This window comes from Parus major, chromosome 2 (assembly GCF_001522545.3).
Source record: "Parus major isolate Abel chromosome 2, Parus_major1.1, whole genome shotgun sequence".
In the NCBI taxonomy this organism is placed as follows: Eukaryota; Metazoa; Chordata; class Aves; order Passeriformes; family Paridae; genus Parus; species Parus major.
In genome coordinates this window covers 40,404,510-40,526,405 of record NC_031769.1, presented here as the reverse complement: position 1 = coordinate 40,526,405, position 121,896 = coordinate 40,404,510, and the positions used below count along the sequence as shown (strand labels likewise).

Genomic DNA, 121,896 nt, shown 5'->3' with positions numbered 1-121,896 from the left:
TTGTTTATGTGGTACCAGTGTTCCATGGGAGGGAAGCTTAAAAAGGTGGAAAGCTCTTTGTGGAGAGCAGTAGCTGTAAGGCACAAGCACATTAATCACGCTCTTCTCAGTGACACAGATTTAGTGGGCTGTCTTCTGGCTCACTTGAAAATCAGCACCAAAATGACTGAGGTCTAACTATGGCCTTATCATATAGCCATAGAATCCATGAGGTTGGAAACACCGTCGAGATCACGGAGTCCAACTGCTAACCCAAAACTGCCAAGTCCGTGACTAAACCATGTCTGTAAGAGTCACATCTGCACTGAGACCTGAGCAATCCAGAAGCAGGAGTTAAGGGAACAGCAACTTTGGCCATCTGCTAGTGCTGTTCTGCTGAAGGGCAGGGTGCAGACTAGGGGAAGGAGTCATTAGCAAAGCAGCACCCACGCACACTGGATGCATTGAGAGTGACATCCAGGCCCCTGCTGGGAAGGAATTGAATCATTTTAGGATAGAGTTCATTTTAGGAAGAGCCCTCTCCCTATCCTGGATGCTCCAGAGATGAACTTGAGTTGGTGTTATTTTATTTGCTCCAATAAACATTTGATTTATACAAAACAAAACAAGACTAAAACCCCCTCAATACAGTTTACAAAGCAAATTAAGTGTTTGAAACTTTTGATATACAAGAGTATATATCGCTCACATTCCTATTTCATACATGATGCACAGGTGAAATATTCCTTAAAAGAATAAAAATTTTGTTTTACATGTAGTGTTAGAAAACCCCATAAAAATCGTCAGTACTGTCAGGAACTACTGGTTGCCATTCCTTGACCTGTGAATTTACAACATTCCATCCCTGCAAAAAATGCCATAGTATTCTCTAAGTTCCATTGTAGGTGTGGAGGTTTTGCCCTGCTCTGTTTTAGCATTTCTGAGCAGTTTGGTTAAAATGCAAATGAAAAAAAAAATAAAAAAATATGCAGTTACAGAACCATTTCAAATAAAGTATTTGCCATCATAAATCTTAACTCCTATTTGAATAAGCATGATTCCTATTGACTTGCATGGCAACATTTTTGGAGGGAATATTGATGTTTATCTGTCAAAGGTGTTTAATAAATCACACCAAAGACATCTGTCCAGGATTGGTTTGTGCTGGTTGAATTTCTAATTTGCAAGGCCGGCTGACATACCATGAGGAAGAGAAAAGTGGATATATCACTGTAAAACACCTAAAGGCAAAATTTTTAGCACTTATTAAACACAGTGCTGTCATGTATATAGGTCCAACGTGCTGTCAACTGTCTTTTGGGGAACAGGAAGAATGCAAGCAATGTCTGAAGGATCCTGTTGAAAAAGGCCTTTCTTTGTTTTTGTTTTGGTTTTTTTTTGTTCTGTGAATTGCTGACTTGCTGAGGCAGCCTTAAATGCAAGCAATGCTGAGGGCAGGATATGCCATTAACCTATTGCTATGGAGCTTTCCCTCACCTCCAAGGTCTTTTTGCAAAATGAAAGGCACCAGCTGTTGCCTCTTACTTTAGAAAGCACGGAACAGAGTCAGGCTGTGGTTTGTCTAGCAATTAGACACACTGCGCAGGAAAAAAAAAAAGTTTGTTCTTACAGCAACACAAGCGAGGTAAAAGGGGAAAAAAAAAAAAAAGTACTGCCCACACTCAGAATGCACAGCAAACATAAAACATCTGCTTGGCTTGCTGCTGGCCCTGTCCTGCTCTGTATGGTTTAGGGGTGGGGATGGGAGGAGGGGAAAACTCATCCAGCTGATATTTTGCAACCTGTTTGCAAGCAGCAAACAAATTCAAAGCAATAATCATACAGCATTAATGAACTTGATAACAAAACACATGTGGGAAGGACAAAACCTCCTCACATGCCTGTTCTGGAACACTTTGAGGACTCTGGGGTTAAGGTGAGAGGGAAAAGGCATTCCTGAACCTTCCACAATGTGCTGCAGACAGGACCATACAACTTGGCCTGTCTGCTGTGAGACTGCTCCTGCAACTGTGAACAGCAGGACCACAGCCAGGTGGTCACAGCAGATGCTTTGAAAGTCATCTTCTTATTGCATATTATTCCTATTTTTTGGCAGAACGCTTAGTGCACAATTGCTGGTCTGGTGCTATACCAGTCACCCCAGGCTCCTTCCTAAGGGGTGGGATTTCTAATGCACTGGTAATTTCCTGGAAGCACTTTTTTTTAATAACTTTTCTTTTCCCAGGACATGGCTGTTTACAGACATATAGATACATATATATATATATACATACACACACATTTTATAGATATATATGTATATATATATATATAAAAAAATAGCAATTTCATAGTTATATACAGGCATTAATAAAGTGCATAATGTTATTGGCTATTTTCAAATCCTTTTCCTGAGGAAGTGCTACCATATATAGCTCCTCCTACGACATGATGCTGGCCACCAGTGCTAGGGTATGACTGCTACTCCCCCAGCTTTTAATTCCCAGAACACATCTCCCTGTCCAGAGCTGGAGCCTAAAGGGGTGGTGACAGCCTCAGTCCTCCAGGAAGCAAGTCAAGGCACTGATCAAGACTCCTTCCTTTGCCAAGGTGAACACGTCTAGGAGCGAGTTCCCTCTGTTCCGGAGCTCTCGGGCACGCGCTACTTCGCAGTGGTCACGGAGTCGTCCTCGGGAATCTTCTCCTCCGAGCAGCTCCTTCCCGAGAGCCTGTCGAGGTGCTTGAGCTCGCTGAAGCGCTCGGCCACGCACTGCGCCGTCAGCCGGGCCTCGGGGTCGTGGTCCCAGCACTCGATGAGGGTCTCACACACCATCTGAATGCCCTGCAGGGAGCACAGAGAGAGCAGCTGTGAGGGGGCCAGACACCAACAAAGCCTCTCTCTGAGAGCTGCTTCGGTGCCCTCAGAAGTTTGGGGGTTATTTCATGTCTGTCCTGGGGATTCTTTATGGGATCTGCTGCTTCTGTCATGAGGGCATTGTTTTCTTTTCCTTTTTTTTAACAAACCCTACTGCAGTATTTTCAGCTCTTTAGTTGGTACTGTCATTTCTGGGCATGTGGTCTGATATAACAACAGCAACTATGCTTCCGACTAGTGCTCTAGAATCAAGCAGGGTTTTTTGTTTTTTGTAATAAATATGATCCAAATTCTTGGATAACATCACCTCCTGCTCAACCCATGCCTTTGCATGCCTGAATTCTGCCTGGGTTTTTCAAACAAAATTCTGATTGCCAGCAATATTGGGCTGTACATCAGCTCTTTCTGAATTCCTTGTAGACTACCTAAATCTATGTGCAAATATGGGCCACAGTCCCACAAACACTTAAAAACATCACTCACAGTTGTAACTGTTTAACCTTCATTTCAACTCTGATGCAAATGTTTACAGGAGCAAAAAACCAGTTGCATCTCTGTAATGAATTTTATAAACATGAGGTATTTGCCAGGAAACTGTGTTTTGCTTTATGACACTAAAAGCCCATTAAGTAGGATTTATCTTAAACTTATTTAAAAAAATAACATTTCACAACACCGCATTAATTGTATAATTTACCTAATTGGTGATGTTGACTGATGTCAATGCTAATAGCAGAATGTTACTGTCTGTATACAAATAACATTAGTTTTCTGCTGGCATTGAAATTACAAGCAGTAAATTAAATTAAATATTAAACATTAACTTGAAATCAATAGTGCAACAAATCCCATTAAGGGGGGGTGTGGGGGTAATTGTAATATTTAAATCCATTCCAGAATTTTATCATGATGAATAATGAGTTCATTACAAAAACACGACTGCAGTGAAGGAAATGAATATGGAAGAGCCATTATAGTAAGAACAACTTCTATGGAGTTCAAAGCAGATCCTCAGCTGCTGCAAACTGTCACAGCCCTGTGGAAACTGATGCATCACTGCATTTTAGATAGCACAATGAGAAACCCTGAAGGGATTCAGGCAAGGAGAATTAAATCCACCCTTCATTAAATGTCCTCTGAGTGTGTTATCAGGCATCCATTTCCTTCCTTAGACTCTTAGCTGAACCCTGTTGGAGCCAGCTGTGCCCATTCTGGCGACATACAGGCATGCCCCTCCCAGTTTCTGGGGTTCTCTGTGCTGGGGGTAGATTGAGGGGTGGGTTTTATATAGGGAAAAAATCTCTGAAGTCAAATGCAGGACACCTAGGTCCAAATCCATGATCATTTTACTTGCTTTTATAAACCCAGAGGTGATGAAATCTACAGTGTATCCTACAGCTCAGTAGTACCTCAAGCTACAACTCTGCACACTCAGCCTTGCTGTCAAGGGTTTTTAGTGCTGGTAGTATCTGGTATCCAGGTGTCCCTCAAAATTCAAATTTCTTCCCTCGTTAAAAGCCCCTCCTCAATAACCCTACTGTTCACAGCTGAGTACATAAAGAGCAAGTCCCTGCAGTCCAGGAAGGGGCTGCACTCTGCTTCCATAGTCATCAGGTGGCAGGTGTTCTTGGCTGGAAAAATAATTGATTTTAGACACTTTTTTAAGTAGCTGTCAGGCTGATTTTAACTTCCCAAATGGAATTAAAAAGGGAGTGTTACATTGCTCCTGATGGAAATAGTAGATGATATTCTTGGTTGCCTGGGCTTTTATAAACATTTGTGATACTTTCCTTTTGTCGCTAAAGACCATTCAGCATGTTTCATTGAAAAGTGGAATGACCAAGCCACACTTCTCTGATATGATTCACATTTTGTCTCTACTGATAAAACTACTGAGAGCAAAGGTGAAGAAGTGCATGTGTTTGGCTTGTTTCCATTCAGTTTCATCTACTGAAAAATCTACTATTGCCTAGGAAGTGGAACAGTGGTGCTCGTGAATGGAGGAAGCTGACAAAGTGCTTTGTGATATGCAAGGGAAATGGACTGCTAATGCACAACCTGAAGAAAAGCAGACTGGCTTGCTGAAGACAAATTTTGTATTTCCTTAAACCTGTCAACAGCTGGGATACAACTATGACTGGTTTCCATGGTAAAGTACTGAGATTTGCTTCCTCTGCTGAAGATCCTGTGTAGCAGGATGGTCTCCCTGGAAATGGGGTAAAGAAAATTGAACAGTGCCTTGTTTGCAAAGGTGCCAGAGGTGAATGGAGAAGGGGGTCATGCTGTTTTCAGTGTTGAATGATGCTGAAATCAGTCTAACTCAAACATCTTGATAGTGAGGTGAAGATGTGGTAGACCTGGTAAACTGCCCAACAAGGGAACAAACAAGTGATACTACTAATAACTTATTTAAAGCTGCTGAGCTGACCAAGCTGGCCTGGAGACATCTGACTGACAGTCAATAACTTTATACTATGAAAGCCCAGTTCTGCTTTTTAACAGCAGCATCTTCTAACATAACCCTTCTTGGTGTGAGCGTAGAGATTCCTCTCCTTGAGGAGTCCAGTGCCTCAAGGTTACTCCCACGCCCTCAAGGTTACTCCTCGAGGCTGAGGGGAAGAGATTTGCCTACGGGTGTTGGTATGGGTGGCTGACATCAATCTTTAGTTAATGATTGGTTTTGCAACCTTTAGTACTGTTGCTTTAATATGATTGCTTCAATATTGTTTCATAGTGCATGCTATACGACCAGTTATAGCTCCTATAGTGTGTAGTACATACTCTGATTCAGACCTTTTTGGCTAGTCATTATCATAATAAATAATTTATATTTTTATATCCAGTTTGCCATCCTTAATCATGTGGGACAAAGTTGTATAATGGTTCAGTTGCACCTTAAATAATTATAATTTATATTAATTATATTAATTATTATATATTGATTGTAATGATATAATCCTTAAAACGTAAACTGTTGACAAAATCTGGGGCAAAGACCGGATCCAGCCACAACTAGACACCTCCCTGAGAAGGAGTTTAGAAAGCAAAGGGATCCTTTCTGTACCTCATGACTCAACAGGAGGGCTTCTCTATTAAATTTTGTCTGAAGCTCCCATTCTGCCTGCAACAGAGGTCCATGTGTGAAGTTGTTTTCTTTGCCCTTTCAGAGCCTACACACAGTGTGCTTTAAGGGCCTAATTATTCTGTGGCTCTCTGGATGATTGTTGGATCTCAGGCTTCCAATGTTTCTGTTTTGATTGCTTTTAGGTTACACTGGTGTGCAGCAGGAATACCAGGGCACTGGGGCAGGCACGATGCAGAGAACTGTGGCGTCTGAACCACATCAGCACCAGTGCCACTCTGTGATAAAGATGTCTCCACGTGTGACAGACCTCTCCATGCAAAGAGAGGTCCAGCCTGTTGGGCAGGGCACTGAGGTAAGGCTCAGGCTTCAGGCAGCAGCTCAATTCACAGCACAGCTCCCACCGCTCACGTGTGGTGCTCTTACCTGATGGTTAAGCCAGGAGCTGGGGATCTCGGGTCGCCCTCTGTCCCTCAGGACATTGTCCTTCATGCTTTCCACACAAGGGTGTTCTCGCACTTTGGAGCCGAATGGGGGCTCATACTCTTTCACTTCTGACAAGAGAGGAAGCAAACACAGGGTATTTAGTGTGGCTGTGCTGGTGCTGAGAATGAAGGGAGGTGGCTGCTCCCTGAGGAGCAGGAGCTACTGATTAGCTGCTCACTGCCACCGTTCTGCTTGACCAGCTCTAAACAAAGCAAAGCCAGTTGGCATTTTCAAAAATGTTTCAAATGTGTTTCTCCCACACTCCCTCCCTCCCTTTTTGTTTCCTAGCCAACAAAACAATTCTCATTTAAACCCTTTAGTACATAATAATATTAGCAACAGTCCAAGAAGCAGAGTAATCTATGATGGTTTGTGAGCCTTTCAATCTCTGCTGAGGTAAAACGCGCAGGAGCTTTAATGTGAGTTTTGCATGAGCCAAGCTTTTGAAGAGTTGGTCACCCTTAGCCCTCCTGGAGTCCACACAACACTTACCAGGAGAAATATAAACTGAAATCTATCTAGGTACATGGGAGATGTGAATGTGCAGATTGCTAGGATGAAACAGTTGCTTGGAAAGGACAAAGATAGAGTTAAGGAGGAATGCTGGAAGCTGCCATACTGCCCTTGTTTACTCCTAAGCTGCATTCTTTTGTAGAAAGTAGAAGTCTGTTCTTATTTTAGACACCCTTCCCAAAATGGATCAGTTTTGGCCTGTGATACAGGGGCACAGCTTTCTGAAGGGGCTGCTGCCACTCTAGTTTTTTGTTTGCATGTTGCATATTTTCTTTGCTTTTCTTTGGAGAGAGAAAGGAAGAAGCAGACATATGGGACCTTTTGGAGAAAACTCAAGAAATCTCTGAGAGCGGAAATATTATAGTAGATGCTGACACAGTGTAGAAAATGCTGTGGTTTCTTTGGGAACAGATGGAGACTTTACTCACAAGCCTAATGACTTGCTGCTATCAGAAAAAGATTTATGAAGTTGGCCTGCTCTGCTGCCTCTTATTTCTTTCTAGGAATTAATTGAGGGCAAGAAAAACTGAAGTGTAATCTACAAAGCAGTCTGGAGAATGCATGCGAATGCCCAGATGATGTGTGAAGAGAGAAGAATGAGCGGAGAGACAAACCACTCTTGCATGACGTTAAAACCAAGTTCAACTGCAGTGCCCAATGTTGCTCACTCTTCTAAAGGGGTAAAAAGTGCCAAGGAATGGGAATAAGGATTAAAGGCCCAGAAGAAATGGGAAGAATCTCCAGCACTTGGGTGCACTTTACTTTGGGAGAGAAAAGTAAGGATGGGATCATGCAGTACACTACCGAAAATAATTAATGATAAAGATAACACAGGTCAGATCCTTCTGTCATGTCTCATGATAAAAACAAGGTAGCATTGAAGACAACTAACTGGACTTTTCTCCAAAGCCTTGAAGTCAGGCTGTAGATCTTACTTGTATGTGATGGCCATGAGATGAAGACTTTATCAGGCTAATGCTTAAAAAGAATAACCAAGTTACAATAGCAAACATTTTGGAAGGGATATTAAACCTTGCGCTTCAAATGCTCAGCATCTAGAGATTCAGCTGCAATCAACTGTGTGCAGAGCAGCAGATCACCCCATAGATGCCTCCTGCAGAGCTCTCCTTCCTTCTCCCTAGCCATCTGCAGCTCACCACTTTCCATAAAATGCTCTGGAGAATGGCTGTAGTCCAGAAATAAAACTCCCATCTCCTCAGACCCAAGGGCCAAAGTCTGCTTGGCTTTCTTTCCTGTACAAGAAGGCAAACCAGTTTCACCCACATTAATCTGAGTCTGAGATGACTCAGCCAAAATAAATTGACAAGACTTTAGCCCTAGAAATGAATTGGGAAGTTGCAGTCTTGCTAGTCACACCTGGGTTAGCATGCAGTGGATGCACAATGACTATATTGCACATACCTATATGTTCAAAGCTAATAAAAATATTAAAGTTCACTGGGAAAATTTAAATCACGTGACCTAGATGGCCATTTCCTGCGCCATCTCCATCAGTCATGGTTTAGTTCTGGTATTGTCATGGACACCAGCCAAGGTGCTGAGATCTTGCAGGGTGAGGAGTCAAGAGTCTAAATGTCCAACAGAGGGAAGCTGATGCTGTGGTGCTGACTTCGTGTTTCCTCTCACTGATTTAATCTCAAGGTTGCTCAGGTTAATGAGATGGCTCAAGCAGGAGAAGGGAAAGCCTTTGCTGGGAATTGATAGGTTCATAATACATTTTTTCTGTTTGAGAAATTGTTTGTAAGTTATGAGCATTCCTCTTCCAAATACAAAGATTGAATAGGTTTTTCAGGTTTGGATTTTTTGTTGCTTTGTTTTTGTTTATGGTAAAGAAAGAGAAATTGAGGCCAGACGTCAATCCACTATAATAACTTTCTACCAATACAGTTATGCCTTCCCTCACTTTGAAAAGCATGCAGAATCTTCTTGCTATTTATTATCATGCTTCTCTTTTCCTTGGAAAGTAAAAAAAAAACAAACCCACTAAATCCTCATGCAGTAAGTCATCCTAATGCTGTGGAATCTCAAGTGGAATCTCAGACACATTTTGCAGTAATAGCTGGTGTTATTCATGGATCATGTTTACATGCTACAGTAGATGTAACAGATGTCAATTAGAGGTAGGTTAAGAAGTTTGTGCCCAGATGCCTGTGTGTGGCTGTATACAGATGCTGATTCTAGTTCTCATGCCTTGTATGATTATTTTCATTGGTTTTAGACCGGTTGGGCACTAAAAACGACACCTGCATGAAGTACCATAAGTATGTCAGGAACCATGAACTACAGAACCTTTAGCATTCAAAAATGGCAGACTTCCTTCAGCTTTAACCTCCATCATTTATTCTTTATGGTTGAGAGCTGAATTGCACTACTAACTGCTGTGCCTCTAGTTTCTTTGGACATTGGCCTAGCTGTAATTTTCAGAAAGGCTGGGATTGGATTTTTAGCCCCAGAGACATTACTGAAAATCTATTTGTTGTGTGTAAGGAAAGCCTGGAAAATTTGGCTCACTTGTGGACTCTTTCTACTCTAAGCTTTTTTCAGTGAAATTTTCTTTGGGTCAGAAGAGCATACCCACAATCCCTGCTGACACTCCCTTATGTGACCTGTCTCACTGAATTCTGTGGGACAACTTCTTATGCTGGATGATGGTGTTTTATTTGCAGAACCAAAGCAGGAGTGAGGTGAAAGGCCAGCAGAAGTAAACTGTGAGGCACAGCCCACAGCAGTGAGCTTGTATTTGGGAACTTCTAGGTCCCTTTGAAATGCCCTTTTATAGAGTTTATGAGGGGGAAGAAGGGATAAATCAGTTGATGATGGAGCTACTGTGACAGCTCATGCAAACACAGGTAGAGTCCTTCAGATAGTGTCTTTCTTCATGCTAGAGGAATCTGGTAGTGAGTCTGCTGACTTGCACTAGTTGCACAAAGGGAAAATAATGCCCAAAACAGGGGCCCAAAAGCTGATTCATGGCCAATTTTAAGATGCTGTCAAATGCTTGCTTTATAAATTTCCCTAGGTTTCCCTATTGAGGTAAGGATGCATTGGGATGAGTGAACTCACTGTGCACACATACCTCTTAAGTGACTTCAATCTGATGATCAAAGACACAGTCACCCCTCTAAAGCTTTGGGAGTGCATGAGCCCTGCCATCAGGGTAGGCTTAGGGGTTGCTCAGTCAGTGCAGAGTGAATCCTGAGGTGGGAAAGTGGCAAACACAGAGCACATCAGTGCTCAACATGGGGTCTGGTGCAGAGACCTTATCCACTGCCACATGGGCTTGCTGAAGGACAGCACACTCTACCTTACATACAGCACTGTAGTGCTGTTCGGAGAATTTCCAGCGCATGGGTGCCTGTCATGGGGTGATGCTGCACTGTGTGGATCTACCAGCCAGGGTTGTATGCCATTATAAGTCAGTGCAGTGCAGACATGCCCTAACTGGGCTCTGCTTCACAGAAGGAGAAATTTAAATCATTCCCCAGCTGCAGCCACCTCAGGGCTCTTTGCAGAGGCACAGCCCTGCTGTAGAGGCCACCTAATTGCTCTCTGCTGCCAGAAATGTCACCGCTCCACGTCATTGTGATGAAAGCTGAGCATTTAATGAGGTACAGGATGTGCAAATGTTTAGTTGTGAAACTGTGGCTCTTGGATTACTCTTACCATGCATAAGATAAAATCTTGATTTTATTCTCATGAAACACAGCTCTGGTAAATTAAGGCTGCCATTTTAAACACAGCTCTGATACTACACTGAAGCCAGACACCACTCCAGGCAATACTCCTCCAGCTACACTGCAATTTTCTGAGGGGGTTTTTCTTCTCCCTCTTCACCAAGCCCATGTATTCAGAAGTTCCCTTTACTCTCCTTCTCCCCTGCCACCCCCAATAGTCCCTCACCCATAGCAGTTGCAATACAAACCAGATGGTTTTCTTTTCTTTCTAGGAGGCTGTCAGAGAAATTACACTTGTCTCAGTCACCAAAGCTGTGTCACTCTGAAAGCAAGTGGTTGAGATGAAAATTATATTTCTTGCAACGTGCAGCATCTGGTGCACAGCTGTTATGCTGGATGAAATACCACGTTAACAGCAGCATGGAACAGTCGAAGTTCTCCCCAAAGTAGTGTTGCTGAGTTTCTAAATATGCCTCTTAAATTATACTCTGGTGAAAAATCAGTCAAGCTCGATCTTCGCCTCTGTCTCCCTTTCCCTCGCGCCCCATTTCTGCTTCTCTGTATTTAGCACAACAAAGAAACAACGAACAGCGTGGCCTTTCTCAAAAGCCGATCCCCACCTGCTTATTTACTACAGCAGCCTCACAGTATGGGTTGTGCTGCTGGGTATTTTTGTTTAAACGTCTGCTGACTGAAGAGGCCTGGCATAGCGTGGAGGCTGTGTTTGACAAAGCATATGTAGTGAAAGGACCTGCCTGCATCACCTCCCACACTCACCGAACACCTGCATGCTGACAAATGAATCCCAAGAGCTCCCTTTGAAAAAGAAATAAGTCCCTGTACCTCTACATGGCTGAAAGGCAATTAGCCCCCCTTCCTTGCATGCTTCCCTCCCTAAATAAAGTTGCTAATGCTGTTGCCTTGGCTAAGACTCCCACTCTTGTCCTCAAAACTGCCCTGAGCTGACAGCACAGCCAATCATGCCCTGCAAAGACAGAGCCTAGATCTTTTAGGCTCCTTTGAAAAGGCTGTCTGCAATCAGGCCAGCTACTCTGCCTTACATGCAAAGACATTTCTCTCACTGCTAAACAGTCTAGGAGTAAAAGAGGAGTTGTGTGAGCAGAGGCAGCTCCTCAGGAAGGCTGCGAGGAGAGGACGGAGTCTCTCAAGTGACAGATGGAGAAAGAAAGCAGAGGGGGAGCTGTAGTCATGAATCACTGTAAGGGTATTTCACCAGCTGGCTGCAAAGATAACCAGACTGCACAAACCAGGGGAAAATCTGAGAAGGAAATGAGAGTAATGGTGCAGTGCTGTTGCAGCTCAGTACCAGTGATAAGTTAAGGGATCTACATCTTCGGAGTTGTGTTTCACTGCTTTAGCCAGAGATGCTAAGCGCAAGTTCCAACCCCCACAGATCTGCCCTAGTGCTCCTGGGGTTTTGCTGCGGACCTCACCTCAGGAAAGATGACTGAAATAGGGAAATAAAACTCAAGAAAAGTGTTTCTGGAGATGAGAATGACTGAGGGATGAAATGAATAGGGAAAATCAGGATGTGGGTGGGGGTTAAGCATCACTTGAAAGGGGATGGTGGGCCAGAGAAGTATTTCCCTTTACTGAAATGACTTCAGCTCCTCTTCTCAAGGTTATAATGGGTCAGCCTCTTCTAGCTAAACATGCTGGTGGTTTTCCTTCCTTATGAAACACCCTTTATATCCTCTTTTAGCAGTTGCCTTCTGAGAACAGCAGCAATAAGGTTTGCATTTCCTACAATCTTAATTTTGCCCTACTCAGCAAATCTGAACAGGAAGGGACTCAGGCATCATCAAAGATAAAGGATTCCACAGTGAACAGCTCATACTTATACTAATCAGGTGAGTTCCTAAATGCAAGAAACAGAGACAGAGCATGAAACATGGCACAATTCCTTTTTTTCAGGTTTTAAATCTCCTCTGCCACATTTATAAAAGTGCTAATGAAAGGCTGAGGTTGTGCCAATGCACTTAGAAACAGGCATGACCATGATCCATTAAATATGGATAGGTTTGCCTTGGAATATGTCAGATTGAGGTTCAGCTCCTGAGCACCAAATGTTTTATCCTTAAATGTTTGACTAAAAAAGAATTTGGTGTTCTTTTCATGCTTTTATGCTAGCAGGTTCAGAACACATACTCGCTTTGTAGCTTTCCTGGCAGGGTGCAAACAGGGGAAAAACTCTTGCCCACAATACAGCCCACCCAGCAAGACCAAATGCTGGTCAGATAGAGCAGGAGACCGAGATGGAGTCAATTCCTCCCTCCTGCACATGGACATGGTGGTGCAGCCACACAGTGACTGTGCTGAGTGGCTTCAGAGACCTCCCTTGTGGTATCCCACAGATGCTGGTAGAGAAACAAGGAACAGCTATGCACATCTTCCCCTGGGACATTGGTTTCCCTCCTGAACACCATGTTCCTCATAGCACAGTGCTCTAGTCTGCAAGACTGTCCTGCCTCTGTGTCTATAGCAGCCCTTCAAGGTGGAACTGTGCCAAGCCCAATGAAAAGGGAGCCTCTGTGGTTTTGGAAGAAGGATAACAAATCAAATCACAGTTGTATATCTACTATCATACCCACATTACTGTTACCTTGTACAGGCCCACTCCTTAGACTGCCTGTGTGAGCACTGAACTGCACAGCAATATTTTTAAGAATGACTCTTAGATGATGCCAGCAGGCTCAAGAATTTTACATGCAACTTTGTTTTATTTTAATTCCTGAAGTAAGGTCAAAAACTTCAAACATGGTAATATGTATTGTAGATATCCCAACAGCAACTTTGCTGATTTCTAGCATATACCAGCATTGCATGCTGGGAATTCTGGGTCAACTTTAGTCAAAGCAGAAATGGAGATTTTTGTTTCAGAAGAAACTCTGAATATGAACAAGCATAGCAGCTTTTCCTGGAGCTGTTCTGGATAGTCAGTTCCGATACTTTCATTTTGTTACTACACTTTATACAGCAAACATCCCTTGATTTCTCATATGGACGATCTCTTGCAAAATCACAAAACATGATGTGCAGCAGCTGGTGATTTTGGGAAAACAGGAAACTTTCCATATCACTATGACGCCTCTTACTGAAATTTTCAATTAGTAAATGTGACACTTAACTGCCCTTACTAGGTTTGAGAATTAACATTTCATGAAAGTAAATGGGAAGCAGTTATCACTTCTTTAGTTTAATATTTCAAATTGACTTATCTTTCCAATTATTTTGCGTGAGATCAACCAGACTGAGTCAATCCATGGCATCCAAGATGTCATAGGGAAAGCAGACTTTAATAATCTTTAGAAGTGACCTACCTAAAGTTATCCTTACACCAACTGAGGATCAATTTACTCTTGTGCTCAGCTGCTTGGTGTTCAAGCCTGCTCATGCACATATGCACCTCACACTATGGAAGGACTGTTAATTTGCGCATCCAGATACACTAGAAAACCTGGTGATAGTTAAAAAGAATCACCCCCTCCCCAGACAACCATGAGAGCATGTCTGTCTCAACATACCTTTAGAGAGAAGAAAACAGATGGCACTTACCTCCGACAGCGTTACAGCGAGATGTCATTTCCCAGAGGACCAAAGCCATGGAGTACACATCTGTTTGTTTGAAGGACTCCATGTTCTCCAGGTTCATCCTGGACTCCAAAACCTCAGGGGCCATATATCTTGCTGTGCCAACCTACAGGAGAAGAGATTGGGGAGAGCTCATGAGCTGAAACTGCAATTCATGTTTTGGATTCCACTGTGATTTAACTTCAGTTTTCACAGAAACAGTGCCATTTGACATGTATCCAAAAATTCAGGCTATACTTGGCACAGGCCGTATTTTCTGCTGCCAGGGGAACCTGGCATTGTCCTGACTACCAACTTACTTGCACCTCTCTTGGTGGGGAGAAAAAAAAAATAGCCCTTTCTAGTTCCTTAAGCAAATAATTTTGACACTGACAAGTTTTCTCACTCTTTGGCTATTCACAGATAAACTCTGACCCTTGGGCCTGAAGCAATTGCTGCTCACCAAGTGTCCTTCAGATGAGCAAGAAACACATTGTATTATATTGCACAGCATATTACAGTGTTAGCTGTTTCTTTTCATGGTAGGCTTAAAAGGAGAGTAAATGCGGGCCTGGGAGAAGAAAGCAAACACACAAATACTGAATGCAGAACCACACATTTGAACCAAAACCAAAAACCTTTGAAAAAACATTCTCATAAACTTTATTCATACTGAGCAATTTTCAGCTACGACTTTAGCAGCTTTGCTGAGATCTAGATTATGATTTCGCGTTACAGAAGGGGAAGTTTAAAAGTCTGTTTTTATCACAAGAAAGGATTTAAGAAGAATTCTTGGATCACTCAATGGTTCTCTCAAATAACAAACTCTTTACAAGGTATAAATAACATATTCCCCCTTGAAAAATTGCAAATAGAAGTCTTTCATCAGGCAAAGACAGCATCAAGTTGGAGACTGGTTAATGGCAGAGATGAACAAACACAAGTGGGTGATGCAGTAGGACATATGATTTGAAAGATCTGTTTACACTACAGCAATCACTCCAGAGCCCAGAGGCAAGCAGGGCTGCAAAAGATCATTTCAGTTACTGCATCTGCAACTGCAGGCAGCCACATAGTAAATGTACAGTCTTGAGAGAGCCCTATGACACCCCTTTTATAAGCTTCTGTAAACATGTCTTATCACCTCAGGCTCAGGGCAAATGAGAAGATGTTCCACAAAAAGTGGAAAGTATCATAAGAAGAAGGAAAGATCAAGAACATAGCTTTGCCGTAGGACCTTGCAACAGCAGAAAATCTCTGTGCCAAAAATATCTGAATGGTTGTAGGATCAAAGCCTTTATAAACAGGGGACAGGAAAAAAATTCAGTGTGAGCAGTCTCAAAGTTCCCTGCTACATTGACACTGATGAATGTAAGGCCAAGCACATGAATAGCAGCTATACACTGAAGAGGTACTCGGGACAGTCACCGAGCACCAACTCCCTTCCCTACATAAAACGTACATATGGAAACACTGAAGCAGAGGTTGCTACCCACCATTAACTCCCTAGCACTTGATTTCTTCCCCAAGCAGATACCACCCAAAGCTTAAGAAGGTTACCTGTGCACGTGGCCCAACCCCTGCAAACCTTGCTGATTTTAACAAGAGTTAATGATGCCTAAACACAGACTCCTCACATTGCCACAAAGTTCTGTTCTGGTCTGGCATTTCACACACTCTTCACAGCAATGAAAATAATTCTGCCCTTTTGCAGGACAATGGAGGATGAAGCCCTATAATAAAATGCACAGAAGAAAGTGCAGAGAAAAACTGGCTTGAAGAATGCTGTCAAACCAATCTATATCAATTCTACTCAGAATTTATCATGTATTATAGTCTGCTTATGTCCTTTTATCTGCATTTAGGTCATCAGGTCTTTTGGTCAAAGACACTTTTTCTGTATCTTGAAAACAAGTGACTCCTGATTCTCAAAGGCATTTTTAAGCACCTAAACTCTGGCAATTCCAAGCTGGTTGCTCCTCTAGGGTCTGGATATGCTGCTTCTTTGCAAATACCAGTCTGCTTTCAGTTCTTGATTTTCCAAAACTTCTAGTGAGGGACCATCTTTCTTCCTGCACTGCCCTATCATTTTTTTGTGACATTTGAATCTTTGTTTATTGGAAGCCTTACATTTCTTTGAAGCTGTTGAGAGATGTTTCATGCCCTAAGCTGTACCAGTCAGAGAGGCAGTAGATATTTCTCTTTTTATGATATGGGAAGCCCTCTATTACAAGGGTGCTGATGCTGCTGAGGTACAGAACTGCTGGCCTTGCAGGCACCTACCAGTCCTTCAAACACAGTGGGAAGAAGGTCCAGGTTTATATGGTCACATTAAGTAATATCTGCAAATATTAACCATCAAGGATGACCAAACTTAAAAGACTGCAAAGGTTCTAATAGGGAAAAAGGTGTTTTCCAGCCTGGTATTGTAGTCAATAATGGCTATATCTGCATGATATGGAAGGTAGCTGAGTAGATTGGAAAGAAGATGGCTTTGTAATCCAAACAACTTGCCTTCAGTATTAGTGTCTAAGGATGACCAGAAAAACACTTAAATACTAACATTTATTTCATCGAAAACTCAAGATTTTCTTGAATTATAAATTGGGTCAGCTGCATTATGCATGTTATGAAGCTGAATCTCCTGGTGGCAAGGGTTTGAGTCACAGGGTAAATTTTAGAAATTATGCATAAGGCAAGTCTTGGTGCAGGACTTCTTTAATAAAATGTACAACAATGAAGCCGGCATGTTGGGGAATAAAAGTGGGCTGCACTTGTGTCCTCAGAAAGAACAAGGCAGAAGTTGGAGTCAAATCAATTGAGTTATACTCCTTGTCACAGAGAAGAATGAATCCTGCTGGGTCACCACCCCTGAAAAGATTCACTGAAGCTAAACAAACTATAAAACAGTTGGTCTCAACACCATTGCTCAAGGACACCAACTCCAAAGCCATAACCTGATCTGGGCAGCCCTGTACTTTGACATTAGTATTGCTGTGAACTGTGGAAGTGGCATTATCAACACTATTCTCCTACTTCCAAGTGACTCTGAGCAATGCCAGAGAAATCAGCTTGCAGTAATGGTCTGCTTTAAGTAAAGTGTCTGTGGGTGATGAATTTCATAGTCCTTGTCTTGCTTCAAATGGGACCAGTCTTATGACTGACAATCTGGTATGACTTCACTGAACTCTGAAAAGATCTGGCATGATGGAGAGAAATTATATGTAATGGAGTGGTGTTTGTAGTATTTTAAATATGGATCTACTGATGAACATTCACTCCTGGTTCTGGTTGATAGATCTTCTAAAATGAGATCAGGACAGCTGCTTTTCAATAAGGAGACTTTCAAAGGCATATCTTCATTTGATAAAGAACAGTAAAGCTCCTGTGAACTCAACAAAGCACTACAGACTGAAGATCTGTCCCTGAAAATGTTCTAAGCTAAAGTATTTGTTCCATGTGAGGTTAAAGTCAGTTTAAATGGGCAGGCTTTGAGTGACCTATATATAAAAATATGAATATAAAAATGTATAAAATATATAATTAAAGTATAAATTAAAGAAGTAAATTTAAAAACTATTAAGAATTAGGTTAACAAATGGTCTGATTTTATACTATGTGAGTTTTCATTAAAAGAGACAATATTTAGAGATGTATATAGTCTCCAATGCATTCATAAACATCCCCCAGGCATCCCTGTCAAATAGATGAGTATTATCTACTCTCCTCAGTTGAAAAATCACACCAGGGCAATAGTTTTTATTTGACATCCTTGTATTTTCTTGCATGTGGAGAATGTACCATTCATTACAGAGATCTCTTTTTTTTGAATTTTAAAATTATTATCTATCAGCAGTTATGTGCTTACACCTTTTGAGGACACGAGACTGACTTTGCATAAGCTGGGTTAGACCAGGATTGGGTCGAGTCACACAGAAGTGTAATGCCACCAGTGAAAACTTGATGTGTCAAAACCTCACAACACGAAGCAGATACGTACTGTATTTATGTGTGTGTGTGCATTGCAGCAGCACCACAAACAGTTGCTAACAAGCTCATACATGTTTAGCATGAGTGAGAGGATGGCTGTGTCACACACACATGCAGATCTCAAATCATAACAAAACTTACCTTGCACTTCTCTTGTTGTTGCTTTAATGTTTAGAGCCTCTTCATTTGTAAACACATTGACGTTAATTTTTTGTGGTTTTAAGTCAAAGCTGCCATAGAAGCTTAAGGTTTTTTCATCTTTTCAGCCCAGGAACTGTCAGACCAACATTACTCATTCCACCCCCTCCTTCAACCTTCTAACTTACCTGCCCACTGTTAGCCAAGTCATCCACAGACAGGGAAGGGTCCAGCCTCAGGGATAACCCAAAGTCACAGAGACAGCAGGTTAAATCATTTTTCACCAGGATGTTGGAACTCTTCAGGTCTCTGTGTACGATAGGTGTTTTGGGACGACCACAGGGTGTGTGATCACTGTGCAGATGGGCAATCCCTCGGGCCAAGGACCCGCCAAGTTTCCAGAGGTCCTCCCAGCTGATAATGTGCCTTGTGAGATATTCCTGCAAGTTTCCTTTAGCATGGAAGGCAGTGATCAACCAATACTGTTTGCCAAGATCTGTCTTACGCTCCTCTGCTGTCAAGAACTGGAGGATGTTCTCATGCTTGAGGTTTACATCCGAAAAAATGTCTTTCTCAGTTTTCCAGGAAGCATATTCTTCATAGGAGAAAATCTTGACAGCCACAGTTTCATACTGTTCTGATGTGTTTTGCTTCAGTTTGGCTTTATACACTTCAGCAAACCTTCCTTTGCCAACAACCACGTCCAACTCAATGGGCAGCAGCTCGGTGTTGTGGTTGATGTTGTTAGCACACGTGGAGCTGATGTCTGAGCGGTCATCATCTAACATAATGGCACAGACATCACTGCAGTCCTTATGCTTCTTGGGCTTAACATTCTTCTCCCATGCCTTGTTGAGTTTCCTCTTCTTATGAGTGCGGTAGGCATAAAAGATAACAATCACAGCAACAGAAATCACCAGTAAAGGAACAAGACTTATGATTGTGACTTTGGAAATTTCATCTTTCTCCTCTGGCTTATGAGGGTCATCTGTGAAGAACAGAAGGAAGGCATACATGAAATTGTATCATAATTTGATATGTACAGAAGGCTGTCAATAATTATAATTTTTATCCAGAATTCAATACATTATCCTCTGCACTAAGAGCAAATAATAAAAATTGTCACTGCTTTCTTGCTTCAAAATGTTGTTTTGTAGGTAGGCCTCTACTTACCAGGACTTTTGTGTCTGCTTACTTTATAAAAAGCCAGAACTGAACAAGTTTAAGAACCTAATGTAATTTAGTAGTTTTGTTCTTCTCTCACGCTTTTAATACATAATGGATGAAACCTTCACTTTCCTGAATACAATAGCCAAAGCCTCCTGTACTTACTCTGTCAATGTATTCTTGACAGAACTGCTCCTTTATCCACTAATTACTAGAACACATTAATTTTTCTATAAATAAACAGACAATTAAGTCTGTGAACTCCCACTTGCCCAGATATTACTCCAGATCCAGTATGTTTTAGTAGGATCCCTGCAAAGCCACCTTCAGGAAGTCTGTTCACACTCTGTATGACAATATTCAGGCACAATATGTGTGCTTGCATACAGACCCAAAACCCAGAACTCATTCTCATGCTTTGATGTATGTGAGTGATGCTAGAACTAATTCAAACACCTGCATGTAAACAGGCTCAGAATGGTCACCATCACCACCCTCCAGGTACTTCTGCATGGAGTTATGTATCAGAAAACTTCTCAGGAAGTTTTCAAGGAACTCTGTCTGTAAAGAAGATGTTCACTCCAAACTCCACACCTGGTGCAGTGCACACACCAACGTATTCCTAGATATAGATATAGGGAACAGAAGAACAACAGGGACCTATTCTAGAATAGGGATGCATTCTGGGAAGAGTACAGATTATTATCCCAGAGGTGAGAGCTGCCCTGTCACCTCTAAAAACTGCCTTCTGGTTCGGTATTTCTTAGGGAAGATAACCAGTCTGAAAGGGAAGAGTTTTGTTCCAAGAAGAGATTAAAGGAAGGCCAGAGTTTATATCTGAACCTGATTTGATCGAACACATGGAAATTTACTCTCTCAATCTTTTCTTCCTTTGAGTCAGATAAAATGTACTGTATTATCTTTGTATGAGGGAGGGGACTGTTTGGAAGAAGTCCTGGGAGCCTAACTTGAATGGACTAAAACAAAAGAAGCTGCAACCACAGTTAAGCAAGTGGCTTGTGGTGGCAGCAGGATGCTCTGGTGGATGCTTACAGCCATGTCATTGACTCAGGCTCTGTGCATCAGGCCAAATAAGTCAATATGAATGGCAAAAGTTTAATAGGCTCTGAAGGGAAGCTGTCACTAACTACATTAGCCACAAGCCTCTGTTTCCCCTACTCTGTGCCTTTCAGAACAAAGGTGAACAATGCTAAAAGGGATAAGGGTAAAAGTTTACAATTAGAACAAGCACTACCTCTGACCCTCCAATTTCACTCGTAATCATGTTTCCATTGTAAACCCAGCTGGCAAGCAGCAGAAGCCATCAGCTATTCAAAGGCAGGTGATAGGGAATCTGAAAAATATAGTCTTTCTATTAAGAAAAAGCCTTGAATCCTGAACCAGGATGTGCTTCCTCTGTTTGAAAGGTTCATCAACCAGATGTAAGCCTCTCTAGGGTTTCAAGGAAGAGGAATTGCCTTTCTAGCACTGACATTCCCAGCCTGGCACAGGTCAATGACATGCACCAGCAATACCTACAAAGAATGCTTTTCCTTCATTTATGCAAAAGAAGTTTTAAGGCAATCCCTCCTTCCAGACCTATGGCAACCACAAATCCTTATTCTCCAGTGATTTCTCTTGAAAACAAAATGTTAGTAAATTTAAAAAATATTGGATTTTAAATAAAAACAATACCTAAAAGTTCATCACAGATTAAAGACAACTCTTTTGCTTTTCAACATATTGAAGAGGAGAAAAAACATCTGTGTCTGTACAGCCCTTATGGGAAGAAGAGGAATATATTTAGAAAGTCAAATGTCACTGTCAGTAAATAGATTTGCATTGCTTATTCCCTTGTGCATTCTTTGTTTCTCGAAAATCTACTTTATTAAGAACTCGGAAAACACCCTGATGGAGGAGAATTGACTGCATCGTGGGATGGCTGTTTTGGAGTTTTGGCAGCAAGCAGGTCACAACTACGTGACACAACTATGACCTATAAAAATCAGAGAAAGTAACTTTATTGAACATTTAGGGTTCTGTTTTGCTGGTATTGGTTGTTTTTGGTTTTTCCTTGACCACAGAAAAGCATGCTTAAGTCTGGACTCTGCTCTTGGAAATGAGTTATATGTCATCTATATCATAGGGCACACTCTTTCACAATGATGAAAATGTTTCTTTAGGGCCTTTTAAGCCATTTTTTTTTTTTTGCCACAGAGTTGCAGTATGTAGACCAGATATTTGAAATACAAATATCTTTCAAAATGAGTGACAAAAGTCCTAAGATGTATTAGTTGTCTTTCAAATAGCTCTCCCTGAGTCCAAGCAGTTGTAGGTAGCTGCTCTAATTGAGGAGCTCTAATTGAGGAGAAACTCATCCAAAATCCTTGCTCCTTTACTGTTATGGCAGCCTGTGTGAGGATCTCCAATCATTCCTACAATGTCCTAGAGTAGTCTGTATTATTTTGCTCTACAGCTGAGAACTCTCCAGCAGAGTTCACAGTTCCTTCAGCTCTTCCTTTTTTTGCACAAGAGAAAGCTCTGCTTGTGGTGCAGGGGGATTTTTGGGTAGAAGGGAAAAACTGTCGATGTTGCAAATGTTACTTGAAAAAGAATGTAAAAAAAAATTTAATCAAAGCAGAAGCTGAGCAGCTTGGCCACTTCCCCCTGAGCAGTGTATCATCCTGCAGCCCTGCTGCAAAGTGACACATCCGCTTTGGCACGGTCGCTTGGAGGAAGCAGAGAAGCAGGGGGTGAAAAGCATGCAGCTGCACAACCCCACCTAAAGCAGCAGGGACAAAGGCTGTGCTGATTTTCAGTACTTAAGACACTAGGCAAATCCCACGGCTTCCACAAATTCCACTCAAATTCCACAGTTTGGGAAGTGCAAGAATGAGCACACATCAGGGAGAACTGAGTGTCAGGACTGACAAGGCTGAACTCTAAGCTTAGGAGGGGACCAAGCTGCCTGACAGGAGAATAAAAGGAGATAGCAAGAGCAAAGAGCTGGTGGCACTGAGGTGTGTCCCGAGCAAGACACTTCTGGAACTGCCTTTGATTTTGCCTGATGTTATGAGCAGAATCAAATCAGCCATTCCAGCACAAACTAAGGATGGGGTACCTCTCTGCAAAATCTGTGTACAAAATCAGGACAGGATCAAAATTCAGAGCATAGCTGTATGTTTTCGTAGTGGCTAGCCAACATTTTATGGCTTGACTACAGGGATCTAAGAATAAATACGTTCACTTATAAATAAATACCCATGACTGAAACCTCATAATTTAAAAAATAGGAGTGCAGCTTCCTCTTTCTGAGCACTGGAATGAGCAAAACCTATCTGCACAGGCAGGCAAGGAAATGGTTAAACGAAATAGCCTTCCATGTTTTCAAACGTGCTCCTAAATAACTTTCCCCACCCAGAACTATTATTTGGGTGGATCAGTCCTTTCTTAAGCTTCAAAAGATCCTATTAATATAGCATAACAATAGAGAAGTTGAGCTAAAAGAAAGCTTCCTGTGTGTGGTTTAAACTAAGCACAAACCATCTGCATAACCCTTAACACTACCTAAGCCTTGGGGGAATAGGGCTCAGGTGCCAAGGAAAATGGAAACACTGTACAGCCCCTGTTCGGTCAGGGAGCTTCAAAGCACAAGAGCTTGCAAATTCTTTAGGTTGGTTTTCATGCCTTTGATACAACTTCAGTGTCACTGAACTTTGGAAGGAGTAAGTAAAACAATGGCAATGAAATGAGGACACACACTTGAATGGCAGGGCAGCAGAATGCCCAGCCAGCACTGACAGAGCTACTTCCTCGCTGTCTGCTGCTCTAAAGTGAGCTCTAAAGCTGCTGCCTATTCAACTGCTAGTCAAAGCCACACAGCACAGAAAGAATATGTTTGATATTAGCAGAACTGACATGAAATATATTGACACTGATGTATTGCAAGCTTGTGCAGTGTCTTAAAAATTCCCAGAAACACAAGGTCACAAAACATGGTCCCAGACACAGAACTGTGATCTAGTTATTTTGCAAGATCCCAAGACACAAAGCAGCCCTTTGAGCTGACTGGAGGAAAACTCCATTTTGTAGAAATCCTGAGGTTTCAAAGTTTGATTTGAATTTCACACTGGAATGAAAACCAACACTTTTTGAATGCTTTTGCTTGAACAGAATTTCTGTTCAAATGTTGCAATTTGGCAAGAGATGTATGTGAGTGCTGAATCCCTAGCGGTGAGTGGACTGCTATGGGTGGGGTACAGGAGTTTCAAGTTCAAGACCTGCTCTGTTTGAATCAAGGGAGAGCTTTTCGCAAAATGGGAGGTTTGAACTTTGCATGTGTAGTGATTTCTGAGCAAGGCAATAGGCAACAAAATACAGAAAAGCCTACCCATCTTTTTAGTACTTTCTGGATGAAAACTAGCTCCATAAAATGCTATGCCATAAAATTTCCTTTCAGTGAAATTAAATTTACTCTAAGCAGCTGCTTGCAGTAATTTACTTTATCTCTATTGAAGAATCCTAAGGTGGAAATGAAATTCTGTAGCTCAGTGTCACATGTACCCTCCTGACTACGGCCTTTTTAGAATTAAAATGACTTGGAAATCTTCAGCAAAACATTTTTCGGTGGGAAATACTGATTTTCAAAACAGAAACTCTGCTTCTGACACTCTTATACTTTTCCCTGAAACCCCTATCTTGAGGACAAAAATCGATCCAACTTTTAAAAACTTCTGCTAGTTTTACAGGCATTGATTTGGGGGGGTTGCAGATGGCAGTGGGGAGTTTTCTTACTCAGGGTAGAGGGTTTTTCCTTAGGAAAATGCTTGATCTTGACACAAAATACTTGATAATAATCAAATTCAAATGCTGCACCTCAAATTGACCTGCCTTTTTTTATCATGACAGCTTCTTGGAAACTTTTTAATTAGTCATACTTGCTGGAGGCAATTTTTTTTTTTTTCAATTTAATAGTTTTGTTGCACAGGAAATCAGTTGCACCACTCCCTCAGCTCTATGCTGAACCAGCTTGTGGCAAAAGAGAGATATTACCAGATTTTAAAACCAGAATGGGCTCTATCTTACTATTCAGTGGAAAATAAACCCTGGCATTTCTTGCAAACTTTCCTGAATGTTGAATTCCTTCAACAAGTTCCTGTATTTGACAGTAGCTTTTTTTGGACTAGGTAAACTAAGTCTGTCAAGGTCAGTATGTTTTGCTTGAGCTGTCTGTATGTCTTCATCTTTTAGTCTGAAAATGATATTACCAGGGTATTCAAGAGAGTATCTCTCTCCTGGAGAGGCACTACCTCCGGTAGTTGGCAGGTCTGCCTGGCCTGCTATAGAACCACGGAATTGTTTAGGTTGGAAAAGATCTCTAAGATCATCAAGTCCAACTGCAAACCCAGCACTGCCAAGTCCACCACTAAACCATGTCTCTAAGTGCCACATCTACAGGTCTTTTAAATACCTCCAGGGATGGTCATTCAACCACTTCCTTGGGGAACCTGTTCCAGTGCTTAACAACCCTTTTGGTGAAGAAATTTTTCCAGTTATCCAATCTAAACATCCCTTGCACAACTTGAGGCCATTTCCTCTTGTTCCATACTTCTTACTTGGGGGAAGAGGTTGACCCCCCCTTGCTACAACCTCCTTTCAGACAGCAGTAGAAAGCTGGTTAACCTCCTTTTCTCTTGGCCAGACAACCCCAACTCCCTCAGACACTCTTCACAGGACTTGTGCTCCAGATCCTTTCCCAGCTTTGCTGCGCTTCTCTGGTCTCACTCCAGCACCTCAATGTCCTCCTTGACCTCCCAGGTCCTTTTCCTCCAGGCAACTTTCCTACCACTCTTCCTTCAGTCTGCAGCATTGCATGGGGTTGCTGTGACTTGAGTGCAGGTCCTAGCACTTTGTGCCCTAAAGGTTTACTTAAAGATATGAGAACTCATCCACCTGCTCTTTTGGGTACTTCGCTGCCTAGATGTTGCACTGAGGTCAACAAATGGCTGGCAAACCAGACCCAGCTCTCAGAGCACTTAATGCATGTCACTGCCCAGTGCCATCTCTTTTCCTGAAAGGTAGGAAGTATGAGCTGTTTTGAAGACCAGTGGCACACCCAGTACTGCTCTCCCCTGTGGACCTGCACCTTTGGCCTTTGCACACAACTGTCTAGGGGATCAGGACTCAAGACTTCTCTGTAACACCCAGGGATAATCCCCAGTTAGATGACCCAGTTACATGTGTTACATGTTGGAAGAGTCATGCATATGCATCTGTCACCTGATGGGAATGGCTGCATCTAGCTGCTGCTGACATATCTTAGTCACAGGGGTGGGAGGCAGGCAACTTCATTGCCTCTGGGTGGCTTACTTCAGCAGAAAGGCTGGGCAGCAATGACCTCATGGATATTTCATCTATTGTAAGCAGAATTTCATTTTTCAACTGATTGCCAAGTATGCTATTCAGCACCCAGGAGGTTTAAGAAACTCTTAAGCTCTAAGACAGAACAAATAGTTTGTTGCTGTTTTTATTCTCTCACTGCTGGCTAGAAAGTGTAATTCCTTGGTTTGCTGGCACAGCACCTATTTGCTTAAAATCTTCCACCCCCTTAATGCATTCCCTTCTTATCTCTCTCTATTCTAATAGGTCCCTTCACTGTGTGTACATGGCATCTCTCACACACTCTGACTTTACTTGTAGCTGAGCTTTCCTACTCAGCAATATGAAAGCCAATGTATTTTAACTTTACATGATGTGACTGAGTTCCTGTGATACATGGCTCAGTTATAGAGTTTGGGTGTCTGCTGCTGTTTGCTGGTGGGTTTCTGGAACAAATCAATCTCTCCAGTTTCAATATGTTTCAACAGATGCCACACATTAACCAGTATTTTTATTCTCAGCCTGAGTTTCACCCCTCCAACCTTTCCCAAAATATTATGTTGCCAGTGTTAGTTACAGTTTGTTTCTGTCTGTAATTATTAAAGTCTCTTTCATGACAACCTGATAAAAGGTTGGCCACATTCCCATACTTATTAAGCTCTCAAGTGATGCAAATTGTAACAAATATGCCAACGAGACTAAAAGAGCACTGCCTAGTTTGTTTTTACACAAATCTGTAACTGAGCATGGTTATTTTCCTAAGAAGCAAACAATATAAATAATACAGAGCAAAACAAAATTTTGGCTTCTTTAGCCTCTTTTCATTCTATTTCCTCTCTATCCCATTAAATGAATCAGATGTTCAGCATTAGACAGCCTCTCCTTTGGTTACACACAGCTGCAGGCACTGGGTGGGACTCTAGTGCCTGCAAATACCTAAGAGGAAACATAGAGAACAAAGCCAACATACAAGCAGTGAGAGGCTCTGTGCAATGTTATATAATGTTACTGACCTCTTTTATGGGGCAGCTGGAAGAGTTACCTTCTGAACATGTTAGTTGGATAACAGAAAAAGAGATTAATGAAAGCCTTTGTTAAAATTCACTTGAAAGCAGTCCAGCTGTAATCATCTCCCTTCTGATGTTCCTTGAGCACCGGACAACTCATCACACAAGTATTTATGGACTGGTGACTGTTTGTGCACTTGTCTTAAGTCTGTTCTTAAGTTTGAGATCCTCCTATGTAGTCAAGTAAAATCACTAATGCTTTGACTCTAGTAAGGAGAGGAAGAGGAGAGAAAGAAAGGAAAAGACAGGGACAACATGTTAGAGACAAATGAGAGATATGAAGTTAAGGACATTGAAACATTATCCATATCTCCTGCAATATGGGTGCAGGGCAAGGCATCACACAGGCATGCTTGTGGTGGTTCAGGCAGCAGAACAACACCAGCTCTCCCAGGTAACAACTGTACACAGTGAGCAATCACAGCACTTGACACACTGCAAATCCACAGGCTGTAATGCTCAGGCAAATGACTCAGCCGCAATTGATTAATTAAATAGGCATGTTTCTTACACTCTCAATTAGCTAACTCTGTAAACCCATGATCAATGTGAAGTTTTTTAGTAGCACAACACCCTCCCTCCCTCAACACACTTCCCCAATGTTCATTTTCATTATCCTCATAAACTCTTGTTGACCTGTCACTCATCTCTACCACTGAGGTTTTGGTATTTCAAGACAAATGTCTGGATGGTTCAGAGTTGCTGCTAAAGGTTTCTCCCATATTTGGATGTGGTGGGAATGCCCAAAATAATGACTTCATCTTGCAAAAGGTGAACACTAAACACAGACTACCTAAACAATCCCACAGATTATGTCGCTTGCAAGCTGCATGGAGATCTGCACAGCATGGCAAGAGACAGGTGAGGATAAAAAATTATCACCATGTAAGTTATAATAAAACAACTAACTATAAACCAAACACACCTGTGTTGAAATCCTGGCTCCAGCTTTTGAGTTCCCTGCACTGTTGCTTGGATTTGAATTTGATGCTCAGGACAACAACTGCATATATATTAACAACAGTATTTAAAGGATTTCTTTCCTTGTTTGCAGTCTCCACTGCTGATTTGCATATTGCTGAATGACTGCATCTAAATGAGCTGCACAAGAGGAAGGAGTTGCATGGCACAGCAGGCAGGTAGGTCATGCACTAAGTAACATGCAGGAATCCTATTTTCTTTTCTACAAGTACCGGGTCCTCTCCATCCATGGAGAATGGGTCAGATGTGGGGCTGGAAAAGGCACAGTCCTGCTTGGTCCCTTAGGATAAACAAGGCTTGACTTCAGTCAAATAACTTGGAATTGTTAATAAAACCCAGCTTTGTTAGGCAGCTGTCATGCTCACATTGGCTGATGGCTGGGAGATGTAGTGAAGGGAAAGGTAAGGAGCAAAGCTGCCCAAACATCACAGGAGTATTGGGACTGTACAAACAACTACAGACAGACCTGATTCATCACAGCAGATCGAAGCAGAAGAAGGTAAAGCAAGATGCAGAAGATCCACCAGACACAACCAGACATCAGGGAGCAAAAAACCCTCATAGTCTAGTCCTGCACTCATTTTTTCCACTACAGAGGGACCAGGCCTCAGTCTGCCACCTAGTCAACTTCTAGCCACCCAAGGCCTTTTACCCCTGATTCTGGCTAATCTTTTCCAGAGGCTTTGCTCCCTGGCTTTGCCTTCTGGTAACACTAATATTAGACTTTTGAATAAATAATATTTGCTGTGAGAAGCATTTTTCCACCACAGGGATGTAACCTGCCTGCCAGTCACCCACAATTTTTTTTTTTTTTGGCAAAAATAGAGAAGGATTAAAAAGTAAACACAGAGTAGTCAGATTTACAAAGGTTACCTGTCTCCTGCTTGTTATTTCTACAGGACATTATTTGGAGTGATTCTGCACTCTGTATTTTCCACCAGCTGCCTGTGGCCTTGAATGCCAGGGATCTGAATCAGGGTCAGCCCCCTGACACAGCAGAGCTATGGGCATGTTTAGGCACATGTTTGACTGTCTTGCTTATCTTGCAGACTGGCAATTTAAATGAAAATCCATAATAATAATCCACAATAAACGGGCATTTGATTTTGATGTAACTACTTCAGACATTTCGAAAGTCACTTTTGAGTGAGTCACAACACCTCCAATACCCAAAACCTTTAGATGCTTGTGTCTAAAAATGAAGTCAGGGGGTTTACCCTTCACAGTCAAGACTCATGCAAACCAGTAGCGCTATAAATCAATTCTTCCATAAGCAATAACAGCTCAGCTGTGAATCACTGGAATTTAGTGACTAACCTTTGGTGGAAGTTAGAACTTGTTGCTTTACCCAGGATTTTCTTTCTTACCTCAGAAACACCATAAACAAACTAAATCTGGTCTGTCTTAAGTGTGCATACAGGAAGAAGAGGTAAAACGCTAGTCATTTATAGCAATAGCTTGAAAGGAAATACTGTGATTAACAGGTGAAAAATTGCAATATTTTTTATCTCAGTTTCTGCTAATATTATTAAAATCACTGTTTGATCAGGCCTTTTTAGACTAGCTATTGTCTTCCTCTCTAAAACTACAGAATGTGCAAAACCACTGCAAAAAAATTCTTGTTCTTGGTGTACAAAAAATGTAGAGAAAAAACCCTGCAAGAACAATGTATAGAATAGATTTGGATGACAGTCATTCCAAAGGCAAAATTATTACAGGCTATTATCTAGTTGTCTGGAGGAGCCATGGACCAGCTGGCTGTGATGTTCTGCTCAAAGTTAAACACAGACAGGAAACCGCATGTCTGATACTGTAAAAATCGTTTGTCTTCCTGCCATGGCTAACCAGGCAAGCAACCCAAAGGGGCTGTTTTCATTTCAAAGAAACACTAATCCACAACAATAAAAAAGGAATGACAAAGCCTCAATTCTCCCCCTCCTCCTGGAGTTAATGCCTGTGTTTGTGAATGAACTGGAAATTTTACAAAGCGAAGTTTTACATGACTTTAATTTTTATCTGTAGTTATTCACTTAATACATAAGAATGCAGCACATGGTTTTCATGAGTCACTTGAAGTGCTTTCAGCACATGACCTAGAAGGAAAGGCTCCACTCAGAACAGTGAAAGGAATTCGGGTAGAAAGACTGGGTTTAAATTTCTACTACTCCTTTTGGGTTGATCTTGAAGTGTGAGTGAGCTGCAGAGTTGATACGAATGAAGGCACTTGGTGCTGAATGGCTAGAACACTTTTCATAACCATGCAAACTAAAGACACACATTTATCAGTGACTGCATTCAGCTACATAGCTCCAGGAAAAACAGCTATAACGTGCCTAACTCATAAAAATTTAGCCAAAATCCACAAGGGTGTGGTTCATGTTGTACAAAAACACTAGACAGCTGACAGAGAGTAAGATCTCTTCTCTGGGAACACATTCTCTTCAACAAAACCAAGGCAATGTGTTAGAATTAACACAGAGTGGTTAGAATTACCGTAATTCTAACCACAGGGTCTACTACTTGTGCTCATACCAATACCAGTTTATGCTCCAAATCCTTTAAAGATCATCCAAGTAAGCATTGGTCACACAACCATGGATCAGCAGTCAGGACATCTGGTTTCAAATCAAGCTTAATTAACACAGCTAATATTAACATAGTTAATACTACTTGCAAGGAATGCAGGAATGCAAGGTGAATTATTAAACCTACCTGATGTAAAGATGAGCATATCATTGCATTCTTCACCTGTGCAGGAACACATGAACATCAATCCCCCATCGTCCTTCTTTTCCCTCATCAAACACTGCTCTGATTTATAGTCATCCAAAAAGTGACCATACAGTGTTTCCTGGGGATCGTGGCATATTGTTTCTAATGTCACATTTTCATCATTCTGTCTCCTAAAAAAGAAAAGGAGAAAATTGAAATCAAAAAAAGAATATTTTATAAAGGGAGCAGACAGGACCGCGCCTACCCAAAATTTGCCTCTTTTGCGAATATAAATGACATTTAAAGAGCATCATATGTTTTTCTCTGTCTTTCCTGAATGGGGTAAATTTGGCACTGCCTGGACTCCTCACATTTGTACAATGTCACAGCTATTCCTGTATCATATTACTGCTAAGCTCAAAAGAGTGCCTCTGAAAATCTCACTTAGAATTATTCAAGCTAATGCTCAATGAACTGCTATGAACTTCAGAGCATACTTTTGGTTTTTGTGGTCACTGAACAGACAGTAAAAATCTGTGGGAAATTACGATAAAAACGGAATTATTTCCTCAAAATCGGAGGAATTTCTAGTGAGTCGGTCTTTTCATTTTGCTTTTGAAGCCTACAATCAGCCACAAACTGTGCACTGAGGGAGTTATATACAAAATAACCCCTCAACCAACCAACAAAAAAAAAAAAAACCCAGAAAAATACCAGTCATAAAAACTGATGCAAATTAGAGTTGCCTCACACTCAGGGAAATATTTGCAGCTGATAATCTGGACCATATTCCTGTATTTTATCCTGGTCCACAGATTTAATTTCATTGACGAAAGACTCAAAGGCAAAAAGCACTTTACAGTTCTCAACTTACTTGCTTTTTGGATAAATGGTCATGAAAAATCAAAAATGTGTCTTAAATTGTACAGCAGCTCCTTTTCATGGCAATAATAGACATCAATGACTTACAAAAGAAGCACAGGACAAATATGGAAAAGCACACTGGACTGATCCTGAGCTGAAATGTCTACTTTCAATAATGCCAAACATCTCAAGTCAATGGACACAACTAATCCCTCAGCACATGAATTAGTTATGTCCCTCTGTAAGTGGTTCTAATTATTTTACTAAATCAGCAGCAATGCTGCAAAATCTCAGTTGTGTTCCTTTAGTCCAATTATTAACTCATTAAGAGTGTTACTGGCTTTCTTTGGTAGGACTGGATTCCTATTATGGAAGGGCAAGGAAATCCTCAGTTTTTAGACTAGAACACAAGCTTAAAGCCAATAAATCCTAAAAAAGGATTACAACTCATTTTCTTAAACTCTTGATTTCTGTGAACCTAGACATAGGCTACATAAAAAGCATCATGCCTACATCAAAGTCTCTACCTATGTAGAATTTTTTTTCCCATTAAGAGGAAGTATTTCTACCTATACAAGGTATTAAGCTTCTTCTGATAAATCTACTTAATCTAGTTCCCTTGAAACCTGAGAGAGAATTGTCTTTGTTCAGCAACTGTCACTACAGTCCTCTCTTGAGCTTCAAATCTGTTTCTACTCTTGAGTGCTGTGGGTGGATACAGCTTAATGGCTTGCACAAAACCATGCCTCTTTTCCAATAACAGCTTAAGCTGGAACAGGACTGTTTTAGAAGTAAAAAAAGTCCCCAGAACATTTAATATCAGAATTGTTAACCTCAAACAACTCTCGATGTGCTGTGCAGAGATATGAGTTGGAAGCAGGAGAGCAAAGCCTGGGACATTCTGAATGTCAGAGCAATTGAGGAAAGTACTAAGCAATGATGAATGAGGGTGTGCTCCTGTCCCCCTGTATGAAGAAATAACTTACCATATAGCAACACAGACTTCACTGCTCTTCTCACAGATAGAAGTGATATTGCAGTTGCTCTTGCACTGATGTTGGTTTGAGCAGGTTGTTATTTTAATATCACAAAATTTGCATAGGTTTGACATTTTCAGTCCACTTTCCTTATTTCTGTCTACAGGTGATGTAAATTCAGCTAAAAAAAAAAAAAAAAAGAAACTCAAAACTCAATAATGGTAGATGATCAGATTGCTTTATTGCTTATTATGAAGATAAGGTTTTCATCAGCAGCAAACATTTCCTCCTACCTTAAATTAGAAAATCTTTGATCTTTCACAGCTACCAATTTTCTTTACAACAAGGAAAGTGCCACGATGTCAAGACCAGGTTAATCAAAGTGAATTTGAAAAAGCAAAATGAACTGCTATTGACTTCAGAGGGAGCAAAAGTTGCTTCGTAATTTGCAGAATTGTGCATTTTCCAAGAGCAGTTTGTACTGAAACAGCTCCTCTGCACTCACCCATTTGCCTTACTCCAGGCAGTGTATCTGTCCCCCGTGCATAACACTGCATCATGGTCTGTGTGCCACAGTAACTGCGGGTTCCACGGTGAGAACACACATTAGCTATGTGACATCGTTATAACATGGACCAGGATGAAGCTTGCAATTCTGTCTTTACTAACCTAAGGCATAATTTAGGTGTCATCCCTAATCTGATCACTGTTCACACATAAAGACCACAGAGCTAGAACAGACTTTGAGCTTAAGACAGATGGTCTGCCAGAGGTTGTGGGTGAAACTCAAGCTAGAAATGCAGTAGGGCAGCTGTGCAGCTCATGTGATCTACTGCAGGAGTTGAACTGGCCCAACTGCAGGGGACTTGAACTCTAACTAACTTGCAATGACAGCCTGTCCTGTAGATGCCTGCTTGACCCAACAGCTACTTTTCTGCACCCAGAAATTGAATAATTACATGCTTACTGGTTCTGAGTCTTAGAACTCACCATCTGCCTCAGTGTGGCAGCGGTAAGGAAAGAGATATTTTTTGTATCAGTGTTTGAACTTGAGGAAACATACTTTAAGCTCAAAAACCATTTTGAAAAGACAGTGTAACTACAAGGAACAGAAAACGCTGACACAAACGTCTTTCTAAAGCTAAAACGAACATGCAACTATCTGAAGTGGAGTAGATAATCAACAATGGTTTCAGTCTGACTCATTTTGCAATGTATTTGGAAAAGTAGGGTGAACCACATTGAGGAGATACTGGGCTTACGTGCAGCACAGCCCTTCTCTTGTAGCCATCTGCATGTTAAAACTGTGTTCATGTTGCTTTCTGTGGTCAAATTTTGCTAGTCAACCTGTAAGAGGCAACCAGGGATTTATAATTTCCCCCTCTCTACTCAATTAGCTGGGAAATCAATTTTTTCCTTCTAGAAACTTCACTCTTTACTACCATTAGACTATTTTATTACAGGAAATAAATACACATGATTTTTCCAGGAGGAAATAAAAGGGCCTCTTGCTAACATTTTCAATGGATTTCTGAACGATTGTGAGGGACTGAGAGAAAAGTCCTCTCTTCATCCAAATCACATATCTTTCTCATCAGTAGCATGTTCTGGTACTGATCTAAGGTTTCTGATCTAACAGCCACTATAATCAGTGGCAAAACTTCCAGTGGTTTTATGGTATAGAAGAAGATGCTACACAGAGGGGATGGTTAGGATGAGCTCACTGGGTGTGGCAGCATGCTCCCCCCGGCTTTTGGCTTAAGCAAGAGCTAACAGTGGAGATTGTGAGGGCTGCACCTGGCTTAAAGCTGGACTCTGGGAAGACAGATAGCAACACAATAGCTGAGGGCCATAAAATTTACTCAGCAGCTGAGGACTAGTTGAACATGTGCCAACCAAAATACAGCTGGCATGCAAATACTACTATAAGTCAATCATCTTACTCCATAAATAGGGAACAGCCCAGGGTCTGCTGAGCTCTCCTGCACAGCAGTGGGCTGCATGCCAGGATCTCCTCTTGAACAGGGATGCCTCTTCAGGTTGTTCCTTGAGGTTGAGGGAATCCTTATGGAATTAAATACTCAGTAAGTATAAGGGGAATAAGCATGCTGAAACTTTGAAATCTTAGCTAAATGAGATAAAGGACTGCTTGTGCACATATAATCCTTTAGACTTAAGTTCCTAGCCTGGAACTCGGTCTGGATCCAGCTACACCTGGAAACCCCCTGAGAAAGGGGTTTAGAATGTGAGGGCGTCCTTTCTGAACCTCATGACTCAAAACGAGGGTGTCTCTGACAGTTTTGTCCCACCTTGTCCTCTATGCAGTAAATAACCAAGTGTACCTTGCCATCAAAGCTTGCTACAGCACTGTCACATTTACTATCAAACTTTGTTGAAATAAACATTGCTACTTTTCTCTTCCAAGGGAAGTGTGTCAACCCCTCTGCAACACTGGGAACATTTACATGGGTGGAGAATACCGGCAGTATATTGTGGGCTGACAGAATTTTAAGCCCCAGATAAACATTTATTGTTCTTAATTGTGTGTTGCAACAGCCATGTAGAGGAACAAAACCTCACTGAAATAGGTATAGTAGGAACTCAGAAGGTCTTGAATGTAGTGTTCTATGAAATACATGTTAACATAATCCTCACTATAGCAAATTGGACATCTCTTCTGGATGGTGCCTCTTACCACATCCTGAGGAGAAACTAATAGCTGTCACAACTTATCTAGGCTGCAGTAATGATCGAAACAACATGATAGCTAGGGATTGCCCCTCTACCCAGAAAAAAAAAAACAAAAAAATCAATGGTCCTAAAAGCCTGTAACAAAAATAGAGACAAATACAGAGGGAGAGGCGAAGTGACTCACCCAAATGTACACAGGAAACCTGTGGCAGGGTGCCAAGCATCTCACAACTGAACATAGGGGAAAGGCATCCACTCCTCAGACTGCAAAGACTTCAGCTGCATCAATGCTGCTTTCAGCTCTGAGCTCACATGGCAGCTGTGGCACGATGGATCGCTCTGCCATAAACATGACTCAGTTCCCTCCAGTGCCCACAGCACTGGAGCCAAGAGCCACATGAAGGTGGGTCCTTAGGTAAAGTATTTTGAGCACATTATATTTGTTGAGAGAAAGGTTTTGATTCCTATGTCGTTCCTGGCTGTGCCAGGTTCTGCCAAGGCTCACCCACCAGAACAAATGGATGAAAATAAATATGTTTGGCCCTCTTCCAAGGAGAGATATCCAAATCAAACTACCTAACTAAAACAGAAAAAAACAAAGAAAAAAACCCCACCAAAAACAAAAAAAAAAAGGGAAAAAAATCCATCTGGAAGCAGAAATCCACTGTAAGGTCACAAACCTTAAGTTTCTAAGGTAGGCATTAATTTAATCACTAGCAACAGTAGCAAAAGGTTGGGCAGTTAGGACCAGGTAATTTCTGATCAGGTTTCATTACTGTCAAAAGCTAATGGGGTTTTGGGAGTTCCAGAACTGACTACACTTACATTTTCTCCCTGAAATTCTTCTAACAGAGGCTGACAGATCAGTGACTCTTTATTCATGCCTGTGGCAGTTCAAAGAACTGTCTAAACTGCCCAGGTAGACAAATTTTATTTCCTGCTTCAACATTTGGTTTAAAGTGAGACTGCAATTTACTCCCCCTATATGTCATAATGCTCTAACAGGTGTTGGTGTGTTGTTTGTTATTACTCCTTGGCCTTGTGCACTGTGATAACCCATCTAGTTCCAAACTAAAGGCAAGTTTCACTTTTTCTATCTGATGCTGAAACCACACCCTGCAGATGGCCTGAGAGGAAATCTGGAGTTAGATAGGAACTTTGCCATCACTCCTTGATCAAAGCCTGCTACTAGCCTCTGAGGACTTAGAAATCCTGAAAAGATGGGTCTTCTTCTAAGTCACATGAACTCACACCTATATTTAATCAACAAAGTCCTGCCTGGAGAATGACAAATTGGTAGGATTCTTCCCCAGGAAAGTGTTTTCACTCATTCCCTGAGGGACTCATAAGCAAGGAGTGGTTCAGGACCAGCAGACTGCTCCTCTTCTTGTAGTCACTTGAATATTCATCTCTAAAAATATTTGATTATCCTGCTGCACACTTCATACACATGAGCCAACTGAAGATTTTCTTAAGACAAGTAAAGCCATGTGAAAACTGTGGACAGAAAAGCCTTTGATTTGGCATGACAAAAAAAAAGTGAACATAATGAAAAAGTCAAAAGAGAAATCAGAGATTTTCACAGGTGAATGAAGCCATCTTAAAATGTGTGCTTGTCTCCTAAAATTTGAATTTGCCATCCACTGTCTAATGTTAGTTTTCTTATTTTGACTTCTACAGGAAGCCTAATTCTAGCTTTTCTTGCTTCCTTGTCCATGTAGAGGGCTCCAAATAAAAGATTGTGGTTTCTAGGCTATGAAACTTTGAGCCAACCAGTTCAGCAGAGATCAGCTGCCATGGTTAAAATGCATGGAACATGCAAGCCAACACGTGGGCCGGACATTGTGGAAGAGACACTAGTGCAGTCACGTTAGAAATGTCCACTCCAGGGATTCTGGTAGAGCCAGACTTACAGAACATCTATGGTTCACATCTTTATTTATCATTTCTTGGGACATCATAAACAGGACACCTCACCCAAAGTCTATTGACTTGGCATGAAATTGTTTGCATCTGTTGTTTGTAGATATGTAGCTTCTATTGAGGCCTAACATTGTAGTTTACTTTTCGCTTATTTTTAATATCATTACAGAATTCTCACAAGCTAACAACATTAAATAAACCCCAAACCAACATGCTGTCTTTTCAGAACTTTCTACACTGGAAAACTTTTTATGCCATAGGATGCATTTCAGAAACAGCAGCCAACTTCTCTTAATCCTATCTTGTAAAATCCTGTCACAGCACTTCTATTCTCTCATCCAGTGTCTCTGGCACACATATACTTATAAAACAGCAGGCAGATCTCATCCCACCCCTTCAAAAAAAAATGCTGAGAGAGATGTTGGGATGGGAGCTCAAGTATTCAGCTGCTGTGAGGTAATTCCACCTGATGGGAGAGATTTTAAGATTTCACTCCATGGAAATCTTACATCATGGAAATCTGCCAGGAGGACAATGCCTTTATCAGAGAGCCTTGAAGCAGATTGTCCTTGTTCTCCCAAAGAGCACAGCTCCATGACATCATATATCCGTGTTTGGAAAGAACAGTAGCAGCTATGAAGAGCATCCAAACTGTATTATCTTCTCATCCAACAGAAAGACATCAAGTTTTTCCAGGAACTGCACTAAACACAGCATGACTTCTGTTTTGACTACTATCCCCAGTACACGATCTACAACCCTAGTGGAACAGTTATGGAGACACTGCCAGATTCATTAAATCTGCCTTACACATATTGCTGAATTAATTGCAGGAGTGATAGTCAAGGAAAATGTATGATCTGAGCTTTGCTTTCAAGACCTGGATGAATAACCCATGGTTATTCTTAATTATACTAATAATGTCCAGTGTGGTAATACAAGGAAGTGAAGACAGAAACATAATCAATCCTAAAGATAAAAAAAAATCATGAGTTACGAAATCACAAGACTAGCCAGACAGATCATGGAAATAAAGGAAGGGAAAAAACACAGCCAAAAAAACCCCCAAAAACCAAAAAACCAAACCCCAAGCAACCAAAAAAACAACTGCTGGGTTATCCCCTACTTGCCATTGCAGGCTGTACTCTTAAGAGTACTTTTTGAGACATGTTTTGAAACTTTGGCCATGAGCAGGAGGGTTGGAGTTACCATCTAACTAAAAAATAAAAGAGAAGATAAAATGAAAATAAATCATTTAGATCCAGGAGGTGGATCTTCAAGAAAAATAGCTGCATTATATTACTCATCATGAGATCACAGGAGCTTGCAGCACTGCAGATCACCTGGTAATTCTCATCACAACACCTTTGGGGTAACCCTATAAAATATGTATTTTCAGTATTTCAGTTGCAGCTGCCATTTCTAAGCTGAATGTTGTCTGAGCTGAAATGGAGTGTCACTCTGGTGCATACTCCTATTTTTGCCATGTGAGAATGAGCTCACAGTGTTCATACCATCTTGTTCACTGCTTTGGGTGTAGTCCTTTATCTCAACTAAGAGTTACCCCAGCAGGATTACCATGGGTACTGGACTTTCATGATTTTGTGACTTTCTATTAAGATTAGCAACAATGATTATCAAGAGTGCTGAGACAGCCTCTGTAAAGCCAAACATGTGCTATCTTTTACGTATAACTAAAATATGTCAGAGGAAAACAGGTTCCATGAATGTTTAACTATCCCTGTGGCAGGACTCCAGGAAACCACATTCCTATGGATTGTTTTGCAGAATCTTTCAGCCTTGATCTTTATCATACATAGTCACAGATCACTGACTACCACAGAGCACAACAGCTGCCTTAGTCAGTACCTAAAGTTGTGCCTTTACATGTGTACTGATTGCACTTTTTGCAAATTTCAGGGGCAAAGCAGTGGATAAAAGCCAAAATAACTTCCTGTTTCAACACAGTACTTTGTAAACTACTTGGAGGAGATGCATGTCACGGCTTCCCCCTGTCATGTAAAGGCTTTTGCCCATCATATGAATAAAATGCAAGTCACACCTATCACACCAAAGAATATTTTGGTGGGGCCCCCACAGCTTTTTTCAGATTTGTGTGACCTGCTCTTCAGCCATGACTGAGAAGTCTGCTAGGAAAGAAGACAGCAGACTAGGGAAGCTATGTTGACCTAGACCTAGCCAGGAGTAGTTTGGCCACCCTCTGCTGAAGGAAGGCCAGAGCAGAAGAAAGGAAGCCAGAAAGCCACTGATGAACTGCACTGAATTTGAGAAACAAACCCAGCAGGCAAAGTATAGAGGAAGGTCCATGCAGAGGGAGGAGGCAAAAGAAAAGGAGCAGGAGTTGGAAAACTTCATTTAACTTGCCTCTCCAGTAGAAGTGCCTGGCTTTTAACAGCAAGTGGAACTGGCAAAACTTTGCTTTAGGGATTGCTGCAGGCATTGACACAGACACAGAATCAAACCTGGCAGGAGCTGGGGGAAGGGACACCCAAATAAGAGAGGGAACAGCACACTAAGCTGGAGATCCTGAAGATCAAAATAATTTTTGCATTTAAAGCATTAAAATACTACTATTTTTATCCACTATTTTCAAAATGAGCATTCATTAGCAGTTTTAATTATGGGCTAGGCTAGTACAGGGCACGGCAGTGCCTCAAACATGCCTAAGAACAGATCTCACTGTCGTGACTCCTGACTGACAGCAGTGCAGGTGAGAGGAGACTCCAGCTCAGCACGTACAATAGAAGTGTGAAAGCATTCTGAAAACATTATTGTGATGCCTCAGATAATGAGATGGATTTTCACCTGCGATTCTTTAACTTGCAGCACATTTTCTGGCCACTATTTAGCACTGCATGGTTGGCAGAACAAAAGAATACTGTCTCCAAGCAAAGATGCTGAAAAAAATCTAAATGATGGCTTCCCATAGGGCACTTACATGGACATTTCATCCTCTGACTTTAACCCACAGTCTCCCTAATGAAGCTGGTAAACAGCACACAGCACTGGAGAACCATATGTGACATAACACCAAGTTAAATTTATTCAGTAATGACTACAGTGTCGAGGGGTATTTTTCTGCATAGTACACTGAGTTTGGAATTTACTGGAAGTTGTCTTTGGTGGTTAACCCCTCCCAGGACTTCAGATATACAACGGACATCGGACACAGCAATGCTCATCTGGTTCTCAAAATCAGCAAAAACAGCTTTTTTGCTTTGTTGGAATAAGCATGATTCATGGTTCAGAACAGACATTTGCATAACTAACTCTGACCTGTGCACTAAGAAGCATATCCTGCATTTAAACCTCACTTTGTATTCTCCTCTGCTCAGTGAAAGCTGCCATTACTTCACTTGAAACAGAGCTGAAAGAGTATAAACACTTCAGCTTTGTACAAATATTATTTTTCCAACTTACACGGTCTGAAAATAGACAGCAGTCATTCAAGCATAATACCGCTATTTCTGTGATATTTTTTCATGACAGATGAGTCTCTGTGGAAGACCCCCTAACATTTAGAACATACATAATTAGAAACAATTCTGACTCAGAAAAACATAAACGTGCCTCTACTCTCTGCTACAGAACCTTGCCAGTACTAACCCATACAATTGTACCTTCTACAGGCAGAAGCTTGAATGGAGTTTCTGGACCCATTTCATCTCTTCCTGCAGCCAGGTAAGAAAGCCTGGTTATAGTAACCTGCTTCTCCCCACTCCTGTTCCCTCAGTAGTCACACCACTGCCTGCCTGCTTCAAAATATGATAGAGTTCTTAATTCTTCATAATAGCAATGGGGAAGGTGAATCATTTGTCCTGATAGAGGCACATATTCCCTCCAAAAGCTGAATTTATATTTCTTCCCCTTATGTATCTTACGACAAAAGTAATGAGGAACATTGATCTTAAAGAGCCATTTACCCTGTTTTCAAGGGTCTATTTATTAAACTCCCAGATTCCAACAGGGAAATTCAGAAGTCCACCCAGTGTTGGTGGAACAGAACTTATTAGCTAGAAATGATATGGCTAAGCTATTTCTATTAGCCATGAATTGTTCCACAGAGACACATCCTGGCACCTCAGTTTATCTGCAAGGCTACTGAATGTGCTCAATGTCACATGCAAACTGAAAAGCCCATGAGATCACATAAGAAATTTATCATATTCTTAAGGTAGCAGTGCTGCTTATTGGGAGGCATCACTTTCTTACTTAAAAGCAGTCCTAAATGCCTATCTTGTGATGGACAGAGTCGGTGGGCACATGGGTACAGTTCCTATTTTTCCCTTACAATGACAACTGTTGTGCTGGCTCTTCACTGCCACACCAGAGCACCCTGGGCAGATGGAGCCCTGCCCTCAACTCCCCCTGCACCACCAAAGACAACACACAAAACAAAAACAGTAACATACTTGCTTGGCCAAACACTCACAAATGACACTCTCACAGGACTTTACTCTTATTTAGCACAAGGCCTCATCCGGCCTAACTTTCTGAATGGCTACAAGTAACACAGTGCTGGCCACGAACACTATTGCACGAGTTTATTGCATTTTAATTAAAGGGCTGGAGGTTTTAAAGTTCTCATGTAGATCATCAAAACTTGTTAAAGCTGGATCCTGTTAAGTTACCTCAATACAGGTTGTATTCAATTACTTTATAATCAGCTATAAGCTCAAGAGGTCTGAATTCCGTATGTGAAAAAAGTTTTTGTATTACTTGATTATCTACCTGCAGCATTTTTAGCAGTAATAAGGAAGGTTGGATGGACAGCAGAAAATAATCTCTTCCAAATGCAAAATGGAAATTATTTAAAGACTGTTCTCTACACTGGCAGCATACAAACACTCAGGTGGCAAAAAGCCAAATCTTTCTGCTGAAACTACAGTTAACTCTCACTAGTTAACCCTTGCTACAGCTAAACTCTTGCCAAATGTATATCATCTACTGTATTCAAAAGAGCACACTAAGATAACTAAAATATAGAAGAAACTGTGTAAATAATAACTAAAAATTGCCATGGCTTGCCTAGAGTTAATGCAGGTGGGGAGATATTTATTAATCCTGTTTATTCACTCAGGAGACTGGTAGGCACTTCCAAACCCTCTCTGGTCTGAAAGACCTACCTCCAGGAAAGGTTATGAGAATATGTTACTTTGGGGGAAGACTTTAGCTTGCTTTTTGAAGTAGTGAAAATGAAGCACAGACAAAGACTGTGACAGATCACACAAAACAGGAAATTCAAAGTTACATCTGACTCCCACAGGTTTCCTTTGATACAGCCAGGTTGCTTGGTGAATCAGAAAAAGTATCACTCCTGTATTTGTCATTTTATGCCTTTAATTCTCATTTTTATTTGCTTTACTAGTATGCCCTGAAAATTACTGACACACACTTTCCTGACAGGTTTAGAAGTCAGAAAGCCATACCCATAATCCCCTTTGAAAGGCTCCTGCCATATGCACCTTTACAGAGCCCTCATCTGATCCCTCCTCTGGGGGTGCCACTGCAAAGGCCCGTTCACAAGCACATCTCTTCTGACATCTTATTTTTAATATTCCTTTCTGATGCAAAGAAACAACATATTTTGGGAACAACAATTATCTGCCTTGTGGAGAAATCCTCAGACCATTTTCAGAAAAATCACAAATTTGTTTCTAAAGCACTGTGAACATAACCAATCTTCCCTTTCCCTCCTTTTTTTCCCCTTTCTCTCTAGTGACGCCATAGAGGAATATCTGTACAAAGAATTTTGCAAAAACATCAAAATGAGCTCCCCTGCTCATTATTAGTTCACATCCCTCATCTCACTTTCTCCTCACTCCCAGAGGAATCAGACCGCACCTTACCACACCTCCCTCCCCCTCCAAAGGCCAGCCTGACCCAGAAGAGCTCTCCAGTCTAGACATCAATCTGACAACACAAACACAATGAAGAATGTGGTATGAGGAGTGGCAACCCACAGCTGGGGTATGGCAAAACTGCATATTTCAGCTGCAGTAGCACAGCTGAGGGCAGAGAAAAGTCTCAGTGGAGCTGTGGCTGGAGCTACTCCTGGGGAAAGGTCAGGCTGCCCAGCGTGCCAGGGACACAGGGGACCTGCCATCTGCTGCTGCCTCCAAACCACAGGCTGCTTTCAAATGTTACTTGCCCTGAGACAGGAGATGTCACAGCCCTTCCAGGAGAGGAAACAGGGGCTCTGCAGTTAGTCTTTTCTGCCAGGCGTCATCACTGCAAGGGGAGATGGGATTTGCTCAGGACTCATCAGCATGGATTACAATGCTTTGGGGAGCACTCCAAGGATTGATGTTTCATCCCAGACATATCTGCAGAAGCACATCAGGCCTCACAGTTGTTTATATCCACTGGAAGAGTAGATTGGAGATTATTTTGATATTGAAGTATAGAAAAAAGGACTTTTGGTGTCTGGAGTTAACATTTATGGGACACATCTGAGAAGACAGGTACTACTCTCCGTGACTGTTGCTTCTGCAGTACAGAGACCTATCAGATGCCTCCTCTTCACAGGATGCTGGAAGAGTCAGAACAGTTTTGGTTTTAGACTACAATTTTTTCAAGAGGAAGGATATTAAAGGGACAGAGAGCATGTGAAGGACATATATTCTCTGCCTGATGTGAAACATCTGATTTTGCTGCAGTTCTGTAATGTGAACACAAAAAATAAAATTCCATCGGTCGACACAACTGCTTTGTTTCGGGGCAAAAGTGTGATTAAAATTTACCTGAAACTGCCACTAGTCTGGGAAAACATTCTGTAAACCCAGACAAAAGTTTTACCTTTTGTTCTGAAACTTCTGCTGAACTGCAACTTGTATCTCTGATTTCAAAGATCCTGATTCTGACTACAATTCCTTTCTCTAAACTGGAATTGAGATCCTATGGAACAGCAGACAAAAATTTAGTCAAACAAGGCCAAACTCAAATAGTGGATTTGGGATTAAAAAAAAACCCACAAAAAACACAAAACCAAAAGCAATTGTAAAATATAACATGGTAATTGGAATGGGCTACATCTGTTCAAATATCAGTTTAAGCATCACATTTACAAGTAGGAAATACTTCAGAATTATGAAGCACAAGGGGCAGAAATAGCATGAGTAAGACATAAAAAGATTTTATATACAATGGCATGGTTTGTAGCACGTAAATCGCAGGCCTGCCATTCAGTGTTCTAACTTCACCTAGGCAGAGATATTTGAACAGAAGTTTCTTGCACTTTTTCCATGCACAGCTCTGTAGTGAGCCTCTGCACTGGCCCTTCACAAGTGCACCTTTTGTATCACTGCCAGAGCGTGTTCCAGCTGTGAGTTAGGGGGTGCTTTGTGCCTCCATCCAGAACCCACATTCTTTAGGCATGATCTCAGCAAGGATCATACAGCCAGGATGGGAGCTGACAGAGCAAACTGGCTTCGGCCACAGCTCCTAAGGCCAGCTTAAACCAGGATGAGGTCTGCATGGTAAGAGTCTCTACCTGTACAACAGAAAACTGTGTGTGTGTACACTGGTTGGGCTGAACCAAACCAGAATTTCCGTGGTATTTTGTAACACTCCAGTAAGTGTGGGGAGAAGCTGCGTGCACACAAAGACTCGCAGCTGCCCAATCAAAATAAGCATTTAAACGGATTAACCAGACAACTGTTCTTTCAAACTTGCAATCGTTACACAGCTACATAAATCAGAGGGATTTATAAATATTTGTTTTTCCAGATAAAAGGAGAATATTAGTGGGATTTTTAAAAGTGTATTCACTGCCTCTATCTGTCCCTCCCAGCCATTAATGAACAAACAAGGAAACAAAACAAAACCAAGGATGTTATGCATGCAGAAATTGTAGAAACAATTTTAGACTTGGGGATCTTGGTTTAAGCTTAACATAAAAAGACAACTTACTAATGTACGGAGCATGAAATACCTGATTTTATTTAGAAACTGAGCTCGAGGAACATTTGAGAGATCTGGAATTTAAGTTAAGGCACATTCCATGACTAGAGGATGCTATTATGGCACTAGTTGACAATATAATCTACCAATTATGATAAGACAGAATTCTGTGCAATTTCTTTCTGTAGACCTGAATATAATCCATCCTTCCTAGTCTATTTGAAAAACTGTTTCCAAATAAGAAGACTCATTTAACAAGTCCACATCCTTAACACACACACAGAGGCTCCTCTGTCAGCTACTGATGGGCAAACATGTTTATGCGGAAGCTCTGTTCAGAGCTCCTTTTTACTGTGAGAAGCCATTTTCCTTCAGGAAAATGGTGTTTATGAACCATTCTATCCCCACATAGCAAGTTTTGAATGATAGATTCAGGAAAACAGTATTAAAAAGAAATTACTCTCTTTCATAATCCATCAGCTCAGCTAAAATAGTAAATCAGAGGAAAGTTAGACACAAATGTAATCCCCTAGGAGTAGAATCACTTTGAATAGATTTGAAGAAAAATACACATCTTTCTCAAATTCAGTAGCTCAGATGGTTATATTTGTCTCTGTCAAGTTACATGCAAAGAAGCAGAATAATAGAATTCAATACCCTGGGGATATGCTATCTTGATAGATGCATCTAACTGCCACAACTATTAATGGGAATTATATACTGAGTATTGAGAAAAGGGCATATGCATAAAACCACATGCTTCTAATGATATTCAACCTTAGGAAAACTTTCTTTTTCAGACTTCTGTTGCAAAGATCCTACTGCTGTGGCACACTGTTAGTGAGTTATCAGATTTCTTGATAAAGAAATATCTCTCTCAACAAAGCTCCATCTCCTTTGTCTGCCAAAGGTAAATTTGCTAACATGTCCCCCGGGTATTAGCTGCTCCTTTTCATGCATTTGCAAATTACTCCCTCCAGTTACCTTTGAGACTGTGAATCATTAGCTGGCAATACCACCCTGCTGAAATAAGGACAGGAAAGATCAGCTCCTTCGTTTCTATTTGAGGTTGAAATTTTACTGGGCTTAAAGGAAAATAAAAGCCATGAGTGAAACCTGCCCATTCTGACATAAATAGGTGTTTCAGCCTTAAATACCTCTCTTGAAATGTCACTGAAAGGTCCTTATCTTTGCCATTGTTTCTAAACACAGGCAAAGAGAATTCATTCACTATATCATAAAAACTGAGTATTTTAAGGACACATGCATCTATATGAGTGCATGGTCCACCTACACTAAAAAAATTAGTTGTGGACACTGAAAGACCTGCATGTAGGAACACAACACTTCTCACTCCATACAACAACACATCACTCACTGCTTTCAGCACCCAGCACCAACATAAGGGGGACGACATTCCCACATTAGGTGCTGCTCAGCACGAAGGGACCTGCCAATCTGAAATGTTTAGTCTACCTGCCCGAGGATGTGTGAGGGACTTCAGGCTCTTACACTTCATCTATGACGAGGCAGAATGTAATTGTAAATTTGAAAGTACACCTCAAGTTGGATTTTCAAGGTTCAGCACCCCCCCAGTTGCTTTACATAATAGTTGTTACTCTAAATCCACTATTTCAGTCCCCCAGCTATCTCTTCAGTCATTCTTAAGACCATAATCTTTCACCAGAACTTCAAGACAGAATATACACTTACAAGCTTGTTTAAAAGAAACATTGCAAAGAAGAGACTAATTTAAATCTCTACAAAACAATTCCTTCTATTGAAGAGAAGGCTGGGAAGAGAAGACAGAATCACGAGAGCAAGTGTACCAAGCAGCAGCTCAGAACCTACCACTGCCTCTCAATTTTCATCTGAATACCTTAAAATTCATCCACTTACTTCAACCATTTTTTTTTTCTGACAACTGAGACCTGTGAAAATATGATGACACTTGATAAATTTTTAAATGGTTCAGTTCATTTCTGACACTGCATCATGTTCCTCTGCCACTACATAATGTTCCTACTAATGCAGGACAGAAGATGTTTATTGTCACATATATGAGTTAAATTTAATAGCATAAGATCTTCAGCAGATTCTGTAATTTCTGAGTGCTCCTAAGTCAAATTACACTCATGGATGTTTAATATTTTAGAGTCATCAAATGTTTCTGGACATTGGTCATCATCATCCTTCATCTGGAGGGCACTTATTCAACTGTAGAAATCAGTAAGAGTCTGAAGGATGTCGAAGGCCTTCTGTGAAATGCCTTGATCTTTTTAATCAAATGCCAAGTGGATTAATAGTTTCGTCATGAAAATACTATTTCAACAACTGTCATTGAGGAGGCTGTGCATAGCATGGTCATAGCAGCCGAACCACTCGGCATCCCTTCCAACACCACGAGCCACTTACATGCTTTGCTATGGTTTCTGGCAAAACTCTTCAGTGACACGGGCAGCTCATTCTCTAAAGCTGTCACTTTGGCATTTCCCACAAATACTGCACTCATGTGGAACACAGTTTGTTTTGAAAAGCGTTCTCATAAGGCAAAACAATTCCAAGCTTTCCCAACACAGTAATGGCTTAGACTATACCAGAGGAAAGTGTTCCATAGCAATAGAGACATTTTTTTAATTCCTCGGATGTAAAATTTTATAACCCATACATATTTGAAATATTCCTGTACAACATTAGTTAGCAGAGCAGTTTAACTGTTTTGTTACTTCTGGAGATGCTAGTCTTAATTCTGAGAGGGATGTGAGTGATACCAGCCTGGTGGTAGAAACCTGCTGCATCACAGATTCAAAGGTTGCAAGAGCGCTATGACTCTATGGATGTTATTCCCAGTCAGGCCTTCTGAAAGTGAAGCCATTCCACTCAGGTAGCTTTGCAAAGCCCTAGCTTACCTGGATATGTGTTTTACAAGCTAAACTCTGTCTTAATTTAGAGATTCACATTGGAAAGTCCATCACATCCCTTGGCCGTACTCTAATAGCGGAAGTATCCTGTTTGCTAAAAATGCACACCTTGTGTCTGGGGTGGTTTCATTCTTCTACAGCTTCCATTTGTCTGAACGGATGCTTTTGCACCTTTCATAATATCCTCCCCCACAGAGTCTAAAATATCAAGTTAGCACAGCTTGAAACCTTATTTTCCACCAGCTAACTGTGGCAAACTTCCACGTGAGCTCTGCTACCTACAGCTAAGCATTCTGGCAGAGCAGATTAAGCTAGGTTGCACTATCTTAAGTGTGCCTTAAGGCAAATTACCCCAGCTAGTGGTGTTTATGTTATGTACGGTATCTTAATGAGGCATGGCAAAGTGCCTGCAAGTCTGACCAATCTGACCAACCATATCTCATATCCAGCCAGAGAACAACAGCTGTAGGTACTAGTCCTAATTCTTCAGCTCTCCCTATGTCCAAAACCACAACAGTCCATCATGTTGAAAAAGCAGGAAATTATTAACATTAAACTCTCACCTGAGAACGCAAAAAAGACAGCACAGTTCCCTAAACAAACAGTGCCTCCTCCTTCCTTACCCACTGCAGGCTAAGGACAATAGAGTAGAAATTGAGACCCTGGTGAAAGCAAACTACATCTCATTTTCAAAAGCACAGTGGAAACTTAAATCAAACCCCACCTTTCAAAGGGAAAAGTGGTGATTGTACGGGTAGTCTAAGTACTCATGCTAAACAACAACTTGGAAAAGCAGGTGTCAGTGCTTTCTATTTCTAGGTATGTGGTTATCATAGTGGTAAATGTGCCTTGTCATTAGCTTTCAAGGGTAAGATACTTCAAATAATTAGTGGTTTGCTTCTAGAATTTGCTACTCACCTTCATCCATGAGAAGGCCAGTAAGTTTCTGCCTTCAAACTTAGGTGCTTGCCTAATAATCATACTATAGGCCAGCAGAAGAAAAAAGCATGCTTTGGGAATGTGCAAATTGGCTGAACCATGAATAATATATATGTAGACAACTGAAGGAAAAGTTGAGGCCTACAGTCATCAAACAGAAGCACGTTACCAATGCTTCCATGTGTCCCACCAAGCTCCTGGCACACAGCCTCCTAAACTGAGAAAAACAGGGGAGAAAAAAAGGGCTAATATATTATTGAACTTGACAGGGTGTTTGAAAAATGTAGATGCTCTAAAGGCTTTAATTCAGAATTTCTGCAGAGAAAGAACAGGGGTTATGAGTCTCTTTCAACCTTAGTTTCCCTACCACAATAGACAAGTGTTGAAACAATCTCTGTTCATTTCCCACAAGTTCTAGAATTGTCTACAGAAACTGTAATTAACACATCATTGCATTGTTTTTTGCCACATGTTAAGCAACACAAGTTGAACTATGGAAATACTAATACATATGATTGTACTGCAGTTTAATGATGGCATCAAAAATACAATGGATGAAATCATGGGAAACTGTGTTTGAGTCTCCAGAGGCTAAGAGGCTTCTCATTTCCTAGTTCACTGCTTTAACCATAGGCCAAAATGCAAAAGTTGTTCTTAGTTGTAAGTCACCAACAAATCTCGTCTCCTTCTCTCATGTAAAATAAGGAGCCGTTAATCCCTTCCAGTCTGTACAGAAGGAACTTTTGTGTCTAATACAGATACTTTGAAATCTTTTTGGGGTCAAGTGCATATTTTTTTTCAATAACTCAACAGGATATGCCTGATTCTTCAGTCTGAACCTCAGTTACTGAATATTGGTGATTTAGCTGGAATCACATTTTTATTTTCCTTCATAAACATCAAAATCAGGGGACACATATGTATAAGAATCCCTGGGCTGCTCCTACTCTAATAAATATTCATCATACCAGCATGGTCTCAGGGAGAAGTGAGAACAGCAAAGCCTCCAGCCAGCCAGAAACCTTAGGGCAAAAGTATAAAATGTGAGAAGTAAGGAATGTGTGAGCAAGAAGCTGACGGAGAAAGAAAAACAAAAATGGAAACATGCTTTGGTTGTATTTTTTTTTTCCAGAATAGTTTACCAATTCCTTCCTGATTAATGTCTTCCTATACCTATTATCCAGAACAAAGAGAGAGCAGATATGGCTTTAGTTACAACCAGACAGTGTGGTATTCCTGTTTACATGCAAACTTGGGTTATCATAGCTCTGAAAGGCTCATGGCCTGGCACTATACTTACCAGATGAGAATACTACAAATGCAATAAAAGGATCAGCTTCCCAGATTTTTCACTTAAGGCATTCCCTTGTGGTAAAATTGGGTGAGGAAATGGAAGAATAGACTGAGGGGAAGAAGGGAAATTCAATAGCCCAGAAGCATGTATTGCTGACCTAGTTACTTTGTGAAGGCTTAAATAAAGAAGCTTACGAAGTCATGACTATTACATGGTCCCCTCTGATCTTTTCATGAAGATGAGAAACGGTTGTTTTCAGTTTAGAAGGGAAAAAAGATTCTGTATGTAAAGTGTCTCTTTGTTGTGCTGTGAACTCCCTGGAGAGAATATCAGTCACCCTGCAGGGGCTGGAATAATGAATGAATCCATCAGGGAACAGGCTTTCTTCTCCTGCAACATGCTTTGGGGGACCACCCACACACATGTCAACCCTTTTTCTGTAAAGTGCTGCTGCTAAAGTCTTCCCTGTCTCAGCCAGCAAGGATCCTTCATCCTAGAACCCTTCACTCATGGAGTTTAGGTACTCTCAGGCTGAGGAGCGACATGACCACAGGTCTCCCACTTTCAGGGCAAAAACTCTAACCACTGTAGGAAAAGGGGGCAAGGCAACCGTGAAAATTGGTAATAGGAACTGTGGCGAGGTAGAAGGTACACAGCAGGGCAGCTGGCCTACTGCCACAGCACGGTCACTGCAGAATCACAGATCTCCTTGTATGCCAGCGACAAATGAGAAGGGTAATTGCTGCATGCTGGTGGGCAGAACCAGTCAAAAGGAATAAAAGATCAAACACCACCTGCAAATGACAGCTCCTCTCTATTGGTTCCTGACTGTAGATTGATAAATTTGTTCAAAATTTTTCAAAGGCTCATTAAATGCTTCCCATTAGTAAAACACACAAAGATTTACTCCTTACTTCCTGCACCCTTTCTCTAAGTTTCTCAAGAAGAATGGAACACTCTGAAATCACTGCTCAGTCACGTTAAAGGAAAGCTTAAGACAGCTACAGAACTGAGAGCCGAGCATCCCAAGTGGAGCCCGAACTTGCACAGTGGATACTATTTGCATAAAGAAGGAATATTATAAAATATTCAGACAGGTGAAGGAAAAAAGCTGGGAAAAGTAAAAGATGTAGTTACATCTATCCTATTTCCCAAGCACACACTTCAGTGGCCACAAGTTATTAATGTATGCTGCTGGCTGCAGTACTTGAAGGTATGTTGAGTCCTGCTGAAACTGTGACTTCACATTTGCTCCAGCCACAGAGCTCCCAAAGCATATGGAAGTTGGACAGGACAGCCTGGTAATGCTAAAATCAGAAGGCCAGCCAAAATGGTACGAAATTTAATCTTCCTTTGAGCACTAAGACCTTTCTTTAATTATTGCCGAAGCTGCGCTATTCAAACCACTGATGTACTGCAACTTTATATAACAAGTTTTCAGCAATATCTAAGCTGCTAATTAGGCTCAGAGATCAGACTAGATCAGTATCTCAAGACACACAGGAATCCTGGATAGCTGCTTCTGCTTTCTTCCCTGAAAATAACCAGAAGAAATAACCCATTACTAATCATCTGTGGTCTGCTTCAAAGTCTGTCTCCTTGTACAGCAACATTAAAGATGTGCTTATATTAGTGAGTGAGATGAAATCTACCAAATTGCCACATTATCATCCAAAAGCCCCAGGCACCATCAAACCATGCCAACAGGTGATGCATAGGCATGATGAACTTAATCCCATTGTGGGCTGCACAATCCATAACAGGATTAAAACTGGAGGGAGATGGCTCACATGCACCTCACATCTAAAATATTTAGATCCAGGAAAATTACAGGTCAACACTTGATCAATCTAACTGACTCCACTTTTCTTTCTAAGTCAATAAATTGAGTACCAGCTCACTTATGGTCCTTCTGGGTAAAATATTAAGCAAAATTAAAAACCACATCCACATTCTGAGGAGGCACTTGTCCTTTAGTCCTCATTTTCCATTCTCCATTTTTCTCCCTTATTAACCAACTACACCAGCACTAGAAGCTTACCAGTGATGAGGGAGTGTCAGTTTTCATACATCTTAGGAAATGCACATAACTGATTTCAAAGGAAAGGCCTGGTCTTGATGATAGATTATCCTTCTTAGATATTTATCTTTTTTTGGGACTACTTATCCCACAACAATTCATCTGCATCCTCCCAGATTTCCCTGCCATGACTTCCTGGGTAAAAATCCTTAATGATACCTCACAAGAAATTTGGAAGTATTCTCTTTCCCTTGACTGCCTGAAATCTCCCATTCTTCATGTTCTGAGGACTTCAAAAAGCTGCAGTCAAATTACTCTTTAGCTCCAAGAAAGAGAATCAGATCACTCTGGCTCCTGTAAGACTGATACCACAAAAGTCCCCTCAAGGGAATTACAGCCTCATAACATACAGTTGCCTATTATTTATTCTGTGGCCAGATTCTTCCAGCTGGTATAAATCAGGGCAGGTTCCTCGCCTTCAACAGAGGAAGCTGATTTATGCCAGCTGACAGTCTGGCTGCACACGTTCCACTTGCACAATGCTGGTTTTTAAAGAGACCTGTTAAAGTGCCCCAGGCACGTAAGAACCACGCTCGGGTCTTTACTTGGAAAATGTTGCTTGGAGGATTAGAACTGCGAGACCTTCCTGCTGCTCTCTGGGTGTACTGTGCAAATTCACTTGCTTTTCTAACAGAAGAAAGTCTCTAAGCCCTGACAGAGTCACCATGACCTTAGGAACAAAGATGCATTTTCTAATGTCCCCTGCATAGACCAGTTTTTTAACTGAGCTTTAATGCTGCATTAAACGAAACCCATGGGAACACCAATGCAGTGTTTTGGAGGAACTGATCTGCTGCTCAGAGGGCAGAATTGATCCTTCAGAACTTGTGTTACTGGTAGCTATAAACACACTATAAAGAATGTGGTGTGACTTGCAAATCACTGGCTGAACACACAGCTTTGGCTGTTTGAGAAATCTTTCTTTTTTTTTCCCTAAAACCTCAGGTATCTACTTAGAGAACAGGGAAACAGCTCGTTTGAGGGTGTGGGCTGAAGTGGTTGGGTACAAACAGAAGATAGTAGGAAACAGAAGACAGCTTTCTAATACCTCTGGTTTCAGAGTGTCATTGAAAAGGCACAGTGTTAATCCCAGGTGTCACTGTAGGGATGTAACTGCTGGGCTGTCAACTGAAGGATGCTTTAACTGAGAGGAAGCAGACTCTGCTATGTGTTCCTGAAATTTATTAGTTTCAGTCAAATTCTTGCCAAAACACTACTCTGTGTGAGCAGAGAACTGGAATCCTGGAAGTAGACAAACAGGACTGTTAATAACCATAATTGTGGTTCCTTTCCATGACAGAAACTTCTGAATACAGCTTGGTATTATGATATGAAACAAAGAGCAGAAGACACCAGCCATGGAGAGCACTGCCATTCCCACCCAAGGAGCCAAGGAACACATGGCTACAGGTCAACCTTAAAAATGCTGTCAGGGAAATGTTTTTCCTGCCCCACAGAGTGCTTCAACATTTCATACATTTTCATACTCACAACAGAGTGAAACCAAAATCATTTGAGGTGGTAGATAAGGGGATGTCTGTATATGCATACCCAGTGAGAGTGACAGCCCTCCAATATCCTGGAGACAGTGGATAGGGGGAGCTCCAGTTTCAAATGTGCATTTTGTGAGTCAGGACATGCACTTCACCCCACCTTTCTTCCATTGACCAGTGTTTATTCGAATTATTGATGAATGATTATTTCTCTATCTTTCTATATCAGAAATTCCACTGTGGACTACGGAAAAAACAAAAAAAACCAAAAAACAAAAAACAAAAACCAAAAAAAAGGAAATGTTTCCTGATGAAAGTTTAATGGAAACTGGTACATTTCCACAAATTGTTTCAGTTTTGACAAATCAGCATTTTCCCATGAAAAACAGTGTCAAAAACTCTCAACTAGCTCTAATTCTAACCAGATTAACTCAGGGATGAATGCCAGCAGGAAGTTCTTGCTAAATACCCGTTGTTTGAGCAAAGGAAAACTACTTCTTTCCGAGATGATCTTCCCAGAGGTGAAAAGGCTTTAAAACCCATATGAAAAAAAGGGCAGGTAGTTCCAGCTGTAACAACTACAATGACATTCACAGCAAGAGAAAGAGCAAGGAAATGGCATATTTAAAAAAATATGCATGACCATGGACAAATCAGCAACTAGTATTTCCCCTGATACTACTAATGTTATTGTCTCTTAAAATCTAGAACAGTTACTAAAGCTCTTCAGCAATGCAAACAAGCTGATATTTGTCCATATGAACTGCTGGGCAGAGCTCTTAATACCTGCTTCAATTTAAATTCTGCTTAAATTCCTGGAAGCTAATGGTAATACAAATGGAGCATGCTGTCACCAGCAAAAACAGAATTAGGCAATTCCTGGTGAGATTTGTTAGTTCTAACTACTCCTCTGGATGAGATTCCATCAGTGGATGAAGTTTGAAGCAATTTGCTCTCGTTACGTATCTTACCCGAAACATCAGTACACAACTAAAACTGTGTTCTTTCAGGCAGTAGGATATAAAATGTTGTACTCAACAAATGCCAGTGCTACTGCTGCTCTGTTGCTATGCCAGAGAGCAGACATAATATGAAAAACAACTGCTGAAGACTTAGCTGGGTCACTGAGAACCCAATTCTGCAAATGTTTAGTGTCAACCTATTGCTTAGAGTGGCATTTGCCCAGTCCCAGTGTGTACACCCACTCCCTGCTAAAAGCAATCTATCCATTGTAGTAAGAAACTTCTCTGTTGTTTCTTAATACAACACCTGCCAGTGACATTAAACTTCAAAAGGACTTTGGCTGTCAAAGCCAAGACATATTCCTTCTGATTTATTTCAGTCTATTTTAACTTTCTAAATAAGAGTTCAGAGAAAAGCGCAAGTATTTTTTCACCATCTTTGATTTTATTCCTGAAACTATTTTGTAAGGGTTCAAAAAACACTTCCCATTATCCTGTAAAAAAAAAAAAAAAAAAAAAAAAAAAAAGAAAGAAAGAAAAACCCTTCTAACACCAACAAAAGTTACTGCTAAAGACTTACTAAGTAACCCAAATCTCAGCACTAACTCTCTTAGACTAGGATTCAGCCAACTTTCTTTTTTGTATCAGGACTGGTTCTGCACTGTTTCATGCTAGGAACCCCTTGTACTCTCCAACATCGTTAGAGACTGGTTGATATCTCAGTCAATTTTACTGAGTTTGCAGTGCTCTGGCAATACAAACTATCTAATGTTCCTGGGATGTGCCTACCTGGGTATTTCCCCTGAGTCAGAAGGCTCCTCTGCAGCAAAGGAAATGATGCTGTTGTCTCCCACCTGCCTCAGGGCACACTTTCATTCCTCTGCTTGTCAGGTTCCAGGAGGGCTGTGGGAACCACGGACAAATCAAGACTGTAGTAGATCAGCCCATCCTGCTGACCCAGGGACCACAGAGGTGGCTGGAAGCCCTGCCTTTCACCGTGCCACCAATGATGGGCTGTAGCCATGCCAGCCAGTGTGGAGATTGCACGGACCACTTTCCATCAGAATCTGTCACTGCACACAGCGCTGAGCATGTTTCATACCGAGCTGATACAAATGAACCCTGTTATAAAAGATCCAAGAGCAACAGATTGGGCTCAACCAGTTGGTTTTGCTCATTTTGGCAGTACCGAAAGTAAGTAACCTCTTCCTCTGAGGTCAGAGCAGTGGCAGTGAATGCTAAAAAAGTGCATATAGCACATACACACACTATTGAGAAAAGAGTTTCTATGCCACAAATGTGAAAAAATATCAAAATATCACTTTAAAAATATATAGCAGAGGAAATACAAGCATTGCAAACTCCAATAACTGGTGTTACAGAGATACTATGCTCTTTTTTTTTTTTTTCCCTCAAAAGAACAAATGCTTTCTAAAAGCCTTTGAAAAAAACAAACTTGCAAAAACCTCCACAAATCAAACCACGAGGAATTTTCCTTTTGGTAAGAGCCCGACACCTATGTATTTCCTCCTATGTTCAGAGTTAACCCTGTCACAATGACAACTTTTATCAGGCACCATTATAGTATGCTGCATCTTTGAAACAGTAATAATTCATCCCAGAAAGGAGAATTTAATTTTGAAGCAATGCTGTTTGACTAAATATGGGTCATATAATAGTGAGTGTTTATAAAATATGAGTGAAAAAATACGATGAATATGAAAAACTCTGAATTACTCCATTGCCTTTTTTTTTGACATTACTTTGGAAACTGTCTCAGGAAACCTGCTATAACTCTATTTAACTCTACTGATGCTAATGGAACTATATTCATTTGCAGCAGCTTAAGATCCTAGGCTCATAATTTTTTAATAGAAACCATTCCGATACAGAATTCATCACCTGAGTATTAGAGAAGTGTGTTATGCCAAGGAACTAAAAATAGCAAGTAAACAAAAGTGTTTTTCAAAGTCTTATGTATAAAAGCCTCACAATTCAAGGATACCCCATAAATAGAAGATAATGCAATATCATCACTGATATATCCCTACTTCCCTCCTGAAATACCTAGAAAAATGCCAGTTTTAATGTGGGGCAGGAATACATTTTAGACTCAATCCTGTTACAAACATGTTCCATCCCGTTACAAGATGTTTGCTCTGCTACTTCCCTTTTGCAAATATCTGAATCTCTAAATTTGATTTTCATACTATAAAATTAACTGACTCTGATATGGCTTTCAAAAAAATAGACAATAATGCAAATAGAGTTTGGCTGAATAGAGAAATTAAGTTCCTGATGTTCAGCAATGAACAACTATTATATGGATGATTCCAAAAAACAAATTTCTGGTTATGATAACCCAAAGATAAGCTAGAAATTCATATTCCCTTGAACACACGAATACTAATTTCTTACATGGGCAACTGCTGTTTTGCACTGACATTGAATAAATGCTCAATAAATCATTCAAAATCATTCACAAAAATCACACCTTGCTCTTTTACTCTATGGAAAAAAAGTAAATTACTTGAGCATAGAACAGGACACAAGAGTATCTTTTTCAAAGCAGATAATTCCTATTGAACCTGTTCATGAATTTGTGGCTTTGTCCAACATCTTTATGGGAATGTGTCATTCTTGTTTAATATTTTGCTGTGAAGAATGTTAAAATGAAATTTTAGCTGGTGCTTTGTTAACCAGCCATCTGGTTAGTTAGTAGGCATACCTGGGAACTGAGCTCTTTTCAGACTGACACATCTCCTTTTTCAGTCTCACTATACTGCTGAGTTATTTACAAAATTAGTAGGGTTTTTTTTTTGGTTTTTTTTGGTTTTTTTTTCTGTTTTATTTTCCCCCAAGCATTTGGCAGCTCTAGTTTTCATTCTGGTGCCAAATAACTACCAACATCCAAACCTCACACTTTCTGCTCCACAGAACTGTTGCTTTCTGATCCACTCTTCCTGTTAGAACTCTATGGCACAACAGAACCCTATGGTGATTATCAAAACAGCTTTTGGAGCTATGGGATAGATTATCATCTGAATAACTACTCAGTTTTGGTCATTATAGTGTGTAGATGAAGATGAGTATGGAAAATTCTGGAATTGTAGCCAGTTTATGTTCTTTTTCCTCACTGGACCTATGACAAGAAAGAAGAATAAACTCTTGAGCTATGTCTGTTTTTAAATCTACGCACAGGTTGAGAATGTCTAACTGATTGAGTAGAAAAAAAAACAGTATAATAATAAATAACACAAGATCAATGAAAACTGAGCTTCTCCATTTAAAGTTTTTGCAATGGGAATCTGCAAAAGTTTGGGGCTGGGGTCAAAAGAAAGCCATCACTAGTTCAGTATGATTTTTATTTATGAAAAATTATAAAATATATATAAAAAAATTAAAAAGAAGCCACACACCTCAAATTTAATATAATTTTGATTTGTGGGATACCATAGTGTCTTATTCTTACACTGTTCTCCTGCCTTAAGCTTTCATGAGTAACTTTGCAGGTATGCAAGACCTGTTGACTTTGACAGGGCTATTAATGAAGCATGAAGTTATTCAAAACTGCACATAGCTAAAGGCAGTAGCTATTCAAGAGTTATCTACTTTATGTTGATATGTTTCAGCCAAAATTTGGGATCACAGCTGACCACGAAAGGACCAGACAAGAGAATCAGCGGCCCCAGAGCAAAGTTTGTATTAGCCCAGGTATCTGCATACCTTACCTGAAGACTAAAACTAGATGTGCTATCACAAGACATCTTAGAAATCTACTTACTTCTTCACAAGTGTTTTGGATGCAGTTTGCTGCAATCTGCTGTTCTCTTTTTAGGTTCACCACTTGTGCTGCAACGTGATTTAGGGCCTAACCTTGATATTACAGATGTTAATTCACAGATGTGGATACCTACTGGCAGGATGGGGCAGAAAACTCCTCAGGGCAGGAATCCTGTTTCTACAGTGGAACTTTAAGCTCGTAACATATTATAAATTATAATATGAAGAATACTGCCAGCCACAGACCCTAAAAACCTATCTAAGGATGTCTTGGTAGAAGAAGGGTAAGGATTATAAAGTGTCACTTTTAAAGCGAGTCAAACAACATGCCCAGTCAGTGCCAGAGGAATGAGTGCTTTTCAGTCCAACTGCTCACAGTCACGGATAAACTCTGCTCTTAGCAGAAACTCACACGAAACCCAAGTTTTGGTAACCAAGTGCAGAGGCACGCAGCAGCAGCGGGCTCTGTGGCCACGCACAGGCCCTCGCCCCGAGAGCCACCCGAGGCACCTCCATCCCCGTGTGCAGGGACAGCCGGTGCGCGGCCGGAGCGGCGCTGCCGAGGGGCCGCGGCTCCCCGGCCCGCGCCCCCGGCCCGTCCCTCACGCACGGGGCCGGCGCCAGGTGCGGGAGCCGCCGCATCAGCTGCGGGCAGGGCCTGCAGCCCTTCCCCGGACACCGCAGGCAGCTCCCCACATGCCCTCTCCGGGCTCCTCCGGCCCGAGCAGACCCTGCTGATTTCCTGCCAAATCCGCTCCTTTCTCCCTCCTACTCCCTCCACGGACGGACCTCAGCTTTGGCCGCGAAACCCCGAGATTCCCAGTCCTTTCTTCCCCGCTTTCTCTCCCGCAGGGCCATCAACAAACACGCTCGCCCCTCCGGCAATGTTTCCAGCCTCAAAACTTTCTTAGCAACCGTGTCCCCCGCCTCCCGCGGCGGACGCCTGTCCCTCGCCGCCGGCCGCCCTCCCCTCCCGCCCCGCCGCTGCCTCCGGCCCCGGCAGCTGTCAAGCGGCAGCGCGGGCCGGCGCGCACTTACCCCGGAGCAGAGCGGGGACCGAGCTGCCCATGAGCACCCAGAGGGAAAGGCGCAGCAGCAGCCGCCGCAGGCTCCTCGGCAGCCGGGGAGTCATCGCGGAGCCGGATCGGCGCGATCGGCCGGCGAGCCGCGGGCGGGGCGCGGGGGCGGCGGGGAGGCCGCGGCGGCGGTGGCGGGGCTGGCGGCGAGCGGGGCTGCGCCGCTCCGCTGCTCGGGACCGCGGGTGACTCACTGAAACTTCACTTCGGCGCTGCAGGGGAAACAGGAAATCTTAAAACTTCGCAAACAGCTGGGCAGGACTTTCTTACTCTTACAGTAGTTCCTTCTCCCCCTTCCCACAGTCACCCCCTCCCCTGCTCTCGCCCTTTTTCTTTCCTTTTTCTTTTTTTTTTTTTTTCCTTTTAACATGAAACCTCACCCAGTTGGGTGTCAATCATCTGCCAGAGGCCAGCCCCTCTCAGGTCTGGCTCTCCCAGCCCCGACGTGCAGCCCGGATCCCTCCGCCTGCCTCCCTCCGAGGCGGGGACCGGGCACCGCCGCCCGCCCGGAGCTGCACCGTGCCTTGCGGGGAGGATCAAGGTCGGCAGGAAACCGCCAGCTCGGAGGGCTCCTTCTCCCTGCGAGTTGAAAAGGACCCAGTCGTGTCATCTGGGACATGGGGACTTTGCAGAACTCCTCCTCGCATCCGTACCCCTGACCTTAACGATGCTGCTGCAGCAGCCTGTTTCCTCCTCTGCAGAACTGGTATCGGAAAGAAGAACGTAACCCCCAGATGACCTAAAGCAGGGAGCAGGGGGGGTTGAAGTCAGGGTAATAGCAGGAAATGTTCACACAGACTAGCTGGGCACTCAGCTTGCAGATGTTGAAGTTGACTGGAACAACTTGTCACCTGCTGCTTATTTTATTCCCAAATAGGCTGGTCGTGCATAACTTTATCTCAAATGCTGTGTATGTGACACAAATGAAGTTCCATCCCTCTCCAGAGGAACTTCTATCAGAAGAGATTTTGCCTTCTCTGAAAGGGGGAAGTTACATCTAGGATTTAGAGAGTAGGACCACACTGGTGGCACCACCTTTTCATGGCCCAGTCAGTGACTGTAAGTACCATTCTGTTTTGAACCTGAATAAGGCTTGAGCTCTCTGCCAGTATAAATCCAGCCACTGCATTGCCAGCAGTTGTATTGAGACTCGTTTTCAGCTCACAGTCTTCCTTCCTCTCTGAGTTAAATGGCCGGGCATTGGTTGAAGGGTAAACTGATGCACATAGGGATAATTTGAGGGCAATTGTTCAAACGTTGTTGGTTTGTTTTTGTACATATACAGATTTGGGTATTTCAGAAAAAGGGGTAAGCCCTCAGGGGGAATATATGTAATTGTTCTTTGAATGTCCCAGATCACCTCTCTTTGAATTTGGAAATATTTGTATAAATAATTTTAACAGGCCCTTTAAAAAAAATCATTGTAATTTTATGTAAATTTAGTTTTTAAAATTCCCTAAATACATATTTTCACCATGAAGTCTCAGTTTATGGTACACAGTCTCATAAACCTCTCCAAGAGCATTTTCCTCTCTGTCTTTTTAATATAGTCAAGATTCACTTCAGTCACTACCTTCCAGAAGTAAGAAAAGTTGCAGACTCCCCTTTGAGCACAGACTGGCGTGTTCTTATCAGTTCCTGTGTACCAGCTCTGTACTAGAAGGTGTTTCCAGTATCCATTTAAACACAAGCATTTCTCAGCCCCCACAGTATATACTCTGTGCTGTACACTGCTCTCTCCTTGGAGCTGTCAAGCTGCGGGTGCCAAAGAGTTGATGTTTGCTAAGAAAGTTGGCTGTGTGTGCTGAACTCTCCTGTTGGTTATTGGTGACTACCTTCCAACATGAAAAAGAAGTTTCAAAGCAAATAAGTATATATTTAATATTAAAACTTTATTCTTCAAACCTGTCACAATCCAGGTGTGACTTGGCAAGCCTGACATTGTCTCACCTGCATCTCTCTCCCTCACATGAGTGCTATGGCTCTTCTCCAATATGGACATATTGTGCCCAGTCTCTCTCATCCAGGGTCTGGCAGTAGGTGAAGGGCTTGCAAGAGAGACGAGGGCTTTGGGAAGGGCTATGCTCAGATTTCCAATAGTCTCAAGTCCTTGAGTGCATCACTGCCCCTTCTCACATGAGGTGATACAGCACCCATTACCCAGCAAGTGAGGAGTCTTCTACAAGTGGACTTCAGGAATCTGATATTTCCCTGTAAACACTGCCTTTATTTTTACAGATACATCATGCAGTGAGGATTGCACTACAGCTGCGCTTTGGATGTTCAGAGAACCCATGAGAGTGAGAGGTGTTACTAGAAAGATTTTGTGTAGAAAGCAAATTTTACCTGGATATCCTCAGGGGAAGAGTAGTGTCTTTGTCACCAATAGCCTGTGTGGAAGTTGAAGTAAAGCCAGCCTTGGTTCACAGATTTATCCCAGACAAACTTACTAGGGAAAACTCATATTTTGCCTTTTTGAGTACTATTAACCTCCCTGTTAGGGCCCAAATGCAGCTTAATCAGGATTCCCTGGAGAACCAAAATATATGAAACAAGACTAAGCTGGTAATTTCTTTCCACTTCCTTGTTCATAGCTCCCAGTTCCCTGTTTTCAGATAGCATTTTCTTCTAGATTGAAATAGTGAGTGTTTAACCTCAGCCTGACTGAGGTAGAGAAGGTCCTCTTCAAAGAGCAGGAAATTAATGGTGTAAATAATAATCTCCATCCTGACGGGATAAGGGAAGACAGCTATGTTCAGTTCCTCACTTAGAAAGGCAAAATATCAAAGCACTGAATATTGTGTTTTCTTTCTGAGCCTGAAATATATACCCAGAACACAAACAATTTAGTACCTCTTCTATCTCAGGGCCTCCTAGTGAAAACACACTAACTTCTCCTTGCTGCAGGTTTTAAGTACAGCTTTTAAAACAGTCCATAAAACTCCCAAGTATAAATGATCTCTCTTTGTTATTCTGACTATTTTCTAGCTTTTGGTATCGTATTTCTGTCAAAATCCCATGTCAACTACAGCATTATCCTCATAGAAGAACACTTTCAAGCTTCTACAAAACATGCATTGTTACTAAAATACTACATTGTTGCTGTTGTTTCACAGTACTTAACAGACACTCAACTCAAAACCATTCTGCTCACAGCCACAAACTGCTGATGTGCACAAAAAAGCAGTTATTTTGATTAGTTTATTAGCTCTAGTGTTGCTTTATTTAAGAATCCCAGAACAAGATAATTCCCAGATGGAGAATTAAGGCCTATACAGTTACACTAACACAACATAATATTCATGCCTGTGTAGAGCTGATATATGTGGTGTAGGGTGAGACATCTCCACTTACTTTAGCTGCCTAAAAGTTAGCCTTGGACTGAAATTCTGGGAGATGGCTGAGAAAACCCATTGCCTTTCTCACCATTAAATTGAGCAGTCCTGTTTGTTTGACTGAGATGGGATAGTCCCAGATCAGGTTGAAGAACCAAAGGATGGAGGGCAACTGCTGTATGAGCAGAACTGCCATTATGGTGGCAGCAGATCACCCACATTCCCTTGGTCATCCAAGGAGGGAAAGGAGTCTAGATGTTTTAAAAACCTTGTAAACACAGTGAGCTGATGATAAGAAACATCACATTAGCACAGACATCTACTTGTTAGGTGTCTGATGTTAGATGACATAAACCCTAAATGAAATGCTCTTTGAACTGCATACATTTCATAAAGTAAATGACAAGATACTTTACCATCTAGCAGTCATTGGAAATAATGCCTGTGATTTTTGTTTGGAATGACACAAGGCAACCAGGTATATAGTATGCTGATACTGCCTTATTGAAACTATTAATGAAGTAACTGGAATAAATAGCTTGACCCAAATAAAAGCACTGATGAACTCTGGACAAGTTTTGTTATAACTACTTTCAGAATAAAAATAGGAAATCTGCTTGAAAAACTGACATGTCCCATTTTTATTTTTTTTTGTGATACAGATTGGGTTTTGTTTTGAAGCAGACTATAGTTTTGATTTTTTTTATTTTTTTTTTGTTCTCATCATGTTACATATAAAAAAAGGGATATGGGAACACATACAACACTTTGATTTCACCACAGGTAGGCAAGAGATTTATCTTTCAGAGAAATTTTGGCATTTCAGTTTAAATCAAAGTCAAATTTTGTAAGCCTGTATTATTTGAAACTCAAAACCTCTTTTCACTGCAGTGCTCTGTTCACAAAACTGACATTTGCCTGCTAATTTTCAAATTGAGGGTGCTTGGCATGGAGTATTAGCCTTTCAGCATCCTTGATAAAAGCTCTGCCTGTCTTGTGTATCATTAGCTAAAGAACATGTTGTCCTCTTTGAAACAGTGTGAAACTGTTGTGCCCTGTATCACCATTTGAATCATATTTCTCTCTTAATTTAGGTTATCATAGAGCATAGAATTACAGCTACTGTTAAATTCAGTTTTTTTCTTTTGTATAATCGGTGGTTTCAACTGGTTATTGATAATTTGCACCATTATGAGAACACAGGCAGCCTCAAGCAAGGACAATTACAAAAGGACATTCATTGAAAAATGTTTTGAAAAACTTATAAAATGTGCTTGGACTTAACACAGCATTATGCTTATCTCGTAGATATAATCAAATTAAAACATCTGTTGTGTGTAATCATCCATCAGAAAAAGGAAATCAGCTTGTTATCAACTCCTGCATACATCAGAGGCAGCAAGAATAATGTTATCTTCAACATTTATCTTAGCAAAGCTTTCTGCACAAATCTCCTGAATGACACTCATCAAAATAAGGTTTTGAAATATTATTCGAATTAGCATTAGATTCTCAAGGCACTGCTGTTCACATGATCTCTGACTTTTAGCTATAATGCAAATCAACCATTTTTAAGCTTCACTGCATTGGCTTGCTCTGTGTTTACTGTGAATGCGTAAATACCTTGCAACAGTGAAAGCAGAACTACGTTAGTGCTCAGAAGAGATATCTTTCTGCTGTGCTTCTGGCAGGAAACACCATTAATCTCACCACACAACCTTTAAAATGAAAACCCCCATCTTATTTTTTCCAAAAGCAAAGGACATTTGGAGACTTTATACTGTTATCTTCAGCTTCTACAATGAGTGTCTGAGCTGAAGGGAAACTTGCACACTTCCACAAGTGTGTTGCATTTTTATGTGGAATCTTTTACATGTACAAAGGCATGGAAACAAACAAAACATGGAAACAAATTATTACAGATATACTCTACATGTAATTTAAGTTGCTCAAAAATGTGGTTACCCATGCAACCTGTCTTCATTACCGCATAATTTGTAGTATTTACTGTCATCAAAGCTTGTTTTTATAGGCTCTTCATTAGAAAGAATTTGAACATTGGATGCCAAGCCTCAGAAATATCTGAAACTATCAAAGAACCTCAGTAGTATAACACAGAGGCCTTTCTGTTTCATTTTTCCCACAGGAACAAAAGGGAGTTGTGAATCTATCATAAAATATATCCCTACATCTAATCTGAAAGAATCTCAATACTTCAACCACAAAGCCCCAGAACAGAGGAAAGCATCCTCCCACCCCACCACGCAGAAGATCATGTCTGTGTTGCTCAGGAATGCAGCACACTGATGATGTTAAACTGGCTCATTTGACCGTGATCTTTAAACAAATTTATTTGCGATAGCACAGCTGTTCCTCTCAGGAAGGAAATGCACGGTTCCATAATTTTTATCTGCAAGGCAACTTTATGATCTGCGGTCACAGGAGGTGGCTACTGTGCTTTAGAGGTCAAAAGCAAGCAGTTCAGGAGGATTCAGAATGCCTTGGGAGATGGATATTGTTCCAACAGAGCTAACCCCATAACAAATGAGCTAACTGTGGCTTGCAAATAACTTAGCTAATAAAATTTGCTTTTGCTGTCTTCCTCATCTGTGACTAAGCTCTTCATCAAGCTAGCCTGCAAGCCCCATTTTCAGGCTGTGCACACACAGTCTCCCACACCTTCCAACTGATGTGGCATCTCCTCAGTTGGAAGATGCTCTCCATGCAATCCTACCAGCTTTGAATGTTGGGCAAGCATTTCCAGTCACATCTCTGGCCAGGTCACCATCAGTGGCTTCAAATCCTGGCTGTGGCAGTCTAATACTGAGCAGTGAAAATTACATTGTGCTGACCTCAAACTCTCAGATGTGAAGCATACCTACTCTGTCTGGTAAATCAGGACAAACATTGGGGCATTAAAGACCTCTGCAAGGATGAGGCAAAGATTGTTACACCACAGCTTCAGTGATACTCAACATTTCCTGCATCACTGGAACAACATAGTGGGTTTTAGAGAAAGCTTTAAAGCAATTTGCACCCATTTTATAACCTTTTTCAATATTAAAGTGTTATACGTAGTCCTTAACTGAGAATTAAATGCTTTGAAGTTAATAAAAGATTTGTCAATGACTCCACTATCTATGGAGAAATAACACTATTTTCTGTCAATTTGGCAGTTCTGGAGTGTCAATTTCCCAAGTCCTATGCCCAGACTTCAGTGAGGGAACAAATGCACATTGCAGGTTCAAAGTCAGTTTTCCCTTCCATAAAAAAATGTACAACACTTCTTGCTCAACTTTGCCCTGTCTGTAAGAGTATTTCGGTCTTTGGAGAAAGCGGTTTGGTAATTCCTCTGCCTACTACAAATAGAGGTGCAATTGACAATGATGAAGGATGAGAGTGTGAGTGAATATTTGATGTCCCTTCACATGCTTTGAAGTATAGATAAGGAGACATCTTGTTCAGTGCTACCACAGTTTGATCTCTGAATCATGCAGCAGTTGGAGCTTTCCTGTCCTGAGGGACCTCTGCCAATCTTACATAAAAAATGCTCAGAAACTGAGGAATTTGTAGGATTTATGGTGAGTAAAACAAGACAGCCAGGCAGAAGAGTGGTAGAGAAGTGTCGTGATGCTCCATAGGGAGTGAGAATATCCTGTTGAAGTCAGACTGAATTTTCTGAAGAGCTATTATAGTCCTTGCCATTCAATGCATGCTTTTTCTTGCCATAAATACTAGCCTGGTTTTCATCTCTATCTTTCTTTGATGATTTTTTAGTGTGATTCAGAAATAAAAAAAGATTGAAAAATAAACTTCAATAATCTCCATCACAAATGAAAAATAATTTTCAGCTGTCTGCATGACATTACTCTTGTATGTTTTCAATGATTTTCCTTTAAAGGGCATGCTGTTCTGAATTGGCATGTCTTTCTTTTCTTCATTTTGTTGCCTTTTTTTGCCTCCATTCTTTGGCTTCCTTTCTCCCATTTCTCCTGTTCTTTCTTAAATCTTTCCTTTCTGAGTGTTATAATCCATCCCCATTGATGTTTCCTTTGGGTGTCAATTATAGACTACTATTAAAATAAAAATAATTTTTTATCATCTTTGCTATTGCTACTATGTCAATTTATGGTAATGTTAGACTTATAAACTGCTTTTTCAAAAGTATCTTTGCTTGTGTGTGCACATTAACGTTTAATAAAAGAAAAAATCATGACTATTAGTTGTGCAATTAGCAACTACCACACTTAATTAAACAGTGGTAAAACCTCTGGGCCTTATGTAGTGTTTTTTAGTCAAAGCCCCGAATAAAAGGCACAGAGAAATGAGAGTGGCATAACATACTTCACAGCTCATTTATTTGCCCTCTTAACCACAATAAAGAATCCCAGCCCAGGCTGGCCTCCATTTCATTGCCATCCTCAAAAGTTTCTATGTATTTTCAGATGTGCTGATAAGCTGATATGTAAAGTCCTGTAAAAACACCATGGCACAAGTTCCCACCTTTCTAACAGTGCAGTCATATATGTGCAAATTCTGGCAGCTGAACTGGGGTTGGTATAGCAGAATGAGCTTGGCCTCCTGTACAGAACCTGTTTCCACTCCTGTCTGATCTGCTTATGGATCTGCATGTTGGGGTGTACAGTTCCTATTTTCACTATAAAAAGGTGTCTAATTTGCAGCAGTAACACAAACTGACCCATGAGAGTGTTGACTGTCTGTTGGTGCTGTCCCACAGTTTGCCTGTCTGTGAGCTCTTCCACTTTTTACAGGGACCAGATCATTTGCACAGTGAGTGCTGCACTGTGATCCACTCCCAGACTTGTTCCACACTCACTCCTGAAGGATACAGTGGGGACAAAGGTAGAGCAGGCTAACTTACATACCCAGATTCAGGTTACCAGGGCCCATGCTGACTGCAGTGAAGACCTGTCTTATATATAACTAAATGGGAAGCTAAAACACCAGCAGACTTCTACCATAAGACCTGTAGCAGGGTATTTCAGTCTCAGAGTATCTCCTCTCTGTCCTGCCTTCCCCTCTGCCATCAATGCATTCTCTGACCTGCTCCTTCCAGTTCCTGAGTCCTCTCTTGCTGTCTCCCTGTAGGTACTTCTAGCCCCTCTGAGCTCCTGCCAGCTGCCACTCCCTGCTCAGCCCACTCAGCACACTGCATGGCCTGCTAGGCAGCAGCCCCCAGGGCTGGCATGGTTTAACATAGCTGCCTTGGGTTGTTGTGCCCTTCAGAGAAATGCTAGGGTACACACCTTTGTCTATCCTGTGTGGGTCACACTCCATGGCTCTTGTGAAAGATTTACATGGCATTTCCTGCCAAGTTTCTTAAACCCAATAAAGATTCAAGGAAAAATGCAACCTGAAACACCTACTAGGTCACTGTTTAATTTCTCTCATTACTTAGCTGCAGTGGGCAAGAGAATTTAAAAGGCAAACAGGATTTTTAGCTCTTCAATGATGTGATTAAAGTTTGCTAATGTCACAGTCATACAGTCAATAATGATTGACAAGGAGGTTTTCATCTCTGAATTTCTAACCATAAAAATGTGGAGTAAGTGCTGTCTTGGACTCCTGAAGAACTTGGATATCTATCTGTTGCTTATTGATTACTTTTGATGTTGTTCATCCTCCTGGGTGTTGGTGAGAGCAATAAGAATCTGTCAAAGAACAAATTTACTCAGACAGTTCAAGTACTGTTCCTTCCCTTGCTCATACTAAGCCAGACATGGCTGTCAGCCCAATCATTTAGAACACAGGCTCCAAAAGTCTCCAGTGCTACAGAACATCCCCTGAAAGTCACAATTCCTTCCATGTGCCATGACAAATGATTCCAGCTGTGGTTGTATTGCGTGATGCTTGGAGCATAGAGCCAAGCTCCACTGCCTTCCTGTTTTCTGCTCATTGTGCACCCACGTCAAGGCAAAGGAAGCCACACCTTTGAAGGGATTTCTCTGACAACCAGAGGGCAGGCAGGTCATGGAGGTGAAGAAGGGAGCAAGGTACCATTTTGCCACTTCTACATGGACATGTAGACCTCCCTCAAACTGCTAGCGAAGCAAACATAAATATAACTCAACCTTCCACTGGAGGTAATCACTAGAGGAACCTGAGTCATTTTGTTTAACTGCTAATTTTTGTAAAAAGCTTTTTTTAATTTTTTATATTTTTTATATTTTTGCATAGGAATAAACCACTCAAGGTGCAAATTATCGCAGCTGCACCATTCATGACCACAGCCTCTTCCTCTCTTAAGGGAGCCATAATAATTTTCTAAGAATTAGATGAAACCAAATAATTTTTATACATGAAGAGATACACTGCTTCCGACAAAGTGCTCAAAGATTCTCAGCTGCAATGCATGGAGAAAGAGGCTTCTGGGAAGAATGGGAAAATTTCTTTTCTCATGAGTGAACATTATGACCTAAAAATATGATTGTTTTGCCCACAACACTGAATGGGATTTTAAACAAAGAAGTGTACTGATCCTTATTTCTGTTGGTTACTTTTCTGTTTGGGACATGAATGGACAAAGTGGGGATAACTCATAACTCTGTGGACATGTTTTTTTCTGTGCAACATGTAAGTAATAACAACTTCCCCACAGTGTGGATAGCATTTATCTATTAGGGTTTATAAGGCAGAATTAACTTCACAGGTGTAAAACACAATGAATTATATATGTAGTTCATAACTAATATATTTTCTCCTACACGGCTTTTCAGGTTCAAACATCCATCTCTTTGCAGTGTTCTTGTTGATGACTCTTAACAAGACATCTGTAGTATCAAAAAGGATCCATCTAAGGCTTGCTAACATCACCACTTACTGCTTGTAGCTGAGTACCAATCATAGACTAGCAACGTGAGCTTCCAGGTGTGAAAGAAGTGGTGACAAGTGAGAACTGCAGGTGTTGACAGAGTGTGCAAGCCAATATGTGATAAGCAGGAACCAGTATGAACTTTGGTTTTGAAGAATAACACACTTTTTGCAAAGGCAGCCCTTGACAGGATCTAGAGGTTGTTTTTCAGCACCCACAGAATAACCTTCTGCTATTGCTCTACAAAGGGTGCACACCACTTCCAGCTTTTGTATGGTAGTTTGTCGCAGACGCTTTGTGGGCTCACCCCTGCCGTGCTGGTGCTCTTGAACACAGGCAGCTGTGCTGCTCAGAGCATGCAGCTGCTGGGGGCTTTCTGCCTCCTTCTGCAGCAGGCAGCCACTTCTGGCCTTCACCAGCACCATTAGGAGATGGGCTCCATGTTGTAAAGTCTGAATCTGGATCTAAACACAATTTTCTTCAGCATTCACAGGAGATCTTATTCTAGGTTTGGGCTTGCTCCTTTCAGATCAAAGAAAATCTGGGGTTGCAGCTCTGGTTTACCTCCATTTCTAGCTAGTTTAGAAAACTCTATATGTAGAATATTTAAGGCCAGACATTTTTCCTATTGAAGTTAGTAGTCTTGCTTTCTTGACACTGATTAAAAAAGGGCACTTAGGTCATATAGATAAGATTAATACTAACTAGAATATTATTTTTCCTAGAGGCCTAACATTTGCTTGCAAATCAGCTACCCTAAGTCTGTAGAATTCTCCATTTTGTGATCTCATTTTATTACATTACCTGCATAGACATCTCTATTTAATATTAACTCAAGAAAAGTGTCCAAAAGACAGTCCTTGCTTAGTTTGTCCTTATACCTTCCAATCATTGTTTCTGGAGGGGTGGGTTGTTTCCTCTAAGAGATTTAGTGCAGAGATAGGATAACAGATTAGAGTGGACTATCCAGCCATTGCAAGAAAATGATTATTATATTCCTGCCACTGTATAAAACCCAGGTTGGAGCTGGGTAGGCGAGAACTGATGGTGCATTGAGTGGCTCAGAACCCCTGTAGCCCAAAGAAAAAGACAGCACTGTGAGCAGAGCACAGCACTCCCCAGGGTCATGAGTCTTTAGAACAATTTTTGCTCTTGCTTTGCTGCAAAGGGTTTTGGCAAACATCTTGCTCTAGGAAAAAGAGTCTTTCTAAAGTGTATGTTATTAGTTATCTTTGTTTGTTTGTTTGTAACAAAATTAAAATTGAATGGGTTGTGCTCACTGAGCAGCAAAGAAACAGCAGTTGGTTTGAAATGAAATGAGCTCGAGTTGAAAACCCTCATCTTCTGATATGTTGGACAATTTCCTTGTAAAAGTGTGATAAAGTTTATTTGTATAAACAGTTGCTTCTCCAGCAGCGTACAAAGAAACACTATCAGTAGCAGGGGGTGGCTGTGGTCACAGCCAAGCAGTCTCAGTGACCTTAGATAACTAACCTAGCACTACATTACTCCTGGCTCTTGTCAGCCTCTGAAACACACCAGCGGGTTCTGTTCACCCTCTGTGTGAAACTCCATTGTCTTGGATGAAGGAAATCTTCGTCTATCTGAATTTCATTTCAGCTGATAATGACAGCTGTTTATAAAGTGCTTAGAAAACCAGCAAGAGCAAAAAGTCTCTATCAGACGTTAGAGGTCAGAACAGAGCCCTGGGAAAATCTACAGCTGCAGCAGCACCTGTCATGTCAAGCTACTTATTCATGTAGGTTAGGCTATGTAAGGAAGGATAGAGGAATAAATTCCTGTGGTTACTTATGGTCCCCTCTCAGTCCTGTTCCTGCTCTTACCATGAGAATAGGCAAGAGATTTAAGATTTTCCATAAAGTAATTTCAGGCAAAATAATCCACAATGGAATTATTTAAAATAGCTATTGAAGGGACTGCCAAGGAAAATGAGAGAAAAAGTGCCACCCCTTTTTAACTGGGTGGAAAGAAGTTCTTGGACAGTGATGTGGTAAGAACTCACGTGCAGCATAGTATCTTGGCATTGTACAGTATTTTGTGCTATTGCTGTGACAGCAAACCTACCTACAGTGGTTTTGCAGAGAGATTAAAGCAAGGAAAGCAATTTTTATTGGGGAGATTTATAAAACAATGCCTTACAAGTGACAAGAAGCAGCTCTTCAAGGCCTGCCAGTTTACACATGGGTTGGCAGGGTTAGCAAGCCTGTTTTGCAACAGTGCCACCTGGCCTTCCTTTGGAGGAGAAGAGTGCAGCACACACAGCCCTTGTTCAGGTGGAGCATAGCACAAATGCCTTGTTTAAAGCTGACTGATATTTGTACTGGGGTTAATGTTCGAGTTCAAACAGTTTTGCAAAATAGTTAGCACAGGTTACAGGGTCTAGCTCTGAGCTGTGGCCAAGAATAAAATATAGGCAGTCAAATGCAAAGGTGTCCAACCTTCTTCATTGAACAAATCATGGCATTCTCAGAATGATTTGTAATCAGAACCAATTAGATTAAATCAGTGAGAGAGATATCTTTGGATTTATTTACCTTTGTTAATGTCAAACAACAGTGGACAATCAGGATTCAGTGTGAATCATCTGGAAAGGATAAAGGCATTAATATTCCTTTTGCTCACCTAACAAGGTCCTGTTTTCAATATTAAAGCAAAATTCTAAACCTTTCCCTAGGGGCTATAATTATTTTACTGCTATTTACTCTGAGTGCTTTTCTAATTTCTAATGTAACTGTTCCTAAACTACTGAAGTCTTACTGGGTAGTTAGAACTCTTCTCATGCTGGAAGCTTAAAAAATTCTCAGCTGATCAAGATTGTTGTTTTTCTTCAGTGTGAGCTATAGCCATTAGATCCATGAATTCATTTTTTGTGACACCCCTGAGAAATGGTTCCTCTGTGTTACTTCTCCACAAAGGAAGGAAAAGAGGGAAGCAACAAATATAGCAGCTTTCCCTGATCTGAGGAAGTTGCACAAGAAACATTTTTTATGATATCCCTAAGAGGATCTGTTGGGTAAACCAGCCTAGTTCCATATTACCCAGGAGCTCTTCTTATTCATGACATTAGAAAGAACTAAGGTTTGGTGAAATCTTCTCAGAAAATCAAAAGAAGCACATGTTTTCTAAGCTTTGAAAGGGAATACCATTTCATTCCCTAAGCCCATTCTGTAAAAAATATCTAAAAAATATTTAGAATTTTCACAAGTGTTTATCTTGCTGGTTTTACTGCCACTCCTCTTTCCCCTGTTCACTGCAGTTTGTCACTAAAATGATCAAATGAGGGAATAATTAGAAAAACTCTAGATTTTAATTTCAGACTACTCTGAATAATAATAACAATAATAATAATTTAAACAACAATAAAAATATAATCTTCAAAATAATGAAAATTTATCATTAAAGGAATTATGCAATCTATTTTTTTATTACTTTTTTGGGTCTTAGGAACACTGGCAATAATTATGGGGACTGCCTCAGGTCCCTAAAGAAGGGCGGTGGTGGTAGAGAGTCTTCTGTGCTAAGTAAAATGCAACACTAAAATGAATTATTTGAATTAAACCAGTTCTGTTTCTCCATAGACACTGTTAGACAGCTTTACTCCTGGTTTATGTTGCCAGAGATTAATTCAGTTGGGATGAAAAAGACTGAGATATCTCCAATAATTATGCTTATGGGAAAAGCAAATAATTATGGGAAAAAAATCGTATGTAGTAAATGACCAGAAGCTTAAGGGAAATGCTTGTGAATTGACATACATTCTTTTGGAAACTGGAAGGATGACTGATCATTGGGAAAAAACCCCATGCCCAGATGGTGGGAGATTCTGCATCCCTTGATGTCTTCAGATTGAGGAAATGTGTTGCAACTAAAGACAAGTTGCTGGACTAATTCAGAATGAAAAAAAAACCAAAAACCATGGGTCAGACTAAGTTAACTAATAATATTTTCTGACCATAAATTACAGGAATCTCAAAAAAAAAGTACAAAAATCGTAGGAAAAGTGTGGGCAGAAGCAGCTTTCTCAGTCTAGATCCAGCTGCTTCTTCTCACTGGCTACGGGCTCAGGGCAGAACACTTCTCTAATCCATGGCAACTAGGAAAGTGAGATCTTTTAGCTTTTTTGTTTTGAAATAATCTTTCTCTCTGAGCTTCTTTGCCATTTCTACCAGGCTCTTTCTACATGGATAACTTTGGATTTCTTGTAGAAGTTCCTCCATGTATGGCAGAAAGGAAGAACCATGGTTTCAGTTTCATGGGGTCTACTTGGGGCAAACATCCTTGCCTTCAGTGACAGGAATGAGGAAATTTATGCTCAAGTATTTGTATGAGTTTTATTAACTGCACATCAAATGCCTGGTCTATACACTCTGGGGTGCCCATTTTTCCCAGCAATAGTCATTATGAATGGGAGAATGGCTCTTCCCATGATTGGCCCCCACCAATAACATCTGTGTTGGATGTTTCTGTCCACCTGCCTACCCAGTTTTGCTACAAGAATGGCAGCTTCAAATTATTATTTCTCCTTTTTTTTTTTTTTTTTTTTTTCCTGCAGTTATATACAGGAGATAGAGTAAATAATTTATTTCATTATAGAGTCACAGAACATCCTGGGCTGGAAGGGACTTTGAAAGATCATCTAGCCCAGCTAGCTGAATGCACAGAGCTAGAAGGCAGGCTCTGTTCCCAAAACATTGACAACCATACATAAATACGAATTTTCTACCAGCCTTCTTTCTTCTACTCTGTGAACTAGTTGCATTCATCAGATGTGAAGTTCAGGCTGTGAGGTTGTCCCAAAACATAGAAAAGATTTGTTTGGCCAATGTGTGTCTCTTAGCCAGAAATGAATGCAGCCAGGATGGTGGTGGGAAAGGAAATTGGGGAAGAACTTGATAGACACACAACTGCTCTCTAGCTATATGAACAACCAAAACAGCCCGTAACTGGTGCAAAAGAGCTTTTAATCTTCTTCTCCATTGAAATGTGTGTTAGCCACATATTTACAGCTGGCTTTCTGTCATGAATTCCAGTCAGGTCTGCTGCTCTGTTTAATTCAAAGCAGCAGCCCTTTTCCCAGCTGGTGCTTCACAATTTAGGATCAAGCTCATCTCTGAGACCTGAGACTGGTCCATAGAGCTAGGTAAAACATATGGCTATTGTCCTCTTGGCTCTGTAAGATATTCTAAAATGAAAAAGGGTGTAGGCAAGCCAGTTTGCCCATGAATTCTCCTTGTGACAGGTATACTGACTCAAGGGTGGTTTATATTTTGAAGATCAAAGCAGTTTTCCTATGCAATTTACTTACTCTTGCAAGCCTTTTGGCCTCAGTGCAGTAACAGTCTGTGTATCCTCACTTTCACCTAAGCTCTCTGTGTCAACCTTTACTATCCCGCTTTTCCAAAGAAAAACATGCATTTTGATAGAGTAATCCTTTCAGTTTAATTTACTTTTATTCACATTCTTTACTATCATATGAAAACCACCCTTTTCACAGTGGTTTAACCTGTATCCACTTGTATTTAGTCACTTGTCAAAATAAACCTAAATATTAAACTGCTTCAGTGTTTTAAAAGCAGTTTCTAAATACAACCTCCTTCCACCCTCCTGTGTTTTCATTCTGAATGAAGCTGTTGATTTACTTAACTAATTCCAACATTTTTGTTATTGCGTAAGAAATACACTGTCTTAACAACCTCAAACTGAGTATGAAGCAGCAGAGAACTTCTCAGTATTTAAGCAGAAACAAATTCTGTTCCATGCGAACAAATCATATGAACTGACTTTTGCATTCAGAAGGTCTCACTCATGGAGCTCTAGAATTCAAACTTTTTCAACCCCAGAGTATTTGAAAACCTTTATAGCCTCCCTTGAAGTAAATGTAACTGAAGCTGGAAAGAGCCTGAAGGTAAAAAAAAAAAAAAAAGAGTTAAGGATTTAAAGCCTTAAATCCTTAACAGAACAAGGCACTATCTGAATTTCTTCCAGAGAACATCAAAAGCAAAAGTAAAGTCCTTGTTTGCCTGTGCATACGGCCTGTGGGATCAAGATTTACTAAGTTATGGGGTGCTTTTGGGAGGATGATTTTGTTTTGTTTTGTTTTGTTTTTTGGGGTAAAAGGAAGAGGGGATTGTGGAATAAAAGCAGCTGTTGAATTGTGTCATATGTGGTAATAAGCTCCTTTCCTCTCCCACCCAATCACATAGGGAAAACACCAACATTTCATCAAGATGATCAGAATCCAGAAGAGCATTCCACAGCAGCATTACCTTGGCAAGAGGTACAAGCATCACAAAGCAAAACAAGATTGATTTTGCAAACAGTTCTCCCACATTTTTTCCTGAACCCTGTGATCTAAAGCACATCAGAAGTACCCAGTTTACTCTGACATTTCTTCAATTCCTTTGAAAATGATGGCCAAGGCTGTAAACAGGTACTGAGAGAGAGTGAAAGCCTGCTGAGGGACTTGAGTTCAGACATTCAGTGCTAAAAGCACCTTACACTATGGAAAAAGTCAGCAGTTACTTTCTGAACCTTATTCACAGGTTTTGGATTCCACTTCTGTTACAAGAGTTCAGGATGGAGGTGACAACTGCATGAATCACTGGGACGACATGTCCATCTACAAGGAAATGACGGAGTTTCCTAGTAAGCTGAAACTGAGAGAAAGTTTTTCTGGGAATTGCTGCAAATATGATCATCCATAACGAGGAGCCAGCCATAACTTTGATGAATAAAGGCTATATATCCTTGAGGAAATGTGGTGACAATGTTTTGGCCAGCTCTTCAAAGTGTTTCTCCTTTCATCCAGAAACACTCCAGTCTTGCCTGGGTTCAGCCTGAGCTGACTGTGCTTCATCTACACACTTCCCTGTAACATTTTGACATGGTACAAGTGGTGCTGGTTGCTTTGTTCTACAGGGGGGTGTACAGGAGGACAAAGAGGACAAGTTTGGGTGGACATGGAAAATGTGAGATAGCTTATATTAAGGCAGAATTCCCTTCTAGGTACTTCAGTAACACCTTAGCAACATCAACAGCCTCACCACGAACTCTGAGCACTCAGGAAAAGGTGCCAACCTGTGTCTCCGTAGGAGCTCACTTGTCCAGACTGAACTGAGTTGGGCTAACAGGGATCAGCTGTCAGAGCCTCCTACTGGAGTCCTTCTGGATAAGGCCTTGTGACACAAGATATACATCAGAAGGCTCCTTCCCTTCAGCACAGCTGTGCCTACCCTATGTTGTCAGTAGGTTATAAACAGGCTGTGCTGGCCAAGAGAGATTCCCCCCAAACACTTCTGTCCCCTTATAAATGTGCATGCAAATCACTGCATGCAAGTACAAACTTGCCATTCAGAAGGTCTGAACATCTCAAATAAATGCCCAGATTTTCAAAAGCCCCAGCACTCATGCAGGAACCAGAAAGAAATTTTCCAAACTGAATAAACCAAAACCCACTCTGATGCCAATGAGAGCAATGGGAACCTTGGACAGTCTGTGACTGAGATGGCTCAAAGGAATTGAGTGCTCCAAGAACAGGAGCTCTGCATGGGGCTGCAAAATCCTTCAGAATGCATCCTTCATTGCTGCTGCCTCATACTTTGGTACAGGAAAACCACCAATAGATGCCTTTAGCTATTTTTAGATTGTATTAATGAAACCAGAGGATTCTCATATTGCAAATCCAAAACTGCCATCTGCTCAGTGTTCCTGCTTTCTGAGTGCTTGTGTGTTCTTTTTTGATTCTGCCTAACACACATTCTTGATACCACTGAAGTCATGAAGTGCTTATTGTTAAAGGTGGCCATGGAGAAACTACCTGCAGAAGTTGGTAAATTGAATAAAAAGATGCTTCATAATGAATCAAAGAAGAAATTCAAGCTTTAAAAACAGCAAAACATGTGCTGGTCAGTACTCCTCTGCATTATACTATTGCTGAGAAAATTAAATACAGGTGAAATATAAATGCTGTTATGTGAAATACATATAACAACATTCAAGAGTGCTAAATAAACTGATCTTTTGTTTTAGCTGAAAGACTATAAATTGAAAATAATGTCCCTTTTGCAGGAGGAAAAATGCTCTAAAATAAAATTTTTCAAGAAAATCTGAGCAAACTCAAACTATTCCCAAAGACAGAAAGCAAGTCATGAAAAAATTTGCTCTAAAAATCACTATGCTGATTGCACTTGACTACTATGTAATTTTCTCTTCCTGCAATTCATCCATGTCTTCAAACTTGCAATCTCAGGATAATAATTTTCACAGTGCATGCAAGCAGTATGGTCTGTTAGACTCAGGTAAATGCTGAAAAAAGCAAGCTGTCCATTCAGTTGTCTGGTGGGCTGAAAGTTAGTCAATGGCTGATGTGAACTTAGAGTTTTGGAGGTTTCCTTTCAGTCTTTTTTTCACAGCACAGCCTTGAATTGCTGGATTCAAATGGATGTCTACAGTTTATTAATTCTTAAAGCACAATTTAATACTTAAAGCTGAGACATCCAACCCTCAAGACAAACACCTATACTCTTTTTTTTTTTTTTTTTTAATATGGATAGATTTTCTTTCCAATACCAGATAATGTAAGTTGGAAACCAGAACTATACTGTATCGGTAATTTTTTACTTGTTATATAATACATATGTAGGCAAGAAAGAGAAAGAGGTGGGGAGGACTGGACACATGATGGGGACTTTTAAACATCTGTTACATTTCCAGAATTCCATTCCTGGTAAGACTTTGAAATGTCACAGCTGCTGACCTTTTGGTTGTATGATTATTTCTCCAGCTGTGTGGAAATGCTGCAAAACCATTTTGTGACCTGTCAGAGAAAATATTTTGACTCAACAATCAATAACATAGAAGTTCCTACTAAGTGGTGTTACCTAACTCGGTGTTAGAGTGGATAAAAAAATATTGCTGGTTCTTAATCATTGTATTTAGAGCTGAGGTGTTTAGAATGTGTTTTCCCAGCAAAGTTGCATTCCTTACTCTTTTAAGAGTTTACAACTTGGTTCTTTGTATCTCCTCTACACACTTAAGACCAAGTTAAGGAAAGGGTTAAAAGGCAGTAAAGGGGGAGACTTTATCTGTCACTGGAGACTGATTTCTGACTCTGAACTATGTGCAGGGATAAACCCCCTGCAAATCAGAAAGAATTTTTTTGAGCAATAGACTATAGAAGTGGCTACCCAAGTACCTGAGAAAATGAAAATGGATGAGAGGGAAAAGTTATCTAAGAGAGCTGTGAGGCTGGAGAAGTCTGGGAAAGCACTACAGGGAAGTTATTCCAATTGCTTTATAAATACTTCCCCTGATGGTTCTGGGTACTTTTGCAAAATGTCTCAGTTATCAAACCCCACAGAGACACCATTCTGCCATTTCTCAGGCAGGGCTGGCTGACTGCTGGCCACCTGACAAACTGGGGAGATCTCCACAACAGTAAGTGCTCTCTCAGCTGCCAAGTAAAGCCAGTGATCTGCAGGAGGGTGAGGGATAGAGGGAGGTTCACCAACCTCACAGTAAAGAATTTCTTCCTAATATCTAATCTATGACTACTGTCTTCCAGTTTGAAGCCATTCCTCCTTGTCCTATCACTACATGCCCTTGTAGATTCTCTCTCTCCAGCCTTTCTTGTAAGCTCCCTTCAGGTACTGAAACACCTCAGTTAGGTCCCCCTGAAACTTTCTCTTTTCCAGGCTGAATAAACCCAGTTCTCTCAGCCTCTCCTCCTAGGAGAGGTGCTCCATCCCTCTGATCATCTTGGTGGCCTCCTCTGGACTTGCTCCAATAGTTCCATGTCCTTCCTGTACTGGGACCCCAGAGCTGGGTGCAGGGTTCCAGGTGGAGTCTCACCAGAGCAGAGCAGAGCAGAGCAGGGCAGAGCAGAGCAGAGCAGAGAAGAGAAGAGAAGAGAAGAGAAGAGAAGAGCAGAGGGGCAGAATCCCCTCCCTGGCCTTGCTGCCCACACTGCTCTGGATGCAGCCCAGGACATGTTTGGCTTTCCAAGCTGTCAGCGCCCATGGCTGGGTCATGTCCAGCCTCTCACCCACCTGCACCCCCAAGGCCTTCTCCCCAGGGCTGCTCTCCATCTGTTCATTCCCAGCCTGTGGTGCTGGGTGCTGTCCACAGCCAAGTGTTTTCTGCCATCTTGTGACACTGCCCCGTGAGATCAGACTGTGACCTCTAATTGTTACTTCAGTCAGTCTTCAGGGGAGATCAAGAGGGAATCCTGTCACACACGCAAGTACAAGAACAATGTTACACACCTGGCTAAGAGTACATACCTGGTTAACAACACTTAATACCGGACACTGTTCATTATCTTAACTTACATCAAGTTGTTGGCTGTGTCTGAAAGCAGGACAGTAGGCTAAAATGGACAGGTTTGTGGTTTTCTGGTTGGTGGGTGGTTTTTTGGGTTTTTTTTTTGGTTGTTTTTTATATTTTTTTTGAGAGGAAATTAGGCAAAACTACTGCTGGTAACAACTGCCCACAGATTTCCCAGGCTGTCATTACAAAGATATTGAGGAGGAGATTCAAAATTTGGCAAAGTAACTGATTTTCAGATAGATGCTCTCCCACCTCACTGAAGAAAGTCTTTAAGAAAAATCATTCAACCCTTTCAGCAAACTGGTATTTTCTGGCTTATTTTTTTTTTCCCATAAAAAAGGACTCCCTAAGGTCAGTTCTTTAGACTCCTTCCAGTAATACTTGCACATGTAAGAAAATTCCAGGATGACAGATTCTAGACTGACCAGACACTTTTTATGGTTACATTGGATTAATTTCTTAGAAAAACATTGCATTTTCTGTAATTTGTTTCATAATCTGACACTTAAGGTCAAATATTTAGCCAAATTCGTGGAAGAATTATGTTAAGTGGGGTTTTGAAAGATATTAGTGGGTGAAAAATGAAGCTATTGCCACCATTTTCAAAGCCCTATTTGCCTGAAGGACTGCTGAGCTTCACAGTTACTCCTCAGTCTCCATATGGAGCAATGTTTTTGGAAAATAAAGGGGTATCAGACTATAAGACCATGTTGCACTTGTTCAGTCTTTCAGATTTACACCCAAAATTCCTGACTGAACTGCATTTTCACAGGAACTCACATGGGAAACATAAAAAGAAGGGTTATCAGAGACTAGCAATGGAAAATCACAATCTGAGGAATAAGGATTTAGTGCTCCAAGTGGGACAAAACCCTGAATGCATTTCCTTCTGTCAAGCCTCCTATGATAACATACAGTGAGATAAATCAGGATGTAGATTCAAGTGTGGGTGATAGTTTGCCTGTCTTTCTTCAATATCCTGCTGGTAAATGTGGTTTATCAAGGGATAAACCTTGATGTGACTGAGTGACTTTACTTTTTTTCTATAACTCTTTCAGTATTGGAAGTTGATACTGTGCAAAAAAGTTTCAAGGGGAACAGCTGGAGCTTCCCAGGAAATAGATATGCCAGAAAGGAGACATTTGACAAGCTGTCTCATGCCTACAGACTTTGTATTTGTCACAGGGAACAAGTTGCTATGCCAGAGAAGAGCAAGAGGGTTTAAGAGAGAACAATTCAGTTACCTAAACATAGTTGTGATGGTCTCAAATGACATGGGCCCTATAAAAGATTTCAAGACAGGCAGCTGAAAGCCTTAGGGAATACCCTAGGCATTGGAAGGTCTCTGGACACATATGTTTGCATGACTGAATCCCACCCTGACAATCAAATGAAACAGCAGAAGGGTTCTGGTGAGCAGAGAGACATCTGAGGTGGAAGATGAGAAGACAGTCAGAGTATACCCACAACATTCTCTTCTAGAAAACCTATGGGATTAAACAGCTCATTATAGGAAGGACAAGATAAGAGGGGAGAAGATGAAAAGGAAAAAAAAAAAAAAGAACTTTGTTCAAAATACCTTTGTTCTTAGAAGGGGCAAAAACAGGCACTAGAGATACGTGTCCTGGAAAGCGGATATGAAGGGTGAGAAGCAAAGAGGGAGGTAGGTCTAATTTGGAAAAACATGTACAATCCACCAAGTCCATGAAGTACATGCTTCATGAAAGTAGTTTCCAGCACTTTTTAAGTAGTTTTCCTTGAAAAAGATAAGTCACTAGTTTCTGGAGCAATGTGGAGAACAATCTTTTCAAACTTTGCCCAGTTCTTTCACAAGCTTTCAGAAACACTCAGTTTCTCTTTGTCACTTCCATACCACATCTAACATGTTCCCAGACAATGAAATTAAAAAGACATGAACCTGACAGTTTATAGGATAAAGGAATAAACCACACAAGAGAGAAAAAAAATTACAGGGTTTTGATTTTTCCTCTAAACAATCCAGTGAGCAAAATTCTCTCAGGAGTTCTCTCTCTGAAGTAAGGACAATTGCAGTGCTGTAATTAAGAGAGAAAGATTACTAGTTAACTCTAATTACATTTTGATTTCTACTATATTTTATGGTTCATTTTTCTTTGAAAGCTATTATTCACTGGAATGAGCCTGAACATCTGTGAGCCTTTCTTGGTGATATGGGTTAGGAAATAGTATCATTTGAACTGATTAAGTGTGCACGTTCCACTTGTCTTTATCTCATTAAATTGTAATACACAATTCACTGTACACACTGGAAAACACACAGATCACATGCACAGGAGACAATCACTTGAGAACTAGAGACACCAGGCTTTCCTGGAGGCCACCTGGGATTAATTCCCACGTAGCACAATACGTAACAGTTTAATAGACCTCATAAAACTGGGATTAAGATTTCAACCCTCCATTAAAGCACATGGCAAATTTTCAGCTGTTTTAAAAATGGAAGAGAGAGAGAGAGGGAGTGAAGAAAATTTTATTAGAAGAAAATGTGGGGAACAATTTACATTGCAAAACTCCCCTTATCTAGGTAATACAGTCTTTTGCCCAGTGCTCTGTGTAGGTGGCAGCAGCCTATCTGAAAGGGTTGCATTGGGATGTAATTGTCTTCCCCCAAAATAGAGATTAAAACCTGCCTAGTAAAAGATCACCAGAAATCCAGGACATGTTGCACCTCCAAGACAGAATATTTTACTGATGGTTATTTAAATTCTTTATGAGACAATGGTTTCCAGTGCAGTTTAAATTTAAATTTAAACTGCAGGGGACAGTTTAAACGGGAGCAGGGAGGTGTTGCCTTTTACAGATCTCTCTTCTATGATGTTCCTCCTACCTCTAGACCACACAGCATGAAGGTCTGTGCCATCTTTGGTTTTCCTGCCTTCTTGCTGATCTCTATTGCAGGCTATTGCAGCTCTTAGATCTATTCTTGGTAAACTCAATGACCCAGAATATAATGTATATTTCCTACATGAATAACAACTTCTATTTCCTACATGTATAATAAATAAATAAATAAATAAATAAATATAATGTATATTATGTAATTATATATATATATAATGTATATTATATAATTATATATATATATATATATAAAATGTATATTTCCTACATGAATCATAAACTCCTGTTACACTCCATGTCCCTTACAAACTCCATATCCATATCTCTTATTATCCCTTATGGATATGGATATCCACTTGATGCTTGATTTGATGAAGTTATAGGGACTAGTCAAATATTAACAATATTTAGAACCTTTGCAAATGCCAAGGCTGTTTTGCCTAAGGTCAGAAATTATGCAGAAAACATTTTCATAACGAAAAAAATAGTTCAAAATCCCAACTGAGTGCCACGTATATATGTGTGTGGATGTCAGGTTATTCTCCAGTGAACTGCATTGAAAATCTCAAAGCCTCGTTTAGTAATGCCTGCCTCTCTCAGCCTGGGTCAGTTGCCATGGCATCTGCACAGCTCTTTAAAAAGAACCCAAAGCCAGTGTAAGCTACATCTGAGTCAGCTCAGTGCCTGACCTAACAAAAATACTGTTGCCTAAAACTGGGCACTCCTAGTAGATCTAACCTGAAGCAGACTAGTTTAATCCAGACAATAACACTACTAAGGCAAGACAGTGCATGCAACAGTTATGAACAATAAAATAATTCATTTTGCCACTGCACTTGTCAAAGAATTAGAAAGTGTCATAACACCAGGTGTCAGAGTAGCTGGTAACTGAAGACAAAATAATACACCAGTGCACAAACAAGTACCTTGTACCCAGGGTAAAGGACTTGACAGCTTTCTCTTATTATTATTGGGCACGCAGTCTTGTCTTCACTCGGATGTTTCCAAAAATACACAGATGAGAAACATAGGTTTGCTAGGAAGGAAGGGGGTGACAGAGACTTTTTTCACACAGGTAGTGCTGATATGGCACATTTACCTCCAGGGAAGTGATGGAGAGATGACTGTTCAGGAGAAGACCATGTTCCAAAAGGACATCTGGATTCATTTTTCAGCATGTGTGGAATCTCATTCAATGTCCAGGCTTATTATAGATTTTTTGACGGAAGGGAAAACAGCATGAGTAACAGAGGCCAACAATTTTGTTTCTCAAGTCTCTGATCAGCCCCTGTCAAACTCCTTTTCCTGCCAATAAAAGCAAAAGAGTGTAGTGCTTGAATGCGTAATAGTGGGAGTTGGAATTCATAAGCACTTAGAGAAATCCCTCCTAAAATTTTAGGAAATACTAATGTATTAGTAAATAAATAAATAAAAATAAATACTAATATAAAATAATAAAGTATTTTAGTAAGTACTAAAATTTTCATGCAAAATACTGGACATCTTCTATTTTTAGAACAGCAAACTATCTCTTCCTAAAGCAGTCACTATTAAACCCTTTTTGCAGTATGTGAAAGAGAAGGGAATTTTTGCTTGATAAATTTTAATTTTTTTATAGTATCATGAAGGGAGGGTTGTTTTTTTTTGTTCTGTGTGAACAAATGCCTAATTTGTCAGTCATTCACCACTGATAAAATAATAAAAAGTGTACATATTACAGGTTTAAATGAGAGTAGTAGGGAGTGTCTTGGGTCATTTGCCCATGCTCCAGACTCCAGTTTGGACAGGGCACATCCTGCTGCTAATTCTGCTTTTCTAACCATTTAAGTCTGGACTGCTAGTGGTGAATGACTGCATCTGGTAAGGAACTTTCTTTTGCTGCCCAAACTGTTGGAACCTCAGAAAATTCTCTTAGCCTTACATGCAGGGCTGAAGCAGGAAAAGCCTCAGACACAATCTAACAGTGCCCTAATCGAGGACAAAGACACACACACACACCATGTGATCCAAACGCTGCCCATTTGACTCCGCGGTACCCAAGCCTTCTGCACGCCTGTTGATGGGAAAAGCACACATGCAGATGCATGCAGGTTCCTTTGGAACATTCTGCCCACTGGAAGAGGAGAAATCTGCCTTTCACATGAAGTCATTTTGCCAGTGTTTTGAATAGTATTTTCCGCATGTTTTTTCTATGAGATCAGCAGTCATGCCCTACTGTTCCACATTATCAGCTTTTTTTTTTTCCACCCTGTGTTTTACATTAGCAAATCAGCCAGCTCTGAGATCATATTACGTAAGTTTCTTGTTTTATTTTTTTTTTCAATTTCTGTGTTTCTCTAATTAATAGGAAGTGTCTCTCCATTAAGGCCTAGAGATGACAAACGGCTTCCTTTCCTCGTTTGTGCACAGCTCAGCTCCGAGCCCATTGTTCCTTGAGCTGCTCTTTCCCAGTGCTGCCAGCCCCAGGGCTGTTGTGTTTCACAGAGGGAGAAGCACTCCAGGAGCAGGACAACCATGTCATGGTTGTGTCCCTCACCAGCCAGAGGCCCTTGTGACAAAATACAAACGTGCACATGATAAACTTTGAACTGTAATTTTAGCCTTTCCCTAAGGAGGATTCATCTCACTTGATATTACCCTTTTAAAAGGCAGCTGTCTGAGCTATTGGGCTGGTTACTGATGCTTCCTCTGTAATCAGTGGGGAGGAGTATTCAACCCATCTGAGGTGGATGAGAATTTTCAGGAGGTGCCTACTTGCAGCTGGCTACAGAGCACACTGAGGCAGCTACTAAATTAAACATCTACTTTCCAAATGACTGAAGTGTTAGGACATGAATTCCATTGTACATGGTTTCCTGCACCAGTTGAAGCCTGCTCTGAAGGAGAAAAGTCTTCTTTATCCTTCAGTTAAGGCAGTCAACACATCTCCATTCTCTATTTTGAAGCTATTGTATGACTTTTCTCTCTTTTCTCTCTCTTTCTCTCATTAATGGAACTCGTAAATATTTTGCAACAAATCCCGTACTTTAATGGAATAGAAAATTTGGAAGTAAATAGTGAGCACCTCCCTTTTTTTTTTTCAATGTATAAGCTTTTGAAAGTTCAGTGACTGAATCTTTTATAGAGAGTTGGGTAAGAATATTCAACAATTAAAATTCTATGGCTGAGGATTAGTCCAGTTTGGATTCATTCACCACAGAGTATTCATCCTGTCCCATGGCAGAATAACAACTACAGGTTATTTGCAATAACTAATTTGACTCTGCTAGGTACTGGTTTAAAAAAATGGCAGTGGTCTGTTACAATGATTCAGTTTGCATGGAATAATTTTGAGCTTAGATGGAATTATTTAAAATGCTGAAATATGATGGAGATTATCTCGTCTAAAAATTAAGTTTTATGAGTTGAAAATTTATTTTCTGCAGATGAACCCTAATGTGCATTTAAAATTCATAAGTTCTAAGAATGCTATTAGTGAATTTATTTGCTGCAATATTCCTGAAAAAAATATGTAGACCAGAATGATGTATTGGAAATACAGTTTCTACTTTTGTTCAGCAAGTTAGAAGCTAAACATTAACATAGAACTAACAAGAAGTTAAAAAAAAATAAAAAGGAAAGGTTGAATTGCTATTCCCATTATATTTCTTAAACAAAATGTTGAAAATTATTTGGTTGTCTCTGGTATATAAGATGTTATGAGGGAATGGTCATCTCAAGTATAGGTATTCCTATTTGCACATTGAACTTGAAGATAATCTCAGATTTTTATTCAGGAAAAAATTGCTTGAGTTGTGCCAGTTATTTTTAAAACACACCTGAAATAGCTAGAACTAGGTGGTGTCATGGAACAGAACACATACAAAATAGCTGTTAAAATGAGATGTCATATTGACAAAGCTCAGGAGAAAATAGCCTGTAAGAACACAGCCTATGATACATTCATGGTCTTCTCTGACTGTCTCCACTGAGAATCCTTCCCTAAAAATCCTGACAACAGCACCCTTCCAAAGAATCTGGAATCTCTTTTGCCTTCCTAGCCTTGTCTTCATGTCTTGCTAGAAAGTGAGTTGCTTTCCAACAGGCAATTCTAATGTGCTACTTCTTTCTTGTTCTTCCTGCATTTAAATTTTGTTATTCCATATTCCTCTCCTGCATGGGGTGGGATTTCCTAAACTGTCTTCCATGCAATGGAACAAACTAATTGGGCAGCTAACATTCTCTGTCCTCTTTATTAATTTGTCACAAAACCCAAAGGGTAGAGCATTGGGCGTATTTTATTTGCTGAGGTGAGTAAAGGAAATGGGATGTGTCGGAACCGATGCTCTGGTCTCTGGCAGCTAAATGCTATAGCAGCACATGCTGCTGAGAGTTACTAGATGGAGGATCTGTTCCACAGAGGTGTGCTGGTAAGCTGATTTAGCAGCTGTGCCTAGATACAGGTCCAAACAAACAAGGATCTGAAAGCTGGCTCCAAATCAACAGCCTGGTAACCATTCAGCTAGTCTTAGAAAACATTTTGTTCCAAGGCTTTAAGTGCTTTCTATTTTCTGCAGGAAAATCTCCACTGAATTACTGTTGTACACCTTTCACCCAGCAGAGGAAATTATGTGATTTCTTTGCACAGCGAAAAGTTGATTTAATACCGAATCCTCGTTGGTAATTTGGCATCAGAATGGATAAACTCCCACAAATTTCAGAAGAGACCGTTCAAAGAGGGTGACAGGCATTAGTATGCTTTGCAAAGAAAAAACCCACACTGATAACTCAGCACATTCTTCTGTGTTTTCTTTGTCAGGTTCTCTAGAAGAAACATTTTGCAACCACACTCACAGAAATTCCATTTGGTTGCAAGACCTTTGCCCACACTAGAAAAAGCTATGCCAGCACTGGAGTAAAATTACATCCAGAATAGTAAGGGAAGTAAAACATCCAAGAACATTCCTCTTTTAAAAGCTACCAGTGAGAATGACAGGCAATGCCCGATGAGTTTTAGAAAAGCTCTGAAAATTTCTGTTTCCAAAGCTCTATTTCCAAGAGCCTGTTTGACTGATGCAGATCTCTGAGATCACATAGGTTTAAATATTTTCCTTTAAAAAGCAACAGCCATACCACGCCTTCCCCAACAGGAGCATTTCCTAGCTAAAAGTAATAATTACCAGCAAACCCCAGAAATTAAAGGCAAGCTGAAAATATATGCCCAGTCATAATTATTAGGGAACTGAAGTTTCCTTATTCCCCTGAACAGGCATGTCTATCAGCCTGACAATTAGTTAGATGCAATAGATCCAACTTCTGGTTGAGGAATCCAGAGATTTCTAGGATTTATGAAGTAAATCTGAGGTTTTTAGGTCACTAGACTACATCTGGCCTACTTTGGTAATGACTAAAAAGTGTTATCATCACTGCAAGTGGTTGTGTTCACACTGATGTCTGTGGTGATTTATGCAACTGGAATGGACTAAGTTTATTTTTTGTTAGAAAACAGTGATGGTCTTGCTCCATTGTCTGGAGAAGGGAGACAAGTCCAAAATAAAGGAATGAAGTGAAAAAAGAAATATGATCACAGATCAGAATGGTAGAACCTAATCATCAGGAGCATACACTGTCAGGACAAATGCATATCCTCTAGGCTTGTGAGTCTAGTACCCTTCACAACATTAGAAAAAGTCAAAACAAAAAGGAAAAAGAGGCTGGGAAAATGTCAATCCTTACTATTGTAAGCCATGCACAACACCTGGAAATGCTTAGGATTTTAATAACATCTCGGAATATAGCTTTTTTTTTTTTACAAACCATACTAACATTATTCACTATTTTTTATCTGAGCAATGTAGACTGGCAAGTACTGTAAACATTTCTGGAAATAGTCACACAAATTTGGCTTCACCCAGACTTAGAGCAGTGGTATTTATTTTCTTGGATTACTCTCTTCCCCGGGGACAGAGCCAACATCAGAGTAAATGTCACCCTCTGAGAATATGAAATGATTGATAACTAGGTTATTCTAAAAAACAAGAGGAAAGGACACTTAGCTACTCTCAGAATAATGCCTCAGTATTACTCTAGTATCAATGTGTACCACTAAAAACTAGTTTTGTAAATCAGACACCGAAACTAGGCATAGCTGATTCCCCCAGATCCATTGCACATTTTCTTTGTTTCATGTTTCTTTGTTTCATTAATTAAAACAGCTATTACACAAATTAACAGAAAACAATTTATTAAGAACTTTTTAGAAAGAAGACACTGCAGACTCTCCCCTACAATATAATACTTAACATTATAATACTATATAATCTTGCTGGGCTTCCTTGAAGTAATACTTTGTGCTTTGTTTTGGACAGTTTTTATCATAAATTCTGCTGACAACTTCCATTTTCTGCAATGCTCATGACCTCCCAGTGCAATAAGAGGAGGGCTGCTCACATCTGCCATGTGACCATGCAGTGTTTAGCTGTGTCCTTGTGCTCTCCTGCTCATCCACCCTCCACACCAGACAAGGAGGTGTCTGATGCCAGGCTGCCTGTGATTGTGCTGTGTTTGCACAGGGCCTGATCCCACAGAGTCCCTGTCTGCAAGCACATAAACCTAAGCTTTCTAGCTTACCTAAGATGCAATATATGAAAAACAAGATCCTCCTTATACTTATGCATAATAGACACAGAAAAGTAATGAAAATAGTCACATATAAGATATTAATAAGAGGAGAGCGTTGAAGTTAATTTTGAAGCTGGGAGGAGTGACAACTCACTGGAGAAGCCAAGCCCCTAGAGAAGAACCTGCCTCTGCCTCAGGCCAAGGTGAATTTTGGGTGGGAAACAGGACAGGCTCAGAGAAATAGGAAGGTTGGCAGTTACATAGGACAAAGGAGGGTCCTTGCCAGTCCGCATATTTTGTAGACAGGCCAGCTGGATTTGATGGCAGACTGCTCCAACAACCTGAAAATTCTGTGCCAGACAATTTCAATAGGGAAATGAAGATTTTTACAAAATGAAACAGAAAAAAATTACCACCCACTTTGCTTGTCCTCCTGCAGAATTTACCACACGGTGTTGTCATTTGTAGCTTACAGAGTACTGCAGGTTTCTGTCCATGTGCCAGCTTGCAGAGTTAGGAATGAGAGAGGTGAAGGTGTTTCTAGCTCACTGTACAGCCAGTGGGGTGGGTGAGGATGGGGAAGAGTAGGGGTGTGGGTACAGAGGCAGTGTGGAGTGCTGTCACATGCCCAGTAACAGCTCAAGAGAAATAACTTCAGTACAGATGCTGACACAGTTGTCTCAATGGTGAAAAGTTCTCAAGTGATTGGAATAGGTCACATCTGAAACTTTTTCATTAGGCTGTCGGTGTATCTAGGAAAATATAAGTGTTTTGGTTTGACCCAGTTTTTTGGTTTTTTGTTGGATTTTTTTTTCCTTTACAACTAAGAGCTAAAATTGGATTTTAGATTAAAGCACTTACTTTGGAAAACAGTTCTGTGTTGTAGAGCTCATTCCATAGCTGTGCCAAGGCTGCATGAGTGCAGCTCACCTGTAGCTGCAGCTCTGGTATTAGACTACTAAGAACTTGCTTAACAACCAAACATGCTGTGACCATATCTTTGAACAGGGCTTATTTCAGTACAGCATTAAAGGTTAAATTTCAAACCAGCATATCCCTCAGTTAATGTTTCCTTTAGCCTTTGATGTCTGTTTACTGTTCCACATACCTGTTTCTATTTTAGGTCAGAGGGCATTTGTATGTAGGTAAGAGTATACATATCTAAGAGGCTAATTCTGCAGGGATATTATAGAGGGTAATTTTGGGTCCAGGACACATACTGAGAAGTGGACAGGCTGCCAGAAGGATTATAAAACCAGTCGTGTGTTTTTCAAATCCAAAGGACAGGTTTCAATTAAGCAAAGCTAGGTTTGGCTGTAACAGAAATCAGTGCCAGGTAGACAAGGCTCCTCTGATCCCTCTCCTGCCCCATCCGCCCTTCCCATTTTGTACTTTTGGCCAGCTATGGGAAGAATATTTGCTCTGAACTTGTACAAACCCTTGCAGCATGACGGTCTGTGGGAAGCAGTTCCAAGGTGAAAGGTTTCTCTATAGCTGACAGACTGGATCGGCGCGAGAGGCGTGTCAGAGGCTGCCCCAGGGCCAGGAAGATAACCTACCAGTGGCTATTCTGGAACTCACTTGCATTAAACAGGCAGGAAGATGCTGTGTATTTTGCCATTGTATAGGTTCTGACTCTGTGCCAAAATAAGCTCCCAAAATGGATGCACAGCACAGCATCTAAAACACTGCACTGTCCCAACTGTGGTAAGAGGAAAACACTTCTTTCCCGGTTGCTATGTACTTTGGCAGATCTCCCATCCAAAGAATTGTGCTCAAAGTACTCTGGAAACACCTGCCAGGAGACTACTTGGGAATGTTGTTTAAACAAGCCTACCTGCCAACTTTCCAGCACTGTTGACTTTGCAGTACCAAAAATGCATCCTATTTTAAAACAGGCTTGATGGATAACAGGAACTGGGCCATAAGGACGAAGCACAGAATGTGCTTAAAATCTGCTTGCCATTTCTGAAACTGCTCAAAGTATGTAATTGTCTAATGTACAGACATTTTAATATGTAGAAGTATACATGGTTGGACTCCTGACAGGAACACATACGTAATAATGGTATGTGTTGATGCTGCGTGAGGAGAGGAAGGATATGTTTTTCCTACAGTAATTTACGATAAAAGGGCTTCCACGTAATTGTTTTCTGATAAGATGTCTTTTTAAGTGTGTGTACAATATTTTTAGTGGAGCTATAAAAATTTGCAGGGCAAAGCTTTCATTTACAGTGTTTATTCTCAGGAGAGGTCATGGAGAAGTAAAGACAGTAGTCTCTTGCCAGATTTGTCCACTGAAGGGAAGAGAACATGCAGGCAGACAGAAAAAAATGTCCTTTTCCACACACACACACACACGGTCTTAGCATGCACACATACACATTGGCACAGCCAGAGTTATCAGGTAGTGATGAAAATACAGTCTGCTTCATTTAACATTGGTTAGTGTGAGACATATTGCCAGATTTTCTAATGGGGAAACGGAATTTCCTTCCACCCCACTATGCACATACTTCTATTTCCCCATACAGTGTGTTTATTTTCAGATGTAGGTAGCTCAGTGTCTGTTTAGTTAGATTTCCCCTGATTCCTTTGAGGTTTTCAGAGATGTGTTCACGTCTTTGTTCTTGGCCCACTTCTAACACGTTCTTATGCTGGAGAACTTGAGTGCCATAGCAATTTTCTGTATGTGAAGGGCTGTGAGGTTCTTCCACCCCCCTTTCACTAGTTCTAGCTATTGCCTTAGTCCATAAATTTAATCTCTTCAGGGAACTTCAGCAAACATGGAAAATGGCTCTCTAAAGGATGATCTTAGGCACAAGGAGGAGGCTCAGCCTCTCTGACTCAATCTTCCACACTATGCAAGTTCAGTCCTGCAATAACTCCACAAAAGGCTGCATCAGAGCTTTTGCTGATCCATGGATGTGTCAGAATGCTTACACATAAAGTTGCAACTAACCCCCAAGAATATGCAGCAAATCGATGAAAGTCCATCAATGTGGCAAACAGTGAGTTCTTTCAAGCTCTCTCAAAACTTTCCTTCTGTTGACCCACAGCAGTGAGGAATACATCTGCCACTTGTAATGCAGTATTTTGTGAACTTTAAAACTGTTCTAACCAGCTAAAATCAAGAAGCTGTCTGAAGTGCTTTTTATGTCCAGATAAAAAGGAACTGTCTGCTGCACCAGCAGAAGTATATAACTCCATCCTGAAATATTTACAGCCTTATTGGGCTGCATTTTTCTCCATCCAAAGCCAAAGAAGTACTTTCCAAAGACTACTGACTTCGTAGGTCTATTTATATCCAGCTTCTCTTGAATATCAATGGAAATATTCTTGTTGACTTCAGTAGGAGCTGGGTCAATGATCGTATCACTGAAGTCATAATTCATTAGACAAAAAGCTCACAAAATTTAGCTGTAGCTACTCTGTCACTAATCAGTGGATAACATTTTTTGCTGACCTTTCCACTACAAGGGCACATGTGCCATCAGAACAGTCCCAGCTGTTACTCCACAGTTTAGAAAACATCCACAAATATTATTATCCAACTTTTCATCATGTTAAGTGATCTGGCTCTATCACTCCATCCTAACCCGTGGAAAAGGCAGATGTATCCCTAATGACTAGAGCAGGCTGAGTACTACACAGCCAGCTCCACGGAAAACATGAAATGCACAGCTCTAAGCTTGGCTTGAGGACACCCAGCATTTGTTTTTGCAAGCTTCCATCTCTCCTGTACAGAATGCTGTCAAGGAGAGAGTTTATATCCTCAAGCAGTGGCAGACAACGTGAAAATGTAAAAACCTCCCATATCCTTAATCAACAACTGAAACCCACAGATGTGTGGCAGGGACAAGTAAACCCAACAGAATGCATGCACATACTTTAGTTATCTTTTTTTATTTTCTGTAATGAGATTGACTTGTCTTTATATGTAGTTTCCCTTTTCTACTGTGGCGTCTGTGATTCCCTTCACTGCCATTACAATCTGATAGCTCAGTGGATCTTTGCCTACAGTGGTTTTTGGTTTTTGTTTGCTTATTTTTCCACAGGAATTCTGCAGCATTTGCTTTGTTTTCTGGTTTCCACCACATCAGAATTTCTTTTCTTCTTTTCAGCAATATAGAAACCAAAACAAAAATTTTGTCTGTTAAAAATATTTTTTAAGGGGAATAGTACTTTAAAGTATTTATTTTTAAAAGCCTTTATGGTATTTAAAAATATTTAGTGCACATAAAATATATGCAGCACTTTTATATTCCTGCAAGGTTCAGATCTCCAACTTCATGGAGGATATTTTGTTTTAGTTATTATGAGCTCTTTTATCCATTGTCTAATTCTTGTTTCCTGTATTTTCAATACAGGAGACTGAAGAATTAAGCTGATTAAAATAAAAAAAAAATGTTATTTTAAAAAGCTAAACATAATTTGAGGTAAACTGTCCTATACATAGCATTCTTAAACATGAGAATTTTTCAGCACTCTGAAACACTTTCTATTATAAGGTATTGTGCTTGCATACTCTGAAAGATGCTTGAGATACTTGGCTCAGGTTTATCTTCTATGTGTAGTGAAGCAAAGTGATAACAGATACCATATTACAGCAGCAAATATGAGTGAGAGGTGGAGGTTATATTCAGGGCTGTTTGTGATGTCATACAGTGTTTATCAAGAACTCAGTTATTGTATTTCCCATATTAAATTTTGCATTTAGAAATCTCTTTTCTATGTCTGAACCTACAGACTGCCATGCATATGCAAGTCCTTTCCCTAAAACTGAGGGTCTTTTTTTTTCCCCCAGAGAAACAATAATTTTCAAGCAGTTGCTGAATGCAGCTGCAATCTTGATAATTTAGTCAGGAAAACTTTAATCCTTCACATAGGAGCAAACTGAATTTTGGGAGTGAAGTCTTGAAGACACAGGAGCTTGGGAACTAAGGACTTCCAACCAAAAAGCTCCTCTAATCTTACCACAGGTTTGGGGAGATCAGATTAAGAGTTATGAAAAAGGGTCCTTCATTTATTTTGGGGTTGACAGTTTTGTTTCATCAGAAACTCTTTAATTTTCCTTCCATCTTCTTTCTATCTCTAATTTTAATAGTTGAGATGGAGCTACAAAGACCCAGTCATTTAATTCAAGCAGCAACTAGACCCTAGTTGCCTTCAGAATTGACTGTATTTGACTTCAACCACAAAACCTAGGTCTTAAATGCTGGCTGTGGTTGGCAACATTAAAACCCTAATAATAGGAAAAAAGATTCAGCTAGGAATTACAGAGCAACTTGCTGTAACTTCACCAAAAATAGTGTCAGACGTGTGTGTGCTGGGCAACTGTCACTGCAAGAGACTGCAGAGTTCTTTGTGGTAAATCAGTCTGAGAAGGGTTGCTAGTGAGAGCTGATAACTTCATGACAAGCGGTTCATCATGGCAAAAAGCAAAGAGTGTGGAGAGTAGCATCAAGTGTTGCTGATACACAGGAATGCCTAATCTTAAAATGAAAATTTGTTGGAGTTGCCTCCAAGGTATACTATTGTTCAGTGCCTAATGATGACCCTACAACATTCAATTTTTGAAGGATGGGAAAAAGCTGCATTGGACTTCATGTCTCCATAGCAAAGAATTAAAGTGGTTGTAAGAACCATCTACCTTGGTCTTGTGAAATCTGAGGACTTCTGAATATTATAGGCAATTTTGGCTGGATGTTTTGAGCCAATTCCAGCTCCCTCAATAGTGAAAAAACAAAAAATAGCAGCAGAAAGGAACCTGCTAGTGTATCCCCTAGAAATAACAATAATAAAAAAGTGGTATGCAATGATGTGGAGGTATGCAAAAGGGAACAGTATGGCCACAGAAATACAGTGATAAACAGCAGGGAGTGATATGTACCAGCAAAAGTAATTCTCTCCCACACTATTACTGACCTCTTGTTTTCCTGTTGAGGCCAAGAAGCAAGGGAACAAAGCATCAGGCCCAAATCAAATCAGGTACGTAGGAAGTGTTCTGGGACAAGAGCAATATCCCCAACCAGCCAGAACAGGTGGAAAGACCACACATATAAGGGACCAGCTCTCCCTGCCCATCTGTGTACTGTGCTTCTCCTCATCACCTGCCTGTGCTTCTGGTTGTGATCATGGCAGAGTGGCTGTGGCATATCTGAATGGCAGCAGGAAAGAGAGGAGAGACAGCGAGAAGGGTAAACATGCACCAGTACCAGCAACAGGGGCTCTGTGGGTCCAGGACTCCCCAGGAAGCCTCCAGATGAGGCAGCCCCACCTCTCTGATTGTGGCATGTAGCCCAGGTGACATTTTGATGATTCTTTATTTGCCTGATAGTGTTAAAGCCTTTTGCTGGAGTCACAATACCTTACTTTTCTATTGAAAAGTGCTAATCAGGCTCTTTTCCAGCAACTAACTCCAACAGCATTGACAATCACCTTTTAATTTATGGTCACTGCCCTGCTTTATTAAAGTACATTTTATTTATTAACCTGCTGTTTTGTACTGGTATCTGTTCCATTTTGATACAGGTGCAGATGCAAAATGTAGCAGTTTTATTAATTCACAGATTTTATATCTCTAACAGTTTTGCTATTTGCTACACTCTGACAGGCAATGTTATCACAGTTTACTGGGCATGAAATACCAGTCTTGAAACAATTCTGTCGGAGTTTTTTTTTTTTAATGAAGATACTAATGAATGTGGAAAATGTCTCAAGTTAATTGGTTCCTCTCAGAGGGACTGGAATGGGAAAAGGAAATGACAAGGGAAATAGGTATAAAAATAAACCATTCTTGTGCTCTAAATTTCCTGATCCCCTGGAGTTTTTCATAAGCTGAAGTAAAGGAAAAACCTCACAGCTGGTGCATTTTTGCATTTTAGATGCATATGAATAGGAATATTTATGCTTTAAAATACCAACCTAATTTTAAACCACCATTTTCTAATTGCAGCTGATATATGCTTCATGTGTTTCTTGGCGGCTTCATTTGGAAAAGACACAGAGACCTCAAAAAGTGTAGGGTTTCATTAGGAAAAAACCAGCAGCACAGGCTGCTGTATACATTGAGGAGCTTGCCAAGCCTATGGGAAATCAGAGGAACAGATAGGCCAGCCTCCTTGCTCTAAGCTCCTTCTCTAGGAACTAAACTCAGGAACGTTTTTCTGCCTGGGACAGAAGAAAGTCTTATGTGCCTAGGTAAAAAAGAACAGTATGTGCTTAGGCTAAGCCAATGGCCCAAACTCATTTTCCATAAACAAGGCTCTGCTACGGAGACATAACTGTGTTTAATCCTGTCTGGATGACTTCATTTACTAAGCACTCTGGAGCTTGCCATAGACCATGTGATTCACCCAGCTCCATTCACTCTGGAAAGTGGCTCTCTCTTTGACTCTGAAGCAGAAAAAAAAAGTCATTTTTCAGAGCAGTAGAATTAACACTGGGTAATGAACACCCTAAAAGGTGTATCTCTCCTTCAGGAAAAGTCTTTTCAAACTGCTGTATTTCATTGATTTTTATCCTTTTCCCGTTGTTCTAAAATAATCTCAACCTACTTCTAACATGGATTTATAGCAATTCCAGCTACTGGATAGCACTAAGAGTTTCATCCTGAATGTAAAAGAACTCCATGATTTGATTTATTATCCATGTTATATTTTAGGGAATTATATAACTGCTTCATACAGCAAATAATTTTTAATTAACCTCTATGCATTTCTGGTTTTTCTCCCCCACTACACGGAAGAGCTTTCCCTACCCACGGCAGGAGGGTTGGAACCAGATGTTCTCTAAATGTCCTTTCCAACTCAACCAGAAAAAGCTGGATTTTAAGTCCCTTTATGCCTTATGTTGTAACTCTCTTTGAGCTAACTCAAGCATGCAGACAACTGAGAAGAACTAACTCAAAGTTCAGTGCAGGTTTTGGCCCTGAAGGTGAGGCTTTCAGATCTGCCAGTGAAGGTGAGGTGCCACACAGGTTTCTCAGGCTGAACTTCTCTCCACCAATCCCTTGAGCTGGAAAATGCAGGCCAGGGAGCAAAAATCCCTGGAGTCTAATTAAAAGATCCTGGCTTGTAGTGTGGGAAATGCCTCCATGATGAATAGCACTTTGCTGCACAGAACAATCTGTTCTTAAAACATAAAATGGATGTGCTGATTGTAAAGTGGGGATCTGTTTTATTTTTACAGAACTAAGGAGTGTTTGCCTACATGATTAGGAATAGGGACTGGGCAAACTGCTAGAACTCTTCAAGGGCTGGCTGCAGCAGTAATGAGTGGGCAGTGACTGTGTGGACAGAAATATGATTTGGATCATAATAGACATGGACCTCGGCAAAATCTACAGAGCCTGAACTTGTCTTATGTCTGCTGCATAACAGAGTGAGGTGCAGCAAAGAGGGCCCAGATCTGGAACAGAACAACTAGTTCTGATAGAAATATCCATCATGGTGCTGCACCAAATACTGCTTTAGATGACTTGACTGCATTTTGTTAATATATAATTCATTCATGTTCACAGTTTACACAAAGAGGCCTAAAGTATATTTCCTGTTATTCCTATGCCATTGTCAGATTCTTTTAACCCATCAGGATACCAAAACTGATGCCACGCCTTTAATGTGGAAAACCAGCGATCTCTTTCTAGTGGGAGATACTGAAACCTACTCTGAAACAATGTTATTCTCTCACTTGGACCTCAAGTTCCTGGAACTGAAAAACATTTTCCAAATAAAGTTTTGTCATAAATGATGCATCATCCTTAGAAATTTTAATTTTACCAAAAATAAAATAATTAAAAAAAAAGGTGAAAGATTCCAAACCACCTTCCAAGGACAGACCTGAGTGTGTGGATTTGGAGGAGAAATTTCTCAGGAAGGGATGAAGACAGTGAGAAGATACAGGCATTGACTACTAGAAATAATGCAACAGAGACAAGGCACAGCATGTAAAGTACTTTGCAAAAGATATGGTCAGCTAGTGCTAAGGAAATCTCATAATGTATATTCATGTTAGAACTTCAGGGGGATGCTAGGCAATTTTTTAAAGAGGTGTGCTGTAGTTTATTCAAAAGTTTTTTCTGTTTCTTCTGTTGACTTAGTATTAATATGACTTCCAGAATGGTTTTAAGCCTTTTGTGATCGCAAATACTGTAAGCTCTGTTGGCTTTTGTTTGTTTGTTTATTGCTGCTCAGTTGAACTGACCAAAATTTTGGGACAGTGTCTCTTGCAGAGAGATCAGTATCTCATTTCTCCTTTTGTGGACTTGGCTTTTATTCCTTTTGCTAAAATCACTGAGATTGTCTGTAAATCATTCCCATCAGGGCTGGTTTTCTCATTTTCTTCTTTTGTTTCTAGAGTATTTTACTGGCTGTCTTCCTCTAAGGAACAATTCCTGCAGCCAGACCAGAGAGCTTCTTTGAAAGGCACTTATTTAAATGCCTCTAAAAATTGAAGGAAGATGACAAAATATCCAGACTTGAAACTGATGTGCTCAACACAGAAAGAAGTAAAGGGAATGAGAGATGGTGATACCTGAAGAACTAAGCAGCACCACCACAGGTCCTCCCCAGTCTCACAGCACACCAACCCTGCTGCCTTTGTACAAGTTGGCAGATAAGGAAGTACTTAGTTATTCAGTGCCCCCTCAGTGTCACAATGGCTATCTTGCTTTCTTTTTAGATTTTTACAATGCAGACATCAGTACTTTTAGATAGTGTAAAGCACCATGTCCCCAAATACAGTAGAATTACATACATATATGCATACACTTCTTTTGATGACAAATGTTGTCACCAAAATTATAAGAAGAAGCTACAGTTTGGAAAGGAAAATATATTGCCTACTAAAATGTGAGTTATCTACTAAATCTATCTCCTGTCCCATCATGATTCAGAAGAGTTCCACAACCACAGTGTCAAAGGCTGAGTGTACTCTGTGCAAAAAGATGTGTTTTAATCAGGTTTTTCAGGGGGAAAAAAATGCCAATAAAATCTGTTTGCCTTTTTCACACCTCAAAAAATGAAATCTCTTAAAAGAAATTAATAACAGATGGAAAAATAAAAGACCATATTTTTGAAGCTAATAAAAATAGTTATGATTCCCAGTTAGCCCTGCACTGCAGTAGCAAGAAATATCAGACTTGCTTAGGCAGTTTGAAACTCCCAACTAAAAATACTATAAGAAAAGTTTGGGCTACAATCAGGTCATCATCACTCAAAGGATATTTGGAAGAGAGCAAAGAGAATGTTGTTGTTGTTGTTGTTATTCAGATGAAGCATTTAAACAATGTGTATAAGCCAATCCCACTCCTCACTGGATAATGAGACTCTGGTTATGAGAAACTGTCCTTCAGACCAACCTGATTGGAGCTGCTAGATAGGACCTTAAAGGACTTGCAAGAAAAAACTCTGTTTGTACCCCAATTAGCACTCCCAAATACGTTGTCCAAAATCTAAATTTTAAGAACTTAGCCTATTCCATAGATTAGATTTATTCCATAGATTAGATTTATTCCATAGATTAGATTTTTTTTTTTTATCCTATCCAGCTTTTCTTACTGCTTGAACAGGAAAAAGAAAGCAAAAGTCACTCTTTAAGCTAATGACACATTTTAAGGATAAAGGGAAAGAGAAAGACCTATATCTTGATTAAAATTTATCTGTCACTGGGGTTGTTTCTGTGCAACTCTTGTGACTCAACCGTAAATCAGCCCAGTTAAAATATCATACTATACATATCATTCCTTTCTACTGCCATGACATTTTGACTTTAGAAAGAAAAATGTCAGCCCCTAGGTTCACTTGGTAATATCTCTTTCCCTTTTTTGGCCTGCATGTCTCTCACTTTCCCAGTGAATGTCTTGCTGATGGAAATTCTTGCACTTTTGCCTTTTCCCCTAATATTTCCTGTAAATGTCTTTTTTTAATGACAGCTGATGTTGCAAAATAAATGAGAAAAATTATACAGTAAACACCACATTTCAGTTAAAGTCATGTTTCTGAGAGGAGACAGGACCATTCCAAATGAAAAGTGAAACTGTCCCAGTCCCACAGCTGGACTGAATATTGATAAGACACAGAGATTTTAGGAACTGCTGGGATGAGATGTGGGTCCTAGGCATTTTCCTAGAAAACCAGAATGGACAGCACTGTGAGTCAGAGGACACACACATCCCCACCCCCCTTAACCTTTCCAGTTTGCTTCATCTAAAACTAATCTGCATTGCCCACAGCATGGGGCTTATATCAAAAGGACTGAGCAGAGACAGGGTGGGGATCCTGTTATGGCAGGGTGTGTTTCTCTATAGTTGTAGAGACTCATCCCTCCATTGTATTTACAGGAAAAGAAAATCAATCTTATGAGCATGTCCTCATCTTAACCCAGTTTCTGAACACACAGATAAGAATGAAATCCAGACTCCCCACCTCCCCTGGGCTTTGTCTTATTGACTGTAAACCCCCAGATCTGCCACGTACTCTAACGCTGAGGTATTACTTGTAAATTGGTAACAGAATTCTCAAAGAAGTAAAATATTTATAAAGTCATGGATAAATCTGGATCAAAGTATTATCTCAGATTTTAAAACAGTCAACTGTTTTAAGCTGACTTAAGTTGAGTTAGGTAATATTAGGAAGTTTTTTGGTTGTAGACACTATTGAAGGACAGTAAGTTAAAAAACAAATCAAATCCCAACAGTAAATTTTAGCCTAAATTTGAATAATCCTTATTAGGAACATGGAAAGACATATCATCTTCAAAGCTGTTCCACTTGCTCAGCTTTGACACTGTGCTTATGCCCAGACCTTTTTGTTCCAGAGCTTTTCTGGCTTCTCGAAGCAGTGGAAGAGTCTTGAGAGCTTTGTGGCAGAGGATGGAGCAAGGAGCAAACCCTGAATTGCAAGAGTGTATTAAAACTGCAGTCCAGGTTAATTGTCTGATTAAGGGAGATGCCTAATGAACAAACCGGATGTACAAGAGCTCTGGTGGAGTGAAGCATTTCCCCAGATCAATCTCCCTAAGAAAATATTTCCATGTTATACTGCTAAAAAAAGATAAAATTTGACACACTAACCCCAGTTTTTCAGTGGGCTAAATCTCCAAAGTGCCTTACTCCAGCTCCACCCAACTTCTTTCTCCTCAAGTGTCACCCCAGGTGACCCAATGGGAGGAATCCCATTCTCTGTGTCAGTCAGGGCAAGGAGGAGCAGAGGACTCCACTGGTGACAGGGTTTTCTGCTGTGCTCCCACAGCATGAGCCTGACTGAAGGGTTGGCCACCAAGCAACCTGTGCAGCTCAGCAGCCACAAAGGAAGGCTGTGTCCCTGCAGAGTGCTACTTAGATTTGAGGAGCAGCTGGATTTCTGCACCTCATGTGGCTTGCCCCACTGAAAACCTGTCATGAGGGTCCCAATTGTACAGACTTATGAAGAAAGAGAAGCCAGATAAATATGGAAAGACCAGTATGATTCTTACTAAGAATACAGTTCTCCTGGACTGTCGTACAGCCGTTGCAGCATGGGATTAACAGAACTCCTTGCTGACAAATTTTCCTGCCTTTAGGGTTGTTATTTTTGGCTGGTAAAAATAGTTTTAATAAAAAAAAAAGTTTTAAAATGTTTAGCTTTTCCTTATTACTTAATCCTTAAAATTCATTAGAGAATTAATTTTTTAACAGACAGGGAAACCAAAGAGACTGATACAGAGTGATTTTTCTTAAAATGGAAGAGGTATGGGGAAATACCTGATATGAAATACGTAATGGTAGGTGCATCATTAAGCCTATGGAATAACACAGATAGATATGACCATTTTGGACAGGATATTATGGGGAAAAAAAAGGTATAATTATTTTCATAATGTTTTTTAAAATTAAAATGATACCTTTTTCGTATGGTCCCACTTTTCCTTTTCCAAAATGAATGATTTTTATCAAAACATGCTTTTCCAATGCTTTTGTTAAAAAAGAGTTTTGCAAACACCCACAGAGCAGTTCCTGTCAAGAACAGGGTTTCATTCTTAGAGCTGATGCTATGGTGTTAACTCCCCTCACACATAGTGAGCACAACCATTAACAGCGTGGTTATGGGATATGGCAGACACGGTTTCACAGTTCCATAAAGCAGCATTCCTTACCAGAACTTTACTACCCAGAACATTAGAGATTAAGGCAAGACAAAGGAGAAGCAACCAGGTAACTGCTGTAGAGACAGAGAACAAAGCTGGGAGGACTTTCCCCCCTGATGCACAGGGAAGTTGGAGGACAGGCAACGTGCTTGGCAGAAATGGAGTGGTGGCATTTTTTCAAGTGTGGGAGGAAGCTTACGTGAAAGCACACAGCCAAAAGGGGGATGAGAAGATGCAGTGTCCCGGGGAAAAAACATGTCTGAAATCTTCTAGCAGTGCTGCCTGTCTTGCAAACTCAGCAGCACGTTGTTTAGTGTGCCTTTAATACCACTGGTGTATACATTAGTGGCAACCCCTTTTCTGCTCTGCCATCATATTTGGTTAAGGGGTGGACGTGTTTGAATAAAAAGGTTAAAATGCTGGAAACATCGAAAGCATGCAGTATTTACTAGTAACTGTCAGCTTTCTGTCTCCTACAGCCATTTTTGCTTCCTCACATATAGATGTATTTACATAATTTTCAAAATGCCTATTATCAAGCTCTCTGTTATGGTACCTCTGGAGTGGTTACTGTCTATTATGTAAACATAACACTGCTACAATTTATAACAGTCCTGTTATTTACCCAATAGAATGTGTAACTGTTCCAAGTGAGCCATTACCGACTGCCACTTAAAGTACATTTATCTTCAGCTGCTTTTGCAAGCATGAGTTGTAACAACGCTTAACATTTCAATAGTGCCACGCACGTTGGAAGATCTCAGCGCACCTTATAAACACTAATGAGTGACTCTAGAATTAAAAGCAGTCCTGTGTGGCAAGAATTAGAACTAACCCAATAATTCATAACCAGGTCCCAGTTCAGGAAGAAGTTTAATCATGGGCACTGACTTCAATGTGGCTGCTTATGTGCCAGAAGCTTCACACATGCCCAAGTTCCCAGGTGACTGCAAATCTGCAGGGTCCGTGATATTCATATTTCATCTCTTTCTGCTGCAGAACACGCTCAGCTTACAATCTTAACACAGGAGGTCTCCCTGCAAACCCCGTCTTAATTCTGTAAGCCATTTGGTTTGAATTTCATGCACACACATTCCCCCAGCCACACAGTGAGTTCATTCTTTTCAGGTTCCTTGTATTTTGTGCTAACTCTTCCCAGAAGAGCGCTCCACCCCACCGCACGGTGTTCTTAGAAGTGCTGGAGGGAGGCAGATGGTAAAGTCAAGCAGAGCTTTTCCCAGCTGGGCAGCAAGGACACAGCTCTGCAGTCAGGCATTTCTGCTTGCTGAGGGTTTGGAGCCTTGGAAGTTGTTAACAGAGAAAATAGCTGCAGGTGTCCAGACTAGAATGTTAAAAACCCACACGTGTCCAGTGCAGAACAGCGACATACTGGGGAATAGTAAAAAAAACCCTCTCCTCCAGTTACTATTTTTCACTTTAAATCCAAGATTTTGAATTACTAAGATATGCCATGACGAAATGGTACTCCTCTGAAGTGCATTTTCTTATGACAGCTTATTTGGGAATAAGGGAAATGGAAATGAAATTTTATATTAGCTTCATTATGAATTTTTATATATATATATATATATATATACACATATATATATATATTATATATATATATATAAAAAGTCCAATTATCCTCTAAATTGTACTCTGGTTCCTGAAACACTAAAAACAATGGAGCTATGGCAGCACAAACAAAAAGAAAATTCTGTCTTATTTAAATTGATAAAAAGTCAAAAATGCTCAATGAAATGCTCTAATAATTACAGCGCCTACAATAAATAATAATAAATTAATTGAAAAGAGCTCTTAAGAGACAATCATCACCTATGCATGATAGCATTTCTCCACAAGAGAAGGTGTAGTGAAGTGAGCCAAGCCTTTTCACTTTAAGAAGTGGAATAAGTATTTAGGCTGCAAAAATTAATCAGGTTCCTACTGCTGTGTTATACTGGATTGTATTTTGTTCTGCAAATCTGTTTTTAAACTACAACAAAAGCATACAAATGTCCTCTGGAGATATACAGTGCACAACTGCTCTAAGTAGCAGACACTGTAAAACCTACTTCTGATCAGGGATAAATTTTAAAACTGAAATGCCAGTACCAAAAGTGTTCTCAGAAGCAAATTCCTGCACAAGTGGTGCATGGATATCAGATGATTTACTGTGTTCCTGTGGGTGCCAGACCACTGAAGGTCTTTATGAACAACATTTCAGGTTCACATGCAGTTGTGCCCTTTTAGACAGTATGTGGGGGCCAGGTTGCACACACACAGCACATCGAGCAAACACTGGTTGGAGAATTGACAGCTGTGCCTGAAACAGCCTTGCAACAGCCTGGCATTCTGTGTGCTAGCAAACCAACAGCAGGGTAAAGCAATGCATATCAGGGAAAAAACTCACAGGAAGATTACCCTTAACCTTCCCGCTACTTCATCATATTCTCTTCTATTATTTACTGCTGCCTATAGCTTTTCATTCCCCCTGCAATGATATGGGAGAATGCAATGTCTAGAAAATTGCTGGAAGTGACTCCCTTAAGACTTAATGAATCTGGTTCTTGTCTGGCATCTGGTCAACCTTGTTGCACCTCCATTTAAATCCATGGAATTAAGTCAGCCGTTAATCAAAATAGTTTTGATCAACATTTGTGTAACTAATGAAAGTATCATTTCCATAACCTCTGACAAGTCATACTTAATTTTCTGTGGTGACTGAGCAAACACTTCCATATAAGCAGGACTCCTTTTTTTAAAAGCTGAATGCTGGGTTCCATGAAGTTGATGACAAAATGCTCACTGGTTCTAATATTTTTTTCTGGCTTTTTGAGGATATGTAAGTAATTTAGAATGGGCAAAACAAGTGCGCAGTCTTACAGTACAGAGCAAGATTGATGTGACAGATGAAGATGAATGATACACTCAAAAATAGAGAACTTTGTATATCCTTTTTTCTGTAGATTTAATTTAAGTCAGATCCTTCAATATTGTATGGATGTGGATTATATTAAAGAGTTTGAGAAAAATCCCTAAGTAGTGAATTGAACACTATTGTTCAAAAATGTAACACAAAAGTGAGTTAGAAATCACAAGATATGAAAGACTTGAGAAAAAATTAATGGTCATGCTCTCATAGTTCCTAATGATAAAAGATGTCTCACATGCAGATAGAAAATCTCTTGCCTTTTGCTTATGATGAGTTTTTCCACTTTATATAACTGATATCGAAAAAGAGGACTTGAAATATTCCTAATTACAGGGAAATTTTGGTCTGGAACATATATATCACTTCTTTATGTTCCTCTTATTGCTTTTCCGAGAGATGCACGAAGTGCCAATTTGAAATTCAGCAGAAGTGGGCGTATTCCAACTCACCCCAAACATCAGAGGTTTGTATGCAGCTGGGCTCTGTGTATTAGCAAACACAGTTATTTGAAACCTAAATGTATGGGTCCTTTGTACTATCTCATGGAGTACAGCAAAAGATATAAAAAAAGGTTTAGATTTTATCTTTCAGCATGAAAAGTGCTGTGGGACCAGGCAAAGGATCCTCCCCCATCAGCACAGGTTGTGGGAATGACCCTGTTACAGCTCCCCTCTCAGCTCCCTCTGAAATGGCAGTCCTCTAAAACGGGAACAAAAGATACAGGCAGAGGAGGGAGTGCTAAATCTGTATTTTCTTTCTCATGGCCCATTAACAAAACACACTTTAGAGAGGTCTCAATTTACAGTGGGAGCCAGTCAAACCTAAGAGCACAAAAATACAGGAAAATCAAAGACTTTTTTTAAAAAATCTCTCTCTTTCTTCAGTTTCTACACTAACTGCAGTGATCAAAATCAAAGAACACAGTTTATGGTACTGCTAACAAAGATTTAGAAGTTAGAAATTCTGAAATTTTTCACTAGCCTTTTATGAGTAATAGTTTAATCAGAATACTTCCAAGGGTCTCTTGCCTATTTGATTTTTTTTCTCTGTTCCTGTACTGATTGTATAACAACACTGGTAGATACCAGTGGAAAGACTCAAGTGACATGAGATTTTCAGAGCTTTTTTCCCCATCTTCCATTTTGGAAACTAACTTCACTCATTTCAGGAAGCAAAGGGCAAGAAAAGTTCAAATGAGAAGAGAATGTGTTTCAAATGACCATCTTCCAGAAAACTGACCTCCTCTTACATGTGTTTCCATCATAGTGGAGAGATTTACAGTCTATTTTCCTTCCTCTTGCAATTGTTAAACTTCACACTTAACACACAAAGGCATCCCCATTTCATTCTTTCCCAAATGCCTTTCAGTCAACACGGCAGCTTAACTGCTTCTTTTAACCACTTAGTTTTGCAGCCTTGTTGCCCAGCACCAGTCCTGTCTTCAAAAACAGATCTTGTTTCTGGATGAGAAATTTCAAGGGCATGTCACTTACACTCATGACCTGTCACTGTGCTTTCTGCACCTACTCTGGACACCGTGAGATTTGCCTCTTGAATATATATATATGCAGTTGGCTTTTGGTATCCTCCTGAAAAGGCTATAGTTGGCTTTATTTCCACCCAAATCCAGGCATTTAGGAGAAGACCCAGAATTAGAAGCATGTTCGTTACCTGTGTTAGGTTATTTGCCTTCTGGAAGGCCTTAAGCACCTCCACAGACAGACCCTTATGTAGGTGCAATGTGTCAGCCAGAAAAGAAGCTGCAGCTTTAGGTTTGATTATCCATATGAAAGAAATGTAATGGTGGTAATTAATTCCATGTGACTACTCACAGACTTGCAACTAAGTCTGCCTATTTTGTGGGATCAGAGTGCTTGAAATTTAGCTGGACTGGTAATGAAAATCTCAGAGGATAGCATTTTTCTTCCCTTTTCTGTTGCTGTACAATTACTGGGTATAAAATTAGTGTCTATTTACCAGAATTTGGATTTCTTATTCCTACAAGTCATGCCTTGCCAGTATAATGTGCGATTGTTTGCAATGAACCATGCAGACTTTAGCCTATTAGTCTTGCTCATTTAAGCAGACTGTTTATTTTTGGGACCAAGATATTTGTGTTATCAGTACACATGAAATCAATGTGCTTTGAATTCGTTGCCTGCAGTCTTGGCTTGAAAGCACAGGGCAAGTTCTTAACAATTCCATTTCTTTCCACATCAAAATCATTAGAGTAAATAGAGGGACATGGGGTAACCACTGAATACAAGATTTGGCCCAAAAAGTCATAAATGGTTCAAGCACTCCATCCAGCTGCAGAACATGTCAATATGACAATTTTGGGTTTGCCTGCATGAAGATGACTGTAAGAAGTAGCTTCCTGGCAAAGACTTAAGCAAAGGTTGTAGTCTAACTACTTCCTATTTGTAGAAATGGCTTTAGGTAAATTTATTCTTTAAAGCCTCAATTTAATTATTGAAGTTACAGACTTTCCTAAGGAAAAGAGAAATGCAAAGGTAGAGTAGAATAACTAATTTTTTATTTTTTATTTTTTTTTCCAGAAACAGCTCATCTGCTTCAAAACATCTAGATTAAGGTTTACCCAAAAAATAATTTCTGTGGGTTTTGGGGCTCATGGAATGTGGTTAAATACTTGTAAGATGGCAGAGTAGGCTCCACTCAAGTACTGAAATGAGTCAGTCCCCAATTCTGACGAAGGCTGAAGAAAAGACACTTCTCATGGAATCTGGAGAACTGCACCTCTCTCCAAATAAAGGTTGTTACTGTGTATTGACTGGAAACATTTTTGCAGAGTCCCATGGATAGGTGGCAGTGAGATCCACTTTGGGGAGATCACACAGGAACCCTGCATGGGGGATCTCCACACAGTTTGAAGAGTCACTGCTCCCCAGCTCACTTTGCAGTCAGGCCACACTGTGTTAAATGCTTTTGGGAACCTAAAGATGCCCCTCAAACTAGATTGTTCTGGTCATTTTCACTGGTATTGAAAATGGATTTTCTCTCATAACATTTTCTTTACAAAGTCAAACAATAAATAAGGGATTGATTATGCAAAATACAAGCTTCCTTGTGCCCCACTAGTTCCATCATTGTGGAGAATGCTCTTCAGACTTTAATACAACTATAAAAAATTTCTCCAACCACATTGTGTTTACCACTAGGATTCCCAGGATTAAGCTATCCAAACCTCCTTGTGAAACAACAATCTCCACTTTTCCTTCTTTAACAAAGTCACCACAGACATGGAATTGCATAGCCACAGAGTCTGGTTCTGCTTTACAGCTCATCTCCTACAACACCACTTTAGCTGCTAAAAGTGTTGATTGCTGCAGCTCCAGGGGCCTTTTCAATATAGGGATAAATGCTTTACATTTTATTTCTGCCAAATGTAGAGAACTCCTTATAGATTTTACAATATTAAGTGGAGTTTTGGTTTTTTTTTAATATATAGATGATTAGAAGCATCATCCTGTGGGGATCTTGCCAACTGACTCGATATCTACTCTTTTTTCCTTTAGTGCTTCTGAGAAAAACATATCAATTATTAGGATGAGGGGATGAGGAAAAAAATCTAGGGTTTCATTTTGGAAATAAGGCTCATCTCAGCTAGCTTATCTACCTTGAAGATAGGCAATCCAAGCCAGTCACATAGGACTACTCATTCTCTCTTAAGAGAGTTGGGTTGAATGAGTCTCAGGAGCTGCCTGTCTCTGTTCCTCCATCTCCAGAGAGAACTGGGACAATTCATGTAGATTAAAGGGTGATATTTAAAATAGATGAGTTTAAGATGTAGTTAGTATGATCCTTGAGCTGAAACCCACTCCTTGCATGAGAGAAAAAAAAGCCAAAATAGTAAATTCTGGTGAGTAAATGACAGGGTCTGTTTTCCTTTTAATGCAGGATACAGTTTCAAGAATCTTTTTGTACCCAGTGTTTCTAATCCATTGTTTAAATGATGAATTCTTGCTTCCTTGCGTACCTAATAGATTTTGCCCTTATTTACAAACTGAAAAGTCTCATGCTTGGTCCTGATATTTTGAGACATTATTATGCATTATAATTATAATGCATAATAATTATAATTAATAATAATAATAATTATTATTAATTATTATTATTATGCATTATGTTTATGTGAATAAACATCTGAGAACCATCCTTCAGGCTGGAAGGAAAATGAAGCACTGCAGGGCTGAGGGAGCGTCCTGATGACAGAAAGAAGGCAAAAGAGAGGAAGACAAGCTTAAAGATGCCATCTGATAAAGATTTTTGTGACTATGTTAAGTGATTATATTTACTCTAGAGTCAGATTTGTGCAAGTACAAATCTAGGAAAGATGCCAAACAAAATTATTTCTGTTTAGGGAATTGCTTCTCATGCAGAACACTAAAAATTTAAAGTATGCCTCCCCAGCTTTCAATTTTCTCTTTCTCTGGCATCTTTACAAACAACATTACAATATGATAATAGCAGTGGTTTTTTTAGCCATAAGCAATACTATTTAGTTTGAGTCTGCCTGATGCTTTTCCTTCAGGCTAGAGGTTCAGTTTGCATGCGTGAACACTTGTCTCGGTTCTCCAAGTGTTTCAGCTGGTCTAATGCACAAACCAGCCTCTCCCTTCAAGTTTGTGGTTGCTTTCAAAAAGAGCATGCAGACACTTCCGATGTCAGAAGTTACTGTAAAAGACCTGGATCACTGCCTCCCTGCAACAAAGGCCAAGCAAGGAATCAAATACATGCTTCAGTCAAACAAGCAAAGAGTGAAGGACAGCGCTGGGGAACACAACAGCAAGAATGGAATGTGAAGAGGACTCTGGGAATAACACCCAACACCTGCAGCCTCACTAGCAGACAAATATTCAGTGCTCTCAGAAATGACTCATACTAATTTGGGAGTGTAGAGGACAAGCTTTGACAGCACAGCAGAAGAGGCAACTCTTATTCCATGGAGCCAAAAGGCTGTTCTTTAGCAAACAGCACATTCAGGGTAATTTTAATCTCACCACGATCATTTTCCAAGCTTGAGAAAGGAAAGAATCTGTGGGTGATTGGCTAATCAATGTCCCCCTGCTAATAATTGCTGTTGAAGGGCTCTAGTGTCACTCACTGAAAAACAGATATGTTAAAAAACTCTAATTACTCCAAGACATTTGTGGAAGGAAAAGCTGACAATGGGATGTTTGGGGAGGGGGTGGCAGGCCTCACTTTCTGCAATTTTGGAGAGCAGTGCTACTTCCTAAGAGAAGCAACAGTAGAAAAAATGCCAATGAGAGAACAGAGCAACATGTGGGTAAGGTTTGGCAGTACAGATGACTGCATTCAAAACTCACACCTCATGATTTGCAGGCAAGCCTGCATCCCTACACTCATTAGAGCTAGAGCTTATTCTGATTTTGGCTGCCAAAGCATTAGCAGTCTGCTACTCCTGGATAGGAATAAAATGACATAACATAAAATGGACAGTTTAGATTGCCTCCAGCTATTTTACCCAGCTTCTATTGCTTCTAAAGTTGCAATGTTGTGGCCTCTAGCAAGGATATTCCTGAGGAGAACACATTAAGGCCTGGAATTTCTTCTCTGTAGGAAATTCTAGACTGATTTTTTCCCTCTTTGGAACAAAAATACAGACATTTCAAGAGTTTCCTATGGAAGTGAGAAACTCCCAAATATTTTGTTTCGAAATAGCCAAAATGACACTGAAACTGGAGACTGTGACAGACTCTTGCTCAATGCCCAGCCCCTAGTGTAGCAACAGGGACTCAAGGCCCCAACACTCCACGAGTGAGGCAGCAGATGAGAAATACAGCAATCAGCATTCCAGCTCATTGGCTAAGGTGTCCAGAGCAGGGCTCTCACATAGAGCAGGATTTTAAGTTGGCTTATTTAAGTCCTGCTTTCTACATTTCTACCACCATCAAAAACTAGGAAACAATGTCTCAGCCTCTCTTTCTTCCAAATACAAAAGCAAGATTCTTCTGGGCAGAATGAAATGCTGTAGTTCAAGGATTTGTGGTGGGGTTTAGTATTTTTAAAATTTAATTTTAGGTCATTTGTATTTTTAAAATTTAATTTTAGGTCATTTTAAGAAAGAAGTGTGTTGACTTTCTTTTCCACCCAAATTATCTGTAAGTTTCTTGTATGGATATAAACAGCTATTTTTTGCATTAAGGAAAAAATACGCAGTTTATTTCTGGAAAATTTCAACAGTGTCTGGATGAAGGCCCTAAGAGGGGTTCCCAGCATGATCTCTCAGCTGCAGCACAACAGTGGGCCAAACTCCAAGTGGACCATAGGCTCCTTGGGTTTCTGGCCTCCAAATGCCTGTGAGAGATGCTGACAGCCACAAAAACCCAGAGAAGCCCTGTGGTGCTGAAGAAGTGACTGTTGCTGGGCTCTACAGCCTCCTGCCAGAAAACAGACTGCAATGAAGAAAATCTCCTTGCAGTTCTCTGTCAGTTCGCTAAACTGACAGAGTTCCACAAATCATTCCAGATGTGATGACTCACCATTTTCTGACAGGGAAAAAAAAATAAAATAAAAAAATAAAGGAAGAAGGATGGTTTGACTGGAAAATATCCATTCTGTTCTTGGGATGGCTAGAAATTCTCTCTTACTAGACTTCCTTCTGTTCTTTGGCCTACAGAAAACACAGCCCTTGAGCTAAGCAGACAAGAGCAGCATGCTTCGGTCAGTTAGGCCTCCAAGCACATTTCCCACAATTCTCTCATTTTAAGGAATACCAGTAAGTTTCAAGCTAAAAGCACCTTCAGCACTGCCACACAAGTGTGCTATCGCTTTCACCGTGTCTGCCAAAAATCTTTGATCTCAGAAACAGCACTAAAGAGCACGGGTAACAGAAAGATCAGTTTATTCTGAGGATTCTTCTAAATCCAATTCACTTTTCAGAATTACTGGGGTTTTCTTTATTTTAAACATCCCTAAATTTCTACCACAACTGGATTTTAGCAGATGGAGAAGCATGTGTCAGAGTCTTACTGTAAACTGAAAGGAAGTTAACAATCCCCTGACAATAAGGTACATCCCAAAATATGAGTTTGACTAGCCTAGCTACAGTTTTTCTACACTTGTTAGCGAGGTACCTACCCTCCTGTGACTTGTTAAGTCACAGGAGTTGTGTTAAGTTGTGCTTATCTGTCCATTCAGTTCCCAATAACACGCTCGAGCGAGCGTGGCAGAGCGACGGCAGTTTCAGAGACATTAACTTCCTACCAGTCCCATGAAGGATGGGTAGTCAGGTCATCAGTGCCTCCCACGAGGGGAAAAAATGCAGTGTTTATAGGATACCAGGAAGTCTGCCCTATCAGAAACCCCTTTTAATGACTCCACTGTTGGAAAGGCTTAAGAAAAACCTCCCAACTTAGGCTGTGAAGTCAAGGACCAAATAAATTCATAGGAAAGTAAGTTTTCCTCCTTTTGATGCTTACAGTACAGCTGATATTTTTTTCTAATGGAGAAAAGCAAGATAATGTTATTAGGAGATGTAGTTTATTTCCTAAATTTAGCAAGCCAGTTCTTGGCCATTTATTGCTTCTTCTTTAGTACAAGGGTTAAAGCAATTAGGAGTTTGCCAGTTTTGGATAGTTACAGACTTGGAGTCAGACTGGCTGTGATAGTCTGTGAGAGGCTATGAGACTATGTGAAAACAGCTTGCATGGGCAAGAATTTGGCTGTCTATTAACAATTCTATCAGTCAGTCTAACAAGATATCTAACACCTCCATACAGGGAATGCTTCATCAGTCATTACCTTGTCATAGCTTCCAGTGAATTTGAAGGAAGCTTTGTAAGAACAATAGATGGCAGAACAACTGTAGGGTTTTGTGTGCACAGCAAAATTGTCAACCATGTTGACTCTGTCTTTGGAAAACTAGAAAATTAAGAAAATTTATATTTTGTCATTTTATTTTATCATTTATAAGAAAAATGAACATTTTATCATCTTATGAAAGATCACTGTCATAAAGTCCCCTCCGAATTTTAGATGAAGTGATGGACATACTCATATCTTGCACAAAGGTGAGACAGGGAAATGTGGAACTTCTTGCATAAAAGAAAAAGAGGCCGAGATCATATATTGAAAATACTATTATTATTTAAATAATTTTATCTAATTTGGAGAGCAGAATGCTTGAGTTGCTAAATGTTAAGAAAGAATACAAACCAAGCCAAGATTCTTAAGTGAATTACTGACACAGTGTAAAATCTGCAAGGAGTCAGCAGCAGTGTAAATTTGCATTTCCATAGTCATCCCTGCTGAGATGATCTCAGATGAAACAGTGGGATCCACATATGTAATTTAGTACAGGAACTATTCAAGCCTGTTCTACTGAAATGTATAGTGTATTCAATTAGTTTTATGCATCCTTATTTGCCAAATGCTGATGCTCCCTAAAAAAAAATGTTCTAACCAATTTAGCTCCATTCCTGTCAGGAAATTAGTATGAAATGAAAACTGGCTTTTTCTGAAGTGTTGTCCTGACTATTTTAATGTGTTTAGGATTTATTTAGTGCAGCAGATGCTGATAGGTCTCAAGCAAAGAGAAAAAAGCAACAAAACAGGGACTCTGACCTTGTGCTGTTGTTTAAATCCTTCCTAGTTTAGCAGAATGTGTAAATGTTGTTAACTCAAGGGCCAACAGTTATCCACTGCACATCTTGTTCTTGCTTACACAAATCTCATTTATAATGTCCAAGTGTCTCTGAAATATTCATTTCACAACACACATTAGTGAAATGTGCATTCTGACACTGGGGAACTGAGGTGTCTAAGTTTCTCATTTTGCTGTTTCCACCCATGGGTGGGTGCTTTGCCTTAGCCAAGGTGTCCAGAGTAGCCCCATGCTGTCACTGCCTTGCCTCTATCCACACCCAGCCTCATCCAGTCAATTCCACAATTCACACCCCTTACTGCAAAGCCTGGCTCCACAGCTGTCCCACATACCTCCATTTTCCTTCTGTCAAATGCATTTCTAGTCCATGGCTCATTGCCCTGTGCTTGGTATGTCAGTTTCCTGCCTTGAACCTTAGCATAGATCACAGTTTCAATGCTGTTTTCAAACCCCTCCAGGTGAAGCCACTCCACACCTCTGTAGGTGACCAATATCATAGTCTCATGGGACATAGCTTTAGGAATATTGGTGTAAATATCCCATCTCCTCCAATTCCTCTGTGGTCCCTCTTTTGGGCTGAGACATCTTAAATACATTTTAAAGCTTTTCTAAGCGTGAGTCTCTGGATGCTGTTTCAGCAGGTCACATGCCCATCCGTTGCTTTCTGGAATGGCAGTGAGTGACTGACCAGACTGGTTGGAGGACCAGTCTGTACCAGAAGACCCTCCTGCTCAGTGGAATGGTCTTTGTTCAGACCCCACATAGCTGCTAACTTTATCCAGACAGAGAAATAGTTATCCCATTCCAGCAAAAATCTCAGGATCGGTCTAGCAAGCAGACAGTGCTGCATACAGTCAGGAAGATGAGATGCTGAAACAGTCAGGAGTCAGTCCCACTAATAAGCACGGTGGAATGGTAAAAGATCAAGCAATTGGTGCAAAGGATCCTGTGCAAGTTATTTTATGTGTTTTACTTCATCCTTGAGTTAGCCTGGTTCCCCAGGCTGAGTGTTCCCACCTTTCAAGGTGGCTCTCTTCAACCCAACTAGGCCTAGCACAAGCCAGGAAATACCAGAAAATAGCTAAACTTGCAACATTTACTGCCTTTTCTTTGCATACCTCAAGAAAGGATTTGTGGCAGGTGACCAGATATATTTTCAGGGCAAAGCTGCTCATCAAATTAAAATTTCAGTCTAACCACTGGATTATCCTTTCACCTGGAGAAGGGGACTTAAAGCTTTATCAGTGTGTAGGTGGCAAATGGAACAAGTGCTTATCGACACACACAGAGCAAAGGTAGAAAATATGAGCAGCATTGACATTTTAAGCCTTCCTGTGAAATGATCCATACACTAAATATATCTTTTCTTTTACATACCGTATCAGAAAGGAGGATTATGATCAAAATGTCATTTTTAATTGTATTTTCCATCCTTGACTTGGTAACATTTAGAGAAAACTCTGACTCCTTTCCCCTAAAAAGGAGAGACTACTCCTCCCAGGCGTATTACATAAAATGAATTATTTACAGCTCCATGAGAGAGGTTTCTTTTTAATTAGAGGTATAATTAGTGAATCCTTAGTGTCTGCTTTTACAAATGGTTAGTATTTTGTAAATTCTTAGAAAATTGATTTTTAAATGATGATTTTATTGGTAGCCATGTAAACCTGAGCAAAAATGAGCTGTTTTGTAACAGAGACAGAAAGGTAGGAGGAAAGTGTATACAAACTTTGCCATTATTTCATTTACGATTTGCTACATATGGTCCCACATGGAGCTCAGTACACAAATAAAAAGCTATTTAAGATACTCCTTTTACCAACGCACATGTGAACCACAGAAATCATGAACAGGAAGAGATGCATATGCTGTGTGGCAGACTGTGAGAACAGAAGGTGAATTCCAGAAAAACCTTTTTAAAGGAAAATGTGTCACTTTCTGCCATTCAAGTACATTTATTTTGACTCTAGAAAAATTATAGTTGATGTAACTTTATCAGATTTTTTTTTTAAGTAACCTGAAAGCCAGAATCCCTAAATTCAGCACCAGTTTTACTGTTACTGAACATAATTAGACATTTAGAGCGAAATATTTTTATCTTCTGACGTAAGGACAAACTGCAGCTGTTTCTAAGGTGCTGGAGCTTTCATATATCCAATCGAGTGCAGCGGTGTAAAAGATTAAGAACTCAGAAAGTGAAGCAACCATCAGCTGCATTTGCACTGCTTATATGAGCAAGAGACTCTGCTATGTTCATCTGCATTTTGGACTACTTAATTAAGAAAATTTTTAGAGCAAAGTCTGGGCCTCCTTGAAGTTACAGCACAGCTACTTATACCACTATGGCAAAAGAACTGCTGGCACAGAACAGTCTGGTAGCACTAGATTATATTTTAGGGGATAAATGTAGGGAAGGGAGCTATGCTCATGATTGGTACTACTAAATACATCAGAAGTTAGGAACTTCTGCAAATATCCTTCCCAGTAATTTATAATGGGCAAAGCAATCAATAATTTAATTTAGAACCAGGCCTGTGAGGGAATTGGCAATATTGTAAAACTTTTTATGTTGAGACCTATGTGGTTTTGTTTGGATTTGCTCAAAAGTCTGACTGAAAACATCATCAAGGTTACTGACACAGTCTTCCCTCCCTTGCCAGTAGCATAAAGTCTGGGGCAAGGAAGCATTTTAAATTTCAATTTTTAACTTTTTCATGAAAAGGGAATACACCAAGACATCAGGGAGAAAGCAATTCATAAAACAGCAAAAAGTAATCTTTGAGGCAGAGCAGTGACTATTACTCCATTCCTGGAGGTATTCAAGGTCAGGCTGGATGGAGATTTGAGCGACCCAATCTAGTGGGAGGTGTTCCTGCCCATAGCAGGGAGCTTGGGGCTAGATAATCTTTCAAGCCCTTCCCAACCCAAACCATTTTTGGATTCTATGATTCCATGTATCCGATGCCAACAATTTCAAGGCACACAACTATCTACTTCAAGCACAGACCAGCTGTGTCTGCTTATCCCATCCTAACTGTCTAAAAGTACAGCAAAGCAAACATGGGCTGTGACAAAGGACCAGAAGGGTAAAGGTTTGCAGGAAAGAAAGGAAGCAGCAAATGGATAAGGATGTGATAGTTTAGATTCCTAAAGCTTGAGGGTGTGACAAATTATGATTTTTTTTTCTAATTTACCAGGCATGGGCATATGTTTGAAGCACCTTCAAGTCAGAAGTACTTCTGACATCAAATTTCAGAGGACAAGGAACTCAGAACCTCATCACATTAATTCTGATTTGAATGTAAATTTTTGTTTTGATATCCTTATGTTAACGTTTCTTTTCAAGTCTAGACACTATTGTCAAGGTAGTGAAAATCCAGCTACACTAAAATTAAACTTTTTTAAAATTTCCATATGGAGCTAACAGTCTAAACATGACACAAAATAAACCATCTTTTATTTGTAGCATCATCATTAACAGTGGCTTTGGAATCTGAAGAGATGGGCAACTATTTAACATTTTATGTAGTGTCAGATTCTATTAAGGAAATACTAATGTTTACTGCTTTGCACCTGCACAAGGCTCTTTTGAAAAAGGACTCTTTTTTAATCTGTCTTTTTACCAGACAAAATGTTCATTGCTAAAATTTCCATTTATGTGACTATAAAACCAGAGTCAGGATCCAATCCATAAATTCCTTTGAGGTAGGTAAATATTTCTTCAATTACACAGAAAAAAGTAATGAGTTGTTTAAGTTGAGTGATTTTCCCTTAAGGGCATGCATTTGGAACTAGAGAATTCTTGTATTTAGTTTTGTTCATTTCTCTGCCACATTGTGCTTCAAACCAGTATTCATTGAGGATTTACACTAGGTAACATGTGGGCAATATGAAAATTTGAGGGAGAAATTTTTTATTCTCTTTCTTGATTCTTTTCTGTCTCAACTCATAAACTTGAGTGGCTTTTATAGCTCTCAAATAAGAAAGACCAAGCAATTGCTTGATGGCCATGAAAAAATGCAAATCAAGATTTTGACATCAATTGCAATTGAATTTTCTCAAACTACCTTGTCTTCAATGTCTCAATTTTGTTTAAAATACATGTGCTGTTGGGTTCCTCCTTCCCCTTCCCATCTCAGTCAGGGACTTCCAGAAATTTTTGATTTTATGTGACATCAGGGAGAAGAACACACAGTCATCTGCATACTTTTGTACTTTGACAACATCTCCTTTCACTTTCTCCTTGTCTGCTCTACAGAACTGACCAAGAACAACTTGCTTGCTTTTGACAGATGTGAACAGAGGCTAAACTCATATTTAACATTATAATAATTGGAGACTGCTCTTTCCTCTGACGTGTCTTTGTATTCTCCCTTCCCAACACAGAAACACAGCTCTGGGTGCCTGACTGATAACTTGTCTCCTCCATCTGAAAAACATACGTGTTCCAACATCCCCTTTTAAAGCTGTTTCTGTCCTTTCCTGGCCATCTCATTCCACTTGGAAACAGAGGGATGTGGAAAATTTATCTCAGTAAGTTGTGCTTTCGATACATTATAGCTGAATAAGAGTTTCAATTTTTCAGTGCTTACAAAGCCTTATCTCTTGCAGCTAGAGCCTATTTGAACATGTTAAGCACTTGGTTATTTCCACTGACAAGATCAATTTGGTACCAAATTAGAAACCATCTAACCTTCAATAGTTTGAACAAAATGAGTGTTGAAGAGAAAGAGCTTGTATTTGTTGAACTCAAAGTGAAAAAAATTCTAAACCCTGAGTAACATTCCTGGCCTCACTCATACTCAAAATACCATCAAACATCATGGGTCAGATTTTGAACTTGTTCAACAATGTGAGAGAAGCTTACTAGCCTCTTAGATAATTTTTCGTACTGCAAGACTGATGCTAAACTTGAATGTGAAACCTCAAGTCTTAGAAGACTAGCACAGGAGTGAATCCAAAGAAGCTGCAAAACTTCAATCATTTTGGGTCTCAGGGTTGTTTCTAAACACTGAGTGAAAACCAGGAGAAATTACAGTCCCCAGGGGGCTGCTCTAACCTCCAGTGTTGGTAATATTATCAGTACAGCAGGCAAAGGACTTTGTGTGTTCCAAGCCTGAACATCAAAAAATGCAAAAGAAAAATCAAAAAGTAAATTTTTAATTAACCAGAAATATTTGCAAATAGGGGCTGGAGGGAAGGAAAAGGGAAAAAAATATACATTCTGTGGAGCATGATTATTTCTTTAGAAGTTTTCTTAAAACATTTGTTTTTCTAGACAATTAACTCTCTTCTTTCAGGAATACTCTGGACAAGAAACTCCAATATTTCTGTGCTCAAGTCAACATTCATAAAAAAAAAAAGGAATTTCTACCATCTGTACATACAAGTGTACCTCTACTCCCAAGAAGTCAAGCTGATAAGCATGTCACAGTGATTTTTTAGCCAATGCACATCCTGTATCTTTGAGCACAAACAAGTACAACTCATTTTTTATCAATATGATTTGTAAGAATGTGCCTGCACCAGCAACTGCCTGACTTTTACCAAATATATAGTAAAAGTATGACTGATGCAAGTTACACCACTGTTCTTGCTGAGGGATTTCTGCAAAGTACTTTTTCTCATGCATTCTGACTTCACCGTGAAATGTTCTTTAGAAAGGGGCCTCTTTCAGAGGTGCTGATATCACCGTGAAATGTTCTTTAGAAAGGGGCCTCTTTCAGAGGTGCTGATAATCCTCAGTTCCTCTGAAAGTAAGTGAATTAGGAGCTTTTCGAACATTGCAACAGCATTCTAACATTTTGAATGCTGCTTCAAGCCATACTTATCTCAGCTGACTGTTTTTTGCTCTAATTTGGGATTTGGCCAGAGGACAACATTCACATCAGCCCTATCTTGACATCAACAGTTACTTACGTTTCTTCATTATTCCACTTTTACCAGCTGGCCTATTATATTATATTATAGCATGTCACAAGGGATTGTCTCAATTACATGAGGTTATGCAACATCTGTGAGCATAATGTAAAACTGGGGTTGGGACCATGGTGTTTTCTCACAGCTCTGGCTAAGCAAAAGGGCAGTTTTACAAGAATGGGTGCTGAATAGTAAATTAGAAGCCTAGAGATCCCCTGATTTTTAAATTACTTTTACACAAATGAGTTATGGCACCACAAATATATACCAAGCAAATATGCAGTTAAACTGCTTGAGCAAGTCAAGGACTCTTATCTGTCTAGAGGTGCTCTGGAAGCTTAAGCTTAATGTTTGAAGTTGGAAAAAAAAATAAAAATCCTTAAAAGCACTTCAAATATTCTATTGTGCAAACTGCAGTGAAAAAAGGTCTACTTCTGAATGAAAGCATCTTGACAGGGTGGGCAAAAAAGTGCTCAACCTCTGTATTGACCTCATATCACTGGAAGGGCTGTCAAATTCTCTAGGCAGACAAATCCTGAGCCAGGATAAAATGACTGTGCCAAAATATTTCCCTTAAACTATATAGGGGCATTTGAAAAAAAAAACCCAAAACTTCAACAAATCTAATTTAATTGACACCAGCTGGGACTTGCTCCAAAAATCACTGTTTTCATTCTATTTTACAAATCTTGAAGCTGTAGTCACATTTTATGAAGGTGTGGTTCGTGCAGTAATACTTTTATGCCCATAGACATTACAAAACAATATAAAATATTTGGTGAGAGAAGCAAACACCTGCATCTTCTCTGATTGTGGGTACAGGAGAAAACGGTATAACACATAGGAGCATACTGTGGCATTTAGTCTGCTGCTATTCAACTACTGCTGTGAAGGGAGCTTTTGAGAAACTAAAACAATAATGTTATTATTGTCACTAAACAATACTGCTCAAAGAGTCAGTGCTATATATAAACTCCTAAGAATGTTTTCATCAAGCTGGGAAGCCAAGTCTTTGTGAGGCTGAAAAGAAATTTTAGAGAGTGAACAAGTGTCCATTCTGCACTGCATTCCCCAAGGGTTAGAAAAATAGCAGAAGGCTACATAGTTTATAACATATCAGCATTTTTTTGTCATATACAGAACTAAAAAATTGAAAAAATATCTTTGTTTTATATGGATTTTCTTTAGCCTTCAGACTACTGAGCTATTCTTCAAATGCCTCTTGCTAACAAAGACTTAACATTTACCAGAGGATCGGGCAAATTCCTCAGGCATTAGAAGCATGGTTGATTAAAAAAGCCTGTATTTTGTAATTAAAACAGTGCAGCTAATCCACAACTTGAAATATTTTGGAAGCATATCATGGGGTGAACAATGCAGCTGTCAAGTAAAGAAGAGCTTTTCTCATAAGGGATCACTTCACAATACAAGCATCTCCAGATTCCCTCGAGCTATAGTGCACTTCTGCATAGTTGAAGACTTTTAATATTTCTTAATCGCTGATATAAATCAGAGAATTTCATAACAGTGCAAGATTTCCTAGGGTTGGTTTAACACTTACAGAAAGCAGCAGTTTGCTGTGTTATCCAGCTAATGCTTACATGCAAGTGGTTTTGATTCAAACAATGTAATTAAGATGGGTTTCATATATTGCTGGTCATCCTTCTGTAAGAGCTTTGCCATTCTATATCTT

General features: G+C 40.3%; 1 protein-coding gene across 1 annotated transcript; it reads right to left on the bottom strand.

The window, feature by feature from the left end:
* Positions 1–544: 544 nt before the first annotated feature.
* Positions 545–59,703, bottom strand: TGFBR2 (transforming growth factor beta receptor 2). The gene is made up of 7 exons (XM_015619315.3): positions 59,543–59,703; positions 32,505–32,676; positions 30,655–30,845; positions 18,538–19,337; positions 14,207–14,348; positions 6,363–6,490; positions 545–2,821 (listed from the first exon to the last, which is right to left on the bottom strand). Exons 1-7 carry the CDS (start codon positions 59,634–59,636, stop codon positions 2,642–2,644), a joined length of 1,707 nt encoding a protein of 568 aa, XP_015474801.1. The 5' UTR covers positions 59,637–59,703; the 3' UTR covers positions 545–2,641.
* Positions 59,704–121,896: the final 62,193 nt, after the last annotated feature.

Bases quoted from the DNA above. Each gene is read 5' to 3' on its own strand.
- TGFBR2 (XM_015619315.3), bottom strand. From the start codon at position 59,636: ATGACTCCCCGGCTGCCGAGGAGCCTGCGGCGGCTGCTGCTGCGCCTT. The intron at 30,846-32,504 runs GTAAGTTATTTC...TTTCTTTTTTAG, and splicing joins GAAGTCTGTGTTGCTATATG to GAGACAGAATGATGAAAATG. The intron at 6,491-14,206 runs GTAAGTGCCATC...CTCTCTTGTCAG, and splicing joins TCGCTGTAACGCTGTCGGAG to AAGTGAAAGAGTATGAGCCC.